This window comes from Balaenoptera acutorostrata, chromosome 17 (genome assembly GCF_949987535.1).
Source record: "Balaenoptera acutorostrata chromosome 17, mBalAcu1.1, whole genome shotgun sequence".
In the NCBI taxonomy this organism is placed as follows: domain Eukaryota; kingdom Metazoa; phylum Chordata; class Mammalia; order Artiodactyla; family Balaenopteridae; genus Balaenoptera; species Balaenoptera acutorostrata.
Genome location: NC_080080.1, coordinates 80,199,222 through 80,343,400, shown reverse-complemented (window position 1 = coordinate 80,343,400; position 144,179 = coordinate 80,199,222). Strand labels below are relative to the sequence as shown.

The 144,179-nt window shown below is 42.0% G+C and overlaps 2 protein-coding genes across 6 annotated transcripts in view; both read right to left on the bottom strand.

Annotated features, from left to right (window-relative positions):
* The window catches only part of ALKAL1 (ALK and LTK ligand 1), a 14,242-nt gene extending 6,873 nt beyond the window's left edge, over positions 1-7,369 (bottom strand). The window contains exon 1 of the mRNA XM_057532420.1: positions 7,204-7,369. Within this exon, the coding sequence (XP_057388403.1) occupies positions 7,204-7,369 (166 nt within the window). The remainder of the gene's footprint in view (positions 1-7,203) is intronic.
* Positions 7,370-32,931: 25,562 nt separating this feature from the next.
* Positions 32,932-102,820, bottom strand: RB1CC1 (RB1 inducible coiled-coil 1). Of its 5 annotated transcripts, none has more exons than XM_057532415.1 (24): positions 102,498-102,820; positions 84,716-84,832; positions 83,643-83,763; positions 82,528-82,654; positions 82,187-82,357; positions 77,433-77,635; positions 75,565-75,991; positions 71,620-71,790; positions 68,825-69,009; positions 68,471-68,657; positions 68,305-68,386; positions 68,119-68,180; positions 66,755-66,858; positions 65,895-66,021; positions 63,906-65,806; positions 55,806-55,971; positions 53,326-53,434; positions 53,014-53,242; positions 51,843-51,897; positions 50,793-50,840; positions 48,358-48,416; positions 45,898-46,034; positions 43,562-43,632; positions 32,932-33,331 (listed from the first exon to the last, which is right to left on the bottom strand). In XM_057532415.1, exons 3-24 carry the CDS (start codon positions 83,711-83,713, stop codon positions 33,221-33,223), a joined length of 4,803 nt encoding a protein of 1,600 aa, XP_057388398.1. In that variant the 5' UTR covers positions 83,714-83,763; positions 84,716-84,832; positions 102,498-102,820; the 3' UTR covers positions 32,932-33,220. The 5 variants fall into 5 exon arrangements, with proteins under 5 accessions (XP_057388398.1, XP_057388399.1, XP_057388400.1 ...); XM_057532416.1 differs by lacking the exon at positions 32,932-33,331 and adding an exon at positions 42,554-42,815; XM_057532417.1 differs by lacking the exon at positions 32,932-33,331 and adding an exon at positions 42,554-42,815 and having other exon boundaries at positions 45,907-46,034.
* Between the last annotated feature and the right edge of the window lie 41,359 nt (positions 102,821-144,179).

Genomic DNA, 144,179 nt, shown 5'->3' with positions numbered 1-144,179 from the left:
ACAGAACAGTAGTTGCCAGAGGGGAGGGGCACTGGGGAGGAAGCAGAATAGGTGATGAAGGAGGTCAAGAGGTACCAACCTCTGGTTATAAAATAAGTAAGTCATGGGGGTGCGATGGACAGCATGAGGATATAGTCAGTAATATTGTAGAGCACATTAGAAAGTTGCCAAGAGTAAATCCTGAAAGTTAACTATGTACGGTGATGGATGGTAACCAGACTTCTCGTGGTGATCATTTTACAATGTATACAAATATCGAAACATTATGTTGTACGCCTGAAACCAAGGTAATGTTGTATGTCAATTTTGCCTCAATAAAAAAGTTTTAATATCCTTACAACTAGACTATAATGACAAGCACTAAACACATGAGCTTGTGGTTGTTCACGCGGCTGATTCCAAGTCTGTGTGTCCAGCCCTGGCCAGGGTGACGGGCAGAGGTGAGGTGAGGATGTTGACCTTCCTTTATGAACTTTGTCTAAGGGTGAGGAGAAGGCCAGGATTTTAGGCAAGGGAGTGATACCATCAGGCTTCATTTTTTTTTTTTTTTTTTTTTTTTTTTTTTTTTATTTATTTATTTATTTTTGGCTGTGCTGGGTCTTTGGTTCGTGCGAGGGCTTTCTCCAGTTGCGGCAAGTGGGGGCCACTCTTCATCGCGGTGCGGGGACCGCTCTTCATCGCGGTGCGCGGGCCTTTCACTATCGCGGCCCCTCCCGCCGCGGGGCACAGGCTCCAGAAGCGCAGGCTCAGCAGCTGTGGCTCACGGGCCCAGCTGCTCCGTGGCATGTGGGATCTTCCCAGACCAGGGCTCGAACCCGTGTCCCCTGCATTAGCAGGCAGATTCTCAACCACTGCGCCACCAGGGAAGCCCCAGGCTTCATTTTTAAAGATCATCATGCCTGGTACGGAGGGGCGAGAATAGACGCAGAGACGAGATAAAAGGTTTACAGAGAAGTTACCGTGCATCTATCGAACAGCGCTGGCCTGTGGAGGGGTTAGCAAACTGCCCTCAGGAGTCATCCTGCCCCAAGCCTGTTTCTGTAAATAAAGTTTTATTGGACCACAGCTATGCTCATTATTTACGTGTGGCCTACGCCTGCTTTCGTGCTATGATGCAGGGGCAAGACATTGTTGCATAGATTGTATGGCCCACCAAGCCCCAAATATTTTGAAAATGTTTGAAATAGAGAAAGGTTGCCAGTGCCTGCTCTGTCGCATCCTATTTGTATTCAACTAAAATGGTGATTGTCTGCAGAGAGGCAACAGGGACAAGGATTCTGGGGGTGGGAGGGAAGAGAGATATTTCAGTGCATACTCTTTTCATTAACTTTAACATTTTTTAAAATTTATTTATTTATTTATTTATTTATTTATTTTTGGCTGTGTTGGGTCACCAGGGAAGTCCAACTTTAACTTTTTTCAACGTAAATCTGTTTTCATTTTTCAATAAGCAACTAGTTAATTGAAAATGAATCTGTATTTAAGGATTAGATGCCCTGGTGATAACTTTTGATGAACAAAATATCAAATGAAGGACTGAATATGAGAGAACTACCCCCAACAACAAAATGAGACAATTGAGATCTGATGGAAAACAGTCTTAACAATTGGCTTCCATTATAGAAATGGGAGCCACATATGTAATTTAAAATTTTTAGTAGCCACATTTTAAAAAGTAAAAAAAAGTTGAAAAATTAAAATTAATTTTAATTAAATTAAAATTAAATTAATACTTTATTTAACCCATTATATCCAAAATATTATCCTTTCAATACGTGATCAATATTTTAAAATTACTAGTAAGAAAGTCTACATTTTTTATACTAAGTTTTCAAAATCCAAGGTGTATTTTACACTCACAGCACACCTCAGTTTGGACCAACCGCAGTGCAAGTGTTCAGTACTCGTAGGTACCCAGTGGCTACCATGTTGGACGGCACAAGAATAGAATGTAGGCTTCATCCCTCTGGTATCTAAGGACAACTGTATAGGAAATTACGTGTACAGATGGATTGAAAATAAAAGGATCCCAGGACTTCCCTGGTGGTGCAGTGGTTAAGAATCCGCCTGCCAATGCAGGGGACACGGGTTCGAGCCCTGGTCCGGGAAGATCCCACATGCCGCGGAGCAACTAAGCCCGTGCGCCACAGCTACTGAGCCTGCGCTCTAGAGCCCGTGAGCCACAACTACTGAGCCCGCGGGCTGCAACTGCTGAAGCCCGCGCGACTAGAGCCCGTGCTCCGCAACAAGAGAAGCCACCGCAACGAGAAGCCCGCGCACCACAACGAAGAGTAGCTCCCGCTCGCCACAACTAGAGAAAGCCCGCGCAGCAACAAAGACCCAACGCAGCCATAAATAAATAAATAAATAAATAGTTTAAATAAATAAAAGGATCCCTAGGTAATGCTTGATGATTATCCTGGAACAACTTGAATAACCTATCATCTCATTCATCCAATTTATGAAAATTTCCAGTTTTCATTTAACCAAAACAGTTACCATCTGCCACCCTCAACAATTTTAAGTTTACAATAATATATTTTTAAAGGAACAGACTTGCATATTATGTATATAATGTTGGCAAGCTTATCTCTTGTACCTACTTCTTGTTAAAAGTGAGCAGAGATCATGTGAAATAATAAAAAAATCATAATACACAACTAGAAAATAACAGAAAACGTTTAGTGTTTGCTTTTACTTGCATATAACTTAATATCTTACCATAAAGATAATTTGCTCTGCCATGATCGATTCTTTACAAAGCCATGTTAGTGGATCCTTAGTACCTTTGGAGGTACTGAAGGGCATTACTTTACGTTTTAATCTAGCATTTTTCAAGTACTTGAATTGAAATGTTTGTTATATAGTTCCCTGAGTTATCATTTCCTTTAGTTAAGGAGCTGGCATGATTATTCTCCTTCTAAATATATAAAAACAATTCTACTTTCAAAAATAAGAACTAGATTTATTACATCAGTGCTGAGAGAATCACTGAGGGAAAATATAAGTATTTGAAAAAAATTCATGTTTATTAATAACTCTGTTCCATGGGTCTTCTGGGAGCTCGTAAGAAATACAGAATTTCAGGCCCAGACCTATAGAGTCACTTTCACAAGAACTCCTAGGAGATTTATTTGCACATTCAAGTTTGAAAGCAGTAATCTAAATGTTCCAAACATGATACAAAACTTCTTGAATATTCAACAGTGAATTACTTCATAATCAATAAGTTATAATATTATTACTAATGTATTTGTAGTCTGTGATTATTAAAAGACAGGACACAGAATTCTTGCCAGTAAAATTATGTCATCATGGGGGGTTTTGTTGGTGGTGTTTTGAATTTTTATCACTTCTTTACTTTCGGGCACTACAGGGTGCTCCAGGCTCATCCTGAATAACTTCCTGTCTCGGTGTTAGTATCAGTCATTTCTCCAGGGAGCCCTGGTTCCTCTTATAGAGGATGGTATTAGAAACCAAAGTCTGGGAATTCCCTGGCGGTCCAGTGGTTAGGAATCTGCACTTTTACTGCCTAGGGCCTGGGTTCAATCCCTGATTGGGGAACTAAGATCCCACAAGCTGCGTCGAGAGCAAAAAAAGGAAACCAAAGTCTGGGTACCAGGTGTGCTTGTTGCTACTGGGGCATGGTTGTTTCCAGGCCGTGCAGCTGACGGAGCAAAGAAACATGTGTGTGGCATGTGTGGGCACCCTGATTTTTAATATACCTAGTGTTTAGATTATTTAAAATTGTACCACAATACTTACTAAAATATATTTTTGGAATGTACAGTATCTGTAATATTTCACTGATAATATTACAAAGAATTTAAGATTTAGATTTTTTTTTTTTCACACGGAAATAGCTGCAAAGACATCATGAAGGAAGAGGGCCTGGAAGGAGAGGTGAATTCTGACAGGCAGAGATGACAGAAGTACGTTCCAGGAGCTGGCAGAATAGCACAGGCAGCGGCTACGGCATCTGTAAGGAGTAGGCCCAACCCATGCGACCCGCACCCTGTGAGAACCACAGAAGGGAAGATGGGGCGGGTCACAGGGGACTGCAATGTCCTGCCTTCAAGAGAAGTTAGGGCTTTCTTGGAAAAATCCAGAGAAGCCACTGCAGATCTGTGACTGGGGAGGAAACAGTCTGGCACTACTAAGAATATTCATTTGTACTGAAATTAACACAACACTGTAAATCAACTATAGTCCAATATAAAATTTTAAAAACTTTTTAAAAAGACACTTAAAGCACCTACTTTTCAGCACTTAGGATAAGATCAACCTAAGTAATATGTATTTTATTTTTTAAATTACAATTAAAATGATGTATTAATCTCAAAAAAAAGAATATTCATGTTTTGTTTTGTAATTGTTTGTAAGAACCTCTCCAAAATGGTCTTCACATTCCTGCCTTAAGCCTCATGCCAGCAAGGTTTTACATTAAAAACAAACAAACCAACCCCCAAAAACCCAGCAACACAAATCTGATTCCATGAAGCCTGCAGAAGAATGTAAATGTTCAGTGACATCTCTTGAAAAGACAAAGCTTTTCCATCAAAACTTTCTAAAAGTCCCCCTTATACTTCCATCTCCCGAATTTCACACCAATTCCTTCTCTGTCCCAAATTCCTCCAACCCCCCTCTCTAGCCCCACCACTGCCATTTCTCAGACATCTGACTCTGTCTTCATTTCAGTGACGAGTACCCCAGAGCTCCCTTTCCTTTGCAGAGTTCTGGGAACGATTCTTTGCTCCATTCTGCCGGTGTGGTGGCCAGACAACAGCGGGGAGAGGGGATACAGGTTATGAAAACACACACTTTCCATGCTTAGCCCAATGAGGCAGCCCAGCAGGAGGCACTACCCGAGTTAGGGAGACTGTGACACTGTCCTGAGGCTTGAACCAGGGCGACGGGCAGGACAATAAAAAGGAAGGATCAGATTGTAGAGACATTGGGAGTGGGGTTTGGTCATTAACCTGAGCTCCTTCAGCACGAGTCAATAATGTTGGTTAACTCCGTATTCCCACGCCCATCAGAGCACGTCAGGTGTGTGCTGTGAGTGGCTAGATGAACTGATGGATGGGTGATGCGTGAACAATGCATGGGGTGGGGAGGAAGGGGGGCCGGGGATGGTGAATCCTGAGGGTGATGGGTACCTACCTCTCACACCTCCTCCTTCCCAGTGGCCCCCTCCAATTCTAATGGCATCCTCACTGGTCACCCTCTCACCTGAGGCTTCCCCACTTACTGCTTCCCCTACTGGACCAATCCCTGCACCTCGAGCCTCACAGGAGTGTTTAGGGAAGCCGCTGACCTACAGAAAAGGGCAGCACCACAGCTGCAGGTGCAGCAAGGGTTTCAGAGCCCAGAGCGCATGCGAAGCCCCGGGTGATGGTGTTTACTATGTCGCAGAATCACGGGGTCAGAATTCCGGAGGTACCTGGCAGGGGTGACAGTCCTTAGCCTCCAGAGCCTGGGAGATGTTTCCTCCTGGATGAGCTGTGACCCCCGCCACACCCGAGTGTACCTGTGAGAACCACCTGGATAGGGCCGGCTCACGTCCTTGTTGGTCCCTGACCCATGTCCGAGTGTCCCCTTCACTTTCACAGACTCAGATACAGATGTGAAGAGTCACCCTTCCTCCTCACGTCATCCAAAGACTACCTCACAAACAGCTGGAGAAAGCAGCCGATGTAGAGCACAGATCACCCTCTGCCGGGCTGTGCTGTTTTTTTAAACTTTGGATTGTTGCCACTTACATTTTAACTTTTAATAAAATATTCTTTCTCCCTAGAAACTCACTTCGGTAAGGTTTCAGCCTTTTACAGAGAAAAGATCTGTTAAACTTCAATGACACAGGTCTGAATTAATGTTACCACAAATGTTCCTGTAGTTGGAGACTTTCTCCCACTCTTTTACTTTCCAAAGTGACATTCCATTCTGAGATAAACATTGGGGCCAAGAACAGTGGCAAGTCCGAGGATGCGAAGGGTATGGTTGCATCACTGCATCACTGCATCACTGCGGTGGTCACCGTCCCTGCCCAGCTCCCCGCCGGGAAAGCCCTGTGCGTCCCCAGCACGCTGGGAAGCCCTGCCCAGCCCTGGACGAGGTCCTGGGGCTCAGTGACCCGTCTCAGCTTCCTGGACCTTCTCCATCCCCTGCCTCCCCTTCAGCCCGTCACTGGGCTCCTCTTTGGGTCTACCTGCCCGCCAGCCTCCCCGCCTCCCCACCCAGAACGTGCCCTCGGAGCGCAGACGCCTGACTGCCCGCTCCCCTGGGTGGCCTCAGCCTCTGCATGGTGACTGGCATGCAGCAAGCACTGGAGGAAAATTTGTGCAGCGAATATGTATGTATTTATATCGTAACTATCATGAAGGAAAAATGGTCCTAAGAAACCGCTCTCTGCTTTGTTCAAAGTGAAGTAAGAGGCAGAGGAGCGAGGAGATGACAGCAAGGCTGCCGTGGGCTGCGACCTCTCAGCCCCCGGGGAGGGGCGCCTACGGCTGCCCGTCGTCGCTCCGCAGGTGCGCGGGCTCCCGGCAGAGGCGCGTCTGAGCGGCTCCCTCCTCCTGCCCCGCCCCGGCCTTGCGGCCCTAAGCGACCCGCAGCCCCGCCGCCCCGTCGGGCCGCTCCGCGCCGGGCTTCTCACGGTTACTCCTCGTTCGGCCGCCTTGGGGTGTCTCAGGACTCCTCGTGTCGCCTCCTTTTTCTCCTTGTTCTCGTCCCCACCACGCGCTGGGCAGCTCGGTGGCCAGGAGCCCGGGCGCCCGGAGCTGATCCGGGAGCCGCGGCGGCGGGTGCAGGCTGCTCAGCCGCCCAGCCCTGCGCCAGCTCCGGGGGGCGCAAGGGGGCGTCCCGGCGCGCGACGCCAGGGACCTGGCCCAATCCCCACACGCGGGCTGACCACCTGTCCGCCCCGCCTCGGCCGCTGGGGCAGAGCCGCCTGTCCTCGGGCTCCGGGCCCCGCTTCCGAGGCCCGGCCTCCCTCACGGGGAAGGGGCGCACGAGCCGGTTCCTCCGCGGGATGGGTTTCTGGATACTTACGTCTCGGCCGCGGTGCGTCTCACCGGCTCCTGGCCTCTTTCCCCGAGCGCGCGCCGTCGGCGGCGAGGGCGGCCGGCCTGTTCCCGCGGTGCGCGCGCCTCTCCGGGCCGCCCGCGTCCCCCCGCCCCGGGCTCGGCGCACGGGGCCGCTTACCTGCGCTCCGGGAGGCCGCGGGGAGGGACCGCCAGGGCTTCGGCTCCTCGCCCGCGACGCGCGCGCCCCTGCGGCCCCCGGGCCTCCCCTGGGTCCCGCGCGGCGACAGGACCAGCGCCAGCAGGAGCAGCGCGGGCAGCAGGGCGCTTGGCCTCGCCGGTCGCATGGGCGCGCGGGAGCGGCCGGAGGGAGATCAGGCGGGTCCCGGGCGGAGGCGGAGCGTCCGCGCCCCGAGGACGGACGGCGGGCGACCCCTGCGCGCCTCGGGGAGGGACGCAGGACGAGGACACGGGCGGGGACGCGCGGCTGCCCCGGGGACCTGGGCGAGGCCCAGCGCGCGGATGCTCACAGGTCCGCGCGGCCTCCCCGACGGCCCCGCCTCGGCTCTGCGGGTGTCCGGGCTCCCCGCGCAAGGCCGGCTCTGCCCGCCGCCCCGTCCAGCCCACGGGGATCGAGAGACCCAACTTCGCGGCCGGGACCGAGGAGAGCAGCGCGGGAGCGGCGCGCGGCGGCGGAGACGCAGCTGCTGGGAGGGAAGTTGCGGGTCCCCTGAGCTCGAGCCCCGCCCCCAGCCCCTCGCCCCGCCCCCAGCTCGGAGCTGGCGGAAGAAGGATATAGAAACGACCTTGCGACAGGGACTCCCCATCAACTCTCCGTCAGGGAAAAATACCCTCAGATCATATCATCTATGGCTGAAAGTCTGTCCGTTTACCAGCCTCCCTCTGTTTCCCCAGCCCAGTCGACCACTTTTCTACTCTGTTTCTATCAGTTTGACTTTTTAAAAATTCCATATGTAAGTGATATCATGCGGTATTTGTCCTGTCTGGCTTATTTCACTTAGCATAATGCCCTCCAGGTTCACCCAAGTTGTCACAAACGGCAGGATTTCCTTCTTTCTCATGGCTGAGTAGTATTCCAGTATGTGTGTATGTGACGTCTTCTTTATCCATTCATCTGTTGTGGACCGACGCTTAGGAGGTTGCATACCTTGGCTCTTGTAAATAATGCTGTCATGAATATGGGAGTGCACAAATCTCGTTGAGATACAGTTTCAGTTCCTTTGGCTATAAAGCCAGAAGCGAGGCTGCAGGATCATATGGTAGTTCTGTTTTCCATGGTGGCCGCACTAATTCTGAACCAACCGGGAACTGACAGTGCACAACGATACCCCTTTCTCTGCATGCTCACCAATGCTTAACTATTTCTTGTCTTTTTGATCACAGCCATACGAACAAGTGTGACATGATATCTCACTGCGGTTTTGATTTGCATTTCCCAGATGGTTAGTGACACTGAGCATCTTTTCATGTATCTGTTGGCCATTTGTGTGCCTCCTTTGGGAAAATGTCTATTCAGTTCCCCTGCCCATTTTTTAATCAGGTGGTTTAGGAGTTTTTTTGGTTTTGAATTGTGTGTGTTTTTAATATATTTTGGATATTAACCCCTTACCAGATATATAGTTTGCAAATATTTTCTCCCATTCAGTGGCTTGCCTATTCAGTTTTTTGGATGGTTTCCTTTGCTGTGCAAAGCTTTTTTCTTTTTCTTTCTTTTGTTTTTACATCTTTATTGGAGCATAATTGCTTTACAATATTGTGTTACTTTCTGCTGTATAACAAAGTGAATCAGCTATACGTATACATATATCCCCATATCTCCTCCCTCTTGTATCTCCCTCCCACCCTCCCTATCCCACCCCTCTAGGTGGTCACAAAGCACCGAGCTGATCTCCCTGTGCTATGCGGCTGCTTCCCACTAGCTATCGATTTTACATTTGGTAGTGTATATATGTCCCTGCCACTCTCTCACTTCGTCCCAGCTTACCCTTCCCCCTCTCCGTGTCCTCAAGTCCATTCTCTATGTCTGTGTCTTTATTCCTGTCCTGCCCCTAGGTTCTTCAGAACCTTTTTTTTTTTTTAATTCCATATATATGTGTTAGCATACGGTATTTGTTTTTCTCTTTCTGACTTACTTCACTCTGTATGACAGATTCTAGGTCCATCCACTTCACTACAAATAATTTCATTTCTTTTTTGGCTGAGTAATATTCCATTGTATATATGTGTCACATCTTCTTTATACATTCATCTGTCGATGGACACTTAGGTTGTTTCCATGTCCTGGCTACTGTAAATAGAGCTGCAATGAACATCGTGGTACATGACTCTTTTTGAATTATGGTTTTCCCAGTAGTGGGATTGCTGGGTTGTATGGTAGTTCTATTTTTAGTTTTTTAAGGAACCTCCATACTGTTCTCCATAGTGGCTGTATCAATTTACATTCCCACCAACAGTGCAAGAGGGTTCCCTTTTCTCCACACACTATCCAGCATTTTATTGTTTGTAGATTTTTTGAGGATGGCCATTCTGACTCGTGTGAGGTGATACCTCATTGTAGTTGTGATTTGCATTTCTCTAATGATTAGCGATGTTGAGCATCCTTTCATGTGTTTGTTGGCAATCTGTATATCTTCTTTGGAGAAATGTCTATTTAGGCCTTCTGCCCATTTTTGGATTGGGTCGTTTGTTTTTTTGATATTTGATATTTGATATTGAGCTGCATGAGCTGCTTGTAAATTTTGGAGATTAATCCTTTGTCAGTTACTTCACTTGCAAATATTTTCTCCCATTCTGAGGGTTGCCTTTTCGTCTTGTTTATGGTTTCTTTTGCTGTGCAAAAGCTTTTAAGTTTCATTAGGTCCCATTTGTTTACGTTTGTTTTTATTTCCACTTCTCTAGGAGGTGGGTCAAAAAGGATCTTGCTGTGATTTATGTCATAGAGTGTTCTGCCTATGTTTTCCTCTAAGAGTTTGATAGTGTCTGCCTTACATCTAGGTCTTTAATCCATTTTGAGTTTATTTTTGTGTATGGTGTTAGGGAGTGTTCTAATTTCATTCTTTTACATGTAGCTGTCCACTTTTCCCAGCACCACTTATTGAAGAGGCTGTCTTTTCTCCATTGTATATTCTTGCCTCCTTTATCAAAGATAAGGTGACCATATGTGCATGGGTTTATCTCTGGGCTTTCTATCCTGTTCCATTGATCTATATTTCTTTTTCTGTGCCAGTACCATAACTGTCTTGATTACTGTAGGTTTGTAGTATAGTCTGAAGTCAGGGAGCCTGATTCCTCCAGCTCCATTTTTCTTTCTCAAGATTGCTTTGGCTATTCAGGGTCTTTTGTGTTTCCATACAAATTGTGAAATTTTTTTATTCTAGTTCTGTGAAAAATGCCATTGGTAGTTTGGTAGGGATTGCATTGAATCTGTAGACTGCTTTGGGTAGTATAGTCATTTTCACAATGTTGATTCTTCCAACCAAGAACATGGTATGTCTCTCCATCTGTTTGTATCATCTATAATTACTTCAGCAGTGTCTTATAGTTTTCTGCATACAGGTCTTTTGTCTCCTTAGGTAGGTTTATTCCTAGGTATTTTATTCTTTTTGTTGCAATGGTAAATGGGAGTGTTTCCTTAATTTCTCTTTCAGATTTTTCATCATTAGTGTATAGGAATGCAAGAGATTTCTGTGCATTAATTTTGTATCCTGCTACTTTACCAAATTCATTGATTAGCTCTAGTAGTTTTCTGGTAGCATCTTTAGGATTCTCTATGTATAGTATCATGTCATCTGCAAACACTGACAGCTTTACTTCTTTTCTGATTTGTATTCCTTTTATTTCTTTTTCTTCTCTGATTGCTGTGGCTAAAATTTCCAAATCTATGTTGAATAATAGCGGTGAGAGTGGGCAACCTTGTCTTGTTCCTGAGCTTAGTGGAAATGGTTTCAGTTTTTCACCATTGAGTATGATGTTGGCTGTGGGTTTGTCATATATGACCTTTATTATGTTGAGGTAAGTTCCCTCTATGCCTACTTTCTGGAGAGTTTTTATCATAAATGGGTGTTGAATTATGTCAAAAGCTTTTTCTGCATCTACTGAGATGATCATATGGTTTTTCTCCTTCAGTTTGTTAATATGGTGCATCACATTGATTGATTTGCATATATTGAAGAATCCTTGCATTCCTGGGATAAACCCCACTTGATCATGATGTATGATCCTTTTAATGTGCTGTTGGATTCTGTTTGCTAGTATTTTTTGAGGATTTTTGCATCTATGTTCACCAGTGATATTGGCCTGTAGTTTTCTGTTTTTGTGGCATCTTTGTCTGGTTTTGGTATCAGGGTGATGGTGGCCTCGTAGAATGAGCTTGGGAGTGTTCCTCCCTCTGCTATATTTTGGAAGAGTTTGAGAAGGATAGGTGTTAGCTTTTCTCTAAATGTTTGATAGAATTTGCCTATGAAGCCATCTGGTCCTGGGCTTTTGTTTGTTGGAAGATATTTAATCACAGTTTCAATATCAGTGCTTGTGATTGGTCTGCTTATATTTTCTATTTCTTCCTGGTTCAGTCTCGGGAGATTGTGCTTTTCTAAGAATTTGTCCACTTCTTCCAGGTTGTCCATTTTATTGGCATATAGTTGCTTGTAGTAATCTCTCATGATCACTTGTGATTCTGCAGTGTCAGTTGTTATGTCTCCTTTTTCATTTCTAATTCTAGAAATTAGAATGTAGCTGTCCACTTTTCCCAGCACCACTTCCCAGCACCATTGATTTGAGTCTTCTCCCTTTTTTTCTTGATGAGTCTGGCTAATGGTTTATCACTTTTTTTTATCTTCTCAAAGAACCAGCTTTTAGTTTTATTGATCTTTGCTACTGTTTCCTTCACTTCTTTTTCATTTATTTCTGATCTGATCTTTATGATTTCTTTCCTTCTGCTAACTTTGGGGGGTTTTTTTGTTCTATTTTCTCTAATTGCTTTAGGTGTAAGGTTAAGTTGTTTATTTGAGATGTTTCTTGTTTTTGAGGTAGAATTGTATTGCTATAAACTTCCCTCTTAGAACTGCTTTTGCTGCATCCCATAGGTTTTCGGTCGTCGTGTTTTCATTGTCATCTGTTTCTAGGTATTTTTTAATTTCCTCTTTGATTTCTTCAGTGATCTCTTGGCTATCTAGTAGTGTATTGTTTAGCCTCCATGTGTTTGTATTTTTTACAGATTTTTTCCTGTAATTGATATCTAGTCTCATAGCATTGTGGTCAAAAAAGATACTTGATACGATTTCAATTTTCTTAAATTTACCAAGGCTTGGTTTGTGACCCAAGATATGATCTATCCTGGAGAATGTTCCATGAGCACTTGAGAAGAAAGTGTAATCTGCTGTTTTGGGATGGAATGTCTTATAAATATCAATTAAGTTCATCTTGTTTAATGTGTCATTTAAAGCTTGTGTTTCCTTATTAATTTTCATTTTGGATGATCTGTCCATTGGTGAAAGTGGGGTGTTAAAGTCCCCTACTATTATTGTGTTACTGTCAATTTCCCCTTTCATGACTGTTAGCATTTGTCTTATGTATTGAGGTGCTCCTATGTTGGGTGCATAAATATTTACAATTGTTATATCTTCTTTTTAGATTGATCCCTTGATCATTATGTAGCGTCCTTCTTTGTCTCTTGTAATAGTCTTTATTTTAAAGTCTATTTTGTCTGATATGAGAATTGCTACTCCAGCTTTCTTTTCATTTCCATGTGCATGGAATATCTTTTTCCATCCCCTCACTTTCAGTCTGTATATGTCCCTAGGTCTGAAGTGGGTCTCTTGTAGACAGCATATATATGGGTCTTGTTTTTGTATCCATTCAGCCAGTCTATGTCTTTTGGTTGGATCATTTAATCCATTTACATTTAAGGTAGTTATCAATATGAATGTTCATATTACCATTTTCTTAATTGTTTTCGGTTTGTTATTGTAAGTCATTTCCTTCTTTTGTGTTTCCTGCCTATAGAAGTTCCTTTAGCATTTGTTGTAGAGCTGGGTTGGTGGTGCTGAATTCTCTTAGCTTTTGCTTGTCTGTAAAGGTTTTAATTTCTCCATCAAATCTGAATGAGATCCTTGCTGGGTAGAGTAATCTTGGTTGTAGGTTCTTCCCTTTGATCACTTTAAATATGTCCTGCCAGTCCCTTCTGGCTTGCAGCACTTCTGCTGAAAGATCAACTCTTAACTTTATGGGGATTCCCTTGTATGTTAATTGTTGCTTTTCCCTTGCTGCTTTTAATATTTTTTCTTTGTATTTAATTTTTGATAGTTTGATTAATATGTGTATTGGCGTGTTTCTCCTTGGATTTATCCTGTATGGGACTCTCTGTGCTTCCTGGACTTGATTGACTGTTTTCTTACCCATATTAGGGAAGTTTTCAACTATAAACTGTTCAAATATTTTCTCAGTCCCTTTTTCTTTCTCCTCTTCTTCTGGGACCCATATAATTCGAATGTTGGTGCATTTAATGTTGCCCCAGAGGTCTCTGAGATTGTCCTCAATTCTTTTCATTCTTTTTTCTTTATTCTGCTCTGCAGTAGTTATTCCCAGTATTTTATCTTCCAGGTCACTTATCCGTTCTTCTACCTCAGTTATTCTGCTATTGATTCCTTCTAGAGAATTTTAAATTTCATTTATTGTGTTGTTCATCATTGTTTGTTTGCTCCTTAGTTTTTCTAGGTCCTTGTTGTATTTTCTCCATTCTATTTCCAAGATTTTGGATCATCTTTTTTTTTTTTTTTTTTTTGTTTGGATCATCTTTACTATCATTTCTCTGAATTAGTTTTCAGGTAGACTGCCTATTTCCTCTTCATTTGTTTGGCCTGGTGGGTTTTTACCTTGCTCCTTCATCTGCTGTGTATTTCTCTGTTTTCTCATTTTGCTTAACTTACTGTGTTTGGACTCTCATTTTCACAGGCTGCAGGTTTGTAGTTCCTGTTGTTTTTGGTATCTGCCCCCAGTGGCTAAGGTTGGTTCAGTGGGTTATGTAGGCTTCCCGGTGGAGGGGACTGGTGCCTGTGTTCTGGTGGACGAGGCTGGATCTTGTCTTTCTGGTGGGCAGGACCACGTCCGGTGGTGTGTTTTGGGGTGTCTGTGACCTTATTATGATTTTAGGCACCCTCTCTGCTAATGGGTGGGGTTGTGTTCCTGTCTTGCTAGTTGTTTGGCATGGGGTTTCCAGCTCTGTAGCTTGCTGGTCGGTGAGTGGAGCTGGGTCTTAGTGTTGAGATGGAGATCTCTGGGGGAGCTTTCACCGTTTGATATTACGTGGGGCCGGGAGGTCTCTGGTGGTCCAATGTCCTGAACTCAGCTCTCCCACCTCAGAGGCTCAGGCCTGACACCCAGCCAGAGCACCAAGACCCTGTCACCCACATGGCTCAGAAGAAAGGGAGAAAAAGAAAGAAAGAAAAAATAAATAAACAAAATAAAGTTATAAAAATAGAAAAAATTTTTGAAAAATAAAAAAATTAAAAAGTAATTTTAAAAAAAGAGAGAAAGAAAGAAGAGAGCAACCAAACCAAAAAACAAATCCACCAATTATAACAAGCACTAAAAACTATACTAAAAAAACCCAAAACCAAAACCAAAAAAAAACCGGACAGTCAGAACACTAGGACAAATGGCAAAAGCAAAGCTATACAGACAAAATCACACAAAGAAGCATACACATACACAGTAACAAAAAGAGAAAAAGGAAAAAAGAAACATATATATAAAAGGAAGAGAGCAACCAAATCAATAAACAAGTCTACCAATGATAATAAGCTTTAAATACTAAACTAAGATAAACATAAAACCAGAAACAAATTAGATGAAGAAAGTAAACCCCAAGTCTACAGTTGCTCCCAAAGTCCACTGCCTCAATTTTGGGATGATTCGTTGTTTATTCAGGTATTCCAGAAATGCAGTGTACATCAAGTTGATTGTGGAGATTTAATCTGCTGCTCCTGAGGCTGCTGGGAGTGATTTCCCTTTCTCTTCTTTGTTCACCCAGCTCCCAGGGTTCAGCTTTGGATTTGGCCCCTCCTCTACATGCAGGTCACCTGAGGGTGTCTGTTCTTCACCCAGACAGAAGGGGGTTGAAGGAGCAGCTGATTTGGGGGCTCTGGCTCACTCAGGCCAGGGGAGGGAGGGGTATGGATGCGGGGCGAGCCTGCGGTGGCAGAGGCCAGCATTACGTTGCAACAGCCCGATGCGTGTTGTGTGTTCTCCTGGGGAAGTTGTCCCTGGATCACAGGACCCTGGCCATGGCGGGCTGCACCGGCTCCCGGGAGGGGCGGTGTAGAGAGTGACCTGTGCTTGCACACAGGCCTCTTGGTGGCTGCAGCAGCAGCCTTAGTGTCCCATGCCCGTCTCTGGGGTCCGTGCTGATAGCCGCGGCTCGCGCCCATCTCTGGAGCTCGTTTACGCGGTGCTCTGAATCCCCTCTCCTCGTGCACCCCGAAACAATGGTCTCTTGCCTCTTCGGCAGATCCAGACTTTTTCCCAAACTCCCTCCCAGCTAGCTGTGGTGCACTAGCCCCCTTCAGGCTGTGTTCACACAGCCAACCCCAGTCCTCTCCCTGGGATCTGACCTCCAAAGCCTGAGCCTCAGCTCCCAGCCCCCGCCCACCCTGGCGGGTGAGCAGACAAGCCTCTCAGGCTGGTGAGTGCTGGTCGGCACCAATCCTCCATGTGGGAATCTCTCCGCTTGGCCCTCTGCACCCCTGTTGCTGCGCTCTCCTCCATGGCTCCAAAGCTTCCCCCCGGCCACCCCCCATCTCCACAAGTAAAGGGGCTCCTAGTGTGTGGAAACTGGAAACTTTTCCTCCTTCACAGCTTCCTCCCAGAGGGGCAGGTCCCGTCCCTATCCTTTTGTCTCTGGTTTTTCTTTTTTCTTTTGCCCTTCCCAGGTACGTGGGGAGTTTCTTGCCTTTTGGGAAGTCTGAGGTCTTCTGCCAGCATTCAGTAGGTGTTCTGTAGGAGTTGTTCTGCATGTAGATGTATTTCTGATGTATTTGTGAGGAGGAAGGTGATCTCCACGTCTTACTCCTCCCCCATCTTGAAGGCGCCCTCCATATGTATTTTGTACCTTCTTGGGTAACAAGATTATTTTTCCTGAGCAAAGTGAATACAAGTCCTATTTCATGTCAGCTGCGATTATCGAGTCAAGGTTGTCTGTTAGAAATTCAGGACCCCAATTCAGTTTTGAATTCAGGGAACAGGTTAGGACTGTAACACAAAAACCTGGGGGAGCTTCCAAGACAAAGAGTGTCATGGAGTTCATGGAATCAAGCCCTTTCTGATAGTAATAAAATCTTTCAAGCTCATTTCTCTCTAGAACTTGGTGTATTACATTTCACACTTACCTTTTTCTCTTTTTAACTATAATCTCTCACACAACTCTTAAAATAATTTCTCTCACAGCTTTTTTTCTGCCTATATTAATGGAATTTTGCACACACATACACACACACACACTCCAGGCTGCAAGATTGTTACATAATATTTCACTGTCTGATTTGACCTCAACTTCATTCAATACACATGTAGTTTGAATTGAGTAACAGACAACATGTTCTGTAAATACGATGGAAAAATCATGTATGTTTTGCCCACATCTTTAAGCAACATTAAGAATTCATGATAATTTTGACAAAATTACTTACTTATTTTGATGCTTGAACAACACAACTTGGTCAGCTGGAAGTCTATAAGCTGTCTCCTTTCCCCTTGACACTCCACCAACATCTGTGACAGCACCAAGCATCCTTGCTCTCCAGCACCAACAAAGGTGCCCGACACGTCTCGAGTTCCCTGATACCTCTCTGTCAGGGAGAGAGCTGGAATCACTTACTTTCCAGGAGGATTTGGTGGAGATGAATCATATTGCTCCACATGACAAAATGTAGTGAGGTTTCTGAGTGGGATGACACATCAGCTGGGTATCAAAGACCTAAGTTTCAAAGGTCACAAGTTCAAGTTGTTTCCACTCTAACTTTAATAAAGGCCTTCCTTAAACTTATTTTTCAAATGTGTGTTTAATTTTGGCTTTTTTATCTACCACCTCTTCAGAGTTTTCACTGTGTGTATATATGTGATTCGTACAATTCTATAGTATGACAAGGGAAAGAAAAAGAAGGGAGAAAATTGATATGGTCATTTATAACAAATCAGTAAGTAATAGGCATATATATGACTAACATTTCCTATAAAAAACTGGTTTTGTGATAACATGCAATTTTCACAAACACGTTTCAGAAATGTTTACAATTAACAAGCTTTGGAGTTAATGAGTTACATTATGGACAGTTAAAGATTCTATAGTAAAACCATGGACAACACACAGTTCTTATCTCTATGCTAAATATCAGGAAAATAAAACAGAGAATCCATAGCCTACGATAAATGTGACAGCCGATCTCATTTACAATCATGGAGTTAGACTGAGCAGACAGGTAACGCGAGGCTTTTTGTTCAGTGTGCTGAGTGGCAAGTATTCCATATTTCTTATCATCTTAGGAAAAAGAAAACGATTCACAGTATAGCACAGCATCTAAATAAAGAAACCACGTTTAGGTCTGGGGAGATTAGAAAATTGCTTCCTCTCTGTGCAAGACTCCTTGCCCATATGTCCCTTTTAATCAAGGCGAGGCCAGAAGAGAATTATACAGTATATTTGTACTACATGTTTCTCTTTGGTGACGTATGCTTCCTGATTCCACACTGATGGTCTCTGCCAAAGAAGGCAACCCAGGAAAGCGGCTCTGGTACCATGCAAACACACGTGACAGTGCTGTCAAGGTGGTCACTCTGAACACATGGGGGTCTTTAAAGATAGTACTAAATTACGTCAAGAATTATAAAAAGCTTAATTTGTGTCCTTTCTCTCATACATGTTTAGTCTGAGCTACCCTTATATCACTTTTATGATTCTGAATCAGCTAACTGGCATACCTAAATGCAGTAGGAGGAAAAAGATAGTAGACATAATTCTCTAGCAAGGGCATCATAGTGCATTCTATTCATATTTTTGAGCTGAGATACTCAGAAAGATAAAGAAACAAATTGCAATGTTCTTAGGTAAATATTTGAATCATTACAAACTTTTAAAACATTTATGTCATGGCTAAGTAGACATAAACCATCCAAGTGATTGGGAATAATTCAAAAAAGTAAAAGACTGGAATTTGAAAGTAATAAAGTTGTATATGTAAAATATTATATGGAGAAAAATGATAAGATACTACTCTGATCTTAATGGAAAAACAAGATAGTGTATGTTAGACTGTGCTTAAAATAATAAAAATTAGTCATAGTTCATGGTACCAGCAATTTACTAATGCTGTATCAAGTAGCTGCAGTTAAGTAAAAGTTAAGGAAACAGTCTAACGTGACATTTCCAGAAAAAGGGGTCCCAAATCAGCCTACTTGGATGCAAATCCCAGCTCTCCACTTCATAGCTGTGTGACCTTAGGGGTACCTAACTCTCTCCAAGCCTCTGTCTCCCACTCACTTTTGGTGATGGCCACATCTAGGCTAGACTTAATTTTTAGTCTCCTTTAAAATAAATACAAATCCCGGGACAGCCAGGGACCGGCTGCCATTTGATCCTCTAGTTTAGCACGAACAGTTTTCAGTCCTCTGCTAGTGATGTGAACAATGTTTTCATTTCTTCGGATGCATCTGGGTCTTCTCCTTTCGAGGAGGTGACCACAGGAGGCTCTTGCCTGGAAATGGTGTCTTTAAAGAAAGGAGATGTTCTTCTCCTCGTAGCATCTCATACATCTTGGAAAAGGACACCTGGCTCAAAGCTTGGGACAACTAACTCTCAAACCTGCTTGTTAGAAATGCCACTGGAGTCTGAGGCTGACGGTCCTCTAGGGCAGTGCTCCCCAACGTTTTTGGCACCAGGGACCAGTTTCGTGGAAGACGGTTTTTCTCTGGGGGTGGGGAGGGGATGGGGGGATGGCTCAGGCGGTAATGCGAGCGATGGGGGGCGACGGGGAGCAGGAGATGAAGCTTTGCTCGCCCGCCCGCCGCTCACCTTCTGCTGTGCGGCCCGGTTCCCAACAGGCCTCGGACCACTACCGGTCTGCGGCCCGGGGGTTGAGGAGCCCTGCTCTAGGGTGCATTGGACCTGGGGACTCCCCTTTCAGACCACATGTAAAGCTTCCGTCTGCGTGTGTCCTTTATGGATGGGCCACCTTCCACCGCCGTTTCAGCCGGCAGCAAGCTAAATCAGTCCCGTCTAGTTCTCCCCCTGGGGCCTCACCTTGCACTTAAACAGATGAGCGGGTAGCTGTTTTGCATATATTCTCTTAAACCTTAAACTCTCCCAGCCTGAACACAGGGCATTTATTTTTCACTCCCCTCGGTACTTTGAACAGAGCTCAATAGATATTCTGGGGTGGGTTGACTGGAGTGAGTGAGAGAAATCAACAAGATTCTTGTCGGTATATTTCTGTGCAGGACAAGGTTAGAACAGGCGGCTTATTCACCAATAGGTGGCAGTGGTGACTTAATTTCTGGACAGATGATTATACCAGAAAGGCAGTAAATTGCCAAAAGTGCCCGATTTCATTTTCCATCCCTGCATTGTGCTTTCTATCAGGCTCCAAAGCCCTCCCCGTCTCTCTCAGCTCTGTCTGCTGCTGCCCTAAGCTACGGCGGTCAGAACAGTTGGAGTTGTAGGAATTCCCTCAGCTAGACTTCTCTGTCTCAACTCTTTAAGCCGCCTCTGGGATTTCTACTAAATCATGTTCATAAAAGCCGGTCTGATCGCGTCAGCCCCTGCTCAACGTGCAGCCACTTTGGAAGACAATTTGATAGTTTCTACAAAGCTGAACATTGTCTTAAGATACAATCTAGCAATCACACTCCTGAGTATTTACCCAACTGATCTGGAAATAATGTCCACACATTTGCATGCAAATGTTTATAGTGGCTTTATTTATAATTACTAAAAACTGACCAAACCACCTCAGCCAGGTGAGTGAGGTCAACATAAAGAGACATGTCACGAGGAGAGTACATATCCCACCTCAAATGGGATGCAGTCAAACGGTATTAATACCTTACCTCTGTGGTCCTCGTCCTATAAACCCATCACCCAGTCATGAGAGAAATCTCGGACAAACCCCAACTGAGGGACATTCTACAAAATTCCTGAACAAAACCATCAAGGTCATCAAAAACAAGGAAAGTCTGAGAAACTGTCACAGCCAAGAGGAGGCAAAGGAGACACAATTACCAAACATAATGTTGTTTCCTGGATGGGATCCTGAGCAGGAAAGAGACAGCAGCTAAAAACTAAGGAAATCTGAATGAAGGATGGACTTTTAGGAATAACAATGTTTAATACAGGTTCATTAATTGTCACAAGTGTACCATATTCATGTAAGGTGTTATAATATGGGAAACTGGGTGTGGGGTATACGGGAATACTCTGTACTATGTTCACAGTTTTTCTGTAAATCTAAGATTGTTCTAAATTAAACAGTTTATTTAAACAAAAGCCTAGATTGTGTATAATTTTTTCCAGTGTTATTGAGATAAGTTGGCATATAACATTGTGTAAGTTTAAACGTGATGATGTGATGCACATATATCACAAAATGATTACCACCATAGGGTTAGTTAACACCGCCATCACCTAATTACCATTTTTGTGTGTGTGGTGAGAACATTTAATACTACTGTCTTAGCAACTTTCAAGTATAACAAGGAAAAGGAAAGCAGGGGACTTCACAATGAATAAATTATATTTTGGGGACTACGTATCATTACTGCTGTCATCTTTGATCATTTGTCTGACAGACATCCCCACTCTAAATTTACTAGTTTTCCCTTTGTAATGAACAGGTATCTTGGGGAGAGGTACTTCTTGACCAAATATCTTGTTTCTCATCATACTTTAAACATCTAATTTTAGCATCCATTGCTGATTCTGGATTGCAACAATTATTCCTCTGTGTTTGCTTAATGGTAATTTGCCACTTTTATCAATAGTCTACATTTATTAGTTGGCAGTCTATTTAAGGCAGAACCAGCCTTTCTCCCCCATTTATGTATTTATTTATTTTTGTTTTTGGTTTTCTTTTTTGTTTTTGTTTGAAAATTCTTATTGGAGTATAGTTGACTTACAATATTGTGTTAGTTTCTGGGGTACAGCAAAATGAATCAGTTATACATATACATATATCCACTCTTTTAGATTCTTTTTCTCTCCCATTTATTTCCATACTTATTTATATTTATTCAATTCCTTGTCTATGTTTGAGAAACTCTGTTCTAGCATGTGTTCAGCCAATAGTTACTGAGCTTCTGTGATCACTTAGGCCGCCTCTAAGCTCTGAGACACATAAGTGAGTCAGATATAGTCCTTGCTCTTGAGAACATTCTAGTTTATTAATCAGACCCAGATGAGATGGATTAGCATCACTTATTTTCCCCAAGCCTGCTGTACCAGGCTGAGGAGATCACTGAATTTCTGGTGTCTGCCAGGCGCTCCTATAGAATTGCTTAGGAAACAAACATAGAGACCAGCTCCAGAGAACCTGGCTCAGGACAGCAGCCTGGAATCTGCGTTTGTCACTGTGGCTGCTCGATGACTGAGATGCAGGTGAGCAAGGACCACACCTGGGAACCGCTGCTCGGGCACGAGGGCTTCTCAGTCACTTTGACATCGTTCTAATCACGACAGGTGGTCCCGCTGCTTCAGAAGGCTTTCCCCCCTGAAGCATCAGGGGAATTATTTCATTCAGGGTCATCACTCCCCCAGGACCCATCAGCTTCTCTGCCCACTGCAGGAGAGCATTTGTGGGGGACGAAGAAGCACTGGTTTTCATTCAAGATTGTAACACCAGGACTTCTTAGCAGTATTGGAAAAGGGTTTTGTTTTTCTTTTTTTTTCTTAATGCTGGTCTTTTGAGAGCTCTGGATGTCCTGAGGCTTGCTGTATAAGGAACCATCGTAGAAAAACTGATAAAACTCATTATTGTAGTTCAAAATGCTGTAAAAAGTTAGTATGTTTAAGTAGACCCAATAGCAGTTGTACGTATGTTTGTGTAACTTTGACTTCATTCCAAAGAAGGACCTGAAGCAGGAAGTCAGGAAAGAGAGTCGATTTGAAGTTTGGGTTAAAAAACAACAAAAACAGAAAACACACACTAGGGTTTAGAAGCAGCTTCTCCACTTCCGAGCGTGTGAATTTGGGCAAATCGCTAACGAGCGGAGTCTTGACCTCCTCATCAGCGGAAGAGGGCAGCCCTCGTATCTCTTGTGCTAACTCCACAAAGCCTGGAAGAGGTTCCGTGAGATCAGGGCACAGGGGAGTATCTTTTACTTCCACTGCAATAACTCATGTAAATACTGTGTTACTATGAGCCATAAACAAACTAATTGATTGCCATCCTTAGCAATGAAGGAAATTCACTCTGGTTACTTGAGTCCTCTGAAGAAAGTACTACCTTCTACTTCGATTAAAATGCTTACAAATGATGAGAATAATGAGGGAAATGGCTTTTTATGACTCAAAGGACTATTGACTCACTTGCTGTTCCTAGTTTTATTTGTTTATCAGCAGAAAGAATGCTCACTTATTTAAAAAAAATTGAAAAATATAATTTGAGGTATATAGATAGAAATATTGGCTTTAAATAAACCATTCACAGGATGGTTGATTTCTTATGAATGGACTCGGTGCCACGAGTCAAGTCAATGAATGTTTTCTGAGTGAGGTCGATGGTTGGGCTGAGAACGCAGTGAGAGGGAAAATCTCCAGCTGCCCAGGGGTGCTGTGCTCCTTAAACTTACTGTAAAGTTTGTTTCAATTTCCATCTTCTATCTTCTGAAACAGTCTGAACTTTATTATAAAACCAATCCAAACCCTTTAAGGAAACAAGTGACCTTATTTATCTGCTAGTCTGCTTGTAAACCTCGTGAGGGTGATTAATATGATTACTTAAACCCACTGTCCAAAGGGGGGTTTTGACAGTTTTATGAGGGTATTAGTTACTTTCTCCTTTACAGCCGGTCTTTTTCCTCCCAGCTGCTCAGCCCCGTTCTGGGGCGTCCGTGGGCAGCTCCTGCATTCCCAGTCCGGGGCCAGAACCTGAGCTGTGTGTCCTCCACAGATGACACCTTCGCCCCAGGCTTGCCTCCTTCACAGTTAAATCCCAAGGTCATGTCACGGACATCTCACCTGAGAAGACCTTCCTTCTACACTTCGCCTCTGGCCTGCAATTCTCTTTGGAGAAATTAAAAATTTATGCAGCGATGACAATGATTCTGTCCCTTGAGCCGTGTCACTGCTAAGTAGCCTTGCCTTTTTCTATCACACTGAACAGGTGTTTCAACACCTCTCACTCTGCCCAGAACCTCAGGGCTGAGAGCCCTGCACTTTAGTTTGAGACATTCATTCCTCTGATCTGCTCAGACATCACTTTTACAGTAAAGGTTTACACTTTTTCAACCCTGTCCTGGGTGGTAGTAAATTTTGTGTCTCTGGAGCAATTCAACCTTCAGTTGGATAGCCCTAGGAAATTCATATATGCTACAGAAAAGAAGCATCGTTTCGGTTTTTGGTGATGATGGCCTTGGCGGTCTCGGATATTGATATTTTCTGATTTTATACAACTCTATTGATGAGTTATAATAGGTTTGAATTTTAGAATACTGGAGCCAAGGTAACTGTTTGAATTCATGCTTTGTATCCAAATCACAGTGGAAAAGCTCATATGCCAATCAAAGGAATCATCTATTAAATTTTGATTTTCCTAAGAAGTTGCCAACTAATGAAGAAAACAGATTTTAAGCCATTAATTGCAGGAAGACTCCATCAAATACCTATTGTATGAATGAGATCTAGACAGTTGAAAAAATTCCAGGTTTATATTAGATTTTTTCATTCATTATTCCTCAGCTCAAAGAGATTTGAGCGTAGCTGTATGATAAAGAGGCCTTGCTGCACCCTGCATGTAAATACTAGCCAGTTGCAAAGAAACACAGTTAATTTCATATGCTCTTTTGGTGCCCTAATTATTAAAGCAGTTGCCACCTTTAAAACCAGTACTCATCGATGTCAAGTGGAAGAGAGGAAATAGAGCATCGTAAACTTGATTACCAGTCGCTGAAACACCACACTCACTTTAGCAAGATGATGATTGTTGTTTTCAGTGGGACCATCCTCGACAGTTGTGTGACTTTGCCTGGTCTCACCTTCTGTCACTAGGAATCACGTCCAGGCAAATTTTAGAGGAGCAGATGGTGAGTAATAATATGTATTTCCTAGGTGTATCACTCAAACTCTAAATGCCCTTTCACTTATCTTTGTCCTTATTGTACTGTTAGAGGAGTTCAGACTACTTAGTTAGGGTTAGGGTTAGGTTCAGGGTTGGGTTAGGATTAGGGTTTGAAATCACGTCACTGAGGGCATCTCTAAGTTACAGGATATTGTTTCAGTTGCTAATACATGAGCTTTTTTTTTTCCTGATGCTGTCAGCAATTGGTGTTGAGGCCTTTATTGTACCTCCAGGCTAACATACTTTGGAATGTACATTTAAGGCCATTTTGTAAATTGATCCTCAGCCTTTTAGAAGAAATTAGAATTTAAAAAAAGAAAAGAAAAGCTGTCTTAGAAGCACTAAATGTAATCTTCTTGTATGAAAATATCTTTCAACTGTGATGTAGCCTTATAAACTAGATGTTTAGTCATTATTACTGCTAAAATAATTTCATTTTAAGTATCACCTCTAAATTAAAAGAATTCTTTAATGGAATCATGAGAATATGGCTGTGAACACTAGCTTGAGAAATCCTGCCTTATAACATGTTTTAGAACATCTTTAGGATCATAAAGGGTATCATTTTAAAGAATAAATGGCTATTCAGATCATGTTTGATTCAAACTGTTGTCAGTATTAAGTCTGATGAAACAAAACTGAGCTGCTAAGGCTGCTAAGGCTTTTTGCCACTGGTTCTGAGTCACAATTTCTAATAGATCACACTCTTGAAATAATCAATACTCACCAGTAAAAATTACTAATAACTCCCTAAGAGGATTAAGTACTTTTACTGAAATATATCGTAATTTATTCCCTCTCTTGTTAGTATATTTGACTCGGGGGGGTAATGTGCTCATTACAGGGAAGACAAGCACGTGCTAACGAGGAGGATGGAGGCCACGCAATGACAACAGCTCACATCCACCGTGGAGACCGTGCCAGCTTCGTTCCAAACCCTTTACAGCTGATGACGGCTTTAGTCCTCACAGCCACCTATGAGATGTTAATACTACGACCATCCCCATCTGCATCATATAGACGGAGAGACTGAATCCTGGAGGAGGTCACTGGTCCAGGGTCAGAGCTCGTGAACGGCAGAGTCAGGACTTGAACTTGCAGACTTCACGCTCTCTGTGCCCAGCCGACTCCATCGTCTTCCTGTTTCTTCCTTCTACACGAATTCATCCACCGAACAGAATCATCTGAACCAAATCCGACGTCACCAGCTTCGCCGGTCAGGAGGCTCTGGCTCTGACCTGTCTGGGGAGGTGCGGAGAGCTTGCTCTGAGCTTGGCTTCCCTCTCCAGGCAGCACGTGTGAGTCTCTGCAAGATTAGCGATTAGGTCCTTGGCTTGGCTGCAAGCATTCTACATAACTGCTGAGAAAACGCGCTCCAGCTTCCCACGAGGAGAGGTGTCTGTGAGGATGCAACAGCCCCCAAAGGGCCACCGTGGCCAGTGGACGGCGGCCGTCTGGGGGGCAGCGTCGGCTGGCAGTAGCACTCCTCACGTCACCCGGGCACGGCCGGTACCACCAGGGCACACGGAGCCCTTCGCCTGGACCTCGGCAACGCCCCGGACGGACACTAAGGCCTTCACAGAAGTAGCTTCCATTGTGCTTGTTCCTGCCCTGAAGATGCTAATGAGGTAGCATTTAATTATGGCATGATTTCCTAATTTAAGGCAATTTTTAGGAATTTTAGTCTTAAGTATACGCTAATCTAAAAACTGTTCATAAACAACACGGGACGTGTAGAAACCAGACGGTCCTTGGATGCTCAGTGCCAGCCTTGCACACACAGCCCGCTTCAGCCACGGAGGAATAAGCACAGCGCCTCTGATGCTTAACGGGGGGGTGACGCGGACCCTCCCGGACCCCCTTCTGGAGGTGCTGCCGGTGGCCGTCGTGAGCCGGGCTGCAAGCCGCCTCTGCTCTCCAGGCCTCTTTCGTCAGCGAGGTGGCAGCCAGCGAATTCCGTGAAACGAGCCGAGCGTGGAAGAAGAGGCCTCGGACTAAATTTCCACAGACAGAAAGCAAATGCAACAGCCTGGGCGTCGTCCCCCAGTGCACTTAACGCAGCACCGGACACCCAGGAAGGTCCGTCACTGGAGCTCAGTAGAGAGACCTGTAATTGCTGGCACTTTAAGTTTAGGGAATTCGACGCTTTTGCAAAAAGGCACGTTTCCCAAACGTCTTCAAGGGCTGTGACCTAACAACTAGTACTGGACAGATGAACCCAAGTTGGACGAGACTGCCACAGTACTGCTGAATTTACTGACACCTACTTATACTTTTTGCTCTCCAAATTCAGGCTCGGAGCTCTGAGATTTCCCACAAGCATTCGTACCCGATGCACCGAGAGAGCTCACTAACCAGGGAGCTCACGCTAAGAGCGAAGCGGAAACACACAGATCAGAAGGAGGAAAAAAGAAAGAAGGAAAATGGTAGGTGAAGGGCAGGCTTGAATCCGTATATAACAACTCATGATTATCCAAGGCTTTTAAGTCACAGACAGAAATAAAACTAAACGTTTTGCTAGAACAATTTTGATGTGTCTGAAAAGTTGAAGTTCTCCTGAAAGAGAAATTAAAACCCACCAAGAAGTAGGTGGGATTTAACTATTAAGGCTGCCGGTAAATAGTCTGTGATTTAGGCCATGGAGACCCAGCTTTTTTAGTTTCAACTTTCTCTTTTGATACACTCTTTTTAAAAGGTAAAAAGTAAAACAGGTTCCAATTTCTTTAGAAAATTTCTTGGCATCTTTTGTAGTAACTGGACCCATTCATGTACTGTAACTTTCTTATTAATTTGTATTTATTTTTAGTTACATAAAATAGTAAGCCTTTATCATAACTGTAGAAATAATATTTCTTTGTGAGCTGCTGGCCATTTTATTTTGGTTATTCCATTCACCGAAGATACTTTTCCATTAGCACAGACAAGTTTACCTTTTTTTCTTTCCTTCGTAATTTCTTCTCTTAGTAAGATTAGAAAGTCTTTTCCCTTCCGGGGTGGTAACAAGTATTTAACTCCATCACTGGGCTGGTTTTTATTTATTTATTTATTTTATTATATTATTTTTTAATAGGGAGCATTTTCTTTTTTCAAATTTTATTTATTATGTTTATTTATGGCTGTGTTGGATCTTCGTTTCTGTGCGAGGGCTTTCTCTAGTTGTGGCAAGTGGGGGCCACTCTTCATCGCGGTGCGTGGGCCTCTCACTATCGCGGCCTCTCTTGTTGCGGAGCACAGGCTCCAGACGCGCAGGCTCAGTAGTTGTGGCTCACGGGCCCAGTTGCTCCGTGGCATGTGGGATCTTCCCGGACCAGGGCTCGAACCCGTGTCCCCTGCATTGGCAGGCAGATTCTCAACCACTGCGCCACCAGGGAAGCCCTGGGCTGGTTTTTAAATGGCATCTACATTTTCTATCTTCAGTTCATCTGGATGTTATTTTGGGCAAGAAACTAGGTTGATGTTTTTTTGCAAGCGAGCCAGCTGCCTACATTTATAAAGTGTGCTGGTTTGGCTAAACGGGCCTCTTTCCTCCGCTGCTTTATAAAGGGGTTTGGGACTCAGCTCTTCCGTTGTGGTGTGTTTCAGCCTTGGGTGATGGGTTTAGCCGAGGGCAAAGAGAGCTGCTAGAGGTCTTGTTCAAGGACCGAGGCGCAAGATGCTGGCGAGGGTCACTTTGTGGGGTTCCACCCGGCGCTACCAGGCACCCAGCGGTGACCAAGGGGGCCCCTCGATGTGGGGAGGGGCTTAGAAACACAAAATAGATCATCGCTCTCTTGTCCTTTCCCGTCATCAGATGTGGATCTGCCCTTCTCTGTTCACACACACACCTCCTAGAGGCTCTCTTGTCCTTCCCCGTCATCAGATGTGGATCTGCCCTTCTCTGTTCACGCACACACCTCCTACAGGTTCACGCTACACCACTGAATTTGATTTAACTTGAATCTCAGAATCGGGCAGATCATCTGTCCTGAGCCCCGACTGTCCTGGGCATGCTAGCCACGGAGCACTGCACGCTCCGTAAAGTACCGGCGACAGGCAAAACACGGCCCTCCCCCATTGTCTTCCTTTGAACTCCCCTCTCTGACCATGTTCCTCCTGTGAGTAGACATGGACCAAGGGTTCTGCAGTCTAAAATTGCATGAGGCTGCGTACAGATGGCCAACAGGCACATGAAAAGATGTTCAACATTGCAAATCATTAGAGAAAGCCAAATCAAAACTATAATGAGGTATCACATCGTACCAGTCAGAATGGCCATCATCCGAAAGTCTACAAATAACAAATGTTGGAGAGGGTGTGGAGAAAAGGGAACCCTCCTATACTGTGGGTGGGAATGTAAATCGGTGCAGTCACTATGGAGAACAGTATGGAGGTTCCTTAAAAAACTAAAAACAGAACTACCATATGATCCTGCAATCCCACTCCTGGTCATATATCCAGAGAAAATTCTAATTCAGATAGATACATGCACCCCAATGTTCATTGCAGCACTATTTACAATAGCAAAGACATGGAAGCAACCTAAGTGTCCACTGGCAGATGAATGGATACAGAATATGTGGTACATATATACAATGGAATATTACTCAGCCATAAAAAAGAATGAAATAATGCCATTTGCAGCAACATGGGTGGACCTAGAGATTATCATACTAAGTGAAGTAAGCCAGACAAAGACAAATATGATATCACTTATATGTGGAATCTAAAATATGACATGAACTTATTTATGAAACAGAAATAGGCTCACAGACATAGAAAACAGACTTATGGCTACCAAGGAGGTTGGGTAGGGATACATAAGGAGTTTGGGATTAGCAGATACACACTACTTTATATAAAATAGATAAGCAACAAGGATTTACTGTATACCACAGGGAACTATATTCAATGCCTTACAATTACCTATAATGGAAACGGATCTGAAAAAAATAATGTATGACTGAATCACTTTTCTATACACCAGAAACTGACACAACATTGTGAATCAACTCTACTTCAATAAAAATAAAATAAAATAAAATTGCGTCAGGCTGGATTTAGACTTGAGGTAAAGGACTTCCCCAAACTGAGAAGGGAGCAAACTTGCTCTGAGCACCTCTGCCAGGCACGGTTCTTGCCTCTCTGGGACTCACAGCCTGGAGGGTGATCAATGCGAGACAAAGACATACAAGGGCAGACAATACATTTAAAAGTCTAAGACATCCTCCATGGGAACTGAACATATCAGAGCAGTGGTCCAATATGATGCTTACTACGTTTGAATTTGGGGACCAATGGGAAGGTCGTGTCCACCAGGGACACACACTCTCCCCAGCACACCCCGTCACCCTCACGATGACTTGCATATAGTAAGTACTGAGCAAGGGTCTGAAGGACACATGGATCTCCCAGTGGAAGTGAGAGGGAGAAGGCGGAGTGAGGCTGCCTGCAGTAGGAAATGGGAAGCCAGGAAAAGGAGTTAATTGCGAGTATTTCCATTTCTCTGTAACTGTTGAACTGGTGAGTGATGGACAGAATTCGTGGTCCTGACACTGAGCTACTCCATTAACCCCTGTGAGTATCAGTGTCCTTATGTGTGAAAACAGAGAAAGAGATTTATTCCGAGGTTGGAAAAGATGGTGAACCTGGCTCTCTGACTCAGCTCAATCCTTGAACTTCTAGGAAAGAAATACATTGTCAAAAAATTTGGAAAGGGACTTCCCTGGTGGTGCAGTGGTTGGGAAGTCGCCTGCCAATGCAGGGGACATGGATTCGAGCCCTGGTTCCGGAAGATCCCACATGCCGCAGAGCAGCTAAGCCCGTGCGCCACAGCTACTGAGCATGCGCTCTAGAGCCCGCGAGCCACAACTACTGAAGCCCACGAGCCACAAATACTAAAGCCCACGTGCCTAGAGCCCGTGCTCCGCAACAAGAGAAGCCACCGCAATGAGAAGCCTGCGCACCGCAACGAAGAGTAGCCCCCGCTCGCCGCAACTATAGAAAGCCTGCACGCAGCAATACCCAACAGAGCCAAGATAAATAAATAAATAAATAAATAAATAAATAAATATTTTTAAAATTTGGAAAAAAACCTCTGAACAACACTAATTCAGGCAGTGTCAAGAGAAACTAAAGGGACTAATGAGCATGCTAAGACTATATAGAGGAAAGGTTTTATTTAGGGAAAAGCATAGATAGAAATAAATATAAATAAAGCTTTAGACACTTATGGGAAAATGAAGCATATAGGTGGGTCTTAATAAATTACAGATAATCACCAGAAAGATTTTTTTAAGTGTATAACTTTCACATTAAGTAGAAATAAAAAGGAAGCAGAGTAAAATACTGCCAATATCAGGAAAAAGAATTAAGTCCTAAAATAACAATATTTAAAGTAAATGTTTTCTAAAAATCCATCAATATATTTTCTACAAGAGACACATGTAAAACAAAATGCAAGAAAGGATAAAAATGAAGAGATCGAAAAAAGATGTCAGGCAAATATGGATTGAAAGAAAGCAAGGATAGCTATTAAATATAAGACAAAATATATTTTTTAAAACTAAAAGCATCATACTAAACAAAGAAGAATGTTGTATAAAGGTTAATGGGAAAATATATCAAGAAAATGTAATAATTATGAACATAGATCTACCTAACAATATGGTCTAAAAATGCATAGAACAACATATGGCAAAATAGTGAGAAGAAATACATAAATCAACCATTGCAGTTATTTTAAAAAGTTGAGGTAAAACACACATTTAGTAAAGTCTGTGAATATACCCACTTAACCCCACCCCAATGAAAAAATATATTTCTAGCACCCAAGAAGTCTCCCTCAGGGCCCTTCTACAAAATTAACTTCTGTCAGCATGGTTCATTTGCCCATTCTTGAACTTCATATAAATGGAATCATTCAGTATGAAATCTCTGTATCTGTCATTTTAATTCATTGTTATGTCTGTGACATTTCTTTATGTTTTTATGTGTACCAATAGCTCATTCTTTTATAAATTGCTACATAATATACCACTGTGTGAATATACCACAATTTATTTATCCATTTCTTACTGAAAAGCATTTGGGTTGTTTCCAGGTTTTATCTCTATACATTATTGTATGCATCTTTTGGTAAACATATGCACTTATTATTCTTGGGTAAATACCTAAGAGTGGGATTACCAAGTCAGTGCAGTGTGTAATTTCAAAAGATACTGCCGTGCTTTCAAATCTCTTCCCCCCTGCAGTGTACGAGAGTTCCAATTGTCTCACTTCTTTGTCAACACTTGGTATTGTTAGTCTTTTGAATTTAAGCCAGTCGAGTGGGTGTGTAGTGGCACCTCATCGTGGTTTTGACTTGCATTTTCCTGATGATTAATGATATAAGCACTTTGTTAACAGCTTATTGGCCATTGGTTCTCCTCTTTTGTGAAGAACCCATCAAGTCTTTTGTTCACTTTTAAATCAGCTTGTCTTTTTTTATCAATTTGTAGTTCTTTATATATTCTAGATACTAGTCCTTTGTCAGATGCATGTACTGCAAATATCTTCTCCCAGTCTGTGACTTGTCTTTTTACTCTAATTAAGGGGGTCTTTTGATAAATAGTAGTTCTTAGTTTCAATGAAATCTAATGTCTCAATCTTTTCTTTTGATGTTTTCTTTGGTCCTTCCCCAGAGGGAAAAAAAGGGATATTTTTCTTTTTTTTTTCCTCCTAAAAGCTTTATTGTTTTACCTTTTACATTTAATTTTATGATCCATTTCAAAATACATTTTTTGTGTGTTTCAAATACATTTTGTGCATAATCTGCAGTCAAGGCCAAGGTGCATTTATTTTGCATCTAGTATCTTTTATTAAGACCATCCTTTCCCCACTGAATTGCAATGGTGCCTTTGTAGTAAATCAGGTGACTGTATATATGTGAGTCTATTTCTGGACTCTGTTTCTTTTCCATTTTACCCCGTGAGCAGAAACCGTAACTGGATTGTGAGGCCAGAGACAATCATTTCCCAAGATGCTATTTTTAGGTGGAGACATGAATGCATTTGCTTTGGTAGAGTTCTTTTGATTCTTTTCCCTGACTTACTTTCCATCTCTTTATAAGGACAAAGATGGCAGAGAGCTGCAGGCCATGCACTGGCAGTGGTGATCAGACATTTTTTACTATAAATTCTATTACATCTACTTTTTCTAATAGAAAAAATAATACAAAATTTAGTATGTCCCTTAACCCAATATCCAGAAAACAAAGTGAAATTACATGAACGCCTAAGGAGCCTTTATTTTGCATTGTTCATAATTCATTTTCTATATTCCTGGTTGTATATATGGATACCTACTAGAAATATTCTACAAATGTTTTGAGATCTCAGAGAAATAACAGCTAGTGCTATAACCTGGGATTTTAACTTTTCCTTTTCCTATTTTTTTTTTTTTGCTAAGCTTTTTTTTTTTTAATGTCTGAAACATTTATATTAACATATTTCCATCCTTTTCCTATTTTTTATGAGTAAAAAAAATATTACATCAATTTGTCTTTAATCTTGGCATTTATTATAATTATTATAGATATTCATGCTATCTGTGTTTACACTGCAAATTATAAATTATCTTTTAATTAGAAAAGCACATTTTTAGCTCTTGCTTGTGAATGGCAACATCAGCTACAAGAAGAAATATTTGTGTATATTTTGGCTGTGATGTTTTTAAGAAATAAAATTCCACATATTCTTCATAAGATAACTAAAAAAACCCCTCCTGATGTAAGTATTGATCACAGTTTCTCTGATGCACCCAGTGGGACTAGTTTACCAAATTCAATTCTCTACAAGTACTTGGTCACTGAACACTTAATACCTTGTGAAAATGTCTAAGTCCATCTCAGAACGCACCTGGTTCCCATAAACATAGGTTCAGCAGTAGGTGCGGCTTTAATGGTGAAATTATGGATTTCTTGTGTCCTCCTCTGCCTGCATTCACTCGGGAAGACTCCTGGAACAGAGCAGTTCATCCTATTATAAGAGGATCACTAAGCAGGAAATAGTCAACACGCTCCTCGTCGGACAAACCCTATCCTTACACGGTCTGCTTGTGCTCTTATATTAACGTACAGGACTTGCTCCCAGAAAGGACCACAGCCACCACTCATCACTTTCTGTAACACGCAACTTTGTTACTATGGGAAACTTGAATATAGAGGCTCCCCAAACACTGAAAAAAATATACGAGAAAATATTGAGCAAAATAATTGTAATAAATTGATAGTCTAAATGTCGGTCATCTCCCATTTCGCAATTGCACCCTCCTAAGTAACGTTGCGAGTGAAGTAGAAGGCATTTGGCTTTGGTCCTTCCAACCCCAATCAAACTTTGAATTTCGCTGTTGCCTGAATAGCAGAATCATTTTGATGTCAGGCATTTATTTAATGGAAACTTTCTGAACTTCATTCTAATGATAAACTTTTAGCGACAAGCTCTGTAATTTTTTAACGAAATAGAAATAATATGGCAATGAGCACTCAGCAGGTATTTTGGTATGTCAGAAGTGTTGGAATTGTCAAGATTTTTGTGAATAATCTGTGTATTTCCAATTTAAGTTTGCTTATTCTAATGGACACTGCAGAGAACACATGCAGGCACCCCTAGAACTTGAGTAAAATTAGAAAAGTTTAGAGAAAAAATGCATTAGTCATCTGGAAAAATAGTCCTAGAGGCTGTGGATGTGTGGTTTCCAACAAGAGAAAGACTTCATCTATTAGTACAGATCTTCCCTGACTTACATTGGATTTACATCCTGATAAACCCAGCGTTAAGTCGAAAATATTTCAAGTGGAAAAGGCATTAAATACACTTAACCTACTGGACTTCGTAGCTCAGCCTCACCTCCCTCAGATGCGCTCAGAACACTCACATTAGCCTACAGCTGGGCAAAATCATCTCACACAGAGCCTGTTTTATACTAAAGTGCTGCCTATCTCATGCGGTTTACTGAACACTGTACTGAAAGCGAAAATCAGAACGGTTGCCAGTGCATCAGTGGATCACCCTGGAGACCTCGTGGTGACAGGAGCTGCTGCTGCCCTGCCCAGCACTCACGAGGGGATCCACCACATCTCGCTGCCCAGGAGAAGATCAAAATCCAAAAGTCTAAGTACGGTTTCTACTGAACGCATATCGCTTTCACATGGTAGTCGAAAAGTTAAAGTTGAACCATTGTGTATCCTATGTTCCCTTGGCAACTATATTACTCACCACGAATCAGCATGGTTTTGCTTTATACCAGAACCACACCCCCTGTGACACGGTCTGCCTTTATACATAATCATGGAGAAATTGGTACTACTGATTCATAAATATATATCTATGTGTGTATATATATATTTAGGAAACAGTTTTGCGTAAAGATATTTAGAAGACAGAGCAGCACTGACATGCTTATAGAAGGAAAGTGATAAGTAATTCAAGGGGAATAAGAAGACAGCGTTTATGCTTCTAAAGTGGAGAAACTTTTTTGACGTTCCAGTTATATCCACAAGCCTCTACCCACTAGGAATTATCATTTAGTTCATGCTGTGAGGTTTCAGCTACCTCAGCTGAGAATACCATGATTACTGATAACAGTAAATGGCCAGTTAGTTTTTCAAGAAATCAAAACTTCATGGTTTGAAAAGCCTCTCCAATGTCTTAAGGAGTACACAGTGGTTCATATTATCACTGGTTAATACAGAGATGCTTTGGGAAGTATCAGATGCCAAAGTTCAAAGGTGGCCTCTGTCTAGCACTCTGGATCGCCATGGAAATATCAGGATCAGAGTGATGAGAGAATTCTTGTAGAGTGTAGAATTTTTGAATGCTCTTACTTATTATATAATGATACTATTATTTGTAAGGCATCTCAAAATATTTTAAATTATGCACAATTGCTTTTAGTGCTAATTGGTAAGAAGAGTCCTCTGGTAAGATTTCCAGAGCGTAAATGGCCATTGTCATAGCTGAAAAAGTTGCTCATTCATGCTCCCTTGTATTCTTCAATGCTACAGGCTAAATCTGAGTAACATTCATGAAAATGTTACTTTTTTAAAAGGACCTAATTCAGTACATGGTGGCATGAAAACACAGGGAAAAGTATGCATTTCAACTAGACCATGTACAACCTGTTTTAAAAGTAGTACCACCTATATAGACAGTGACATCTCCAGAAACCATACTTCTCAAACAGGTAGGATGCAGAGATAAGCTTGTGTATGATTGTGACTGAAATTGCCGAGAATTCAGGCATCGTATATGCTTTTAAGGTTAGGCTCTACACTTCTGTAGGAATTATTTAAGAACTCATTCTTTAAGAAACCAAGTTCATGTTAGACGCCTACGCTGGTTAAGCAGACACCCACTGGCCAAACAGAATTCCAAAGAGATTACAAGTGACACCTACGCTAATTATTCACCGAGCAACATTACTACTATGACCAGTGGGGGAATTAGTTGGTGGCATTTCTAAATCAGTCTAAGAAGTATTACAGCATCAATTCAGAATTAGACTGTCAGAGAAGCATCTGTGCTATTAGGGTCCACAAAACTGGAGAGATCCTTCTGAAGCGACACATAACGTTTGTAAAAATAGTCCCTGAAAGCCACTGAAAGTGTTGGAATTCCCTAAATTGCCATTAAACGCTAGTGACAGCGAAGATGGAGGATTCCTGCCTAGTGCTCTGCTCTGAAGGAAAAGGGTAACATCTGTTCAAGTGGTTTGACGGCCCAGCATTTTAGTGAGGCACAGACCCCGGACAGAAGTGTCCCTACGTGACACACACACACACACACGTACTGCTTTCACTACAAGGGTATGCAGAGGACTGATGGTCCATTTTGTTACGTGGAGGCTTGAGGCTTGTTTCCGCTAACACTGGAAGTGACGCTGCTACTAAACCTCATCTATCTTAAGGTGAGAAGGAAACAATCAGTGGCGTCTGAGACACCTAAGAAGTATGTAAACCAAATAGCTTACAGCTGACAGTATGTCTCATTACCACTGTGTTAGGAATTGTTTGAATTTCCATCTTAGCCTTAAAGATTATAAATTACACAAAGTGCTTTTCAAAATCGGCCAAAGATGGCTTGTTTATATTCTAAGAGTATGACTAACATAAAAGCCATCAATTAATGGACATTAATAACATTTTAAACTGCTTCCCAGTCATCACTAGTAAGTGTTTAAGTAAAAGGGTAAATTTATGAAAATTAGATTTTAAAGCAAACAGTATTGGGGACTTCCCTGGCGACCCAGTGGTTAAGACTTTGCCTTCCAATGCAGGGGGTGCGGGTTCGATCCCTGGTAAGATCCCACATGCCTCATGGCCAAAAAACCAAAACACAAAAGAGAAGCGATACTGTAACAAATTCAATAAGGACTTTAAAAATGGTCCACATCAAAAAAAATCTTAAAAAACAAAACAAAACAGTATTCAGTTTTGTGGCTTTAGGCATCATTAAATCACATGCTTTAAAAAATCTTCAAGGACATTTATACCTAATATTAAAGGCCAATAGCTACTCCTATACTTGGAGTTGGCTCAGTCACTCAGTGTGATCAAAAGACTGTGGTAGAAGTGACATAATTTGACTTCTAAGCCTCCGACTTTGTTGCCCCCTCTTTTAGGCAGCCCTGCAGCCACTGTTTAGAAACCGGGGCACTTTGACAGGACACATAAGGAACCGAGGCATCCCCGGTGACCCTAACTCAGTTCCAGCCAACTGAGCGATGTCAGCCAGCCTGAAGTGAATCGACAGACGACTGCAGCCACGTAAAGCAAATGAACGATACTTTAAGCCACTGCTCACTGAAATGAGCAGTTACAATATACTTGACACAGAAACTGGTACCCAAAACCCAAAACACCTGGCACTGCCCGACAAGCCTGGGAGAACAGGGAACTAACTGTCCGTGAAGGTTGGAAAAGCAAAACTGCTATTGGAAGCTGGAAAGATGGTGACTTACGTCTTTAAGCAGCAAAACAACTGGCAAAACTAGCAAATGTGTGTTTTTGGCTAAGAAACTTTCTAAGAAATGTTCAAAGTGTCCACTGGTTTCCTTCAGCTCTGTATGAGGCATGGGAAGAGGGACATGAAAACAGAGAAGAAACTTTTCATTTACAAGAAGAGTTCAGCAAAAATATAGAAGACGCAGGACCTGTAAGGTTGGGTCCACTCTCTCCAGAGCTGAAGATTCTCAAAGTAAGAAATGGTTTCTGGATCATGATCAAATCAAGACTGTAACTGCTATGCCCTTTGGGCTACGTCAGCACCTAGAAAATCCTCTCAGCTAGACAAAGGAGTTCTTAAGCATCTTAAGAGATTTTTCCCAGAGCACTCCACTATTCCAGAGAGGTCTGTGTGAATCATGATTTAGCTTTTAAAGGACATTTAGGGAACTCCAAACAGTTTTATAGGAAACCCACAGCATTTTTAAGGGAGTTGTACTTTGATAAACATATATGCACAAAGACATTTTAAAAATAAACAAGACCTCTCGACCCCCAATTTTGAGTAAGCAGGAAGGAGGATATAAACGATCCACTTTAGAGCACTTATGATAAATGCATAGTCTTAATTTCTAGCAAATACATATCTTTCGGTGTTTTTGTTCTCTCAGGCCAATGCCTGAAAGAAATGGAATTCATGTAAACTACTCCAACCATCGGAATAAATTGAGCCATAAACCCAGGGTTTGGGGGTTTTCCTCTCTCTCCCTCAACTGGAAGAACATTATGCTAAGTCAGGAGTGATCGATGTGATTCTCACTGAGCTCCTAATTCTGAGACATTGGCCAAGTCACTAATCACTCCAAACCTGTTTTCTTGTCTTTAAAAGGATCAATCCAATAGTGATGTCACAAAAGATGGTGGATTAGTATCCAGAGAATGTGTCCCTCCACTTTAGATGCAAAAATCCTCAACAAAATTCTAGGAACTGAATTAAACAGATTAAAAGGATTACACAAAATGACCGCCAGGTGGGGTCGGGAGGTCTATTCCAGAACGCAAGCATGACTCAACATATGAAAATCAATGTAACACATAACATTAATAGAAGGAAGGACAAGAAAAACACATGGCCATCTCAATGAATACAGAATAAGCATTTGACAAACTTCAACACCGCTTCGTCATTAAAAACATTCAACAAACTAGAAACTGAAGGGAAGTTCCTCAACATGAAAGCCATACGTGAAAAACCCACCACAGTGAGTAGCATACACAATGGCGAGAGACTGAAAGCTTTCCCTCTAAGATAGGAACACAAAGATTCTCATTTTCACTGCTTCTTTTCAACACAGTATTGGAAGTTCTAGCCAGAGCAATCAGGCAAGAAAAAGAAATAGAAGGCATCCAAATTGGAAGGGAAGAAGTAGAACAATTTCTATTTTCAGATAATCTGATAATTAAAGAAGCAATTCCACTTATAAAATCCAAAAGAATAAAATACTTGAAAATAAATTTAACTAAAAAAGGACTGTATACCAAAGGCTACAAAATGTTTCTAAAATAAAATGGAAAGACATCATGTATTTATGAACTGAAAGACAATACTAAGATTGTCAATACAGGGACTTCCCTGGTGGCACAGTGGTTAACAATCCGCCTGCCAATGCAGGGAACAAGGGTTCGAGCCCTGGTCCGGGAAGATCCCACATGCTGCGGAGCAACTAAGCCCGTGCGCCACAACTACTGAGCCTGTGCTCTAGAGCCCATGAGCCACAACTGCTGAGCTCGTGTGCCACAACTACTGAGCCTGCGCTCCAGAGCCCACGTGCCACAACTATGGAGCCCACGAGCCACAACTACTGAAGCCTGCGCACCTAGAGCCCGTGTTCCGCAACAAGAAGCCACCGCAATGAGAAGCCCGCATGCTACAACGAAGAGTAGCCCCCGCTCGCCGCAACTAGAGAAAGCCCGCGTACAGCAACAAAGACCCAACACAGCCAAAAATAAATAAATTAATTAATTTAAAAAAAAAGATTGGCAGTACTGCCATAAAGTAACCTACAGATTTGATGCAATCCTTAACAAAATTCCAATAGTCATTCTTCCAAAATGGAAAAACCAATTCAAAAATTTATATGGAGGGAATTCCCTGGTTGTCCAGTGGTTAGGATTCCATGCTGCTACTGCAAGGGGTACAGGTTCGATCCCTGGTCAGGGAACTAGGATTCTGCATGCCTCACGGCGTGGCAAAAAAAAAATCATATGGAAACTCAATGTACCCTAAAGAGTCAAACAATTTTCAAAGAGGATCAAAGTTGGAGGACTCATAATTCCAGATTTTAAAACTTATTACAAAGTTTACTATAAAACTCAATAAAGAATGCAGTACTGACATAAGGACACACACACACACACACACACACACACACACACACACACCCGCCAATGAATCAGAACTGAGAGTCCAGCAATAAACCCATACGTCAATGGTCAAATGATTTTCGACGACAATTCAATTGGAGGAAAAAAAGTTTCTTCAGGTGGTACTGGGATTACTGGATATCCACATACAAAAGAATGAAGTTGGACGCCTACCTCACACCAAATACATAAGTCAATTTAAAATGAATCAACAATCTAAATATGAGTTAATACCACAAAACTCTTAGATATGACATCAAAAGCACAGGCAAAAAAAAATTAAATTGGACTTTATCAAGATGATAAACTTCTGCACATCAAAGGAGATTATCAAGAAATTGACAAGATGACCTACAGAATGGGAGAAAATATTTGTAAATCATATGAGCCTAGTATCCAGAATATATAAAAAAAACTCTTACGACTCAACAACAGAAAGACAACTGAAAAAAATGGGCCAAGTGCTTGAACTGGTATTTCTCCAACAAAGATATACAAATGCCCCACAAGCACATAAAACACCCACTTAGGATGGCTACTAAAAAAAAAGTCATGATAATATAAATGCTAATGAACCAACCTGAAAGTAATATACAGTGCAGGAAAGATACAAGCAGAAAAGGTTCTTGTGAAGTAACTAAATCTTCGTATCATATGAGAACGTAAACTGAAAATATAAATTGATTTATCGAGAAATACCAGTATAGTCGTATAGTCTGGCACATTAAAAAAAAAAAAAAAAAAAAAAAAGGCCAAACAAGCAAAATTACTTCCACGTGGCAAAACTGGGAAATAGGACAGGGGTTTAAGGGCATATTAATTTTTTTGAAAGCACATACATGTTTTATACCATGATAATTTTTTTAAATAAATAAAAATGAAAGTTTGTATAATTTTTGCTCATTCTGTTCTTAGGATATCCAGGTACTTTTGCAAAAGTAAAACTATCCATGTAATTCATGTACGCTTCAAGTTTACTTGCAGTTAAATGTGACTTAAACTTTCATTCTCATAATAAAGAGAGCTACATTTCTTCTCGAGTTTGAATAGTGAATTTACAGATTCTGATAAAGAAATCTTTATAATAGCTAATGTTTATTCAGTACTTAACCTGTTTATCTGAAATTGTTCAAAGCCCTTTATAATTTTCATCACTTAATTTTCAAAATAACCCTACGAGGTAGGTCTTATTATTACACCATTTTATACATGAGAAAACTGAGGCTCAGAGTTTATGCAACTTGGCCAAAATTAAAGTTAGACCTGGGACTGAAGCGTGGACATTCTGATGCCAAGGCTCACCTCAACGACCCAATGGTAAGAACTCAACCAGGCTTCATTTTTCTTCTTTTTAACTAAGAAAACTGCATTTTCTTTTTGTTTGCTTTGTGAAGGTTTATGTGACCACTGATAGCACGGATATGAAATGGGATATAAGAAAAACTCTAAGCAACAGAAGCCAACGTTAAAGAGCGACACTCCTGAGATGTCACACGTCAGCCCACAGCCCCACAACACAATGACCACGTGAAATCTCAAGTCAAACAGACCCCCGGCAGATTCATTCAGACCAACCTCACCTGCTTAGCAGGACCACTCTGTACATAATGTTCTTTAGTGCTTTGATATTCTCTGCATGAAGATGTAATGGAAGGATTGAATAGAAACATGTGAAATCATTTGTTCATTTATTCATTAATATGTTGTCAAATTCAGTTTTCTATACACTATGGTGTTTATTCCATTTTCTGTACTATTAGACATACATATTTTAAAAAATATTTAACTTATTTTTATGAAGAAATTAAATATTTTCTGAAAAAAAGAATCACTTTATTATTGTTCTCTAGCAATAAACCTGAAACAAGTCTCAACCAGCTCAACTACTCATTTAAATACCTCTGCTCTGTGGCAACTTAGCTAAAGATCGGCTTCACACAATTCTATTCTACGTAACACTGTTTTACCCTGTTACATAGCATATAGTTAAAGAACATTTTTGTAATAAACATGTTTCTCTTTTGATATGATACAGAACAAGTTTTTCACACTTCCCAGCAATCACTCAAATATATTAAAAATTGTATCCTTCTTTAAAAGGCACACACATTTACAGGTTCAAATCTTTATTGTTTTAAAATTCTACATGTCTTTTACAATACAACATTTTGTTATATTTAAATGACCTCTAAATGGTTAATGTACAATGAATACGTTTTTTCTGAAACTGAACCATGAATTACGACGTCATCAATAAGATTATTCTAAACAGAATAATAAAGTGTTGGGAAGGTCTGTGTGCTGCTTGAGAAAGCCCCACTAGCTCACTCCTCCCTGTAGAACCCAGGCGACCAATCTGTTCAAAGTGCTTTTGAAGATTGCTGATTATGACTGATCTTAAAGTCAGTCAATCAAATAAGAGTTCCTTTTTGTTTTGAAACATCAAAGGGCATTTAAAAAAATAAATGAAACAATTTGTTTTAGTAATCTACAGAGGCAAACTCAAAATTATGATTATCTGCATGCAATAACACTCCCCTTTAAATAGTTTTGAAGAATTTATACATTTTATAAAGAATGTGTTAAAGAGTGCAAGTTTTCTGATATTGATTTCACGAAAGGACAAGTGCTGGTAATAACAACTAACACTGAGTATCTAAGTTCACGCTAAGGTATATGTAACAGGCGAAGAATATGGCTGATGGTAAACCACGACGCACGGCGTGTGCCCTTTGAGAAAGTGAACTAGTTTGGTCCGCATTTCTAGAGTTACTTGGGTAGAAAAACAAAAACAAAACCATTTTAACTCAGCCAAGGGTTCTGATGAATTTATTGTTCCTAAAATGTAGCCAGGTAAAAAGTAAATGATATACACTAAAGAAGTATGCTGTCGTGTTGACTTGTGTATAAAAAGATGGCCTGTTTTTGGAGTGATGAATGAGCACTGTTGGGACAGATCAGAAAAACGTCACAGAATGCCTCAATTTCTTCCATAAATTATACTTTCTTATTCCATGACACAGCTTTCACTCTGTAAAACTTTGTCCCCAAAGGAACTTTAAATCTGTTTTGTGCCTAAGACAGAAAGAAAAGGGTGATTAAACCAAATTACAGAGGTACCATCCTACCACACTGTGCAACGCTCGATCATTGTGGGGAGAGGGGTGTCTTTATCAAAGGACACAGATCCGCCCCTCACCAGATGAGCATATAACAGACGAGCCACTAATACTGACGGCAGGGTCGGTAATCACTGCTAAATAATACAGTACAAAGTGAGCCATATGTTATTATTTTAAACATCAAAGAAACCTCAACAACACACAGGTCAAGTTCTATTGCTGTTTTGGCGCACGGGGTCCACAAACGAGCTAGGAAGACTGCTCACTGGATCTCTCTGACTCTACAGCACTGACACTGCCGACATCAGTCAGGTGCATTCTGAGCCATCAATATCTCACATTATCTTTCTTCAGTGGGGGTAGCATTATAAAAGTAAGGAAACATCAGCTCTACCTACAAACAGATTAATCACCAGTTATGCTGTGTTCCTTCTTTGCACATGAAAACACTAGTAATTTAATACTCAGAACAGAAACTTCTTGTAGTTTTCCTGGATATGTTGATAGCTTGTTGGCCATCTACCTCTACTCCTGGAAGGTAAATCACATAAATATTCATAAAATTGCTGGTGCAAACTCACACTCATTAAATTCAGGCCTAATTCAAGTGAATCAGAGGCCAAGAAGAGCACTGCTCTGCATAAAGCATCCTGAGAATCTTCTTACAACTCCTAGGTCCGCGTCCCACGATGGGCTTACCTTTTTGGCCTGACAGTACTCCTTCTCCATCACTTTTCCAAGGACCCATGGTCTTCGAGATGCACCTGAGGCTATGGAATGAAACCATTAAATTCTTTTAGAAAGTACAACTATAATTATTCATGAAAACATAACTGCCAGAGTCAAAAGAGTTTAATGACATTCTCGAGAGTGAAATCACAGAAGTGCATAACAATTTATAAAACAAAACTGAATTTTACTTTTCAACTAATTTTGGCTTCACTTACTCATTAAGTGCAGATGGTAAGTCAAACCACAGAACTGACAAAGTTCAAGAAACAAAAACACAATCTGAGTACAAATCATGAACAAATAAATCTAGGAATTCTAAATTAGCTCCACAGTGCCACCTACTGAAAGTGCTAACACATGACCTTTTCTGCTACTGAAAGCAGACAGTTACACAGACAAAATTTATATTCTAGGTTCAAAGGAAAGCATTGTCTTCTCTCTTTTTTTTGGCACCACAATGCAAACACAGTCAGTGCACGATAAATAACTAATAAGGATTAAGGATGAAAGAAAGTCTAAAGGGCAGTACTTGTGTGGAGGGGAGATAAAAAAATGTGGAAGGAGACATGATGAAAAAGCTAGTTCTCACACGGCAAAGTGTGTAAGAGATACTCATTCTCTTTTAAAAATTATCAGAAGAGAAGTTGTCATAAAAGAGTTGATTCCAAAAGTATTCGACCAATAAATTATCTGTTAAGGGTAAAGCCTCTGAGAAGCTAAAACTGATTTTTATTCCATAAACCTTACTTGGCATGATATAAAAAAAAGATATCCTGAATAAACCATCTGAAATGAACATATAGATACCACCATGTGATACAAAGATAAAAAAACTCCTGGACCACAGGATATGGCAAGTCTACTCTAAGGACTAATAGAGCCCTTCACAGATAATTCACAATTTCTGAAAAGAACCATCTAACACTCATGTCCAAGGAGTGATGGATGAGTCCCCGTCACGGGCATAACAACGCCCTGGTCACCCACACACCCCCAGGGCAAGGAGTCGGTAGGCAGCATTACCCCAACTGGCATCCTGTTCTGTATGTATGCATGTACGTATGTATGCATGTATGTATGCAGGAAAGGAGGGAGGGACGGAGGGACAGAGGAAGAGGAAAAAAGAGGGGGCTTGAGTTCTGTGGTAAAGATTGTTAAATAAATTCTTTTCTGAGGGACTTGTGAGAGTCTTTACAATGCAAATGCGCGTGGTAGACAGTGAGAGGTTACTAGATGTAAACACTGAACTCTTCCTGTTCTTAGGAAATGCAGAGTGAAGTAATTAAAGGGGCAGGATGTCACTTTGTGTGGAAACAAACGTGCGCGTGCTTGTGTACAGCCGTGGATCAGTACATTTAGACGTGCACAGGCAGAGGTAATGCAAATGGGGCAGAATGTTAACAGCAGGTGACTCTGCGTGAAGGGATATAGGGCTTTTTTATACTGTACTTATTTATGCAACTTTTTTGGTAAATTTAAAAATCATTTTCAAATAAGTCTAAATAAATGAAAAACAAAAAACCTACCAAAAAATTCAAGAAAAAAAATCGAGTTCATTGTTTTCAAGGTACAAAACCAGTAAATTAAACTGCAAGCTTCTCTTCTCATTTTTCATGGTCACATTCTACATAACCCACCGCCAACAGCCATGTTGGCGTGATCGTGTGCGGCCTACTTCAGAGAACGGGCATATGACCATGTTCACAAGTCATTCCAAACAGGAACATCAAACCAAATGGACACACAGTCTTGTTTTTGAATAATTCTATTTAACCTAAGTATCCCAGGGTACCTATTCTGTTCTTTTTGAGTTCTTTAAAGATCAATGTAATAGATGATAGTAATATACTAATTGTAATTTAGTATACTTTAACAAAGCTTATTGCCTTTTTAAAAAAATTTACTGACAAGTTCAATGAAAGAAAAAGGTAGAAACAGGATGACAAATAGGAGAGAAAAGACATCTTATAATTTAAAAGAATTTATTTTTGCCAAAACAAGTAATGCCCTTATAAACAAATGAGCATGTTATATTGAAGCTTAAATAGGTATGAGAATTTTAACAGTGTAATTCTGCTATTGCTAGAGTATGAGATATTTGATCCAACTGCATCAGCAGAATCCAGGAAAATAATCTGGATAATGAAGATTTTAGAAAAACAAACAAACAAACAAAAACCAGATTAGGCAGAGTTCCTGCTTACCTATTTAATTCTGATATAATTAGACAACGTGGGAGAAAAATCTTTAATATATTCTCTCCACTCTAGGTTTACTGTTTTGCTTACAGATGTGACACTTACCCCCCTCACCTGGTTTGAGGTCCAGGGCAGGCAGCGACTCTGAGTGCAGGAAGTACAAGGTGGGACTCACGGTGAAGAGCACGTAATTGTCATGGCGTTCGTCCAGGATGATGAGGACCAGGTCTCCCACCTGAAAACTGAACAAAGGAATGGTTTCATTGATCGAAGGAGTCACCTTGATTCTGCAATGTTCAATGAAACATTCAATTAACAATGCAATAGGGGGCTTCCCTGGTGGCGCAGTGGTTGAGAAGCTGCCTGCTAATGCAGGGGACACGGGTTCGAGCCCTGGTTTGGGAAGATCCCACATGCCGCGGAGCAACTAGGCCCGTGAGTCACAACTACTGAGCCTGCGCGTCTGGAGCCTGTGCTCCGCAACAAGAGAGGCCGCGACAGTGAGAGGCCTGCACACCGCGATGAGGAGTGGCCCCCGCTCGCCACAACTAGAGAAAGCCCTTGCACAGAAACGAAGACCCAACACAGCCAAAAATAAATAAATAAATAAATTTAAAACAAAAACAAACAAAAAAAAACAATGCAATAGGAAATTTCATATTTACATGATTTTGTTTTACTCTACCCAGGCCCTCACGGGAATGCTGGACATACACAGACGCTCAAAGGCTATCGCGAGCAACTGTCAAAGACCCAAAATTTTTAAAAATAAAATTTCCAATACAATCTACTGTTTAAAAGAACACAACCGGGCTTCCCTGGTGGCGCAGTGGTTGAGAATCCGCCTGCCAATGCAGGAGACACGGGTTCGAGCCCTGGTCTGGGAGGATCCCACATGCCACGGAGCAAATAGGCCCGTGAGCCACAATTACTCAGCCTGCGCATCTGGAGCCTGTGCTCCGCAACAAGAGAGGCCATGATGGTGAGAGGCCCGCGCACCGCGATGAAGAGTGGCCCCCGCTTGCCACAACTAGAGAAAGCCCTCGCACAGAAACTAAGACCCAACACAGCCATAAATAAATAAATAAATAAATAAATAAATAAATAAATAAATAAATAAATAAAAGAACACAACCCAAAAAAAATGCTTGGGTGAGGGGGAGAAGAAGAATACCCATTATAGTTCATCTAGCTAGAGAAAGAAGGTATTCATTCTAATCTTTCATTTTGCAATAATAAACATAAATTGAGGGAGCAAACTTACAGTTACAGTGGGAAAGAAAGAACTACCTTATACTACTTCTCCAGTCTCCAAGCAGTCTCCTCAATTTGAAAGAAAACCCAACTGAACCAGCTGCATGTACTTAGTTAGGCTTAAACAAGTCAACAGCGATGACTGACTCGGGGTGAAGCCAGGAAGGAGGGAGCAGGAAGGAAAGAGTAGGTGTGACCGCCTAGGGTGTCTCAGCTGGTGTCTGTCTCTTCAGGGTCCTTCAGAACTGTCGTTTGGAATATCAGTTCAAAGTTAATCTAGATCTAAGATAACTTAGTGGGTCCTATACCTAATAAATCATTAACGTCACTGGGGAAACTTTAAAAAGATAACAGTCTATCATTCACTAATTATTTATCCTACAATTAACTGCCTGCCTAAAAAGATGTGACAGGCACTGTTTTGGAGGATAATACCTTAAAAAAGGAAGATAGGGCCTCTCTGAGGCAGTTTTTTTTTTTTTTTTTAAACTCATCTCTCTCTAATCTTTGAAAGACCTTATATTGATTTGACTTGACATACAGCTGGTAGATAAAGACTGATACACCCAGCCCTTTCAAATCACTGAGAAAAGATAAAACTCTAACGAGAAGTTAAAGATCAGTAACCAGGAGTGCCTGATAACCAAACATATGGTCGATGGATCTATTACAGACAAAATAGAGCGTCTTATTTATTTTTAAGTCAGTCCTGACAAGTAGAGAAGAAATGACCAGTATTCACGAGCTGCTAACAATGCTTTATCAGACACCCTCCTTTCCAGTAGCCCATGCCCAAAACCAATACATCACTATGGGGTAATTTGGTCCTGGAATATTGTCTATTAAATTATTCAAGTGATAATTTTAACAGTGTATTATGGATTTGTAGCATATCAATAAAATGAAGTCTGAGAAATAAAAATGAAGAAACACTCCAACTTCAAATATCAAGACTCTCCAACCTAAAATGAGAAAGACTGAGGTGACGAATGGGATTTAAAAGAGACGGCACCGGCTGAAAAGGAAGTAGAATCCAAAAGGCTTCAGGAATGTGTGTGTAAGTGATAATTAAAGCTATGATAGGAAGGACTTCAAATACAATCCTAACATTCCCAAAATAATTTAGAAAAACCTTGCTTTTCAATAAAAAAAAAAGTTAACTACGAATGAGTACAAAACACTCAGCTGACTGAACCTAAAGTTGAAAGATTATAGCCATTGAAATACATTTTTTCATTGACAATTCAATACTACTCAGTTCGTTACATTATTTTCACAGAAAAAAGCACAAAATACAAATCAAATACTTACTCTCTAATAGCTATCTTTTCCGAATGCCTTGAGGATACGGAGGACATGCTCTGAGACATCTAGAAAGAGAACAGTTCACAAAGCTTATTACACAAGTAACATGTTCTCTCTCGATGCACTTACTAGGTCCACACTGCAAACATCTCTTCCAACGTTACACACATTCACGTCTGTGTCCCAGTTTTCAGGGTCCAAACTTCTCTGCTCCATTAATGTAATTCCTTTCTTTCAACAATTACTTTCAGTGGACAAATTTAACCTACACTTTTACTTATGTTATTTCTTAATCAGGTTTGGCTGGATTAAAAACTGAATATAGAATCATTTTACTTATAAATACATATTTAATCCTAAAAAATATCACTAGGAAGGAGACTGATGTTTTTCGAGAAGAGTTTAAAACCCACTCTTCCGAGCAAGCATCACACAAGGCAGGGGCTGCTCTCCCTCCTCTCCTAACGAGCATCGCAGGGGGACACGACGGGACGGGACGGGACGGGACGGGACACGACGGGACGGGATGGGACACGACGGGACGGGACAGGACGGGACGGGACACGACGAGACGGGACGGGACGGGACACGACGGGACGGGACGGGACGGGACAGGACGGGACGGGACACGACGGGACGGGACACGACGGGACGGGACACGACAGGACGGGACGGGACGGGACACGACGGGACGGGACGGGACGGGACACGACGGGACGGGACAGGACGGGACGGGACACGACGGGACGGGACGGGACGGGACACGACGGGACGGGACAGGACACGACGGGACGGGACACGACAGGACGGGACGGGACGGGACGGGACGGGCTAACTGGCCTGTGGCTGGCTCAGCTCGGCCGGGACTCCCCGCTCCTCAGTCAGGCTTCAGCACGTTCCTCACGCTGTCACATGTTACATGGGACACGGGTCCCAAGGTATCCCTCCCAAGCAGAGTGGGCCCAATTACAACCACACAAATCAAGGACAGATAAAATGGATTTCTCTTTGTTCGTAAGTTTAATTCTGATGCTCAGAATTTCTTCCATTTCCCTTTGAACACTATGAAGGGTCTCAATTAATGTTTAAAAACAAGAGAAAGAAAACAACAAATAATGACTAGAAAGACCTAAAAGTGTATTCCAACCTGTTTTCAAAATCATCCAAATAGTCTACATGCTGCCAGTGAGAACAAGTTCAATGATCCATTTTTCAGACTGTATTCAACTCTGTTTAGATTTTCTTACAAAAGCTTAAGCTCTCCACGTATTTGTTACAAACAAGGGCTTAGACGTGAGGAAGCACCGGCTGAACAGAGCTGCCGATCGGTAGGAAAGCGTGAGTGGCGCGGAGGAGCGGGTGCACTCCGGGTCTGAAGGGCCGGACCCTTTCCCTCGTAAGCCTTTCCCCAGCCGCTACTGTGTGCTGTGCGCCACCTACTGTTCCGGGCGCCAGGAGCGCACCTGTGAACAAAGTGCCTAAACCCTCGCCCAGCACAGCGTCCGTCCCCCCGGGGACGCTGCACGGAGCACACTTGGAGCACGTCTGTTCTGTGCAGCAGCCCCAGGGGCCGCAGGCAACTCCTCCAAGCCTCCTTGAAAAGGGTTTGCTTCACTCACGGAAACAGCAAATAGCCTTCAAAAAATTGTTTTGGTGATAAATTCATGATTGACAGTCTGGCAGAGCTATGGAATTAATACGTAATTTTTGCTGTTCAAGTTAAGAAAGGCAAAGGAAAGAAAGCAGATGTTTCCCTACAAGACACTTTATTTTTTAAAAAACTCAATTCTAATCAGTACCTTAAAATTTTTCAAAAGTCCTGAACACAGGCCTTAAACTGTTCCTATTTGCTCATAAACTGTCATCATCAGAATTTGAAAAATGAAGCAGTTGCTTTATTAAAGCAGGTAAGACTGACTGTAAAACTGACTCATCGAGCACGTGGTTAGATTCACAAGCTAGAGGAAAGCCAAGGCAATCGAGAGGGCCACGCAGGGTCTCAGGCAAGGTGTCAAGTTCAAACGCCTTGAGTTAAAAAAAGAAAGAAAAAACACCCGTGACGGACAGAACGTGCTGATTCCACACACCTACGGGCGGACGCGTCAACAAGAGCCCCGTGAGGAGGAGCTCTGACGACCTGCTCACTTGACGAAGAGCCCTAACCTGACATTATAAACACATGTAATCATGCAATCCTAAGAGATTACAGCTTCTTAGTAATCAGAAAAGACAATCTGGATTTTGCTGGCTGCTTTTAACGTTGTTAAGACTGAGGCAGTGCATGTGGTCAGGCTTAAGAGTCAACTGTCCTCAATGACAAGCGCAGCTCAACGAAAACTGCCAGGAAAGAACTAATCACACCACACAGCCTTCTGATCTTTATAATGCAATGCAATGCAAGCAGTTTAAATGTCAAGATCAACTGGGCGAGAAGACCTTACCAGTCTCTGATTCAACCGCTTGTTTTCTTCTTCTTTCAACTGTAGTGTCTGCAGGGGTGGGAAAGAGAGACCCCCTGGTTTATGCTCGAAAATATAGTCTGCGTACTCAAGTCTGGTTCTACTATAAAAGGTTTGTGGGGACATTTCTTTTCTAGGAATCCTTTCCAACTGTCTTATTTACTGGCTTAAAAGAGAATTAGAACAATTTTAGGTTTATTTCCTTAAGCCAAGGATTCTCAAAGTTTAATGTGCATCAGAACCACTTGTGGCCTTGTAAATATGCAGTAACTATCTGAGATCCATCCCCAGAGGCTCTGTTAGGAGGTCGGGCCCAAGAGGAGGAATCTGCAGTTATAATACTCATGCCAGCAGATGCTGATGAACCTTCACTAACAAGAGCACACGTGCAAGAGCACAAATCTGTACAATTCTGACTCTGAGTCCTTATCAGACAGTTATCTTGTAGGGAGCTAAAGTGTTAAAAATCTTCAAAGCCTAAGCAATGAAAAGTGGTCTCTGAACAAAGATGTGTAAAGTCTGCAACTGAGAAGAAACCCCTTATTACCATTTTTTTCTCTTCACTTCAATTAATCACTATAAAAACCCTAACTTTTCTTCATTATTCACATATTCTACTTGTGCCCTATTTTGGAAAATAGTTAATATTTTGTTTTTTGAAATTAATATGTGAAATTCACACTTCTATTGTATTGCTGAATCCTGAACTGTACATGGCCACTTGGATCAGAGATGACAGGACTTCTCGAAAGTAACCACAAAAATAACCATTAAAAAAACATCTAATTTGGGGAAGTCCCTGGCGGTCCAGTGGTTAGGGCTCAGCACTTTCACTGCCAGGGCCCGGGTTTGAGCCCTGGTCGGGGAACTAAGATCCTACGAGCCATGCGGTGCAGACAAAAAAATAAGTTAAAAAAAAAGAAAAGAAAAGAAAAAAAGAAAACCTAAGCTTTCAGCGTAAGGTTTACTTCACTGCATCCCAGAGTAAACATATTTATTAAACCCTGTGTTTCAAGAAAATGATGCACTTACTCGTTCCAACAGCATTATCCTCTGCCTTTCTTCAGAGAGCATGTGGACGTTTTCTCTAAGAGAGAATGGCTTATTTTAGTTTAAGTCTTAAAATTCTGGACTTCACAGTCTCTAATAAGGTTTTGGAAATGTAACTGTTAATACAGAGCACTTCACAGATTCAAGGGTTTGTACTAAATTTTCAGAAGCAGCCTGTTTAAATTAGGACACATTTTGATGGTGTAGGATAGTATAAAATTTATACCACAGATCCTGAACCTAGACTGATAAACCTTTTTAAATTATGAGCAAAACTTTGTGCATGCATTTTTCTAGGGATAATGTCTTTGAAATTTCAAGCTTTCTCCCAGGGACCATTCTTCTTATCCGTGTTACAGACAAAACGGTCATTCTTGGGAGGCTTCACCATTAAAACTAAAAACAAACAAAATGCCACAAGTCCTTGAGTGAGCTGTAAAACTCAAAGCTTCAGTTCATAAAGAACAAACCAAATCTATATAAAGACTACAAAAGTATTCCTACATGCCTACAAAGCGCTAGTCACTGTCATGTGTGAACTTGCCCATCACACTGAGGTAGTCAGAAACTAACCAGAAAAGAAAACAAGAAAGAGCGTGCGGGCTTTTCTTTCACTTTTTCACGCTGAACCATAACTGACAAGTAAAACCGTAATATATCCGAGTGCGCAGTGCGATGGTCTGACACACGTGCGCGCTGCAGGAGGGGTCCCTCCACCAAGTTACCAAACACACCCCTCTCCTCACGTCATTTACCCGCCTCTTCGGTGAGAACACGGCCCACGCTCCACCCCAGCCCCTGGCAGCCGCTTTCCTGCTTCCGGGAGTTTGACTTTTATCTGATTTTACTTCAGTTTCCACGCAGAAGTGACAACTCCCTCGCCCCAGCACGGCCTCAGCACGCTGAACGCACCAGCGACCCTAAGGAAGCCCTGCGCCCCTGACGCCATGGCCTCAAGGCCTGGACGCCCCTGCAGGGTCCCCGCCGGCCGCCTGCACGCTGCGGTGGCACCTGGGCACCGTATGAAAGCATGCCAAAGAGGATTCCTGCACACCATCAGTGGCGCTAACACGGGCCGTGGCACGGAGAATTCACACGCGCAGCTCTCAGGTCCACGGGCCGCGGCGCCCGGCGAGCAGGACAGGGCACTCACCGGACAGACATCATGCTAGTCTCCAGCGCTGAGTCCAGCCTGCCTTCGCCGAGGGCATCCGGGGCCTCCGCCGGGGGCTCGGGCGCACAGGCCCCATACAGCTCGGGGGCGGCGGCCACCCCCGGCGAGGGGACAGGCCCGCTGCCCCGCAGCCGGCTGACCTCCTCCTCCAGCCTCTTCTTCTCCTCCAGCAAGCGCGCGCGGTCCTCGGACAGGGACTCGATCAAATCTGCAGCCCCGGGCGGACGTGAGCGTTACAATCGTTGCGTGTGAGACAGAACTAACAATGTCGCATTAGGAAGCGTCACTGACCTTTGTCCCGCTCTTGCTGCTGCATCGTGCTTTTCAGCTTGTCACTGAGATCACTGATTATGTTCTCTTTTCTCATTTTCTCTCTTGTTAAAACAGTATTAAAATTGGTCTGGAACAACAGAACGATAACTACTTAAATTATCTGCATGCACAGGGCAGCTAGAGCTAAAGAAAATAACGTCTATTTTTGCATGGTGCATCTCTATGGGGAGAAGAAAAAGCATAATTCACAAGTGATGTTTATTTTGAAATAAAAATGCCACACTGTGGTAACCACATTCGATTGTATTTTCCTAGTTCTGTATTAAGATGTGTTCCAATTTAATATCTTGAAAATGAATGCTATTTTCACATTATTGTCCACATACTTATTGTCAGAGGAAAATCATTAGTAAATATTTCTTAAATTTGGGGGAAAGAAATAAAATAGGCAACACTTTAACCAGTGCTGTTATATACTTAACTGTTTATTTTAGTGATCTCCCTGCCTCTGGAATCTTCCTTCTGTCCTTAGCTAAATCTCGATTCCACAGTCACATTTTGGACATGACTGTATCCCATCTCCTCCTCTCATCTGGATATCTGCTGGTTTATAATGGCTGGACCTGCCACTCCTCGACTTCTAGGAAAGCCTTCTCACTGCGGATCTCATACATACCAACTGCCTGCAGAGATCCCGTGAGCCAATTTCCAAAATTAAGAGTCAAAGATCCTCCAATCAATCATTAATGCCAATGATGCTAGAAACAGAGACATTTAACAGGAAGGTGGCATTCTTGGGCCAAAATTAGTGAATTTGTTAAATATTGAGTTAAACTCATTTCTAGCCAGAAAGCAGACAGGAAGATCCCCTCAAAAAGAATATTTATGATATGCCTTTGTATTAAGCCATTGTTCTGTAACATTTATGGTAGAAAATTAACAAATATTTACAATAGTACATTAGTTACTTGGTTTTCATAACCTCTGGCTGTTTCTGCAACATCAAATGGATTTTCAGAAAAGTTAACACAATTTATAATACACATATTAGAAACAAGACTAGTTAAGGTAAGAGCCAACTAGGCCCAAGCAGCCCTTATAAAGCTAGTTACAAATCAACTCAGGTAACTACCACTTAACATCCAAACACCACTTAAAATTGGCAGGTACCTTAGGAGTCACCTCCCCTGTCGTCTGACAACTACTGAAAGAAGAACTACATTTGGATCAGATGGCTGGCTGCTTTACGCGCTGGTTTCCGTCTTATTTCACCCCCCTCAATGCTGGACGCCTGCAGTTGCACAGGCTCACAGGAGCACAGAGACAGGCAGCAAGAGAGCGGGAGAGAAAGACCTAGCTCACAGAGGAGGAAACATGAAAGCATGCGCAACTTCAGACTTCTAAAAACAGAGACCTGAATGGCCTCTTCGCTGACAGTTCTTACTTAAACCTGGCAGCTCCCCGCCAGCCCTGGACAGCCCATTCCCTTGGTCTCCATGAAGCCCACACTGCTTTGTTTCTGGTTCCTCTTTCTCATTCCCCCTTTTCCAGGCTCCTCTGTCTTTCCCCAGGCCTTAACATTTAAAGTTCCTAAGTGTTTGGAACTATACTTCTACATTTTCTTTCTGTTCTCTGGTTGACATTTTTTTTAAACTCTAAAAAGACAGTAAGAAAAGGAAAACTGCACCACACCACATTAAACGTGCACATCAACTGTAACATGCCTACCAGTCTCAGAAACGTATTCCTCGGGATAAAAAAGGATGTCGTGTTACCCCTGGCCTGACTTACACCTGCTCTCACACCGGCCTGGTCTGGCAGCCCTCACTCTGCCCCGCGCCCCAGCCAGCAATCCTGATTACGTAGAAATCCATCCGCGTCGCCCCTTTATTTCCTCTCCCACTGCCGCCCAGCACCTTAGCTGATGTAATGCTCCCTCACAGGGCATCATGACCCTCAGCGGACTGGCCGCTGCTGACCTCACAAGCACCAGCTCTCACCACTGACCCACAGTAATACGGGAATCACCAAAGCTCAACAGTGCTCCACCCTAACCTACCGCCAGCCTACCATAGGGATAAGAATTGTCAGCATGTAATTTAGAATAAAATTTTACAGCTTAGAAAAAAAATTCAAATATCATCTATGCAGTGATACAAACACTTTCACTTGCAAAAAAACCAAACTGACGTGAAGACGTTAAACGATGTTTACGAGATCACACAGGTAGCTAAGGAACCAGGAACAGAATTCACATTTCCTAATTCCTAATCTAGCACTGCTTCATTCTGAAGCACCTATGTGACATAATGACCATTAAAAAGAAAATGCTTCTATCACGAAGAAGATATTTAATAATAAATACCATCAGGATCAATGTGGGAAAATCACATTTAAGATATAAGAAACCTCAGCTACACAAAGAAATTGTACTTGTTCATGTATGTTCATCTCCTCTAGACCTAGAATGAATGCAGCAAGGCGGGAGACCTACATACCTGTTGTTCAGCAATCAAAGATGTTCGCACATTCTGCATTTCTTCGTTTTTTCTTTTCTCCTGCTCTTCAAGTTGTTCTAGAAACTTAGCTTTTTCTTCCTGGAGCTTTTCTTGAAGCTCAGCGACTAGGCTTGAAGAATCTTCTTTGGTAGATTCAATGGTATGACTTTATAAATTAAATACAGCATTAATTTTTTCAAAATTACACAGAACAACATTGTAAATCAACTATACTTCAATAACATTTTTTTAAAAAGTAACCAAATGTATTTTAAGTACAATGTAAAGTCACTGAAGAATTTTGTCTAGAAAGAACGATATATAGTGAATTTAGATTTTTAAAAGACTGTTGTAAGGATCCTGGTCAGAACACTGGGGCATGTCTGCATGAGAGGTTTCAGCGGACACAGGACGCTAAGTAATAAGAATCCTGTAGGAGTGCAATCGTGCGCCCACATCACGTGGGCGTGCACGGGCGGGAAGCACCTTCCTTCCTAGGTGCCCTGCCCCTGTGCGCTGCCCACTGCACCGAGGGGAGTGCTGTTTCTGTTTCAGGGTCAGTGCTGTGCGAGGATGAGGCAGGAAGGAGAGGACAGCTCAGGCACAAGGACGTTCAGACACTACTGGCTCTGTAAACACACGGTCATCCCCAACACCCAGGATAAGCACCCGTGACATCAGCACAGGGTACGTGCTGACCCACGAGGTGAACACTTTGGCAGTAAAAACAAAGAAAGGAGAGCTTATGGGGCTTCCCTGGTGGCGCAGTGGCTAAGAATCCGCCTGCCAGTGCAGGGGACACGGGTTCGATCCCTGGTCTGGGAAGATCCCACCTGCCGCGGAGCAACTAAGCCTGTGCACCACAACTACTGAGCCTGCGTGCCACAACTACTGAGCCTGAGTGCCACAACGACTGAAGCCCGTGCGCCTAGAGCCTGTGCTCCGCAGCAAGAGAAGCCACCACAATGAGAAGCCCGCGCACCACAAGGAAGAGCAGCTCCCGCTCACTGCAACTAGAGAAAGCCCACGCGCAGCAACTAGAGAAAGCCCACACGCAGCAATGAAGACCCAACGCAGCCAATAAAAAAAAAGAGCTTATAACACAAAGAATGATCAAGAACCATGCTGTGCTGGGGCAGGGCTTCTTGTGGCTTTATGGTCAGCCCTCCTTATCCTTGGGTTCCACATCCACGGATTCAACCAACCACGAGTTGAAAGTATCCCAGAAAGTTCCAGAAAACAAAACCTGAACTTGCCTGAGGGCTGGCAACTATTTACACAGCATCTGCATTGTGTTAGGTATTACAGGTAATCTAGAGATGATCTGAAGCGTACAGGAGGCTATATGCAAACACCACACCACTCTATACAAGTTGACTTGAGCTTCGGCGGGTTTTGGTATTCGGGGGAGGTCCTGGAACCAATCCCCATGACATCGAGGGACTGTATTATTAGTCTGACCAAAAGTACACACTGTGTCACACTGTTGGAGGCTCCCATTAGAAGATGCTCCAGATTACCATCAGCCACATCATTCAGCTTTAGTTTGCAGGACTCGAAGGCCCCAAACGGCTCTGACCTCAGGGGGAATTAACCCTAGCAATTCAGCAGTAAGTAATAGCTGAATATTTTACATAGTTTTTTTAACAGCATCACTGGCTGGCTTCCTTTGGGGGATTAGGAGCCATGTGTGTGTTGTGTGGGGAGAAGACATAAAAAAGGGTTACAGTATCTCACAATTTAGTTAAAGGTGTTTCTGATCCAGCGGTGCTACCATGGAAATCTAAGAAAGTTATCAATAAAGGCTGCCCTCCCCCAAAAGAGAAACTTACATAACCCTATCTTTCCATATATTAATTTAAAACCTTAAAAAGGCCTTGAACTTAAACCTCAAGGAAGCAAGGTGTATCTGTCACCAGCTGGGAACGTCATCCCATCACACGGAACCTGAAACAGAGCAACTCTGGTTCCCCCACGTCCATAGCCAGTGTGTGCGAGCAAAGCTATCACACCCAGTGCTCCTAGTAACTAGGAGACCCGCGCTGAACACACACCAGAGTGGCCTCTCCCCGATCAGCGACTGCATTAGATTTGGGCCTAGTAACCGAGTAGTTTATCGTGGGTTTTTTAAAACTCTTCTGAGATGACAGAATAAGAGATTGGAAACGACACCCTACGCCAGTGTTCCCGTCCCCAGGCAGACCCACAGCAACTGCTCCTGGACACACGGCTACGAGCAGCGCGGGAAGCAGGCTTCCCGACACATGCAAACCACACACGCGTGTCCTGCACGCACGTTCCGTGTGCACGGGCTGTGAGAAAGCCCTTGCCCTCAACTCTCAAAATGATCTATACTACTGACTTCACTTTTCCCAGTTACATGGGGGAAAGGTACCCACTTTTAATTTTGCATTTCCTTAACCCCAAGTAGACGGAGCAGCTATTCGCATCCTGGCTGTCTCTCTGTCTTCTCCGGTCTGTCGATTCACATCCTCTGCCCATTTTTCTCATGGATTGTTGGCCCTTTTCTCGCTGATCTGTGGGACCTCTCTGACATTACAGACATAATTAATACTCCCACTTACATCTCGCCAATGTTCCTCCCAGGCAGGTGGCCTCTCAACGCTGCTGCTGGCAGACGCACAACCGGCCGGGTGGGGGCGGCTGGGAGAGGAGCTGGCCGGGGTGACTCCCTTCAAGTCTCCTCACTCCCCTTCAAGGGTTTCCTCTGTGCGACAGCAGCCGAGAACAGCACCGTCCAGAATCCCCTTCCCAGGAAGCTCTGCTTTCAAGCTTGGCAACAAAAAGTTACCTGCATAAAGGAGTGCTAAAGAGTCTATCGCTCCAGAGGGGGCTGTGACCAGACAGGAGGGCAATAAGGTTCACAAGGGGTTTCCAGGCGAACTCCCTAGGTTGACGTCTCAGTAGACAACTGGCAGGAATCTCCAAAGAATCTGTAACGGTTTCCTGATGAGCCACCAGCTTTGTACTTCAGGGGACTGTGAACCTACCAATCCCCAGTCCCTCAGTAGCAACGCTTACCCTTCACTCCGCCAGCCCTCCCCAAATTCATACAAGTTCTAAACCTAGTATTAAACTCTTCATTCTTGGAATACTTAAAAGAGGTTCTATTTTTCTAAGCTCATACCAGACAGACACAAATACGACCCTAGGGGAAAAAACCATCAAGACAGGAACCTGGAACCGATTCTCTGATCTGCTCCAACCTGAAGGCAGTAACCACCTCGGCGCCAGGGCAATGGGCGCTCTGGCGGACCAGGCCCCCCACTGCAGAACCAGACAGCTGTGTCTTCCGGGAGCGAGAGTCTGGAGACATCCAGCGGAGCCCCCAGGGCCCACCAAGCTCCCCTGCCCCCTTATCTGGAGAGATCAGGACCACCTTCCTGAGGTCCCTTCTCAGTTAAGCTGACCTTTCTTCTCGACAACCTCGCCCACCATTTCACTACTTCCCGACCCAGCGCGGCTTTCAATCCCCAGATCCCAGAGGAGCTAAAAATCTAACCAAGGAGAAAATACAACTGCAAGATTTTCTTCATTTATTTTGGCAGAATCATAGGAAATATGTACAGGGATGGATCCAATGAGAGTTAGAACAGGAAGAATCAGGCCAAAATTCGCGTGGATGTAAAGACCAGAGATTCTAGATTCAGTATTAGCTATTATCAGTTTGCTATGGTGATTGCCTGAAACCTGGACCTAACGGGTAAACCACGGCCTGCAGGCCAGATCCGGCCTGTGACCTGTTGAGTTTCACCGGAGCACAGCCATGCCTGTTCATTCATCTCTCTCACTCCTCTTGATACAACAGCGAAGCTAAATAGCTCAGAGACCACTTAGCCCACAAAGCCTAGAATACTGAAAAGGAAGCCTTTACAGAAACTGCCAGCTGGTTCTCTACACCAGTGACTCTCAAAGGGTGGTCCACAGAACCCCGGAGGTAACTAAAACACTCGTCAAGGGATCACTAAGGTCAAAACTACTCACACGATAATGCCAGGATGCTATCTGTCTTTTACTCCCTGCTGGCGCTGCACAGATGATAAAACTGTTGACACCCTACTGGAGAGACAGTAGCACCAACTATACTCTCAATGACTGTATCCTGCACTTCAAGGCACTCCAAGTGAAGGCAGGTTGATTTTGGAATATCCTTGATGCAGTAAAATTATTAATATTACTGGATCCTGACCACTGAGCCTACATCTTTTAATCCTCTGTGTGACAAAATGAGGAGCACCTACGAAGCCCTTCTGCATCACAAGGCACGTCTGTCTCATGGAAAAGCACCTGCACGGCTGTTCTGTGTGCGCCAAAGGAGCGCCTTCTTTCATGGTGCACTACTTCTATTTGAAAAATGACAAGCTTTGGTTATTGAGACTTGCGTTTCTGACAGATGTTTTCTCAGAAATGATCAACATTACTTCAATGAATAAGTGACATAATTTGTTACCACTGACAAAATGTGACTCTTTAAAAAGAAACTAAAATCTTGGGATTTATTGTATACCCCCTGGTAGGGCCCAGAGAATGCTCCTTCACCAAGGCTTTCAGAAACCCCACCCCAAAGGCTCTGCAGGGCACCTGCAGGACAGGGAGAGTGGCGGGACAAGCCAGTAAGATTCAACGAGCTTCACGGGCAGGACAGGTTCTGGAGGGGAGAGGCCGACCAGCACCTCTTAACCAGACGCAGGACGTGGTGCCCTCACCGGCAGCAGAGCCAGAGCAGCCAAAAGTCTGACCCAGAAAAACCTCCGGCAGTGCCTGTCACTAGGGCTCTAACAGAATGGGCCGATAAAGGCTTATTAAACTGATTTTTAAAAAACCCAGTAGCTGGCGTTCAGAGATCTAACTTCCAGCGAATCACCATCTCTCACCCAATTCCAAGACCTAAGTCAGTCACCAACTACAATGCCAAAATTTTATACTGAGTTTTCTTTCTAACCTTCAAAGAGACCCACGGCCATTTTCCAGGCTGAGTGTGTATTCAAGGAAGGTAATTAATCAACTTTTGAGGGAATACTGAGCACTGGTTCTCACGTGACTCTAATGCCTCTGTGGTCCACCAGGACACCACTGACAACCATACACGAGAGACACGTCCTTCCATCCAGGATCTGAAATGGAACAGCTGTAAAAGCAACTGTTGGCGAATCACTGCTGGTCCCCCTACTGATGGAACGAGGACCATTATGGCAGAAAGAGCCAGGTAAAATCCCTAAAACATAGAGGAGATTTCTACCACAATCTTGCTCAACTTAAGTATGCATCCTGTCGAAAACATATAAAAACAAGCAATGGGTTATCATAATTTAATCAGGTAGTAACTCCAATAAAACTGCTATTTCATACATAACCTCTTTACCGGAGCAAATTAACAAGACCACTACTACCTGACATGTAGCTACTGATTCGGTGATTTCTTCCCCCTTTATTCTTATTAGTACAGACCAGGGATAAACAAACTTTTCTTTGTAAAGACAAATACTGAATAGTATAAATGTTACTCAATCTCTGTCACAGCTACTCAACTCTGCCGAAAGCAGCCACAGGCCACAGCTAGAGAAACGGCCTCTCTGTGAGCCAAGACAGCTGTGTTTACAAAACCAGGCTGTGGGCTGGATGCCCACAGGCCACAGACTATCGATCCCGGGTAGAGACCACAGGAAGCAGTGTGATTTCACCAACAGGCACCGCAATCGCAATCGCAACCGCAATCGACTCGGTCTTATCCAGGATTAGATCAACTCTCCGGTCCTCTGTTAAAATCTAGTTGGCAGGGATATTGATCTTCCTGCTATTCCTCAAGAAATCACACTAATCCAACCCATTTATGGCAATATGCTCCTCAGGCCTGGTAAACAGGAATTAGCCACTACGTGAGCTACCAGGGCAAGACACGTGGGTGCCGGTGGGGTGAGCAACAAGGGCCGTGGAAGCCCACAAGCCTGCCAGCACAGCGAGATTTCTAAGTGCCCAGCGGTCCAGGCCCGCGAGGCGTCCGCCCGAGGTGCGGCTGAGGGTCCCGAAGGCTGCGGGCAGCACCCGGGACGCTCGGCTCCCCCTGGACAGCTGCCCCGCCTCCGGCTGTGTGTGAGCCGCTGCAACACGTGCCAGCTGCCCTGCGGCGGGGCCCGCGCCCCAGCGGGTGCCTGAAGCGGCTGCAGCAGAAACGGGCAGCGGACGGAGCCTCGGCGCGCCCCGCAGGAGAATCGCGGCTGCGGCCCTCAGGATCCTGAAGCAGGTGAGCGTTTCCCTCCCGTAAGATGGCTTAGGGCTCGCTCCCGGGTCTGCAGAGGCCGAGAGCCTGACCGTGCTCTGCCCAGTTACCGTGTGACCTGAGCCGCCCGTCAGGAAGTGGACACTGTCTCGCCCAGGGAGCCCGGACGCCGGGGGGACACTCGGGTGACGGCATGGTGGACGCGAGGCGGGCGCACACGAGCCCCGGCAGCGCCAGGCGGGCACGGGAGGTGCTTCCCTTCCCTCCATCACAGCCACGGCGAGCCCGTAGGGAAGCAGGCTGGCGGGCCCGGTTTCCAGAGGACGCCGCACAACACGCGGGCCGGGCTCCAGAGCCCAGGGGCAGGACGAGAGCCCGTCGGCGGGGCGCCCGAGATCAGCAGCGAACTCGAGGACGCCCGCCCGGGGCAGGACCGGCCAACGGAGTATCGGAGAGAGACCGTCGGTGGGAAAGGTGAACGAAGAGCCGCGCAGCCACTCCGGGGTGGCGGGAACGGCTCCAGGGAGGGCAGACGGGGCACAGAGGCCGCGTCGCGGGAGCCTGGCATCGGCGGGTCAGCGCGGGCGAGAGGACGCGGGAGCCGCGTGAGGACCGCGTGCTCGGTGCCGGGCGGCCCGCCGTGCTGCGCTCACCCCCGGGCCGGACCATTCCCGGAACCCCCTCTGCAACCGCAAATCCGCCACCGAGAAGGACGAGCGCGGAGTCTGGAAGGAGAAGGGCGGCCGGGCCCGCTCCCCGGCGCCCAGGAACACAGTCCCGGGCTGCGCCGCACGCCGAGCCCATCGCTGGGCCCCGCGGGGACGCCCGGAGCCGCCGCGCCGTCCCAGGGGCCCCGCCGGCGTCTGTCCTCCTGCTGTGTCACCGGGGCCCTCCTGGCCTGCTGCGGTGACTGCCCAGACCTGGGCGTCCCCCAAGCTCTGAGAAGGTTCGCGTAGGGCCTAGCTCCTCTAAGAGCCCGCCATCCCTCCAGAACACACGAAGGCTTTCTGCCTTCGAAACAGACGCCGAGGGTCCGTACCCTGTGCTCCAGGCTACGAACACCACACAGCGGACACTCGACCACAGGGGACGGTGTAAAAGTCCCTTGAACCTCTGGCCGGAGGTTAGAACAGCCAATGCAAATACACCTATACATATGCTCCCTTGGAAAAATTAACGATAGAACCAACTGATAATGTTCTAGAAATTGTTTATTAGGCCACAAACGCCTTCAATGAATTTTAACGAGTGGAAATGCGGAAGCCCACTTTCTCTCAGCCAAGGCAGTAACGTCCGGCAGCAACAATAACAACAACGCAAAAACCCTCACCACTGTATAAACCCAGCATTTAACATCATCTTTTGAATCACAGAGGAAATAACTGAAATTGTAATATCAAGAAAATAACCACCAGAAAGCTATACAGCACCAACCTAGAAGTTACTAACTACGGCTCTTTTATACATACATACATACAGTATTTTAAAAGAATGAAAATAAGTAACTTTCAAATGAAGAATTTAGGGAAAGAACTACAAATAAACCAAAAGGAAATTTATAACTTAAAAAAGGAATAAGAAGATCCCGAAAACATAGGAAATTTTCAAAAATTCCTCTCAAAATCCAAAATACGAATCCATTTTTAAAAGCCATCCTAATGGATTCACGTAGCCTGTTAATTTTTTTTAGATGTCTGTGAGAAACGCTACTTTAAAAAGTACATTTTTACTTCATAAAGTATCTCACTGTTACCTTCACCTCAGGTAAATGAGTACATCAAGGTACTGGGATTACACTCACAATTAAAATCTCCATCACTGAAACTTTAATTTTATGGTTGTAGACTAAAGTTCACTCTTACCTTTTTGCTATTTGACTCTCAAGATGTTTAATTTTTTCTAACAACTCCTTCTCAACAGCTTCTCTTTCCAAGTTCATTTCTTTACGGGCAGTCTCAATAGCTGCCTCTTTTTCACAATTAAGCCTCTGAATCAGCTGTTCTCGGTCCTGTTCGTGCCTCGTGACACATTCCTCTTTGTCTTTTTCAAGTTTCTGGATAATAGCTTCGTATTTCTCTTCTTGCTGGGTGATTTTCTCATCTTTTTGTTTCTCAAGAGCACTCAATTCTGAGTCCAGTTTACGCTGCAGTTCAGCCAATTCTTCTTTCAGGCCTTTTTCTACTTCAAATGCTTGGTGATGCAATGATGTCACTTTGTTTAATTCGGCTCTAAGCATATCAGATTCTTCTTCATGTCTACTAATTAACTCTGAAATGCACTGATCTTTTTCAATTGTCATTAAAGTTCTTAGTTCGGCCAAGCCCACCTGATAATTTTCATTATCATCTTGAATCTTTTGGTTTAGTTTACTTATCTCTGTTCTCAAATGTTCTGTCTCTTGCTCGAGGAGAGATTTTAAGGTCTCCTTCTGCTGGGCTCTGCTTTCTTCCAGCAAAATTTTTATTTCGTCCGTTTCTGCTTCCTTCAGGGCAAGTTCAACCTCTAACTTACATCTCATGTCCGACAAATCAGAAACCTTGAGTTTTAATTCCTGGAGCTGCTGTTCTTTTTCCTGGATGGCTGTGGCATGAGAATCTTGCATCTGCTCGATTCTTTGTTGATTTTCCTTTTCTAATTTCTCCAAACAGACCTCGTGGCCGGTCATGACCTTCTTGAGCTCCTGAGTGTGCCTGACCTGCAGAGTGTCCTCTAAGTCCTTCAGATGGCCCTGCTCCAGGCACTGGAGCTCCGCCCTCAACAGCTGGAGCTTCTCATCGTTCTCCACGCGGAGCTTCTTTAAGTCTTCCAGCACGGTCTCTCGTGACTGCTTCAGTTCTTCAATCTCACAGTGTTGCGTGTGCATTATACTTTCCATCTCTAACAACTTCTGATCCTTTTCCTTCTGCAGGCAGATGACAGCTTCTTTCTCACGTTTAACCAAAGCAAATTCGTTATCTTTATTTTGTAAAACCTCCTCAAGGCACACCAAGTCTCCTTTCAGCTTCGTGATTTTGTTTTCATTTTCTTCACTCTCTTTTACTAGCGCCGCAAGTTTGCCCTCATATTCACTTTTTAAAGACTGTAGTTCTTTTTGGTGTCTTTCATTTAGTGTTATTTCCAAAGAGCATTTTACTTTTTCAATAATGTTTCTTATTTCTACCGCTGTACACTTTAAAGAATTTGAGAAGTCACACTGTTCCTTCTGCACAAACGTTCGGAAGTGGCAAAGGTCCTCCTTTATGGTTTGTACACTGAGGTGCGAGTCGTGGGCAGTGACACGGCACTTCTCCAACTGGACGCTGAGAGAGGCGTGGTGGCCCGAGTGCTCCTGACCTCGGGCACTCGTGTCCTGCATTCGCCTGCTGTCGATGGCATTGATGACTGAGGAGTAAAGGGATTCCACCATCATCTCTGGACTCTGTGGGTCACTGACAGGATTGGGAGATGACAAGTTTTCCTCTATGACAAACTCATTCACTGCAGACATGAAATCTGACTCAGGACTTTCTGCCAATGAATCCAAGTCTAGCGAGGCCTGCTGAAGACTCTGTCCTATGCTTGGATGGGGGATAGTTTCAAAATCAAATGTGTGTGCATCAATGCTATCCGGAGACAACTCCTCTAAGGGACAGACTGCAGGGCACAAGGGGCCCCGCACGGTGAGTGGAGGGGGTGTTCTGGGTGAGGTAGTAGCTGTGATTCCTGTCGTGCTTTCTGTCCGGGGTGAGGAAGCCGCCTGTGGGGAGGTCTGACTCGCGGACGCCTGGAAAAGAGAGGCACAGGCTTACAGAGCTGCAGCGACACAGGCATTTACGCTAACGGGGCGAACCACTGCAAAGAACGGGATTTGCCTTTTGTTCACTCAGTAGGTCTGTAATGGTCTGTGACATTTCATCCAAACTTTGTGCTGCTTTTACCAAATTATGTAGAGCAAGTACATGCTGGTGTAGAGGGTCAAAGTCACAAAGTAAGGGCACCCTGAAACAGAGCACAATCAAATTAGATTTCTAATTTCTCAATGAAAAATGGATAACTGCAACCAAATACTATAATCTATGTCAAAAGCAACTCACCATCCTCTTTCAATCAATACCAGGAATAGTTTAAGCAGACTAAGACATATCACTAAAGGCGGGGGAAGGGGAGGGTGGGACGAATCGGGAGATCAGGATGGACATATATACACTACCGTGTGTAAAACAGATAGCTAGTGGGAACCTGCTGTAGAGCACAGGGAGCTCAGCTCAGTGCTCTGTGGTGACCTAGATGGGTGGGAGGTCCAAGAGGGAGGGGATATAGGTATACATATGGCTGATTCACTTCACTGTACAACAGAAACTAACACACCATTGTAAAGCGATTATACTCCAATTCAAAAATATATATATATATATATAAAATAAATAAATAAAGTGATAAATCAGAAATCTCTCACAGTATGCAACAACGTCAGAGCACTACCAGAAAAGAATTAACTTCACATAAGGCATTAATTTCCTCCTACTTTATCTTCTTCATTTTCTGATCTTTTTTTCCAGATCATATTTATACTCCCCAGAGACTCCCCAAAGCAGCCATGGAGGAGCCAGTTATCAGGATGCCCTCCTCTACTCCGGCGTCTGCTAGGGGTGCTGCTGCTCTTCCCACAGCTCCCGAACACCGAAATCACCACAAGGCAGTAACTGAAGCTAGAAACATGAGCTGTATGTACCTGAGGAATGGCTGAACTTCGGAAGGACAAAGTGATTGCAGAAACTGTAAATCTTTTAATGAAATATCTGGAAGTTCACAGTCAAACTTTCGAGGCTTCTGTGTCTATATTAAAAAAATAATAATTTACCAAAAAATATACAGTATAATTTTGTAACTGATTCCTTAGTATAATGAAATTCAATAACAAATAAACAAAAATGCTTCAAATGATCTACTCACACCTAAGAAACAGAATAAAATAATAAAATGCAAATGCAGGACTATTCAGTGAGGATGGGGACACCACTTTTCTGAGTCTGAAATAACAGGGACGTGCAAGCTGTTGGTGATCAACTGCCGTGCTCACTCCCCACTTCTCTGTTCTCAGCATCTTTTCATGGGAATTCTGGTATTCCCGCCAGCATTAAAGGAACCCAACTGTCTTGCTATTACACAGGCTATTCCCAAGTTTCTACCTGACCGACAGCACAGTCGTGAGGACAGCCCCAGCCCTCTGTATCTATTCTTGTCACCTACTAGTGTGCTGTGTTGTTTTAATGCAGTAAAGATCGTTTTTTCTTACGCAAAACTTTCTCTTTGCCCTTTTCTTCACCTTTTCATTACATTTTCCAAAATACAGTCTTAGTCAATTTCAGATTCATAAAAAAATTATCTACCATTTCTTCATAAATATTGCCAAGAAATGCACCTTTTAGGATAACTCCAATGGTCTCAGTCATCACTTATGCAGATTTAGAGATGTCAAGACACCCTTCATTAAGCAGGGTTCCTAGATAAAGGAGTGTGGGAAATCCTGCCTATTACGACACTCATTCATAGATACACAAATACACATACATTTAAAGCCCTAAAGAATCCTGCAGTACAAACACATGTTTAACAGTTAAGCAGTGTGTCTGAGGAGAAAACAACAAACCTATGGCATTTCCAAAACTTCTTTGATCATGGAATCATTTTCTTCATGTAATAAAATAAGTGGTCCCCAGACCACTCTGGTTTAGAAATACAGCAACCTTATTTTTCATGGTTTCAATGAAGATGACCTGATGGGTCACCCTATTCTGATTTGTGCAACATGAATGAAGGGGAGGGGAGGGGAGGGGAGGGGAGGGAAAGGGCGGCAGGGACAGGAGGGGCGGAGACAGATAAAGTGAGGGGGAGAATCTGTTCCCACCCATCTCGACAGTGCAATAGGACTTCATCGTCCCATGCAGTGAAGACTCCTGACCAAAAACTATGAATTCATCTTAAAGCCAAAAACATTTTGATAAAAAATTTCTGTTTCTGATAAATATCTCTACTTCTGAAATAAAGGTCTGAACACACACAGGATTTAGTCATATTAGAAAATAAATTACATACACAAAAGGATGGGGGCCAGGAGTCCAATCCCCTAAACAGACGATTTCTTAAAAAGGACTTCCCTGTGTAAAGAAATTAACAATATGGTTACTTTACAACTCATGCTATATAATGCTATTCATATCTATGAAATAAAAACAGCATTTTTTTCTTAAAAAGTATAAGTTATTAATAAAGAACACTTACTAAATAATTTCCCAAAGGATTCCCTTTTTGACTTTTCAGCCTCATATAATCGCTTTCCGTCTTTGACTAAAGCACCAGCCCACTAAGAAAAGGAGAGCCTCTGTTAGTGTCACATACCAAGTCACTGAGGCTCAGGCACAATCAAAGTACAATCCAACCTGCATACCTCCCTGTAGTGTTTTATGAACATTTTTCTCCTGACAACCTCAACAGCAGCTAAGCAGTACATCTGAGGAACTGTACTCAGAGCTTCAACGATCTTGACTCTCTCTAAGAGCTCTATAACGAGGCGGAGCAAAGCCTGCAACTTCTCTCCATCCTGATCAGCATGAAGCATCACAAAGCAACACCACCTACAGAAAGAAATCAAGACACACAAACTCTGTAAAAATCATCCAAGCCCATGTTAATCAACCAGTGAAGTATGTCAACATGGTGATAAGATTATGCCATCACTCGGGAGAAATAAAAAAAAAATCAACTCTCAACATCCCGAATTAGATACCCTAGAATCACTTACTTCAGTCTGACATGAAGGTTATTTGCTAGTTCTTGTTTGGCAGTGGTGCACTTCTGTTTAATATCCAACAGTTTTCTATGATTTTGCAACATAATCATCAACTGATTTGCATGACTCAGGCACAAATCAGGTAACACAGACGCATCCTTCAAGTTTTCAGCTCTCATCTGATTAGCTAAAAATCCCTTTGGGAGAAAATATTTTAAAGGATATTAACTTTCATGAAAACCATGAGCATTCACTTAAGAGGAAAAGCTTTACATTAGACATGAACTGTTCTACTTTCAAATAAGATTTTAAAATCTCCTACTTTTCTGAGTGTAGTAGGTATGTCCATAGCAAAAGATTCAGAGTTCTTAAGAAATTTATGCTCATCTAATTCTGTTCCATTTTCGTGCTAGAAAAAAAAAATGAGACCCAGGAAGCTAAAGCAACATATCCAAGGACACAGCAGGCAAATCAGAACTAGAACCTATGACTGTAAACTCCTGCTACACCACAGTTCAGTCAGAGCACAGGTAAATAAAAACAGGGGCACTGACTTTAAGCCCCGTGAAAACTAACAACAGATTTAATCTAATCAATGATATTCAACAGCATATTATACACTTCCCCCAATAAAAATCAATCAATCGACTTTGCACTACTCACTGAAAAGTCATTCCTTCCTCCGGTGTTTCTGGGCTATTATATACTTTGTTCCACTGATCTGTGATCATTATCTTTAGAACAATGACTTCTACAGTATACTTTATTGTTTCATAGGAAAAGTAATGACCACACTTTTTTCTTAGCTATCCTTATTATTTTCACAGGTGAACCTTGCGCCTTTTTGTTAGGCAGGGATTGTTTTTAGGCCATAGATTAATTCAGACAGATGTGCCAAAGCCAAGAGCAAACACTTAAAAAAACGTCCAAAGACATCTTGCTGAGAATTTCACTGTATTTACAGGTTTCTTCCCTACTCTACTCACTAGTTACCATGTTATAGAAGTTTTAGGATCTGCACACCCATCTCGCTGTCACACTTGCTACTATAGATAATTATCCTTGTAGGGCTCAACCACACAGCCAACAAAGGACAGCAAGTGTGTCTTCTTACTCTCTGGTAGTTCTCCCTCTCTTTTCTGTTTCATGTTTTTTTCTAAATATCATGAAAATATTTAAGTTTAAATGATGTGTGTTAAAAAAAACGTCGAGATGATTCAATATCTGAAAATAAGATAATTTTAGTAATTATTTTATATCTTATTTTTCTTCCAATATGCTGCGTGCTTAACTGTGGCTATGCTTTTTCTGTAATTTAATCTATTTTTGAAAAGTAACTTACTGCTTTATTCCCCTTTAATAAAATCTTAATAGGTTTTCAATTGCTTTTTACTGAATCCAAGAAAAATATGGCATCAATCCACAATTCATGAAGTACAAGCCCAATGCAGGAGAAATACAAAGAAAGCCACACCTCACCATCTCACAGTCAAACTGCTAAAACCCAAACCAAAGGCAAAGAGCTACAAGTAAATCAGTAACAGCCTAGAATTCTCTATTAAGAAAAAATATCCTTCAGAAACAAAGGATTTTCAAATGACAAAACCAGAATTTGCCCCTGGAAGGAAATACTAAAGGATATTTTAACGCATGATAGACTTTAGTACATCAAGGATATATGTATTCCTTAAAAGGAATACAGCTAATACATTAAAAAGACAATATACTATGACCACGTTGAGCTTATTCCAAGAATCCAAGGATGGTCCAAGATTAGAAGTAGAACGTACCTTTCTTAATCTGATAAAGGGTTTCTATTAAAACAAGGAGGAAAAAAAACCTACTACGAGCACTGTAATGGTGAAATGTTGATCATTTTCTGCAGACCAGGAATTAACCAAGGACACCCAGTATCACATCCATCTCAGCACTGCACTGGGAGGGCGCCACTCGGTGCAAACACAAGATAAAGAAACTCAGTTCACAGAAAGGGGGCCGGATCCAAAATCAAGAGCCAGAAAAAGAGAATCTGGTAACTACAAGATGAGCTCAGCTAGTGAACTATAAAAACGCTAGACATATTTTAAACAAGAACACAGCAAGGCCCCATCTGCACTCTTTACCCGCCGACCCGATACCGCACGTCCTCAGCCGCGCAGGCGAAATGAAACGTGTGCACACGTCGAAACGACCACTCGGATGTTCTAATGAAAGAACACATTTAGAGGAAAAACGGTGGCAGGGAAAGTGGAACCAGAAAAGCGTGTGTGAGCGTCGAGGTTAGACGAGCGACCTCTTCTGGCTCCAGGCTGCTTCCACAGAGGGCTCTCGCCAGGGAAGGGGGCACACAAAGCAGTCCAGAGTCACAGCCAGTCACCAGGGGAAAACTCCCCACGATTCCACCACCTTCTTCTGGTCATCGACCCAACCTGGCAGCAGGGCTCCTAGAACACTGCATTAAACTAGACCTACATTTTCTGAGGTTCCCCGTTTTCCCCGAGGAGGGAGCAGAGGTTGCTCGGGGGTCGAGCATGGGGCTGTCAGCGTGCGCAGGTCTCCCCTGCCACTCACAGCGTCTCCGGGCCACCTCCCGGCTGTCACCCTCCGCAGCCTCAGCTCACGTGGTGTTCTCAAACCTGAACGTGAAGAACTGGCCTCCTTCTTTACTACGTGGAACCAGTAATACCGCGTTAACAGTATTCATGGGTGAGGTGAAAACACGGCGCACAGCAAACTGACAGTGCACATAAAAGATGTGTCTAGAAAACCGCAAATTCCTTTTCCTGAGAGAAGTCTGCGATAAGCACCTGAGCGAGTTCTTTCTGCTCGTTGACGAGTCGTCCGCAGCTGGCGATCATCTGGTCCAGGGCGTACAGCCGGTCCTCCAGCCCCTTGATGGCCTTCATGTTCTGATTATCGAGATTGGCAATAGTCTGACGGCATTCTGCTATAAAGGGTCGGATGATCCGTGGATCAAGCTGAATGACAAGGAAACACGTGCGAATGAAATTTTCAGCCAATAGCTTAAAATGTCTTTCACACTATTTTGATACACAGCTTTAATGAAAAACAGTAATAGTGAAAAATATAGAAAAGCAAAAGCACGAGAAATCAAGGTTATATTTCCACAAGGTCAAGAACAGGGTAATTATGGTGTTAATAAAACACGATTATTACTGATTATATTGGGATACATAAGTAGGAATCTAGTTCTAGGCATTACACTTTTTTTAAATTAATTAATTAATTTATTTTTGGCTGTGTTGCGTCTTTGTTGCTGCGTGCGGGCTTTCTCTAGTTGCAGCGAGCGGGGGCTACTCTTTGCTGTGGTGCGCGGGCTTCTCATTGCGGTGGCTTCTCTTGTTGTGGAGCATGGGCTCTAGGCATGTGGGCTTCAGTAGTTGTGGCACGTGGGCTCAGTAGTTGTGGCTCGTGGGCTCTAGAGCACAGGCTCAGTAATTGTGGCGCACAGGTTTAGTTGCTCCGCGGCATGTGGGATCTTCCTGGACCAGGGCTCGAACTTGCGTCCCCTGCACTGGCAGGCGGATTCTTAACCACTGCGCCACCAGGGAAGCCCCATTACACCTTTCAATTCAAGCCACAATTCATTCAATTCTCAATATCCCACCGAAAATGTTATTTTCAAGGTCTTATGAAGTGGAGCAGAATTAATAACGAAAACACATTCTTCGGTCATTACCTGTCTGATCAATCAACTTCCTCCTAAAACATAGCAACACCTTCAAACCTCTCTCCCTCCTGGAGAGACCTTTATTTTCAGTCTGTAGCTCCTCAAGGAACCTGCTTGATCAACTACACTCTCTTACTCTGCAATCTCTCCTGTTCCCGGGCTTTAATTCTCCAAGATTCCTGGAATTTAGGTAATTCAAGGAACCCCCAAAATTCTCTCCACCCTGCTCCACTTTCCCTCGGAAGAACACTGCACACTGGCGTCTTCGGTGCACTGGCTTCCTGCGGGGCTCACAGCGTAGCCCACCTACCCGTGGGAGGGAGACCACCCCCTCGCAGCTTCGGGCGTCCCCTCCGCTGGGTCTGGCTCCTCTTCCGTCTCCTCCATAAGCAGGCGAGATCCCGGAGGACTCTGGGCTATGGCCCATCCTGCCTGTTTCTTACAGGATTTCGAAGGAGGTAACTCCCAACGCCTGTTCAACCCTTCATCCTGCTCACAAATGTTCAGCCTGGGTTTCTGCCCGCCCGCTCACACCTCCACGTGGACATCAGCCACTATTACTAAGCTGTCCTCTGCTGAAATCCCGAAATGGCTCCCTCGGCCCCCAGACACGTCCCAAAAGCACAGAACGCTGAACTGCAGACAAATGCTGCGTTTCTCTAGCTTCATCTTTGTTCACACGGACTGTCCTGCCAGCTGCTGAAGGCCACCTCGGCCTCCCTGCGAGGGACCTAGTCAGACGCCAACCTCCTTCACGCCTCCCCTGATCACCACAATCAAAGGGACTGCAAATTACTCATTTTACGTACAGTGTTAGGCTCACAGACAACATACGAAAGCAGTTAAAAATGAACTATTCTACTGTTATCAAGAATTCAGTGTAGTCAGTAAGAAGCTGCATTTCTAACATCACAAAAAAGTTAACACAGCCATTATTTAACACGGGCAGTACCTGCTTCGCACAATATTAACTAAAACTTGTGCATATGTGAACATTTCCTCATTTCCATGGTGAGTCCAATGTGCACACATTTCCAATCCAAAGTATCGACTAGTTATAAATTATGAGGGTGATAAAAGGCTAAAAAAGATGACTAAAATAATTCAAAATTTCAACTTGGGCCAAATTACAGCTATACATAAAACACAGCAGTGATTTAAGGAAGAAAAAACAAACTCCAAACCATGGCTCCAGGTTCTAATGTTTCTGTATCTCATAATTCACTCAGAGTACAACACAACTACACAGACAAGCATGGAAGAATATTTTAAGATTCTCTGAATTCTGCAGGTATAAATTATTGTGAATTTTCGTTATTAAGCCAGAAAAGGATCATTGTTTCTTCTCTCTTGTCATACAAAGTGAATAAAACTTATGGCTTCGCTAGATTTCATTTAAACATGCAAACACAAAGCCAACTGCAAGCCCTTGAAAAAAGTGGTTCTCGTGGCCTAGAGCCCTGTTCTCTGATTCATGTGGAATTATAAAAAATGACGCTTCAATCACCCTATCACAATCATGTGGTTGATTTTCCACAATCACAGATGGAATTTTTAGGCTACTAAAATGTCAACAGTTTGAATAGGAACACTAGTTTTCATTCATTTTTGGCAGTAATCTTTGCACAATATATTCCATGCTTCCCCGCCCTGGCAAATGTCTTAATTGAAGCGTTCTTTGACAACAAATAATGAATGGCCAAAATGAAAGAAATGCCTGAAGGATGTCATCAAGGAAATGGGTGTACTGAAAGAATCAAGAATAAACTTTAGAATGCATTCCATTTTTACTGTCCAATAACTTAAACAAGAAAAAATGTTGCTATTTTCCAGGCATCCCAGACAGTGTGCTGCCTTTCCCCCAATAACCAACCAAAGATTAATAAGTCTCTTTTCCAACTGAGTCAAAAGTTTACCTTTGAGAAAAGTTTAAGTATTCTGCCCATCATCTTTAGACAACAGCAGCCTTCAAAATATTGTTTCATATGGTCTGCATCACTGACGCATGTGCCTCAGCAACTTCCTCTCAGGCCTCAAAGATTTTCTATCCACTTACTGATCAGATCTGAAGAGGTTTATTCCAGATTTATTCCCCAGGTTTAAAAGTTTTTATAAGTGTACTTGGGGGAGAACTTAATCCAAAACACAAGTCACTATAGTTACAAACTAAAACTAAAAACACAATGTCTAGGTTTTGAATTGTAAAATATCTCAGGCAGATACAGTATCTAAAATTACTTCTTCTAAACCTCAGAGACAAGTTCCCTGGGGGGGCGGGGGGGAGGGAGTGATGCAAAAGAGGCCCATGGGGGTTCTCCGGGAGGTGGAAAGGTTCAATGTATCTGCCTGTGGATGTTGGTTACTCCGTGAACTAACCACTCGAGACTTGTGTATTTCATCGAACATCAATCATTCTCAGTGTAAAAAACTGTTATAGATAAAAACAAAATTATATCATTAATATTTCTCCCCCAAAAGCTTGAAAGTTCTACAGCATCTGTAAATGTGAACATATGAATTATTAAGTTAATGTAAGAAACAGCGATGGCCAAATATTATCATTTTACCGATTTACTTGTAGATTTACTTGTAGAGAATGCTCAGTACTCAAGGCGCAATAATGAAAACCAGCAAGACTGTTCAAGTTTTACCTAGCAGATCAAAGAGCCTAACTGTAGGGACAAATTAGAGGATAGGAGATATTAAAAAGTCCAAGTAATGTTACAGGATCAGGGGAAAAAAATTCAAAGTACCACCACCACCAAGACCATCCCCATTGGAGTGGACACCTCAAGGCTTGGCACTGCATACAGACTTTACCTGTATTACTTCTAATAATCTTCCCAAATTTACTATCAGTTCATAAATAAGGTTATGCATTCAATGATCTGATTTGTCCAAAGTCTTAGATATGGTTATAAAGTTTTATTCCAAGGCTCATTATTTCCGCTATAACATGGTACCACCCCCGCCCCTTCTCCCATTACTGTACAGAAAATATTTAGTACAGGTAACATAGTCTCAAGTGGCTAAATGACAAGAAAAATCAGAAGACTCTTACCCTGCTCATGGAGTCAAAGCACCTCCTGACCAGGGATTCCACATCATTAGGCCTATCCTGCACGTTGATCCAGTCTAACAAAGAAACATTAAAAACGGGCAGGTCACCGTCTTTAGCATCTACTGCAGCTTCGTCCTGCTGGGCAGGACTTGGACAAGGTTCCCTCATTTCTTTTCCACTTTCAGCATCTGTGGTGTCTGGGGCTACATGTTCCACGGACTTGTGAAATGAGGTTAAGGAGGGTTTGTTCATTGTTGCAGGCATATCGGGAGAGAGCACCAGTTCAGTGGAGGTTTTCATCTCGGCCTTTTCTGAGCCTTCACGTTCAGGCAAGGAATCCAGTCTTCCCAAACATTCCCTGTAACTATGTCTGGTTAGGCACTCCAACAGTGGAATCTTGGCCATGACTGAAACCGCAGTTCCTAAACTTAAAGTACAAAAGACCTGTCAGTAAAATAATGGGACTGCTCTAGTCAGAGGTTAGCATTTTGAAAGAAATAATATGTTATCATCACACACAGAAATCTCACCACCTCCCTGTTAACACTACATGCATCTAAGTAGTCCATGAGGTGTTCTTTAAAAGAAGACAGAGAGAAGGAGGATATCATTCACACACTGAAACACCCTCTAAAGTAAAGATAGCAAGTTTACACTAGACATGTGGACACTTGGGTTTTTAACAAACCTTAAGGTATAAAAAATTGGAACTTATAAAAAAGATTTACCATAGAAAGTTTAATGTTCGATTAATAGCTTAAAGACAAAACATTTTTGATATATTGAAAGCAAAGCATAAAATTAACACTCTTATTAGAGATTAAGGTTAACTCTTGCATTCATCACTCCCTGAAAATAAACAGGTAGATAGATGTACGTTGTCAAAACAAACATGGGGAAAAGATGAAATCTTGATGATGTGACTTCTGTAAAAACATATGTAAAATGATTCAGGCTCCTACATTAAATTAACATCTGAGAGAACTACCCACCCCCCAAAAAACAGTTACTTGAAATTTCAGGTTATAAAAAATTTTAAATGCTCTTTCCAGTCTTCATTAATCATTCCTTCCTTCCCAAGATGCATCCCATTGTCCACTTAAGGCCAAAATGTTCTAAATATTCATACCACAAAATAGAGAAACTTGAATTAATAAAGTTCACTTGAAAGAAGAAAAAGAAAATGATACTTCCCTCCAACTCTAGTTAAATAAAAAATTTAAGAAGAACCAAAAAAATGAATACAAAACACTGAAAGCACAAACACACACACAACAAAGGGCTACATTTGTGTGGAATTATTGCCGTATTTTTTTACATTCATTATAGCCCTTTTAAAAAAGAACCAATGGGTATCAGATGGGCTTATATGCAAAGAACCAGAAAAACATCTAAATGAGAACCAGAACACAAAGGCTTTTTTCCATCTCAGCAAGCTTTCATCATATGGCAATATTTAAAAAGAAAAATAAAACTTTCCTTGACTGCCTAATGTTTGAAAACTTTTCCACTCCCATTAGATTGTTATTTCTGCATTTTGCTTTACTTTATTGTAAAATTGGTAGCAAGGCAAGAGACAAAGGTTCCTGGGTTTCTAAACGATTTCAAAAGTATTTTGAGTCTTTTACATAAAGAAAATACAAGAAAAAGAACATGGCAGATCCATAAAACATATGGAGGATAAACTGTCCATAATTTTAAAAATTTTACAGTCCATAAAAGTCATCATAAAAGTCTCAAAAACATGAACCTCAATTATAATAAATATATGGCCTACTAGAAACGAAATTACTGTTACTCAAACTACTGATAAACTGCAAAGGTATTTTAAATAAACATCTTATTATCCATTTTAATGGCAAACATACTGAGTAAGTTTTAACTTGATGTCCTCTACGGATTGCAGATAATTCGAATAAATACTTTCAAACTTGAAAAGTAGCTTTTGGTAGGAATTTGAACAATCCTCCAGATTGGCCATGATGGCAGCCCAGCCCTGGTGCTGAAGATGTTCGTCGTGGACTAGACCTTCACAGAAAGAGCAAAGCTTCTTGGCAACTTCATACATTTCCTATATTGGAAAAGAAGAAATAATCGGTAAAAGCAGGTAATGTTTGTGTGCACGTCTGCATATGTGTACTTACATACATGCATGGATGTGCTCTGAACTCATTTCAAAGGAAGCACTGTTACAGGAAAGTTTCAGTTTCTGGTTCCTGCTTGTTGCCGTGATAATGAGGAGGAACTCATTGCTCCTGGGAGTACATGCAGCTAGAGGTCCACGCAGGGCAACGCAGCAATAACCATCAAAAGTAAAACTGTGAACTTTCTATGGTGGAATACTACACGGCAATGAATACAAACCACTAATACATGAACGAGTCTCAGGAACGTAATGGTGAGTCCAACAGGCCAGACACAAAAGAAAACAAACCGTTTTAGGAGTCAGGATATTGGTTAACTTCATGGAAGAGAAATAACGGGTCCTGAAAGGGAGAGAGCACGACGTAGGGCTTTTGGGGTGACACCGTATTTTAAAATTTGTGTTCACTTTGTGAAACTGCACTAAAAATTATGAATGTATAATTGTGATATGTCCATTTTCAAATATGTTTATCAATAAACAACACTCTATTATTAAATTTACTAGCAGTAAAGACAACAGTCCAAGGTCACACAACTAACTGGGAAACGTGACTCTGGAGACCACGCTCTGGATGGTTAAAAGACAGAGGCTCGGGACTTCCCTGGTGTCCAGTGGTTAGGACTCCGCACTCCCACTGCTGGGGGCCCAGGTTTGATCCCTGGTGGGGGAACTAAGATCCCACAAACCCAGGGGCAGGGCAAAAAAAAAAAAACAAAAAAAGACAGAGCCTCTAATTGCTGACATGATGGACAGTTTGACTGTGGGTCTCTGTCTTGGTTAGAGTAGCTTTGGGTGAATGTTACAATCTGAGAGGTACATTCTTCCCTCCACTTCCCATTCTTCTTTCTCATCGCTTTCTTAGCTACTCCTGGACACTGATCCTTCCAAGCAAACTTAACATCCATTTTATGTAAAACAAATAAAACAAATAAACAAAACAACCAAATTCCCCTCACCCCCCCCAAAGCAAAAATGCTTCATCGCAGCAATTAACTGTAACTAATTAAGCTAATGAACAGATAGTAATCAGAATATGATCATGAACATTAAGAATGTATCTTTTCATTTGATTATGTTTTATTGTTAATAAACTATGTTCCATTATAAAATAAAAATTTTTTAAAAGATTAAAAAAATAATAATTTTTTATGTTCTGGAACTTTATAGACTTTTGTTGTTGTTGCTATTGAGAATGCAATATGTTTCCCATTTCTATTCTAAAGTAGGGCCAATACAGAGAAATAGGAATGATGTTTATATATTTATCAAACACCCAATCAACCTTATAGTTCCTTCCAGTGGGTTTTTATTAAATTCTCTCAAATTTCCCAAATATGCAATCATATCACCTAAAATGGATGTTTTTCGCTTCTTTTCCATTAACTTCACCACTTACTTTTTTTATTTCAGTAAATTTCTCAGACGTTCCAAAAGAATACTGAACAGGTTTATTCTGAGTTATGCAAGTGACTCTAGCTTTTCACTTACTTGAAAGCTGATTATCTTTTTATATTTGGTCAAGTCTGTGTTACATTTATTTTGCTCCCTTCTAGGGCTATTTAATTTATTAGGAACAACTGCTGAATTTTAACACATGCCTCTTCCAGACAACATTAATATGACGTGCTGTGTTTTCTCCTGTAAAGTATTAGTGATTGAGGCAATTAATTATATTAATACATTTCCAAATATTGAACCATCCTTGCATCCCTATAACATCTGCTTTTTGCTATTAATATATTAGTCTTTTGATACTCTTCTGGGTTTTTATCTATAAAAAAAAAAGTATATTCTATATTTTTAGGATTCAGAGAATTCAATCTAGTCCACAAGATCTTTTTGATTATGAGAGAAATGTATTAAAATCTCCCTTAAACAAATTTTTGTGGTGAAACACACGTAAATTTTACCGTTTTAACCCATCTTTAAGTGTATGGCTCAGTACCATGAACTCATTCACGTTGCTGGGCAACCATCACCACCACCCATATCTCCAGGATTCTTTCATCATCCCAAACTGGAACTCTGCATCCATTAAACAATTAACTCAACATTCCCCTCACTCCTCAGCCCCTGGTAACATCTGTTCTCTAGTCTGTCTCTATGAATTTGACTATTCTAGAGACCTCATATAATTGGAATGATACGCTATTTGTCCTTTCGTGTCTGGCTTATTTCACTTAGTATACTGTCTTCAAGGTTCCACCATGTTGTAGCTCGTTTCACAAATTTCCTTCCTGTTGAAGGTGGAATGATATCCCACTGTACGAATATACTGCATTTTGTGTATCCATCCGCTGGACATTTGAGCTGCTTCCACCATTTGCTACGAACACTGACGTACGTCATTATATTAAAAGTTCTCCTGGGATTAATATTGTTATATTTAGCCTGTGTTGATAGGCAAATACAGATGTGGCTTGCCTTTTTCATAAATTAAATCTTTTATTATTAATTTCACTTTTTTGTTTAATGCTTTTAACAACCACTATCTACTAGTTCCGTGCATATCTTTCTTCTCATACTTTAGCAACCTGTTTTAGCAGTATTTCTTGTGATGGCATAGTTGTTTTGTTTTGATCATACCATAAAATTTCTTTTACTAAGAGAAAAGTTGGCTAATTAATAACCAAATACTAGGACTGTATTAATCTCACTATTTTATGTTTAGTATTCACTTTATTATTTCTATTATATCCTATCCAGATTTTTGCTAGTTTAAGGAACTCCATTCCTAGCTCTTCTCTGCTACTATTTATACCCCCTTCTCTTTCCTACTTGACTTAATCCATGCCTGGATGAAACCTTTACAATTCTTTAACTTGTCACCTGGCATCACTAGATACTGCAAAGACTGTTTACTACTACACTAATCCTCTCTCTCATTTCATCTGTTTGATTTTTAAATCTTTTTATCGAGTTTTATTTGTTCTTTTGATTTCTTACTCTAATCACTTAACAATTATACATCCTATTTGGTTAGCCTATAATTTTTATATCTAATATTACACTTTTCTATTAGCATGTAGTATCTATATTTTTCAATTAAATCAAAACTATTGCTTTTTAAGTGGCATGCAACTGTGTAACCTATCTTTATTTGTTTTATTAATTTATTTATAGACCAATAATCAGAAATCTGAAGGACTCTATTACATAAATTCAGTTTACAGAGTTTGTCTTTTTAAAAATAATTTTGCTTTCTAAAAATCATTTCCAGACTCTTTAATGTTTATTAAGCATATTCCAGAAAGATGGGGTTATTCTCTTTTTACGTTGTATCCTGTGTGAAAAACGGTATAGGTTCACAAATATATGTACTACATTAAAACAACCTGCTGATATTTCTTTAAAAACGCAAATATTACTACTTAATAGTTTATTTCATTATTTTTATAAAAGGTAAGTACTCTTTTTCAGTTGATTCTAAAAGATAACATTTTTTTTTTATGTCTGAAAGCAAAATGTGTCCCACTACTGATAGCTTATAGCCAGTATTACAGTAAAGTACCAGCAAGTCAAAAACAAACACAAAAAAACAAAAACAAAAACAAAACATGAACCAAATGACTGGGAAGCAGTGCATGGGGACTGCAGGCAGCAACACAAGAGGTACGTATTAGGAAGAAACTGGGCGCCCCTCCAGGACCTAAGTATGGATATGAGAGAAAGAGTCGCAATCTTAAGAGTTCTTTAAGCTCTCTGTGCCTATGTCTGCCTACTCAAACACAGGTAGTGCACTGATCAAAGCAATGTCCTGAAGTCATTATCTCCACACCATCATCTAGGAAAGAGTAAACAAACCATATTTAAGACAGTTGTTCTACTCTAAGATCTTGTAACTGTTTGCAAACATAGGATGACTAACAAAGCACACGCCTGAAATTTAAAAACCAGACAAAGTAATCACAAAATATTTTTTCAAAGTTTGTTATTTTTCATGATTTTCGCATGCTTCTTCTATAATTTAGACTACTCTGCTATTTAGATTTGAATGCCTTTTTAAAATTTTTTAATAAATTTATTTTTTTTTTATTTATTAATTTTTGGCTGCATTGTGTCTTTGTTGCTGCACATGGGCTTTCTCTAGTTGCGGCGAGCAGGGGCTACTCTTCGTTGCGTGCGCGGGCTTCTCACTGCAGTGGCTTCTCTTGTTGCGGAGCATGGGCTCTAGGCACATGGGCTTCAGTAGTTGTGGCGCATGGGCTTAGTTGCTCCGTGGCATGTGGGATCTTCCCGGACCAGGGCTCGACCCCGTGTCCCTGGCGTTGGCAGGCGGATTCTTAACCACTGCACCACCAGGGAAGCCCGAGATTTGAATGCTTTCAGAAGCAATCAATTTGTTAGATCATTCGCCAATGCCTAGTAAGCTAATAATGGCCACAAAAACATTACCAAGCATGTGAATAAGACATTATTCTGTTAAATAATGCCAATTTTTAATTTTAAACTGGTATAAATAAATATTACAATTACCACTGCAAGTTGTGTCCTTGAAGCAACAGTGTGAAAAACTGCAGGCATCATAAGGGACTCTTCAACTTTTATTTCCATGTCATTTTCTGTTGAAAAGGTAGTTTTAGGAATAGCAGGTAGACGTTCAGATAAGATCATTTCCTTGTTAAAAAGAAAAATTGGATTTGTGTCCTATAGAAGTAAAAATGCAAAAAAAAAAAGAAGTAAAATGTTACAAATACTGAACGTGCACACTGCCCTCCATACACCAACCAGATACACGTTCCTCGTGACCACGAGCCCCGAGCCCCTCCGTGAAGTTGGCGTGCGTGTGCACGGAAGGAAAGGCCCTGGACACCTACCGTCCCGGCGCTGTAGGTGCACACTCTCCGGTCCGCGGCCATGCACTCTCCCCCGTTGACCACCAGCACCTGGTGCTGAACGGCGATCTTGTACTTGCTGTGGACAGCGTGCTTCAGGTCTGCCACACTTTAAAGGGGGGGGGGGGGCAGGGGGCCAAGACAGCAGCTATTTACATTTGCCCCATGACAACTCTCTTCATTATCCAAGTGGCACTACGTAAAAATACCTGACAGATAAATGAACTTCACTCTAAAAATTTCCCCAAAAACAGTAGCAAAAACTACAAGCTTCTTGTTTCTGCAGCTGGATTCCATAATCAACCAGCCAATCATAAATAACCAGAAGGTCAACGATCACCCGTGTGCCACACCTAAAAGTGAGTCTATGAAATGCAGGCAGCAGAAACATTTATTTTTGTCATCTTTATATAACGTAGCAAAGGAACATGCTCAAATTAGCAAGAGGTCTGTTAAAATCCTCAGAACAAAGGATGTGTGCTAAAATCTCCACATCACATTACACGAAACACATGAGGTCTACACCATATGAAAATTGCTTCCTTTTCCTAATCTTTCAAAAAACCATTCCTTTACAGGTCAAATCAGATTTTATACTAGAACTTTCAAAAAAATAATTTCATAATTCCATTAAAAAAATAAGATTAATTCAAAATTTTACTCTATCATTAACAAACAAAACAAACACTATTGACTTTATTCACATAAAATAGTAAAAACAATGACGAAAAACCACAGGACTGGTACGTGCTGGTTTATGTAGCTAGCAATAACCCCTCAGCAGCGTCCTGTGAAACTCAGAAGAGCAACCAACTATGAAAACTTACTTCTATTCGACTGCTTTGGTTTGAAATCAGTATGTTTACTCTGAAAAATATAGTCACGCAAACAGAACAAAGCACAACTTAACAAATTTATCATTAGCACTTTAGAGGAAGACGACAACTGTATACGTAATATGCCGAGGATGAAAAAGCTAAGACTTGCCATGTTGCTACTCCTATTTAATAAAGGGATAGCATTCTCAAAAATCAAATCTTTAACTTTTTACATGTACAAAATGCAAAACTGATGAGAATCAATGAAACCCAGCTCACGTTTGCACTGTAAGTTCAGTGTCAAATGTCAGGGTGGTTCCAGTGTTCACCAGAAATACATACAACTTCATGATGATTCCTCTGGATTCTGTGAGCTTATGCCTCACTCTGATAACGATTACTGAAAGAAACAGACAAGAAAAGTGGTCAATTTACAAATGCAAGTACAAAGACAATTATGCTCACGCAAGACAGAGCACAGTTATACTACATAAGCAACAAAAAAACAGAATAGGTTTTGATGTCTAGAACGGCTAACTGGACAATTCAGTAAACTTAAAAAACAAAAATGAACAGTAATGAGGCTAATGAGAAGCGTAACTTCTATCATAAAGAAAAATAATTTGTTCTGAGGAAGAAAAGAGGACAGTAGTTAGAACAGTTTGGTGTATATTTCACACTGTTCTCATGGACCACCATACATTAAGAAGAAAAATTAAAATTAAAAATTTGGTCCAACATCTTCCTAACTCCAAAAGTTCTTCCCCTGCTTCTTCCTTGTAACAGTGAAAAAGTCTTAAGGTTAAACTTACTAACAGCAAATAAGAAGAGCCACCACTTGGAATAGGAGGGACAGAGTCAGTCCCTATTCCTTCCACCAGGTGCCTCTTACTCTTGAGTTCACCTCCACGCTGAGTTAGAAACACTTCACATAAGAAACTCTGGCCCTAACAGTCCATCACTTTGTGGAACAGCAGGAAGTGCCCAGGTCGGGAAATCAGAATATTTAAAGCAACCCTGCCATCACCTAGTTGTGCAAGTCAAAACCCCGTATATAAAATAAAGCTTCCTCATCTATAAGTAAAAGGGACAGACGTCAAGAGCTAGCGTTTTATTTTTAACAATTGGAGGTAAAAATCCCCAATATCAATGTAAGTGATGAAAGATGATGATAAATAAATTTCCAGAAACTAGTAGTTATCTTTCTTTATGCTCTCTCCACATAAGCTTAGAGCAGAATTATGAGGGAAGAAGAAAAAAGCAAATAAGGCTTTAAAATTAATGTTTCCAAAATCGCTATTTTAAATGCATTAGATCAAAACTCCGTTACGAAGGCAGGAACTGTGACTTACCGTCAGGCACTGTGAAAAGGATTTTACCACTTTTCTTAAAAAGCAGATTAAAAGTGGCTTATGTTTGCTTTGCTTGATATTGGCAACTGAATGGCATTACTGGTTAAACTCAGTGAACTGGAAAAGAAAAATTTCTGATTATAGAGAGAAATAATTCAGTGTGACTACAAAAACGGTTAAGTGCTCTTCCTTTTAACATTACCTTCTGAAAGAGTAATCTCTACTCAGCTTCTCTTCCTACCTGCACATTCACTCAACCACAAGCATATGACCTTGACCTACACCACTGCATTAAAAAGACACCAAACAAAAGTCCCCAAAGAACTCCCCAACACTGTCAAAGCGTAGAGCCATTTTTCAGTCCTTAAAATATAACGGTCCCATTACTTGTATGCTTAACTGTTTCAGTTTCTTCTTTTGTAAGACAGGAATAAAATGGTACCCGTAGCACTGGGCCTCTGAGCCAGCCCCTCCGCTTCCCCAAGTCCCCTTGGACGTGGGTGGAGCCTGTGATCTGTTTTAACCACTGAGATTCGGCCAAGGTGATGGGGTGTCACTTACATGATGACTACTCAGGACTGTGACCTCCCTCTTACCAGCTTCCATGGAACGCACTGTCATACGGAGAGGCCCACGTGGCAAGAAACCGAAGCCAACAGCCAGCAAGAAGCTGAGGGCATCAGTCCAACAGCCTGCAAGGAACCAGCCGGTTCCTGACGACCACAGCGAGCTCTCGGAATCAGATCCTTCCTGCTGAGCCTCCGACAAGACCCCACCCGGGCTGAGACCTTCACTGGAGTCTTGTGAGAGACCGTGAAGCAGAGGACCCCGCCAAGCCGCGCCCACAAACGTGAAATAATAGGTCTGTGCTGTTTTAAACAGCGAAGATCGTGGTAACTTCTTCCTCAGCGACAGGTGACACAGTACTAACATCACAGGGGCCTCACAGGGCAGTGCTGGGCAGGGGCAAGGCCGCCTCCCCAACCCCGTCTTGGGCTCCTCCTCCTCCTCTCCAGCATTCAGCTGGGACCTCACCGCCTCCCGGGGCTGCAAAGCCACCACTGCTGATGACCAAACCCAGCCTGAATCACTCCCTGGACCCAAGTTCTCTACACAACCCCTCTCGAATCCACTCTGCCACCTAAAACTCTCACTGTTCATGTTCGCTTCTCTTTGTTGATGGAACCGACATTCACTCACTCTCTCACGTGCTGTCCTAGATCTTTCGTCTTCCTCACAGATCCATAAACGTCAGTAACGGTCCACGTCTGCTAGGTTCTGATGCGATATCTACGCTACCTACCCCTATTCCTGTGGCTACTGCTTTATCAAGCCCTCACTGGCTCTGGACTTTCTCAACCGGCTCCCCACCTCCTTGACCCCCCCCCCCAGCATATACCCTCCCACCGCCCTCAGGGAGGCCGTTCTAAGAGCCTGACCACCTGGCGTTGAGGCGCTTCTGCTCCCCAAAACCCACCAGGGTCAGGATGACCTTTATGGCAGCGGCCACCATTTATCAGTGTTTACTATGTCCCAGGCGACTGTTCTAAACGCTTTACTAAATGAAACGTTTTCATTGGATCCTCACAAGAATCCTTTACGGTAGATACTATCATCGTCCTCACTTTATAGACAAGGAAACTGAGAATTAAGGGCTTCAGTAATGTCACACGTTAATGAGTGAGGACTCAAACCCAGACCGTCCAATTCCATCTTCTCGAGTCTCTAACCACGATGACAAGATCCAGGAAAACAGCAGACGCTGCGTAGCTTCTTCCTCTCCACCCTCAGCCTCCCCAGCGCTCCCCAGCCCTCCCCAGCCCTCCCCAGCTCGCCACTCCCAGATACCACCCTGCCTAACTTCCTGAACAAAACTAGCCCTGTCGAGTCTCTGAGCCTTCATGAGGGCTGCTCCCCGCCTAGAGCCTCCTTCCTCTGTCTGCTGTGACCACCCTCCCCCCGCCCCCCCCAACGCAGTCTTTCACAGAGGTAATCACACAATCCTGCCATTAGCTGTGCTGACTATGTACTCCACGTGAGCTCTACGCTGCATATATTGTGATGTTTCTTTGCAGAGTTCTCACCTCTACTGAACGGCAAGCTTCTTTAAAGCAAGGACCCTGTACTCCTGGGAACTAGCTCTAAAATACTTTCTCAATAAAATGAACCATTAATCTTACACCAGTAAAGGATTATTCTATATCCTTGTGAAGACTGCTAAGAAGTCACATGCGTGGCACTGACCACAGGTTCTTTATCTCCACCAAGGATAAATAAGGCTGCATTTCACCCACCACCAACACACTCGCCCCACTACCAATTATGGGCGATGCAACTACCCTACAAATGCAACCCCAGTGGCTCAGCCCAACTAAACAGATACCTAACTTACACAAAGAGATATGCTCCTGTTACACTACAGAGTAGAACCAAATCTTTTAATGAATGAGGGAAAGTGACGAGGAAGCCAACAGGCGTAAGTGATAAATAAAGAGCTGATTATCAGGGCATCCCAAGCAGCAGAGCTGGGTCTCTGGGTAGTAGCAATAAGCACGGTCCCCTGCCCACCCCTGTGGGGCTTGTAGTGTGAGAGAAAAACATGTGAAAAATCACTGGAAGTTTAAATGAGAATTTCATACCAGAGCATTATCCAGTGTGTCTTGACTTATCTAAATTACCTGTCCATCACTTAATAATCATCCTTCCACACCATTACAAATACTTCATAAACATCAATATTGATGGCCAAAAAGCATTCCAACCTGTGAATTCACCACAGTCTATTTACTATCTCCAGGGTTTTGTTTTTTAATCTCACAGGTACACATTTTTTCTTATGCTTAGGATTATTCCCATAGAGTAGATTCCTAGAAGTAAAATCGCTGGGTCAAAGCATTCAAAGATTTTAAGGCTGTTAGGCTTGCTTCTCTTACCAATTTATACTCCTCAGGCAACGCACCCAGTCAACAAGGTCGCTGTATCCTTGCCATCATCCTATTTTCAAATGCTTGCTAATATTATTTCATTATTTTATATGTAAACCCTGTCTCTGATTATTTGTGAGTTTGACTTTATTCACGCATAGGTTGCCTACTACGTACCATGACTATGTTAGACGTGGGATGTAACAGTAAATAAGACCAGCACAGTCCCAGAACTTCTGTGAACCTCAATTACCAGAAAAAATGGAAGCTCATCTTACCCAGTGAGCTTAAAAATTAAGCAACACGATATATATATAAACATCCAATGCAATGCCTAAGACAAGCACTCGAGAAACGTACTCAACATACGCAGATTCTGTACGTTCAAGGGCTGAGCATTGAAGATATAAAAACAATGGAAGAAAACGTAACATCTGCCACCAGGAAAAGTAGGCAGAATGACCATAATCGCAATACTGTCTAAGAAGTGTGTAGAGAGTGATAGGGAAACACGAAAGGCACTCAGATTGACAAGAAAAGAGTAGCCAGAGGGTGCATCCCAAGAAAAAGGATGCAGACCTGAGCTGTTATAAGAGAGGAAACTAGAGATTAAGCAGAGGATCACATGGCTGCAGTCAATGAAGGTTTCATGGATAAAGGGGCGAATTAGATAAAAAATGTCAGTGAATTGGGCTTCCCTGGTGGCGCAGTGGTTGAGAATCTGCCTGCCAATGCAGGGCACATGGGTTCGAGCCCTGGTCTGGGAAGATCCCACATGCCGCGGAGCAACTAGGCCCGTGAGCCGCAACTACTGAGCCTGCGCGTCTGGAGCCTGTGCTCCGCAACAAGAGAGGCCACGATAGTGAGAGGCCCGCGCACCGCGATGAAGAGTGGCCCCCGCTCGCCGCAACTAGAGAAAGCCCTCGCACAGAAACAAAGACCCAACACAGCCAAAAATAAATATAAAAATAAATTTTAAAAAAAAATGTCAGTGAATGCACAAACTTTATCTTACAGGTGAAGAGGAGCCATCTTGTTTCACGACAGATTATGCAGCTGAAGTATGTGACAAAAACAGAAGTATAATAACACTGGTGGCGGAGATGATTCATTCTTTCACTCACTCATTCATTCATTCATCCAAATCCAACCAAAGCCTACGAACTTATGTGCCAGGACTGGGAATTCTGTGAACAGAACAGATACGGTCTTTGCCCTGATGGAGTCCACCGCCTTGAGGGAGAAAAAGGCATCAAGCAAGAAGAAAGCAAACATGATGTAAGTTGTGATGATTACAATGAACGAGGAGTGGGCAGGAAGGAGGACCTACTTTAGGTTGGGGTGATGGCAGCAGGCCTCTGTGTGGGTCCATTTAGACAGGGTCGCAGTGGGTGAGAGGAAGCCTGTCCTGGGAAGGTGGGGAAAGCACTACGGGAAGACACAGCATTTCTCTGAGACTAAACATAAAGTCTATAATAATCACTATATTATTCTAAGTTTTCTTTTTTTGTTTCCTTTTCAACATTATTTATCTTTTTTGTTTTGATATAGTTTCACACATAAGAAAAAAGCTAACGAAAATAGTACAAAAACCTCCCTTCTACCCTTTGCCCAGGTTCACCCACTGTGCTCCACTGTTTCACCCTCTGCACCAGTTCCTGCTACGTGCACGGTTTTCTTTCCTTCTTCCTCTCTCTCTTTAGATACATACAAATATTAGATACATTTTTTCTGAACTATGAGAGTAATCTGAAGACAGAATAGAATGTCTCTTTACCCATAAATATTTCAGAATGTGTATTTCCTAACAGCAAGGATTTTCTTGTACATAATCAAAGTACATTTATCAAATCACTGATCACTACTGTTTATCTAATCCACAGTCAATATTCAAATTACTGCCCCAATAATATTCTTTAAAGTTTTTTTCTCCCAATACAAGATCCAACTCAGGACCATATGCGGCATTTAGCTGTAAAATCTATTTAATCTCCTTCAGTCTGGAACACTCCATCTTTCCTTTTCCTTTTCACGACCTCACTCTCAGTCAGTCAGGAGCATCAGAGATTAGCGACGACCTCAGTGTCGCCGCCCTCCTCCACAACACCTGCAGCAAATGAGGGAAACTGACAAGCTGCAGCAGCTCCTGTGTCCTTCACACAAACACCAGTCACCCAAAGCCGCAGCTCAACCTGTGACCCGCAGTCGTTCACAACGCCGACAAAAACCTGAACAAAACTCATCTGAGACTGAGTAGGTCTGCACACCTGATGAGCAATGTAGCCAATTTCAAGGATAGTTTTGACGTCAGTGGCTCTGGAACTCAGCAGAAACTCCACTCCACTGTATCGGCACACTTGACCCCATCACCGTGCATTCAGCCCGTTTCAACAGCTCCGAAGCCCACCCGCCCTGATAGGATGTCCCAGGTTTTCATCCCCTGACTATGGTTTGCAGCCATGGAACCGGCAGCGTGAACCAGAGCCCCCTTCCGAATCTTCGCTCCACATTCTCACCGTCAGCCCGCACCAAGGGCCTCCCCTGAACAGCGTGCAGAAAACCCAGCTGGTGAGGTCAGTCATCGTTTCCGGGGTCCACAGCACTGAGGGTCTGCGTGCAAATGTCAGGCTGCTGGCTGCCAGGACCACAAATGCTGTCTACTCCACTGTCCTGAGGAGACGGCACGTGAAATCATCACCGCTAGCACTTACGGAGCGACGCACCACATGCCGGTCATTACGCTCCGCGTTCCTTCACTCACTTCTCACAACGTGTAAGGCATCTATAGTATTACTGCCCCCCTCTGCAAATGAACAAAAAGACTCAGAGGTTCCTCAACTTGCCGAAGGCAGAAACTTAGTAAATAAACGTTCCAGGGCCTTGACCCCAGGTCAACGAATAACATTCATTCAATAAAACTTCACCTGAGACTCTAGCACATCCTAGGCATTTTCTCGGCTTTGGGAATAAAGAGAAAACAATATGATAAAATTGCCTTCTCTCATAAAGCCTACATCCTAGTGGGCAACATGAAAATTTTATATCTAAACACAAACTCCATGATACCTACTTTCAGAAAGAATAGCAAAAGAAGAAGAAGAAAAAAAAAAAGCACATTATTTTTAAGTAAAAGCAATTCCAACATGTACGCTCGCTCTTTTCTGTTTTATTCCTTCAACTGTGCGTACAGCTGGGAAACACGGCATCAGTCGCGATCCCCAGAGGAAATGGGGAATAAAGACGTGTGTCTGGCCTCCAGGAGCAGCCAGAGACTAAAGGCCAGCCACGGGACGCGAGGTGATGAAGCCCCAGGTACAACTCTGCCCGACGACTCGGGTAAGCCGCAGGGCGCCACACTCTGTGCTGCGGCAGAGGGGGCAGCACGGAGCCTCTCCCGACCCCGTGGAGGGCACCAGCAGAGCTCAGCACCTGGAGCCCGGCCAGACTCCCCTCCGTGCGGATCTGCCTCTGTCTGCTTTTCATCTTAACGTGCATCCTTTCACTAGAAAAGAACTGTAATCATAAGCACGGCACTTTCCTGAATTCTGTGAGCTTGGGGAACGCCTGACTTTGCAGTCAGCTGGTCCGAAGTGAGGGTGGTCCTGGGCACCACCAAACCTGTGGCTGGTATCCCAAGTGAGAGCGGTCTTGTGAGGACCACTCCATCTAAGTCCAGATTCGACTAAACCAATGCACAGGGCTTCCCTGGTGGCGCAGTGGTTAAGAATCCGCCTGCCGATGCAGGGGACACGGGTTCCAGCCCTGGTCCGGGAAGATCCCACATGCCGCGGAGCAGCTAAGCCCATGCGCCACAACTACTGAGCCCATGCGCCACAACTACTGAGCCCACGCGCCTAGAGCCCGCGAGCCACAACTACTGAAGCCCACACACCTAGAGCCCGTGCTCTGCAACAACAGAAGCCACCACAGTGAGAAGCCCGTGCACCACAAGGAAGAGCAGCCCCCGCTCGCCGCAACTAGAGAAAGCCCGCGCGCAGCAACGAAGACCCAGCGAAGCCAAAAATAAATAAATTAATTAACTAAAAAAAAAAAAGAATTACGATTCCTCTTTTTGGATGATAATAGCATTTTGGTTATAAAATATTAGTTGTAAAAAACAATTAGTTCTAAAAAAATTCATGTGTAAAATGACAGTTGAGATGTTCTAAAATAGTCTAGCAAAAACAAATGAAAGAAGGAAGGAAGAGAGGGAAGGAGGAGAGAGTTTAGCTAGACAGGGGGATAAATAAGATCAGCAAAATAACTGGTAATTACTAAAGCACACAAGACATTCAGCATTCATATATTATAGGTAGGAATCTACTATAAATAATTATGACCTTCCTGAAAAGCAACCGGTGTTCCTGGGATAGGTAAGTAAAACTTTAATAAACACACACCTCTCTCATCTCAAAAGCAGAGATAATACCTACCTTGCAGAGCTATCGGGGGCATATCTGTTCTTCAAATTTTACAAGATCAAAGTAGTGAGACAAGGGGAAGTGAGGGGGGGAAACATACATGAAGCAAGATTGGCCATGTGGTAACTACTGAACAAAATGACACATATGCCTGTGCGAGGGTTACACGCACACCAGAAATTATGAACCTGATCTCCCACCGCTCATGCTAGACAAAAACTTAATTCCCCCCCCACATTTTGGTCATCCTTTCTCACGCTGATGGATACAAGTCACTGAAACACTTTTGGAGCAGCCTTTCACTGTGGTAAGACAGAGCTAAGAAATTTTCTTTTCCATAATTTCTCGAAGGCAGTCTTCATCCCACTTTCAAGTAAGTCTGGACCCAGCATCTCCTATCAGCTCTCAGCATATCATATTTGCAGCCAATCCATGAAAATGAGCAAAATATACAAATAATGCCTGTACAGAGGGACTCTGTGGCCACTGTGTCCACGGCAAGGCAAAAACATTATGCTTCACTGCCTAGAAGCAACAGTAACCACTGCCAGTGCAACGAAAATCATAACTTCCTACAAGTAAGCATGAACATACAGGAACATACAAACCAGACTTCCATTGTGCACCAACACCTGATCGATGTACAGTATAAAGGTCAATCCAGGCTTTCTTATTCTCAAACTACAGACAAGAAAAATGAAATTACTTCTGAGTTAAGAGTTCCCCAAACCTGTCACTGCCCTGAGAGGAAAGACGCCCTGGACGACACCCCCAGTGCCGACCTACTCGAGAGAGGTTCTATACGGTAAATTTTGTGTACATGGAAACAGACAAAACTGAGTCTCTGTCCTGAAGTGTGTACCATCTTGCGGGGGTAACAAGATGTAACTAACAATTCAAAGAGCCAGATGTGAAATAAACAGTAAACGAGAAAGATGTCCCGTGACTCTCACGCAAGCACTCTGTCCCAGTCCAAGCCAAGGCGTATCACAGAGACCCCTGCTTTTCCACCACCTGCATTTCCTCATAAAGCTGCCTGATCTCAAGTTCTCTCTCCTTTACCTTAGCTCCTCTAAGACTAAAGTCCTTTAAAACAATCTATTTCTATCTTGAGCTGTTACTTCAACCTCGTATTACTAATTTTTAGGTGGTCATGTCACTGCTTCACAGCAAGGTAAGTTTGTTTGGTAGAGGAAAGGTTTTATTTCTACATTTAATTTTATTTTTTTCATAATCTGCAGACTGGACACAATAAAAAGGGAATGGAAATAGGAATCTGTATGTGAGCGAAATAAAAGCTCTGGTCAGATTCTAACTGAAAAGTATGGGTTATAAAGTTAAATGTTCTAAAAAGGGTAACAGACTGAACAAAATATATTTATTCATGCTAATATTTTAAATTATTTTAAAAGAAATGTCGTAAGACCTATATAAAGACCAATCTTGTTTAATCTAAATCAAAGTTATAAAATTTTACTGAGTTACATCTTCTCCAGCCAATCCATGAGCCACATGGCTTCACTGTCAAGTAAACAGAGTTAAAAACACAAAAAACCTCAACGTCCTCATCAGTGCACATCCATCTAAATTTCCATTTCCTAACCTGTCAAGTAGGGATATTAGCAATAACTGCCTCATACCGCTTTTGTGGAAAACAAGTAAAATAATCCCCACAAAAGAGCATATTCAGCACACTGCCAACTCCACAGTAAATACTCCAAAATGCTGCCCAGGGACAGGAAATATCTTGTGACATAACACAAAGTACTCAAGATTATCTGTTGAGTGAATAGGTCCTCACTAACAAAAACTCCACTACTAGCCGTAAGTAAATGACAAAGCAGAGTTCAAATAGTAACTGAGAGAGATCACATCCAAGTAGCTAATTTTTGGTAGTTTCTTTAGCAGCCAAGATATTCCTAGGTTCCTTAATAAAAAACCAAAACAGTAATAATCACCTCTACCTTAAACATATCCTCCTCTTTATAACTACCCCTCCTACCCACCTCTTCGGTTTTACCAGTGGTGATCAGTTTGGTTTAACATGTCTTATGTGAAGAAGTACTCCCTGGCGCAGACCTAACAGCCCCAAGTCTCTGCGCCCCTCTGTCCACTTTACTCCCAGGAAGCGATCTAACTCAGCGCTACTACTGCACACCTGGGCCAACAGCCTAGCTCAGCTCCTTCTACCCGCAGCGGTCATGTCAAAGCCATCTTGGAGGACATCACCAATTACGCAATCTTAGGTCTCATTTTAATGTCACTGTACTTCTCCCCAAACTAAAAACGCTTAATAACATCTACTCAGTTATCTAAATTCCTTGGACTGACACTCCAGCATCGCATTTCTACAGCTCGCTACATAAAGCTGCACGCCGTTTACGCTGACCTCCTGAACAGGGAGGAATAAGCTTCACCTTTCGTGCCCTTGCTCCTATCATTTCATTGCCTCCATTTTGTAAGCAAAGAGGTCACAGACATCCTTCCTTACATGCAATTAATTATAAAGTACCAACACAGAAGCCAACTGCTGCTGAAGGAATTAGAAACTAACTTTATGTGCCTCATATAAAATATAAGCTTAGTTCATAATGTAACATTACTTTCCACCAGTCAAGATTTTCTAAAATTTGGCATGTTCATTTTTTATATAAACTTTTTCTTAATTTCTACAAAATGAAATCATACTCAATATTACACAAGTTAACACAACGCAATTCTAAATTAAAACCAAAGGGTCAGGGGCTTCCCTGGTGGCGCAGTGGGTAAGAATCCGCCTGCCAATGCAGGGGACATGGGTTCAATCCCTGGTCCGGGAAGATCCCACATGCCGCGGAGCAACTAAGCCCGTGCACCACAACTACTGAGTCTGCGGGTTATAGCCCGCAAGCCACAACTACCGAACCCACGTGCCACAACTACTGAGCCCACGTGCCACAACTACTGAAGCCCACACGCCTACAGCCCGGGCTCCGCAACAAGAGAAGCCACCACAGTGAGAAGCCCGCACACTGCAACGAAGAGTAGCCCCCGCTCGCCGCAACTAGAGAAAGCCTGCACACAGCAATGAAGACCCAATGCAGCCAAAAATAAAAATAAATAAATTTTTTTTAAAAAAGAAAGAAAATAAGCCCATATTAGATTAAAAAAAAACAAATGATTAGTAACTCAACCACTAACACAAAATTTTCTTAAAATTATGTGGCCCTTTGCATAAACACTGTCTTTAGTTTCTATCAGTTGAGAATATAACTTACCAGCCTGCTGTACATATATTGAGACACTGTAGGAAAGAACATTGATCAAAACACATCAGACATACTATAACAGCAATTAAAACTAGGATTCTGGCCCATTAATAGATAACACATGGAACAGAAGAGATTCAAACATATCTTTAAACACATACACACAGACACACAATAGGAAAAATCCAAACTGAGAGAAAGTAAAAACTGTTCAAAGTATTATACTAAATGGCTATCCACAGCATGCAGAAAAACAAAGTCTATTTAAATACCATTTTTACACTTCAGATTACTATCCATTAATGATTAACAAATAAAACTGCTGACAAGGTAACAGTAAGCACACTGGCACAGTTCTGACAAGAATATAAATTGGTGTAACTTTTAAGGAGATTTAATCTGGCGATATGCACCAAAATTTAAAATGTGCAAAGCAGAAATTCCACTTCTTGAAAGGTATCGGAAGCAGATACCCAGGCAAGTGTACAAAGGTATATATTCAATGATTTCCATTACACTGTTATTAACAATTAAACATCAGAACAATGACTATCACAGGTGCCGGTCAAATAAATTACAGTGCAACTATATAATGTGACATTACTCAGACATTTAAAAATGTTCATTAGATCTAGACCCATCGATTAGTGATATATCTATCATTTCGTTACAGAAAGCAAGTTACAGAATATATCATGTGATTCTGTTTGTGGATTTTATTTTTATTTTATTAACTAATACTGAGGGATATATACACAGACACAAGCATTAAAAAAGTTTGGAACAACTTAACATCAATGTTTTTAACAAAGGCTATCTCTGGACGCAGGACTTTCATGCTCTCTGGTGTCCTTAAAATCACATTTATAATCTGGGGTTAAAAATACTTGCTTCCATTTTGAAAAAGAAAAAAAGACAACACTCTACACATTCCAAAGAAATAAAGGACCTGAAGATACTGCCCTAGAAGAGCTGGTCCAGCTAAGAGACAAGACAACCCTCCCCACCTGCTGGTCCCAGGCTGGCCTCCAATCGGGGCCCCAGGGAGACCCACCCCGCTTACTCTGCACACTTCCCTAGATGGCCATTCAAGTTTCATTCACTGTCTTGATGTGCACATAAGAGGGAGAAGAGAACTGTGAAAAGAACGTGAGATCACGGGTCAGAAGACCTATATGCAAGTCCTGTCCCCACCACCGACTGTGTGATGCTGATGGACCTCAACTAACCTGAATTATTCTGATACAAAAAGGAAGGAGACTTCCCAACTCACAGGTTGTGAGAATGTCGAGAAGAAACTACACATACACAGGAGGGTTATGCAAACCGAGCGCAAGACAGTGAACTCTCCCAGACCTCTGTCCTCAGCTCAGGACCAGCGCCCAGCCGCTGCTGTCTCCAGTCAGAGACCACACTGTTCCTCAAACTCAGCACATCTACATCTCAACTCAGTGCTTTTCCTTTAAAGCTATTCCCTAAGTGCTTTTGTGAACAAAACGATGGTTCTGCCACCCAAGACTTCAGTTACTTCTGTCTAAATCCTATCCCTTTTTCCCTTTATAATCCAACCCCTCATTTTCCAACGACATAATCCTTCTTTTAGAGCCTGGAAGCTCTCCTCATCCTGCTCCAGCCCTTCCTGAACACGCCCTCCACTTACAACCACTGCGGGCAAAGCCGCCTCGCCCCTCCACCCGGAGCTGCACTGCTGCCAGAGCAGCTAGCACACCAGCGGCCGCCGTGCCCTGCCACCTGTGACCTGGGTGCAGGACCCGGTTCGGTGCACAGACAGTCTCCCTGAGCTTCGTCTTCTGCCTGCCCCGTCAAACGTGTGAATCCACCAGCTCTGGCCTAAAGCTAGATTAGCATTAAAATGGCAAGAGTCACCTGTATTTGAGTGCCAACTCTCCCACTCTCAGTGAACCTCTGCACATCCGCTGATGAACTGAAATCGTACCTTCTGCAGAACGTATGAGAGGGACAGCAAAAATGCATTTCAGATTGTGGTGTAAGGAATGTAATAAAAGCTTCTAACATGGCGCCAATTGTAATTTTAAGTAATCTTCACATTCTAGGACTTCATTATCAACCCCAGTTAGTCTTTCTTAAAAGTATCTCCAGCTACTCTCCTACACGAAACCCACACTCTCACTTTATCTATACATAGTCTTACCAGATAAAATACTCGCCCCATTTCGGCTCATCTGAACTTTACTCATCCAACTGTGGTCAAAAGCCCTTCTGGGTACTTCCCTGGTGGTCCCGTGGTAAAAAAAAATCCACCCTGCAATGCAGAGGACGCGGGTTCGATCCCTGGTAACAAAGATCCCACATGCCGCGGGGCAACTAAGCCCATTGTGTCACAACTACTGAGCCCGTGTGCCACAAACTACAGAGCCCACGCGCCACAACCAGAGAGAGAACACCTGCAGGCCGCAACTAGAGAGAAGCCCGTGCACTGCAACTAAGACCTGAGGCAGCCAAAAATAAATAAATAATTTTTAAAAAATCTTAAAAAAAAAAAAAAAAGCCCTTCTGGGAAGTCTTCCCTAGTCACAGGTGGCCCACAGTCTTCCCTTCCCTGCCTTGAACTTACAGAGCTCTTCACTAACTATCAAGTGGTGTGAATTATCTTATTGGCGGGGGGGGGATAATCTCCCATCATGAAAGGACATCTGTTTCTTCTGGATCCTCCTGGGATAAAGTCAGCTATAAATGAAGGGGAAAGGAGAGACGTATTTTTAAAAATACTGATTCCACTGCATTTATTCCCAGACATACAGGTGTTACAATTGTACTTTCATGCCCATAAAAAAAGAAAGCATCTCTCATACTCACAAAAAAGTGTCTATCATTTATCATTGGAGATTAATTTGTAATTTCCTCTTTGAGAGATTTTACCACCACAATGATCAGGTCAGTCACTCCAGCTTACTGTCAACCGGTCTAATCCATTCAAAACTCAGAATCAGCTTCCCTACTTGGGGAGACCAAGGGGAAAGCCCCAGACAACAACTCTGCCCTCCCAAACTGAACACAGCCAGTCATTATTCACCCTACTTTTACTGAACACCCGACATAAGCCAGACACTATGCCAGGTGCTGGGAGTACACAGACCCGCAAGTTGCTTTCAAGTCTAGCAGAACACAGGAAACGTGGATGACGCCGGACAAGGTGGACCAAAAGCTTCATAAAGAACAAGGATTAGGAAACTCTTGATCTGCAATTCTGCAAACTGTAATTCAGAGGTGGACCTCAGTGAGGGCCATGGGCGCTACATCAATGAAACTAGTAACGTTCACCACAAATGGAGTTGTCCGGGTTACCCAGGGACTGCAAACTGGGCTTCAACCTCTCCAGATCAGATTTATTCCCATCTGATCCTCCTCTTTCTCTGCCAAGAAGAGAAGAAAAGAAAAAGAGAAAAAGAAGGAAAGAAGAGTAGGTCAGCCATCTTCCTTACACTCCCCGAGAGAGAACCTTTCCATAAAGGTCCAGGGCGTCCTAAATGAATGCCTTGCCTGCAACTTGACAGGCCACCTGATCGAAGGGCAGCACGACAGACAGGAACGGAGGCAAGAGGCATACTCTCAGCAGCGTGGAGGAGGTCCTTCAGGTTTTTCCTACGTGTACACGAAGTACATGCCTCTGTGTGGACAGTCTGGTTTCTCAAAACTGAGATAACATCATGCGTACGTGCAATTTGTTTGAGTTGAATAATATAATATCATGGGAATCTTTCCATATCAGTACATATAAATGTATTACACACCGTGGTGTCCTGACACTCAAAAAAACTGCGTAAAACACATGACTTAAAGATAATCTGGAATTGGAAATATTAGTAAATACACAGTCTAAAAAATTAGTCCCAATAGAGAGTATCATTCGATTTCATCCTTAATACATTTAAAAAATTTTCATGTGTCATTTGATAGATTCTCAGAATAACAATTAAAATGAATTTAAGTCAGTCTGCTACAAAATAGCTCTCCGGCCTCCAAATACCCACCATGGAAGCCACAACCGTTTTTTCTGTATTAGCGTCATCGTGATGGCGCTAAATCCAGGGCTGTGCGTGGTACAATTCTGAAACATCAAGATCGACTTATGACACCTTCTTTAAAAACGAATTGTTTCTTTTTTAAACTCTGAAGTCTCATACAATAGTATCTACAGCAAAATTTTCTAGTTCTATGCTTCATTTTATAATAGATACTAAGAGTAAAGAAATGGAACCAAAACTATCTTTTACAGCAAATGTTGAATTAGTTTCATTCTATTAAACCAAGACTATATGTAAATATACAGCAATATCAGAAAAGGATGTGCACATCTGGAATTTGCAGTATAATGGCTAAAACAGCCATGGAAATGTGAACAGGTACTGTACTGATGCGACTAACATTTCGACATTCTGCTGGTTACTAACCAGTTATGTGCGGCACATGAAGGAAAACATGATGCAAATAGTCCTGAACCAGCAACCAAAGGAGGGGGAGTCACCATTATTTCGTCTCTTAGCGTAATTACAAGCCAATAAAATATGAGAATTCGAGAGAGAGCAAAATCGGGAGAGGGGGGCGGTTGCGGGGAGACACTGCGTAACCCTCTGGGTCCCCACTGGACGGCTGTGAAAAGCAGACGCTAACCGACGCAGGAAGGGACCCTTGCAGCGCTCCAGCACCGTACCTGCAGAGAGATTTAACCGAACAGCAACTTCACCGAGCCATGGAAGAAAGGCCCCCCTCCCAGGGCCCTGCACAAGGGGTCCAGGCTACAGACAAATTAGCCTTACTAGGCCCCCAATATGGAAGAATCAGAGTCACGTAATAATGAGAACGTGCATCCTTTTCATCACTACGTAGAGACGGCAAGTGCGGAATCTTCAACCCAGCACTCCACAGTCTGCTCCGCCAGCACTGTGTCTGCTTCAGCATCTCAGAGCAGTCTGCGTTTGCGATTTATCCTCCTGAAAACTTCCGGTGTTTCACCATTTCCTACAACCTTGTATACAAAGCTTACATATAAAGTTCCTTTTGTTCACTGCTTGTGTTGCTGGAGCTAACTGGGTCCTGCTGGGGTTTAACATTTCACGAGCAAAGGAATGACTCTCAGCCCAAGCTGCTTCCCAGCTCTGCCAGGTTTACTGAACGAACCTCTGTGCCTTTGCACGTGGGGCTTAGAGTACGCTACTCTCCTTACTCAGAGCCCCGAAACCTGAGTATCTGTAGAGCCTCTGCTGTCACCACAGGCTCCTACTAGCCTCCCCTCACTCGTCCTGCCCACCTCAGCAACCTTCCCCCCTTTCCCCGTACACGCCCAGGTCCTCAGAGCCTTTGCAGTTACAATTCCTTCTTTCCCCAGACAGTCTCACAGTCAGCTTCCTCACTTCTCTTGGGTCTTTCCTTCAGATTTCCAATTAATGCTTAAATAGTGATTAACTGTATACAGGACTTCAATTTTCTTTCTTTATAAAAGGCAAAAGCAATATCGAACACATTCCCGTATTCCTTGCAGTAACTGGTTCAACGGTCTGCCTTGGTAAGAAAAGAATAACCACCTAAACGAGTGTGCGTGGAAAGGGGCTGCTAGATTTTTACCTGAGTTGCCTGAGCCAGTATTTTCTGAACACAGAAAGCTTAACTGGGGTTACAGACAGCATTACCTGAATGAGAAAATTTCACTACCCACTACTGTTTTTGAAGCGTTAGATACAGCTGCAAAGTAAAGCATAGGGCAGGTGTTCAAACATTTGCTTGAATGCATGAGAATTAAAGACAGTCTCAAAATCAGAGGCTAAGTAAAAGCTCTTCAAGCTTACATAGTAAAAATTTTAAGTTCAGAAGTGCGGCTTTTCAAAAACAAAGGTCTTGGGCCCTCTGCCCTCCTGACTTAGTGAACTTCATTTGCTAGGAGTCAAATCTGCCATGTGTTCCGACCCTGTGCTTGTCGGCAAGGGCCAAAAGACACTGTCCTCAGAGACAAGAGTTTCGCCTCCTCGCCTTCCCTGTCATCCAACATCACCATACGAGAATCAGGCCCCTAACTAATCCTAACTGTGACTAACATAAAAGGTTCCAAACAGACGAAATAAAATTACTTTTTAAAACCGTGGTCTGACTCCATGTCCGATGTCCATCAACAGGCATTTGCCAACACAAACATTTATCAACAGAAAGCATCTCTTTTCTAAAACTCTAGGTTTCAAACACAATATTAAACACGAAAATGTTGCTGAGAAAATGTGTTCATCCAGGCCATATTCTGTTGTGGCAACGTTAAAAGCAGAAAGGAAAAAGTGGTCTTTACGTCGCCAGCAAGGGTCTCCTTCCGGATCAAGTCAGCCACCTGCCTCAGGAGTCCCCGGCTGCTCCTCTTAGTAACGTCAGGGTCGGAAGAGCGCTGCTTACATCAAATACGGACATACAACAGCGAGATGCTTCACCAAACAGGCTGTCTGCTTAAACTGAGTACCCGGCTCCTAAGCGGCTCACCTTCCCACCCTCGGGAGAAAGCACACAAGCACCACCCACACGCGAAAACCTAGAAACTATACAAAACGGCGGCTAGGCCCTGCTCCTGCGGCCCAAATCGTTGCTCCCTGCCTGGCGGACGCTCCTCTCCGGCTCCGGCTCTCGCAGCAACGCGCCTCTTTATCAACAGCGGGCACCTGCGCCGGCCCAGGGCCCCGCGGGGCGACTACACTTCAGACGGAGGGGACGCGGGCACGAAACCATCTACAACGAACGCAGCGCGCGCGGCAGGCGGTGGGAGGCACGGCGGCGATGACCCCCCACGAGGGCCGTCCGGCTCCGGCCGCGGAAGCTGTGAAACCCGCACCCGCGCCCCGTCCCGCGCCCGCCCGCGGGGCGGCGGAGGCTGAGTCATTCCCGGGAGAAACTTTATCCGTATAGTGCCCTCGGGGGAGCCTCGCGCTCCGCCGCGGGACGGAGCCGCGTCTGGGACCCTCGCCCCGTCCGGCCTCCGAGCCTGACACCTCGGGGCCCAGCCCGGCGGCGGCGGCGGCGGCGAGGGTGCGTCCCTGGGCCCCGGCGCTCCCGACGCCGGCGGGAGGCACCGGGAGGCCGGAGCTGCACAGGCCTCCGCGGAGCCGCCCGCCCCCGCCTCCCCCGCCCGGGCACCCGCTCCCTGGGCCGCGCCCGAAGGGCAGGACGCCGCACTCACCGGGCAGAGCCTCCTCCTCCGCCGGCGGCAGCAGCAGGGCCCGGGGCTCCCGGCACCATCGTCCGCCGCCGCCTCGTCCTCGGCGGCTGCTACCAACCGTCCATCGGCGCCGCCAACCGACACAACCGCCGCGGCCGGGGCCGCCGCCTCCGGGCGGCGGGGACGGGCAGGCCCCTCGGCTCTGGGTCGGGGGCCGGGGGAGGGCGGGCCGCGGCCGGTCAGAGCCGAGGGGCCGGGCGACGGGGAGCCGAGGCAGCGCCGGGCTCGGCAGGGCCGCGGACACGGCCGCCGCGGGTTTGTTATTGTCGACTCCGGCCCTTCCTGCGCGGGGCACGCCGGGAAGCGGGCGGGGGAGGGGCGGCGCGGCGGGCGCAGGGCGGCTCCGCGCAGGTCCGGAAGTCGGCGGGCCGCCGGGAAGGGTCCGCCCCCGCTCCGCCTGGTGCTGTTGCTTGTGTTGGTGCTGCCCGGCTCGGGGCCCTGGCGTCCTCGCGTGACCGGGGAGACTCCGCTGGGCGGCCCGGGGCGGTGCTGGCCGCTGTCCGGGCGCGACTGCCCCAAGGTGAGCCTGACCTTCTCCGCTCCAGCGGGTGGGCCTGCGCTCGCCGACCCACCGAATCCTGGGTTAGCCCGGGCGGACGAGCTCGGCCCCCTCGGCCTGTCGCGGCCCCTGGGCTCCCGCCACCGGCCCAGGGCCCGTGAGGGGACGGGGCGCCGGGGCGGGGGGCTGCGTGTCCCCCCGCCGGGCCTGCAGGCCGCCGGCCAGGGGCCTGGGCAAGCCTGCAGGCGCTGGCGGCACAGGCTCAGATCAGGGAAGGGAAAGAAGGCAGTTAAGGCTGGGTCGGTGGGGGAGGAGGTCGAAAGCGCCGCGACCACCCCATTTTTCAGCTCGAGCCTGAGCTCTCTAGTGGGTTAGCACGAGCCCCCTAAGGAAAGCAGTGTCGGGGGTCCTGATGCTGGGAAGACGGTGAGTCACGGGCAATGGCTCGGAGCCGCAGCGCGCAGGTATTCAAGTCTGAGGAGCTGGAGTTGCAGGTAGAGTAACACGTAAGACTTCTAGGCTTCCTGTTGGGTCCAGGAATATCTGGTATGAGTAACAGCTTGGAGGTGCTACCGCTGAGTCACTAGAGGGCTTTTGAGTTCCGATTGCGTAAAGAGGCGTGTCAGCACCCTTTTCGAGGGCGCCCAAGCAGAACACACGCTACGGCAAGCGAAACCTGCGCTCCTTCGTTTGTAATGGTGGAAACTGAAAAAAAACGTCGAACAGCTTGGTAAGCATTACGGATTTTCAGTTTCCATCGCGCTGATCCGGTATCTGAAAGTTTTGGCTGAGACGGGCCAACACGTGTTACCACTTGATTCTTGGGTTTACACTCCTGCCGATCCTGGAGAGGTCTTGTCTTTGGGGAGTCATTTTTACTTTTTTTTTTTTTTTTAAAAAGATGGAGTTTTATTACACCACCCCAACAAGGTACTACTGCAGGGAACTGAAAATTAAGAGGCTAAACCGTTGTTATGCCTTGGGGGAAGGTGTGAACTGGCGAGATGAAGAAAGGAGCTGATTTTATCAGGCACAGCATCGTAACCGGCATAAAGAAAGTGGTCAGAAGGGATTCAGCCAGAAAATTAGCAAGCGGAGCACAGGATTAGGCCTCTAAAGAATATATTGGTGCTTGACCTTCCTCTTAGTTATCAATGACGTTCATCACTACAAATTAAATACACCGTAGAATGTAAAATCATGACTGGAATATGCCAATGATAATCTATTAAATAAAATGTTTTAAATGTTACTTGGCTGACTTCTTTATTTGGGGGAAAAAAACAAAACAAAACCTAATTCAATCCTCTTCTTCCTCTTCTCCAGAGTGTAAATAGTAAGTTTATATGCCTCATGTCCTTTCCTAGTGATAAGTGAAAATGTATCAACATTAGTTTTTTGACATATATCTAGCTGTCTAGAGAAAACAGTTACAGTTTCCTGATGCTGCGTGTGTCCATTAATAGTTCTCAGTAAGTCACATTTTCCTTCAAACCAAGGATATTGAAAATCCTCTGCCCTCTCCCTTAATAAATGAAAACAAGAACAAACAATCCTCATGCAGCATTCCTTCTCAACCAAGCTTCTTGATAGGAAGTCCTCGATCCACAGTCTCATTTTTGCCAACTGTACTTTTCTTGCTGAAATTGCAGATTAATAAGGACCCCAAAATTATTGCATTAAATGGCCAATGCTGAGACTTAATTTGAACTTTCTAAACCGTTTGCCCTTTTACATTTTTAAATCTTTTTTTCTCCCCCTTCCCTTTGTAGTGTCTCCCTCTTGGCTCTTAACTCTGTTCTTTTACTTGGACCTCTTCCAAATTCTCAAGTAATTATAATACGGATGCAAATGATGAAAATATAAGGTGCTGTGAGCGCAGAGATAAGAGACTTGATCTTGTCCTCATCACATTACTTCGTTAATTTGATAAACATTTTAGGTCCTTTGATAGATTTCCCATGAGGGCAAAAGACAGTGGTTCTCTTTCTGAGGCTTTAAGAGGAGTAGGAAGAGTTTGCTATTAAACACCCTGAGCACTTCAGATCAGTTCCAGGCTTTAACACCTCTTTTTCCTCCAGGTCTCAACTTCCGTGTCACTTTCTCAGGGAGTCTTCCCTAACATGCCCGTAGTTCCCCTAAATCCTTGTATCTTTCAGCATCTGACCTGCTGAAATATAAGTCCTTTAATGGAGCTGTTTCCCCAAATGCATGCTCTACAGTGCAGAGCACTCACACATTTGGTGACAGTGCCCTACAGTTTTTTTAGTTGATACCTCAGCTCACCACCCAACTCATCTTTCGTTATTTACTCAATCTAAGACCAATCTCATCCTGTCTCTTACCGCCTACAACCTTCACTGATTTTGTTTGGCGTTTTAGATACAATTTAAGCTTCTTAGCATAAGAATCTCTTAGGTCCCAACCCACCTCTAGGGTATCTCCTGGCACTTGTCACGTTTACACATGCCTGGTATGAGTTTCATCATCCAGGGATGTTCTTCCACTCTTGTTCATCTTTCAAAGTCATCCTTTAAAACAGAGCTTGGACCTCAGCCAGCTGCCAGCTTCTAGACAATATAGTGATCACTCCCCCTTCCACCACCTCTGCGTCGTATCCCACAACTGTAAATTGTTGTCTCCCCATCTAAATCTGAAACCCTTAAGACAAGGAACTATGAATTACTCATTTTTAAGTTCCTAGAACTTTATAGAGAGCTGGGCACTTAGCAATTAATAAAATATTGAATGTAATAAATTATGCAAATATTCAAGTTGAAGGTTGAGTAGGTAAGGTACTGTGGAAAATTTCTGCCCTCAAGTTATCTCAAAAACTCGGACAGGGGATCATTCAAAAATCATTGTAGTGACAAGTTTATGACATTAATGTTTTAACCAAAAATACATCAGGATATTGGGAAGATCACAGTACACAGCCTAATTTTGTTAACTCTGCCTGATTGGGGATTTCATTCTCCATTTGTGTCAGACATTTCTCAAACAATTTCGTGTCATTAGCCTGATTTTTTTAGATTATGTTCAAACAGCAGTAACCACGACTGACATGACTTAAAGTATGAATCATAATTTTCCATTTTTAAAAGTTAGCCCCTTTAAAAAGTCTCGGACTTTGTTTTGAAGACCATAGCTATTTGGTGTGTAAGACATGGTCACGTACAATACTTGGAGGCTTCTGGCATGTGATTATTAAGTTAATCTGTCCAGTGCTATTTACAGACCTTAAAGCTGCCCCAGTCAGCTGCTCTGCTGGTACTCACATGTTATTAATGATGATGATGATAGTTAATTTACAAGTGGGGATCTTCAAAGCTAGTGAGCTTGGTGAGCAACATTGTTTCTAATGCAACACCCACAAGAAAATACAGCATCCTTCATTTTCCAGCAAATTTAAACCAATAGATTGAGACAAAACAGTCATTTTTTCGCATCGAGTTCCTGTCTTTCATTATTTTGACAGAGAGCTTAAAATGTCAAAAAGTAGAACTGGGTTGTCTTAGATCTATTAAAAAAAAAAAAAAAAGCAGAAACTACTGCTTCCTCAAATCATCCATTTGTTTTAGTGAACCCTACCTGCTGCCCATGCATGTAAAACACTTCCCAGTAGGCATCCTTTTTAATAGGGTTTATTAAAGGGAGCACTGAACTGGGTGTCTGGAAACCTGGTGTCCATTCCTGCCTCAGCCGTCTGTGCTCTGTTTGTTTCCCTAGTAGTCAACTCTGCTCTCCATCAAACTGCACTGCTCTTAAATCCCTAATCCCCACCCCTTTGCAATTCCTCTCTCTTGGTCAGTAATCTCACCTCCTACATCACGAGGAAATGGAAGCTGTGAGAAAGAACTCCGCTCTCCTGCCAAGTAATCTGCAAACCTGTCCATGCCTACTGTTGGTACCCGCTCCAGTCACTCTTCTGTCCCTTTTACTGAAGGGAGTGGTGGGCTCTTGACTCCATCCAACCATCTCATTCAGTCATTCTGTGGGACCCCTTGGTAAGTGCCAAATTTAGTGTACACGGCAAATGTTTTACAGAATTTAAGCAACATCTTTTGAAATTGGAATTTATCCTTAATTGCCTGTTGTTCCACTTAAAACTAAAATCAAGTAAGAAAGCATTACATCAGCAGTTAGATTTAGTAGTTATGTAAGATATCTTTTGATCTCTCAGTTTTATTAAAATTCACTTATTACTTGCTAGACAGTTATTTACACAAAATGTCATGTTGATCTCTTAACAAAAGATTAATGTTAAAACTCTTAGGCAGATATAAAAACTATAGAAAAATTGTTTTCCTTTTTCTGTAATATTTATTTTTTAACTTTAGTTTTGACTGCCTTGATTATATGAATTTTCAATAAAAACTTTCAGTCTTAAAAAAAAAATTTTCAGTCTTTCTTTTTTCGCCATTATTATTTCATGATTGTTACTTAAACCAATTTTGTTATATAGAAAAATGGAGTATTAGAAATTTATCCACTCTTTAATACACTAGATATATACCAGTGACAGGGTCCAAGACTCTTTTTTAACATGCTCTAAAGGGAATTCTAATGCAGATGATGGCCTTGAGAAACAAAGGACTAAATCTCTAAAACTCCTTACAGTCCTACTAAATATTCCTTCTCCTTTTAATCCATAGTGCTACCCTCTCTCTCAAAATGAATTCATCAGATAAATACTAATTCATTCACAACTTTCTATATGTTTGTACTGTTGAAGGGATTCATTGGAAATCACTTGTCATTTTCAAATGTGCCCTAATTTTTTTTTTGAATTTTATTTTATTTATTTTTTTATACAGCAGGTCCTTATTAGTGATCAATTTTATACACATCAGTGTATACATGTCAGTCCCAATCGCCCAATTCATCACACCACCCACCCACCCACCACTTTGCCCGCTTGGTGTCCATACGTTTGTTCTCTACATCTGTGTCTCTATTTCTGCCCTGCAAACCGGTTCATCTGTACCATTTTTCTAGGTTCCACATATATGCGTTAATATACGATATTTATTTTTCTCTTTCTGACTTACTTCACTCTGTATGACAGTCTCTAGATCCATCCATGTCTCTACAAATGACCCAATTTCGTTCCTTTTTATGGCTGAGTAATCCACTGTATATATGTACCACATCTTCTTTATCCATTTGTCTGTTGATGGACATTTAGGTGGCTTCCATGTCCTGGCTATTGTAAATAGTGCTGCAATGAACATTAGGGTGCATGTGTCTTTTTGAATTATGGTTTTCTCTGGGTATATGCCCAGTAGTGGGATTGCTGGGTCATACGGTAATTCAATTTTTAGTTTTTTAAGGAACCTCCATACTGTTCTCCATAGTGTCTGTATCAATTTACATTCCCACCAACAGCACAAGAGGGTTTGCTTTTCTCCACACCCTCTGCAGTATCTGTTATTTGTAGATTTTCTGATGATGCCCATTGTCTGGTCTTACATTTAGGTCTTTAATCCATTTTGAGTTTATTTTTGTGCATGGTGTTAGGGAGTATTCTAATTCTATTCTTTTACATGTAGCTGTCCAGTTTTCCCAGCACCACTTATTGAAGAGACTGTCTTTTCTCCATTGTATATCCTTGCCTTCTTTGTCATAGATTAGTTGACCATAGGTGCGTGGGTTTAGCTCTGGGCTTTCTATCCTGTTCTATTGATCTATATTTCTGGTTTTGTGCCAGTACCATACTGTCTTGATTACTGTAGCTTTGTAGTATAGCCTGAAGCCAGGGAGTCTGATTCCTCCAGCTCCATTTCTTTCCCTCAAGACTGCTTTGGCTATTCGGGGTCTTTTGTGTCTCCATACAAATTTTACGATTTTTTTGTTCTAGCTCTGTAAAAAATGCCACTGGTAATTTGATAGGGATTGCACTGAATCTGTAGATTGCTTTGGGTAGTATAGTCATTCTCACAATATTGATTCTTCCAATCCAAAAACATCGTATATCTCTCCATCTGTTTGTGTCATCTTTGATTTCTTTCATCAGTGTCTTATAGTTTTCTGCATACAGGTCTTTTGTCTCCTTAGGTAGGTTTATTCCTAGATATTTTATTCTTTTTGTTGCAGTGGTGAATGGGATTGCTGCCTTAATTTCTCTTTCTGCTCTTTTGTTGTTAGTGTATAGGAATGCCAGAGATTTCTGTGCATTAATTCTGTATCCTGCAACTTTACCAAATTCATTGATTAGCTCTAGTAGTTTTCTGGTGGCATCTTGAGGATTCTCTATGTATAGTATCATGTCATCTGCAAACAGTGACAGTTTTACTTCTTCTTTTCCAATTTGTATTCCTTTTATTTCTTTTTCTTCTCTGATTGTCATGGGTAGGACTTCCAAAACTATGTTGAATAATAGTGGTGAGAGTGGACATCCCTGTCTTGTTCCTGATCTTAGAGGAAATGCTTTCAGTTTTTCACCGTTGAGAATGATATTTGCTGTGGGTGTTTCATCTATGGCCTTTATTATGTTGACGTAGGTTCCCTCTATGCCCACTTTCTGGAGAGTTTTTATCATAAATGGGTGTTGAATTTTGTCAAAAGCTTTTTCTGCATCTATTGTGATGATCATATGGTTTTTATTCTTCAGTTTGTTAATATGGTGTATCACATTGATTGATTTGCGTATATTGAAGAATCCTTGCATCCCTGGGATAAATCCCACTTGATCGTGGTGTATAATCCTTTTAATGTGTTGTTGGATTCTGTTTGCTAGTATTTTGTTGAGGATTTTTGCATCTGTATTCATCAGTGATATTGGTCTGTAATTTTCTTTTTTTGTAGTATCTTTGTCTGGTTTTGGTATCAGGGTGATGGTGGCCTCATAGAATGAGTTTGGGAGTGTTCCTTCCTCTGCAATTTTTTGGAAGAGTTTGAGAAGGATGGGTGTTAGCTCTTCTCTAAATGCTTGATAGAATTCACCTGTGAAGCCATCTGGTCCTGGACTTTTGTTTGTTGGAAGATTTTTAATCACAGTTTCAACTTCATTACTTGTGATTGATCTGTTCATATTTTCTATTTCTTCCTGGTTCAGTCTTAGAAGGTTATACCATTCTAAGAATTTGTCCATTTCTTCCAGGTTGTCCATTTTATTGGCATAGAGTTGCCTGTAGTAGTCTCTTAGGATGCTTTGTATTTCTGCAGTGTCCATTGTAACTTCTCCTTTTTCATTTCTAATTTCATTGATTTGAGTCCTCTCCCTCTTTTTCTTGATGAGTCTGGCTAAAGGTTTATCAATTTTGTTTATCTTCTCAAAGAACAAACTTTTAGTTTTATTGATCTTTGCTATTGTTTTCTTTATTTCTATTTCATTTATTTCTGCTCTGATCTTTATGATTTCTTTCCTTCTACGAACTTTGGGTTTTGTTTGTTCTTCTTTCTCTTGTTCCTTTAGGTGTAAGGTTAGATTGTTTATTTGAGATTTTTCTTGTTTCTTGAGGTAGGCTTGTATTGCTATAAACTTTCCCTCTTAGAACTGCTTTTGCCACATCCCATAGGTTTTGGATCGTCATATTTTCCTTGTCGTTTGTCTCTAGGTATTTTTTGATTTCCTCTTTGATTTCTTCAGTGATCTCTTGGTTATTTAGTAACGTATTGTTTAGCCTCCATGTGTGTGTGTTTTTTACGTTTTTTCCCCCCTGTAATTGATTGCTAATCTCATAGCGTTGTGGTAAGAAAAGATGCTTGATATGACTTCAGTTTTCTTAAATTTACTGAGGTTTGATTTGTGACCCAAGATGTGATCCTCCTGGAGAATATTCTGTGTGTACTTGAGATGAAAGTGTAATCTGCTGTTTCTGGATGGAATGTCCTATAAATATCAATTAAATCCATATGGTCTATTGTGTCATTTAAAGCTTGTGTTTCCTTATTAATTTTCTGTCTGGATGATCTGCCCATTAGTGTAAGTGAGGTGTTAAAGTCCCCCACTATTATTGTGTTACTGTTGTTTTCCTCTTTTATATCTATTAGCAGTTGCCTTGTGTATTGAGGTGGTCCTGTGTTGGGTGCATATATGTTTCTAATTGTTATATCTTCTTGGATTGATCCCTCGATCATTATGTAGTGTCCTTTCTTATCTCTTGTAACATTCTTTATTTTAACGTCTATTTTATCTGATATGAGTATTGCTACTCCAGCTCTCTTTTGATTTCCATTTGCATGGAATATCTTTTTCCATCCCCTCACTTTCAGTGTGTATGTGTCCCTAGTTCTGAAGTGGGTCTCTTGTAGACAGCATATATATGGGTCTTGTTTTTGTATCTATTCAGTGAGCCTGTGTCTTTTGGTTGGAGCATTTAGTCCATTCATGTTTAAGGTAATTATCGATATGTATGTTCCTATTACCATTTTCTGAATTGTTATGGGTTTGTTTTTGTAGGTCCTTTTCTTCTCTTGTGTTTCCCACTTAGGGAAGTTCCTTTAGCATTTGTTGTAGAGCTGGTTTGGTAGTGCTGAATTCTCTTAGCTTTTGCTTGTCTGGAAAGCTTTGGATTTCTCCGTTGAATCTGAATGAGATCCTTGCCGGGTAGAGTAATCTTGGTTGTAGGTTTTTCCCTTTCATCACTTTAAATATCTCGTGCCACTCCCTTCTGGCTTGTAGAGTTTCTGCTGAGAAATCAGCTGTTAACCTTATGGGAATTCCCTTGTATGTTATTTGTCATTTTTCCCTTCTTGCTTTCAGTAATTTTTCTTTGTCTTTAATTTTGCCAATTTGATTACTATGTGTCTCAGTGTGTTTCTCCTTGGGTTTTTCCTGTATGGGACTCTCTGCGCTTCCTGGAGTTGGGTGGCTATTTCCTTTCCCATGTTAGGGAATTTTTCGACTATAATCTCTTCAAATATTTTGTCGTGTCCTTTCTCTCTCTCTTCTCCTTCTGGGACCCCTATAATGCGAATGTTGTTGCATTTAATGTTGTCCCAGAGGTCTCTTAGGCTGTCTTCATTTCTTCTCATTCTTTTTTCTTTATTCTGTTCTGCAGCAGTGAATTCCACCATTCTGTCTTCTAGGTCACTTATCCGTTCTTCTGCCTTGTTATTCTGCTATTGGTTCCTTCTAGTGTATTTTTCATTTCAGTTATTGTATTGTTCATCTCTGTTTGTTTGTTCTTTCATTCTTCTAGGTCTTTGTTAAACATTTCTTGCATCTTCTCGATCTTTGCCTCCATTCTTTTTCCGAGGTCCTGGATCATCTTCACTATCATTATTCTGAATTCTTTTTCTGGAAGGTTGCCTATCTCCACTTCATTTAGTTGTTTTTCTGAGGTTTTATCTTGTTCCTTCATCTAGTACAAAGTCCTCTGCCTTTTCATTTTGTCTGTCTTTCTGTGAATGTGGTTTTCCTTCCACAGGCTACAGAATTGTAGTTCTTCTAGCTTCTGCTGTCTGCCCTCTGGTCAAGAATAGCTTTATTGTTTTGCCAGGCAAAGGGGAACACAGAGAGCTCCTGCCCTCTAAAACCATGTGTCCCTGCCCTAATTTTTTAAAATATGTGTATATTTCTACATAACTAGTTCATAAGGTTGTTGGCATTTAGGAGGTGGAAAACCTGAGATCTCATTTGGATTTGGAAAATCTATGATCTGAAGTTCCTCCTGTTAAAATGGTGTTGGCAATACCTATTGTAGGTACTCCACATTAACTCTCTAGGTTAAAATTAAAAAATATCATGTAGGGAATTCCCTAGCAGTCCAGGGTTAGGACTCTGCATTTTCACTGACGAGAGCCCCAGTTCAATCCCTGGTCAGAGCAACTAAGATCCCGCAAGCCGTGCAGCAAGCCAAAAAAAAAAAAAAAACAGGCATGTAAAATATACTGCAACTAAAGACATTTTGTGTTGGCCCAGAACGATAATTATACAATGGCCACTCAATACATTTTTAAAAATGCAACTCCATCAGTTCTTGAAATTAATAAAGTGTTTGTCAGTATACACATCTAGGTACATTTAAAACATAAAAGAATTTCCCAAATTTCTTTATTTTACATCTTTCTTGTCACATTCATATTATAGGCTTTTTACCTCTTCCCCTTTTCCCCTTCCTTCCTTTATACCCCTAAATTTCTAGAAGCTGACCCAAGAGAGATCTTTGTGTGAAATGCTTGTCTTTTCCTTTGTATACAAGGCTCCCAAGAACACTTTTTACTCCTGTTTCAAGAAGATTATTGTTTTGTTGCCGCTGTCACCTTCTGAGGTGGCCCACACTCTGTGGAGTGTGTTTCTCTCTAAATCACTTCTTACCTATCAAAAAAAAGAAAGAAAAAGATTATCATTTTGAAAAATGTCCAGCATCACCAAGAAATAAGCTGAGAATCACAGATTTCCTGAAAGTTCATCCAGCCTTTTTAAAGAAGTTATGGGGCTTCCCTGGTGGCGCAGTGGTTGAGAATCCGCCTGCCAATGCAGGGGACACGGGTTCGAGCCCTGGTCTGGGAAGATCCCACATGCCGCGGAGCGGCTGGGCCTGTGAGCCACAATTGCTGAGCCTGCGCGTCTGGAGCCTGTGCTCCGCAACAAGAGAGGCCGCGATAGCGAGAGGCCCGTGCACCGCGATGAAGAGTGGCCCCCGCTTGCCACAACTGGAGAGAGCCCTCGCACAGAAACGAAGACCCAACACAGCCATAAATAAAATAAATTAAAAAAAAAAAAAAAAAAGGGGCTTCCCTGGTGGCGCAGTGGCTGAGAGTCTGCCTGCCAATGCAGGGGACACGGGTTCGAGCCCTGGTCTGGGAAGATCCCACATGCCGCGGAGCAACTGGGCCCGTGAGCCACAACTACTGAGCCTGCGCGTCTGGAGCCTGTGCCCCGCAACGGGAGGGGCCGCGATAGTGAAGAGGCCCGCGCACCGCGATGAAGAGCGGCCCCCGCACCGCGATGAAGAGCGGCCCCCACTTGCCGCAACTAGAGAAAGCCCTCACACGAAAACTAAGAGACCCAACACAGTCATAAATAAATAAATAAAATAAATAAATAAAGTATTAAAAACTATTAAAAAAAAAAAAAAAGATGTAAGTCCCAATTAAATCTTCTTAAAAAAAAAAAAAAAAATTTAAAGAAGTTATGGAATGGATGTCTTCAACAGAGCAGATAGTACACATTCAAAAAAAGCAAAAGTCCACACTAAGTGAGTAAAGAAACATCCTTTTCCTATTTCATGCGTCTGCCTCAGTGGTATTGTTTACTTAAAAACATTTTTATTAGATTTCTGTAATGTAGCAATAAATTTAAAAAATGAAATTGAGAAATCAATTCCATTTTAATAGCATCCATTTTAAAAGAATATAATAGGAATAAGTTTAACCAAAGAAATGTAGGACTTGTACACTGAAAGTTACAAAATGTTGAAAGAAATTAAAGACATCCCCTGTGCATGAATTAGAAGACTTACTTACTAAGACGGCAATGCTTTCCACATTGATCTACAGATTCAACATAGGCCCTACCAAGATCCCAGGTAGGTTTTTTTGCAGAAACTGGCAAGCTCACCATAAAATTCAGATGGAAATGCAAGGGACCAGAATAGCCAAAACAATCTTGAAAAAGAACAAATGTGGAGCATTCACACTTCCCAGTTTGAAAACTTACTACAAGGCTACGATAATCAAGACAGTGTGGTACTGACATAAGGTTAGACAGATTAAAGGAAAAGAATTGAGAGTCCAGAAATGAACTGTTAAAGTTAATTGATTTTCAAAAAGAGTACCAGGATGTTTCAATGGAGGAAGAATAGCCTTCTTAACAAACGGTGTTGGAACCACTGGATATCTAAATGCAAAAGATGAAGTGGGGCTCCTACCTCGTACCACTTACAAAAATTAACTCAAACTGGATCAAAGACTTAAACATAATAGCTAGAACTATAAAACTCTTACAAGAAAGCATAGGAGTAAATCTTTATGACCTTGCATTAGGCAATGGTTTCTTAGATATAACACAAAAAATGCAGGCAATACACATACACAAATTAGATAAATTGGACCTCATCAAAATTAAAAACTTGTACTTCAAAGGACACCATCAAAAAGTGAAAAGACTACACAGAAGGTGAGAACATATTTTCAAATTACATATCATATAAAGAACAAGTACCCAGACTCTCTAATGAACTCTTACAACTCAATAATAAAAAGACAACCCAGTTTTTTAAATGGGCTGAAGATTTGAATGTACATTTCAACAAAGATATACAGATAGCCAATAAGCACATGAAGACATGCTCAATTTTGTTAGTTATTAGGGAAATGCAAATCAAAATTACAACAAGATACCACTTCATATCAGCTAGGATGCCTAAAATCAAAGACAGGCAATAACAAGGATGTGGAGAAATTGGAACTCTATATGTTGCTGGTGGGATTGTAAAATGGTGCAGCCACTTTGGAAAACAGATCGGCAGCTCCTCAAAAGGTTAAACAGACTTATCACATAGCCCCACAATTCCATTCTTAGAGAAACAAAAGCACATCTCCACCAAAAACTTGTACACAAATGTTCATACCACATTATTCGTAACAGTTAAAAAGTGGAAACAATCCTAACATCCACCAGCTGATCAATGGATAAACAAAATGTGGCATATCCACACAGTAGAATATATGTGATGCAAGAATTTCCGTTCCTCACATGACAATCAGGATTACTATATGACCCAGTAATTCCACTCCTAGGTATATACCCAAGGTAATTAAAAACCTATGTCCACACAAAGATGTGGACACAAATGTTCATAGGATCCTTAGTAGCCAAAAAGTGGAAGCAACCCAAATATCAACTGATGAATGGATATACCAAATGTGGCTTATTCATACAATGGAATATTATCTGGCAATAAAAAGGAATGTACTGATACTTGCTACACCATGGATGAACCATGGAAACATACTAAGTGAAAGAAGCTACTCAGAAAAAGTCACATACTCTATAATTCCACTTATATAAAATGTGCCAAATAGGCACATTCCTAGACAGAGAGTAGATTAGTGGTTGTTAGGGACTAGGGAAAGGGAAGAATGAGATATGAATACTCATGTGCATGTTTTGGGACTTCCCTGGTGGTCCAGTGGCTAAGACTCCACGCTCCAGATGCAGGAGGCCTGGGTTCGATCCCTAGATCCCACGTGGCACAACTAAAGATCCTGCATGCCACAACTAAAACAGATCCCGTGTGCCACAACTAAGACCCAGTGCAGCCAAATAAATAAATAAATATTTTTTAAAAAAGATTATGTGCATGTTTCTTTGGGGAATGATGAAAATAGGAATGATGAAAATATTCTGAAACTAAATAGTGGTGATTGTTACAAAACTTTATGACTATACTAAAAACCACTGAATTACACTTCAAAATGGTGAATTTTTGCTTTGTTTTTTAAAAATATTTATTTTTTAAAATTTTTATTTATTTACTTTGGCTGCGCCAGGCCTTAGTTGCGGCATGCGGGATCTAGTTCCCTGACCAGGGATCGAACCTGGGCCCCCTGCATTGGGAGTGTGGAATCTTACCCACTGGGCCACCAGGGAAGTTCCAAAATGGTGAATTTTTGGTATGTGAATTATATTTCAATAAAAAGTTCACAACATTTTTAAATTATATTTTTAAAAATCAAATGAGATAAGTAGTAAACAAAAAAATAGCCACATGAATCACCTGTTGCTAAGCTCTAGTTCACTTAACTATCACTGAAGTGCTTTAAAAGTACTTTGAAAGCAGAAATCTGATTTAGCCCTCACTTGAATTGGCAGCCCTTTAGAAGGAGAAATCTAATGGAAATCTAACGACTGGCCCTGGGTGCAGGCAATAAGGTAGTGCACTGTCGATGTTAATTATTTAACAATAATAAATATAACTTTAATCAGTCTGCTTTTATTATCACTATGTGCCATCAATCTTAAACAATGCTCCAAAAAAATACTTCTCCCCCAAAAAATCTTTTGTTAATCCAACTCAGGTTTTCTCAATCTGTTGTTATTTTTGGCCAGATAATTCTTTATTGTAGGAGGCTAAAAAACCTAAATGTAAGAGTGGAAACCATAAAACTACTAGAGGAAAATATAGGCAGAACACTCTTTGACATAAATCATAGCAATATTTTTTTAACCTGTCTCCTAAAGCAAAGGAAATAAAAGCAAAAATAAATAAATGGGACCTAATTAGATATAAAAGCTTTTGCACTGTGAAGGAAACCATAAAATAAAAAGACAACCTACTGAATAAGGGCATTACTTGCAAATGATATGACCAATAAGGGGTTAATATACAAAACATATAAACAGCTCATACAACTCAACATCAAAAAAAAAACCCACTTTTAAAAAATGGGCAGAAGACCTGGATAAACATTTTTCCAAAGAGGAAATGCAGATGACCAACAGGCACATGAAAAGATGCTCAACATCATTCATCATCAAGGAAATGCAAGTCAAAACCACAATGAGATATCACTCCACACCTGTCAGAATGGCTACCATCAAAAAGTCTACAAATAACAAATGCTGGTGAGGCTGTAGAGAAAAGAGAACACTTGTACACTGCTGGTAGGAATGTAAATTGGTGCCCCCGCTATGGAAAACAGTACAGAGGATCTAAAAATAGAATCATTATATGACCCAGCAATTCCACTCCTGAGTATATACTCCAAAAAAAAGTTTGTAAGCTTGCCTAGTCAACATGAACTCAGCTCAAAGAAAAATTGTCCGGAATTGGCTCTTTCAGGAAAGTCTTGGTGCACAATTTTATTTTGAAAGACAGGTAAATAATAAGAGGAGGTAGAGTCATTAAGATAAAGTACAATTCTAAAATATAGGACAGGAGAGAAACAAAACTAGTGTCTTTTAACATACTCCTAAAATGTTCTCTCTTACCTACAGTTGTAAAACTTTTGGAGTGAATTCTATTCCCATAGTAGAAAGCTAGATACAAGCAAGAAGGATGTATGGCATTTTGCCATGGAATCAGAAATTTCTAAGCTTGGCCTCAGTCGACCACATTTCAGCGTTCCTTTGCCCCAGCACAAAATGCATTGTTCCCAAATATTAAATAATGTCCTATGCCAAAACTTGCCATCACTGGATGGTCAGTGTTGTAAAGTTCTTATGTGGAAGCTGCCCCATTGTCATGATATAAAAACCAGCTGGTGAATCAGAATATATGAACTCGAACTTGAGCTTCAAATAACTGGTCTCGTTTTAACAACAAAGCAACCTAGCCGGATTTATTCTTGATTCAGTTAAATATAAGCCACATTCAGGCTCTGGTGGCCTGTAGCTAGCTGGGTGTGTCCCTACAATTCAAAAGATCACTAATAAGGTACTGTTTACATTTAAAAGTAGAAAAATTATCCTTAATATACACTTCGATTAAGTGATAATTGAGGATATTAATGCCAGTTATGAAAACTGAAAAATTATACAGAGCTTAAAAGCAGTGAAAGGCTATTCTTCCCCAACCCTTCCCATCTACCTCTAAGGTCTTGAAAAGACAGCAGGTAGCTGGGCTTGGAGTTTCTTGGGCATCCCTCTGACACTGCAATTTGTAGTAGGGATTCTCAACTACAGTCCATACCAGATGTCTAGCATACTTTGCAATCAGTTTCTTTGTTACTCATTGATTCATTAGTTTATTCATTCACTCAACAAACATTTATCATGGACCAGACACTCTGACAAGGATAAAGTGACATGGGAAAAACATAATTGTCTACTAGTGGGGATGTGGATAAATAAATAACAGTATATTCAAGTTATACGATTGAATACTATTCAATGCATGAACTAGAGCTATATACCTCTCCAAAATGTAGTATTTAAGTAAAAAATAGTGTTGGAAAGGAGGTGAGAAAGTGGGCACATATTTATTTCAGGGAGTGTAAATGTATTACAACCTCAAAGGAGGGCAATTTGACAATCCATTGTGATTAATGTTACCATAAAAGTGTCAATTCTAATTTATTCTATAGACATAACTGCACGTATGGGAACTGAACAAGAACACATGAACAAGAATAATTACTGTTTGTAGTAGTAAAATATGGATTGTTCATTAATAGAAGACAAGTTAAATTATGATTATACATCCATGAAGGATTTGAGGTGAACATTTCGTTTTCATTACAATAGCATATCCAGAGATAAATGTTCTGGTGTTCAGTATGAGTTACTTAGATTTATCTCATATTATTACATAGACAACTGATTTCTTAAATTTGCTATTCTTGGGGGAACAGCTAATTCTGCATAACTGTGGATTTTAAGGCACTTGAAAAATATCTATGTTTCTCCTTTTAGATATTGCCTTCCACTGGATTAGATAAGTCTGAATTCCTATAATCACTTTTTATTTTTCCTATTGCTTTAATAGTTCTGAGTTGATAAAATGAGTTTATTTCCCAAATGGTTTTATTGTAAAATTTTAAAATAGCATGTGCAGGTATTACCTAATACAATGTTGCTCTTTTGTATGTTTAGTGCACAGAATCTAATTTCACGTGGATAAATTTGCTATTTACCCCGTGGGTCACCAGGAAGGAGCAGCTTTCTACACAGTTTGCCCACTCCGGCCAGTAGACCATCAGCAGATGATCTTAAAGATCTTAAAGATGATCTTAAAGATATGAATAGCATACTGCATATTTTTCAAAATAACACCAGGGGTCACTATAAGCTAGAAACCTTCAAATGTTTTAAAATGTTGAGTTCATCACAATAATTCAATCACATGATTTTTATTTGAATATTAAGCCACAACAAAATAAATTCAGTATTTATTATTCAAAATAAACAGGCAAATGAAGGATAAGGACAACAGGAAGAGTAAATTCAGGTTGAAGATTAGATAGAATACTTTTCAATTTTGGGGTCAGGTGGGATAGGGTATATACAGGAAATAGAGTTCCGGTTACCAAACTGTAGATTTTAGCATTTTAGGGGATCATTAACCCCTTCTGGAATTTGCTTATAGCTACAGACATTCTGACCCAGAAAGATGCACAAAATTCAGTGTTTACCAATAAAGAACCAAGGATCTTAGGTTGAGAAACTCTACCATAGGAATTTCAGTCTGATATCTCTTATTTGTAAAGGATAAGCAAGGATGAGTTGTGTTGTAGGTTTGCTTTTAGCTACAGTTAGATCTGTGCTGGGGTAATTCAGCACCCAGCAAACTTGCCCCACAGAAGCCACTGGCCAGTCATGATAAGTGCAATTCTGCTTATTAGCAGCCTAACCTATACATGAATCAGTACCTTCACCCAAAAGAGCCAGTCACACTGAGGCTGAATGCTTGCCCTCATCCTTTGGATTATTTATGAATTGCTCCTCCAGAGGCTATAAGTTAGGGGACAACAAAATTATGAACGAAAATGCATGCAATTTTCAGTCACAAATAATCATTACCGTGAAGTTCATCTTAAGAATGTGACTACTTCATTTGACTTGCTATGTGGTTGTCATCATGCATATTTCCTCACCCCTGAGAAGGCAGATTTAAAAAGACACTGTGGGGAATTCTCTGACAGTCCAGGGGGTAGGACTCCGCGCTTCCACGGCAGGGGGCATGGGTTCGACCCCTGGTGGGGGGACTAAGATCCCTCAAGTCATGCGGCAAAAAAAAAAAAAAAGGCACTGTAGACTCTTGTGTATTTCATTATAATGTAGACAGGGCATACATTTATTATGGCCTTTGCAAGTCCATCCTTCCTTCAAGGGAAAGCAAATCAGAACGTGGAAAGGACTTGTTAGATTTCCACTTGTTTGGGGAACCAAGGAGGTTTGCAGCTATGACAATTAAAGTGTAGAGTGTATTAGAGAGGACAGTAGTATTAAATGAAGAAAAATTGTTTAAAGAGAAAAGATATTTAAAACTTTCCCAACACCACAGGCAATAATTTGTGTGCAAAATCGATGGGATTTAGGGCGTGACTAAATAAAAGGGGAGAGATGAACTATGAATAAAGTCAAGCTACACTGCTGAGACTTAATCTTCAAGGAGGTATGGAAGGTGTTTAAACACAGGAGTGGCAGAAACAGTTTTGGCTTTTTGGAAAATCACTCTGGCAATCAGGGAGCAATGCGTAGATTAATAGAAGCAGGAGGTGCAGATGGGAACTAAGATGATGGACATGGGAGTGAAGAGGGAAATACTGGGAGAGGCAGGATGACTGGCTGGGTGTTGTTTATTTTTGTCTCTGTGGTGTCCTGGTGCCAACCGTGCCTACTACTAGCTTAGGCATTAATAATAAACTTATATTTATAATAATTTTTAACAAACGAGGGGCCTTTACATAATAATGTATCTTTCAGGTTTCTGGTTTGGCTGTTGAGCCATTTATTGAGTTAGGTAAATAAGTCTTTCTAAGCATCAAAGGGATGGCAGGCCTCTGAAAGGAAAGGGTAGGGAGATCTGACTATAAAAAATCTAAATGTCTATACATCACAATGGTTGTGAATTGACTGTGAATAAAATGAGAGAATAAAGTAGGAAATAATATTCATAAAAAATGATTGTATGCTTATTAGCTAAAGAGCTCATACAAATCTCTAAGAAAAACATGAAGAACTCAAAAGGAGGAAATAAGACAAAATGACACCAACAGGTAACTAAAGAAATACAAGTGACTAAAACCCATCACATAATTCAGCAATTCCACCTCTGGCTATATATCCGAAGGAAATGAAAACGGAATCTCTGCGAAATATCGGCACTCCCATGTTCATAGCAGCATTATTCATAATAGGCAATATATGGAAACAACCTCAGTGTCCACTGATAGATGAATGGATAAAGATGATGTGGTGGGCTTCCCTGGTGGCGCAGTGGTTGAGAATCTGCCTGCCAATGCAGGGGACACGGGTTCAAGCCCTGGTCTGGGAAGATCCCACATGCCGCAGAGCAGCTGGGCCCGTGAGCCACAACTACTAAGCCTGTGCGTCTGGAGCCCATGCTCCGCAACAAGAGAAGCCGCGATAGTGAGAGGCCTGCGCACCGCGATGAAGAGTGGCCCCCGCTTGCCACAACTAGAGAAAGCCCTCGCACAGAAACGAAGACCCAACACAGCCAAAAATAAATTAATTAATTAATTTAAAAAACAAAAAAAAACAAAAAAAAAAGATGATGTGGTAATAATACACAGTGAAATATAGCCCAGCCATAAAAAAGGAAATCCTGACATTTATGGTCACATGGATGAACCCTGAGGACATTATGCTAAGCAAAATAAATCAGAGAAAGACAAATACTGGATGATCTCACCTATATGCGGGATCTAAAAAAGCTGAACTCATAGAAACAGTGGTGGTAGCCGTGGCTGGTAGGTGGGGGAAATGGGGAGAGGTTGTTCAGAGGGTACAAACTCCTAGTCATAAGATGAATAATTTCTGGGAACCTAATACATAGCATGGTGACTACAGTTAACAGTACTGTATTATGTACTTGAAGGTTGATAAGAGAACTTAAATATTCTCATGGAACTGCTATCAAAAAAGATTCTGGATGGATTTCAACTTCTGGCTATGATGGAATAAAGGGAATTGGATTAGCTCTCAGGACCACCTTTCCCCCCGACCCCCGGTTATTTGTTTATAATTGAAATCAGATTAAACAGGCTATTTAGCTACATATCATACATTCATAGTTTGCATTAATAGAGCTAGACAAATAAGCCTCAAAAGGATCAAATGGATTTCAAGTAATTTAACTGCATTTTAGAACTGAAACCCTAACATATTTAAAGGAATTTTTTAAAAAACCCAACATCCAATAGCATATAATTGACAGCATTGGCATCTAATCATATATTGTCAGACATACAATTAAGCAGTAAAACATGTCCCAACACCAAGAGGAAAAAACCAGGATGCAGATACAGAAATGACATAACTAATATAGTCAGCAGACAAGATATTAAAACAGCTATTAAAGATATACTTCTTATGCTCAAGGGGATTAGAGAAAAGAAACATAAATTGTAAAAAGATCCAAGTTAAATATCTAGATGTGAAAAATATCACATCTGAGATGAAACAAAACAATGGATGAGATTAACAGCACGTAAGACACCATAAGACACTGCAAAAAAGCTTGTGAAATTGAAGACAAAGCAATTGAAAATAACCAAAATGAAACTCAGAGGGAAAAGGTTTTACAAAAATGAATAGAGCAACATAATACAGCTTAATATACATCACACATATAATTAGTCTTAGAAAGGAGGGAGAAGGGGTTCAGACAAAAAATGTATGAAGAGATAATGGCTGAATATTTGTCATATGATGAAAACTATAAAACGAACAGGTCAAAGCTCAACATACCCCAAGTGAAAGAAATAGGAAGATTAAACATAACAAAGTACATCTCACTGAGAAGTAAATGGCAAATTAGCACATGAAAATCTGCTCATGATTATTAGTCATCAGGGAAATAAAATCAAAATGAGAAGCCATTCCATACCTACTAAATGCAAAACTTAAAAAGGCTTCCAATACCAAATGTTGGCAAAGACACAAAGCAACTGTAACTCTCATACATTTCTGGTGGGAATGTAAATTGGTAGAGCAACTTTGGGAAAAGTTTAAGTCTTTAAAAATTAAATGCTTAGGACTTCGCTGGTGGTGCAGTGGTTAAGAATCCACCTGCCAATGCAGGGGACACAGGTTCGAGCCCTGGTCCAGGAAGATCTCACATGCTGCGGAGCAACTAAGCCCGTGCGCCACAACTACTGAGCCTGTGCTCTAGAGCCCGTGAGCCACAACTACTGAAGCCCGCATGCCTAGAGACCGCACTCTGCAACAAGAGAACCCACCGCAATGAGAAGCCCACGCACCGCAACAAAGAGTAACCCCTGCTCGCCACAACTAGACAAAGCCCGCGCTCAACAACGAAGACCCAACACAGCCATAAATACATAAATAAATAAATAAAAAATTTTAAAAATATATTAAATGCTTACCCTACAACTCAGTAGTCCCACTCTTGTATTTAGCCAAGAGAAATAAATCCCTATGTCCACACAAATACTAGTATAGCAGATCTTTAAAGGAGCTTTACTCACAACAACCAAAAACTGGAAACAACCCAGTGTCCATCAACAGATGAGTAGATAAATAAACTATGGTATACTGGTTCATTGGATTTGGTAACATCAAAGGACCAAACTACAGAATCAGGCAACAACGAAGAAGAATCTCAAAGGCATTACGCTAACCAAAAGAAGTCAGACAGAAAAGCACTCCCCTCAGACTACTCCTGTCCTGAACAAAAGACTGCATACTGTATGATTCCACTCATGAAATTCTAGAAACGATAAACTATAGTGACAGAAAGCAGATTAATGGGTTGCAGGGATGGGGGAGGGAACAGACTCTAATGGAGCACAGTGGAACTTTTTGGAGTGATGGAAATATTTTATATCATAATTTGGGTGGTAATGACACAACTGTATACATTAGTCAACATCAAATTATGTACTTAAAATGGGTGAGACCCTCAAGTAGATCATGACAATTAAGCACATCTTTAGAAAGAAGTCAATGAAAATACAAAGAGTTGAAACACTATAACAGAAAGCAGTAAATACTTGGACTACTAGCTCCAAGTATTCATTCCCTTCAAATGTACTTTAGTTCACAATCATTTGAACTAAAACATTTACCCTAAAACATTCAACTTTAAAAATAATAAACTTCAAAGTAAACATGCTGCCTTTCTGAAGACACTCTGGTGAGTCAATGATTTAAGGATTAATTTAGCATCTCATTTCTTGAAAATTATCTAATTCACAGTTAAATAGAATAATCTACAAGGAAGAATGTTTTTAAAACATATTTTTTTCAAATTCATTTGATTTAATGGCAAACTAAATGTTCAAAAGACAACTATTTTCACTCTTTAAGCTGGCCAAAAATAAATTCAGCACTTTTTTTCTGTACTTGAAATACAAAGCAATTGGAAAAAAACATCTCATTTACATTTAAAAAATTTAGTCTCACCTGCCTTTTTCTGGAAGACCTGTAGAGGCAAAAGAAAGCGCATGTTGCAGAAAAGGTTAGTGTAAATTCACAAATCTTTAAATTCTCTTTGGGGTATTCATGCTTATACCCCTCTCCTAACCATCTTCTTCTAAATTTAAAAGAAGACGAAGGGCCTTTTGGTCTTCAGGTAGGAGTTACGTCTGTCCGTCCTTGAGGAGATTTATCCCAGGAGGCGGGGACATTGTGAATCTTTGTGGGAGAGTTTTAAGTTCCAGGGTGGAATAGATGAGATCGATTCATCGGCTCGGTTAGCAGTTGTTGGTTGCCTCCTGTGTTCCAGGCAGCGCTAAGCCCTAGAAAGTTAAAAAAAAAAAAAAAAAAAAAATCCAACCAGACCAGGTCTTGTCCTCAGAGGACTTACAGTCTCTGGAAAGGAGGGAGAAGAAAGCCCTCGGGTGCCATGACACTTCAGTTCTGCGGTCGGTGCCCCAGTGCACAAACAGTGCTGGACAGCTGGGCATTACAGAGGGACACTGACCTTGAGGTGACACAAAGTGAAGGGAGATGAGAGTCAGAGAAGGGGTTTGGAAAGGTCCCGCTGCAGGAGTGTTCTCTACGCAAATGAAAGGTAAACCAGAGCATCCGGCCTAGAAGGGAGAAAGGCCCTCTCCCCTTCCGTTGCCCCGGCCTAAGGACCAGCTTCTGCAGCCACCCAGGCTAGAAAGGGAAAAAGGATAAGGTATCCTTGGAGTTGAGAGTTTAACGGAGAAGAATTACATTGAATCAGGATTGTGAATTTACTCATGACAAGCTAAAGGCACTGAATTTTACTAGGGGGAGCCCTTGAAGGTTTTTTAACTGGCTGAGGTCATAATCAGACTAGTACTTCAGGAAGATCACACCCCAGCCCTTATTCTCAGAGAGAGCTTGGATTAGAGGGGAGAACACTGAGAACTTACAATGTGGAAGGATTCCATGTCGTTGCAGGAAAGAGTGGGGCATGGGAGGAGGGTCACGTCCCAGGTCTCAGGCGAGTCCCTGGGACGGGACGGGCCAAGAAGTGTGGGTCCTTGGCTTCGTGCAGGAAAGAGTTCAAGAGCGAGCCATAGTAAAGTGAAAGCAGGTTTATTTAGAGAGATACACATTCCATAGACATGATCTCGGTTGCCTCGGCCTGCAGCGGCTTGAAGCAGGATTTCAGGTCCCGCCACAGACCGACGTCGGGAGTGGCAGTGAGAGCACTGAATCCTGGCCTCCAGACCACCAGGGACCAGTGGCCAGCGACAAGGCCCTGGCCCGTCAGCTGTGAAGAAATGAATTTCCACAGAGATGGAAAGTAGTGAAGCAAGTAACGTGTTTATTGGGAGGAAAAAGAGCACAGAACTTGTGGGTAGACACATGGGCGGGCTCAGAGAGAGAGAGTTGAGCGCGTGTGGCAGTTTGAATCACTTGTATGGGGCATTTCTTCTGGGTTTCCTTTGATCAATCAACTTGCTTTCCCTGGTTCTGAGTCCGTATTTGGTTTACTTCAGGGTCCTACCCTGTGTGCAGGCATCTCTTAGCCAAGATGGATTCCAGCGAAGAGGCCTATGGGTACTTGACATCACTTACTATGGGGTGACACCCCCTCCCCTTTTGACCTCCAAGGAGCCTTTCTGCGCATGTGTAGTCGGGGAGGTCTCCTTGACTTCGAGAATGAGGAATATGCGGTCTCTTATCTTCTATCTGGGCAGGGCCCAGCCTCCTCCATCATCCTGCTCTTTTTTTTTTTTTTTTTTTAACTTTATTTTTTTTATTTTTTGGCCCTGCCACACAGCATGTAGGATCTTAGTTCCCCGACCAGGGATTGAACCCACGCCCCCTGCAGTGGAAGCGCAGAGTCTTAAGCACCGTACCGCCAGGGAAATCCTTTGACTTCATCCTGCTCTTATGGAGCTTCTGCTATTATGGAGTTTCTGTCCACAAGGGAGAAACTGTTCAGCCTGGGGCCATCTACCTCCTGCCTCAGACAGACTGCGGTTGTCTCAGAAAGTGAGAGCGGCCCCGAAATATGGGGTGGTTGGTTTTCATGGGCTGGGTAATTTCATAGGCTAATGAGTAGGAGGATTATTCCAACTGTTCTGGGGAAGGAGCAGAGCTTTCCTGGAATTCGGCCACTGCCCACTTTTTGGCCTTTTATGGTCAGCCTCGGAACAGTCGTGGCACCTGTGGGTGTGTCATTTAGCTGATGTGTTACAGGAAGCGTACAATGAGGCTCAGGGTCTAGTGGAAGTCCCCCATGTGGGAACTAGTTGGCCGTAACCAGTTTGTGTCGTGTTCTCAGTGGCTGTGAAACTCTGTGTCTAGTGGGAGTCCGCCGTGTTGGAACTAGTTGGCTCTAACCAGTTTGTGTCGTGTTCTCAGTGGCTGTGTCACTCTTTTAAAGGTGTGTCCTGACCCCTTCCTGGTAATGGGAGTGTACGTCAAATACGAGAGAGAGAGAAAGGCCGTGAATGGTCCAACTCTTGGGGGGGGGGGTCTCAAAGGCTAAAGCGGGAGGAAATGAATGGTCTGTTTCACAGTAGAACCACAAGAATTCTGGCCAGAATTCCCAGAAACCAAGGTGCAGATAAGCGCAAAGTCTCCTGCAGAGAGACGCAATCATTTTCCCTATCTTTTAACGTGGTTTGCAGCATATACACAATCATTCTACAAACATTTTCTCTTGTGTTTGCAGAGGCAAAGGACCATTGTCTTCCAAAGGACCGGTGTGTCGCCAGCTGCTGGCGGGTGGGGAATAGCTCTGGTGGTCTCGGGTCTGCCTGGGCATCCTGACTGAGCCCGAGTGGACGTGGAGCACAGAGCCCGCACGTCCTCGGCTGTGTGGCCGGAGCCCGACAGTGTGTCCGGCGTCAGAAAATAATCCGTCAAGTGAGAAAACGCTCTCCTCTCTCTGAGCCTCTTGGTTCATCATTTATTTACGCCAGTCATGAGTGAACGGACCCAGTCAGAAAATAAACCTTTGTATATGTGAACAGTTTTTAAAACATGACTTTTATTAACAAATGTAAAAAACAAATTGTTGAAGTTACTTTTGCTGACTGGAAAGCTTAATCTCTCAAAATTTGTGCTTTTTTTTTTTTAAATAAGAATAGATTTGTAGAAAATTTCCAGAAAAAAGTGTGAAGATAGTACACACCCTACATCCAGCTCCCCCTGCTATTAACATCTTACACTAGTACGGTGCACTTGTTACAATTAACTAACCAATATTGAGACATTAATCTTAACTAATCTGTTGTTCAGATTTCCTTAGTTTTTGCCCCACGACCTATCCCTCTTCCAGGGTCCCACCCAGGAGCTCACAGCTCCATACATTCGGTTGTCATGTTTCCATCATGTTTCCCTCATGTCTTCTTTGTTTTGGGGGGTCTTGACAATTTTAAGGAGTAGTGGTCAGGCATCTTGTAGAATGTCCCTCAGCTGAGACGTGTCCCATGTTTTTCTCTTGATTCAAGTGGAGTTCTGTGTTTTGGGGGGCGCTGCCAGGGTACAGTCCGTTTTTATCATCGGTATCCAGGATACACACCACCAACACGGCCCACCGCGGTCAGGGCTAACCTTGACCAACTGGCTGAGATAGAACTGATCAGGTCCTCCACTGTAAAGTTACTGTCGTTTCCCCTTTTCACTGCGGTATTCCCTGGAAGGCTTTGTGCACAGCCCACACTTGAAGAGCGGGAGTTACACTTCACCACCTGGACGGAAGAGTATCTAAGGAAATTATTCGGAATTCTTTCGCCCAAGAGGTTTGTGTATTCTTCCCCATTTACAAATTCAGTCATTTATTTATATCAGTATGGACTCATGGATATTTACTTTATATTTTCAGTTATGACCCAATGTTACGTTCTTTAGTTCCAGCTTTGAGCATTTGGAGATCTTTCGGTTGACTTCTGTGTCGCTTGGACACAACCCCATCACTCTGTGTGTGTGTGTGTGTGTGTGTGTGTGTGTGTGTGTGTGTGTGTGTACTTTCTTACTTTCTGGTACAACATAGTCCTGTCTCATCTTGTAGGATTTTCCCTGTGCCCTGCATGGAGTGCATGCCCCCTTCCCTTGGGAAATGTAAGTAATAAGTTCTTCTTTCCATGGCATCGGCCTCGCTGTGTAGTAACGCAGTCACCTCCATAAACTACAATCCCACAGGAATGTATTTGGGAAAGATGTGACGTACTATATAGGCCTTAGTGGTTTAATATACATGCAAAAATATTTCTATTTATTTTAAAATTTGGGAGAATTTAGCCGTATTGTTAAAGAAGGAAAAAGTGCCAAAAAAATACAAATAAATTTGACCTGTAAAGTTAGCATTTTTGAATAATACAATAGGAAAAGAAGAGATTATTAAGACATATTTGCAGAAACTTTAATGCTTTCCAAGCTACCGTTCAAAAAGCAAAAGAAACTAAATGTTATAGTAAAGGTCAAACTTAGAATAGAAATTATAAAGAAAGAAAAGTTGTGTGTGTGCTTGTGTGTGTTTGATTTTAGAAAGCTTTATCTTCGAAGAACGTCAAACCAACAACAATTGTCTTTGAAACAAAAGTATGAAACCACCTAACTACAGGGGAAGAAGGTACAGGAATTAGTTCACAGTTGAAAATTTTCGATGGTGTCTACTATGAGACCACGGAATGCTTTTGTGAGAGACATTTTAAATTGACTAACATCATCTCAAGGCCAAGTTTGTTCGCACTAAGTTTATAAATGTTTTGAAATTAATCAGCCACATTATACCTAAACTCAGGGTGACCATGTATCCTGCCGTGATTATTAATATCACCCCCTCTCACTCTCAAAAGTGTACCAGTTCAGACAGAAAATTACAATAAATTACACATCTACCTGTCTAACCCTCACTTATCCCAGGGCAGAACTTTTAAAGTACATGGTTAGTGGCACATGTACTGAAAGAATGTTGTAAAGTGTTTACCCTGAAAGACCCAGGGTAAATCCTTTAAACCAGTGCTTAATGTAAACAGTTCTTACAGTTGATAAAAAATCACTGCTGCTCAGTGTGGCTTTGATTTCCATTTATTGGTCATCTACAAAGGAACTCTCAGGTGGGATAGAAACAATTGTTTTTACATTGCTGGGGGATAAGTCCCTCGGAAACATTCCATAGCCAACAATTCATCTTCCTTGCGTCTTGGGTTGGATGACTCTGAGACTTGCGTTTTGTACTTTTCCCCAGAATTTTCTTGCCTGGTGTCACTTCTTCTCCTCCTGGTGTCACTTCTTCTCTTCCTGGTGTCACTTCTTCTCCTGGTGTCACTTCTCTCCTCCCGGTGTCACTTCTTCCCTTCTCTACCAGTGTTTCCAGAACCTTCCAAATACACTCCTTGCATTTAAATCCTTGTCTCATCTGCACGGGATGGGGGAGGGGGACCCAAACTAATTTACAAACATTTTGTCATTTGGCCATCAGCTTAACTTTTAGAGGATGGCAGAATAATATTATTTTACTTTTAAAAAGGAAACAGAGGTTGTGCACTTTTCAAAGCCACCCATCTAATAAGATTCTGAGTTGAGAGATGAACTAGTCTCCTGATTTCAGATTCTATGTTCTTTCCCTTATACCTTGAATCCCTATATTGAATCCCCCTATCGAGGTGTGTTCTTGTCTACGAGATCCAATCTCGTAGACAAGAACATCTACATTGGTAGATGTGTGAATACCAATAGGTAAAGTCATGGGAATATCACAGGGAAACAACGGTCTAAGGTCAAAAGTGAACAAGTAAGGTATAATGCAAAGAATTAACCAATTGTTGAAAATCATGTTCACACTAAGGTGATGAGTCAAGAGGAAAGAGACCAAAGGTGGAGGTAAGTGCACTTACTGTAGAAAGTAGCCTTTATAGAAAGCATGGGAACAGGTGGGCAGGTGGTCCATGGGCTCTAAAGGGAGGATGCAGGCTAGATCAGAATGCTCGGTGTTATTATTCCAGTTGCTGCAGCCCAACTGGAGGCTCCCTGGGGCATTGGTAATGGTCGTGGGCCCTGCTGCCCAAGAGGGCTCCCTCCAGTATCACAGAGAATGTCTGAATCCACGTTAAAAAATATATTTGAAAGACCAGAGTACGGAGAAGTTTGGAATCTTTTGAGACGTGCTCATGGTCATTAATAAGGTAACATTTCAACATGACAGAATTTTAGAAAATGGCCTTACAGAATTGAAAAAATTACAATCAAGATTTAATCTTCATTTTCATTATCCTCCTCCCTCCTCCTCTCCTATCTGACTTTCTCCGCCATCCATATCTATTTATCTGAGAATCCTGCTGGCACCTGGCTGTTGGCATTCAGACCATTTAATTCCTTCTAATGATAGCTTTCGTGGGCCAGCAGACACCCAGCCTTCTAAGCACACAGAAATCCTACTGTGCTTTATAAGAGTAAATGTATTCCTATAAAACATTTCCACAAATAACCATTGGAATAATATTTTTATTGTCTGAATTAGTCACATTAAGGAGAACTTTTCCCTTATCTCAACTCTTTCTCTTTTTAAAATAAGATTAACATAACTGAGATCGGTGGGGATTCACTGGAAGGACCTTTGTGAAATCAGAAAGCCTGGATTTCTCTCTTCATTTTACCTCTAATTGTGGTACCCTAAGCACACCATATAATAGTCTCATTAGAAGGTCCTATTGAGAAAAGCAGGAGCAGGGAGCCATCTGGTGTGTAAGGTACCTGCTGGCTGAAAAATTTATGTGACTAAAAATAATCTCAGTATGACGACTCTTAAAATTAGGCACCTGGACAAACATGCTGCCTAGTGACCAGCCCAGGAGACTGCTATTTTCCCACCCTCTGCCCAGAGATCAGATGGAGTAAAAAGCCCTGGAAAACCACAGCCCTGGTTTGCGGGTAGAGGATTGACAGGTATATGGTTTCAAAATGACCACAAAGATGGAGGCATGATCAGTAATCATCATGATGCCTCTTGACGGATTTGAATAGAGTGTAGAGCACGGGGGCTCGGGGCGGGGGGAACGATGAACTGTGCAAATATAAAGAGGGGTGCCTGGGTGAGAACGTGATTGGCAATGCCAAATATGGCCCAGATCTGGAAGATGTAGACAGTTCCAGATGGATGTTAATAACATAGTGCTGCATTAATTCTAAACTTACAAGAAGTATAAGAAAAGCTTTCAAGTTCATTTTTTTATCATTTAATTATGAAAAGTTTTAAATATACATAAAAGTTGAAAGAATTTTACACTATAAACCTGTATACCCACAACCTAGATTTTACCATTAACATTTTATTTGCTTTATTGCCTATTATCAATCTGTCCATCCCTCTGCTATCCATCAACCCATCTTATTTTCTTATGCATTTCAAAGTAAGTTGCAGAAATCAGTACACTTTCCCTAAGCTATATATATATATACACACGTATATATATATTTTTAAATTTTTTTTGGCTGCACCGCATGGCTTGTGGGATCTTAGTTCCCTGACCAGGGATTGAACCCATGCCCTCAGCAGTGGAAGTGCAGAGTCCTAACCACTGGACCAGCAGGGAATTCCCCTAAACTCTATATTGTTTACAGTTTTTTTTTTTAAGGTAAAATTTACACACAATGAAATAGACAAATCTTGTCTACTATTCTGTGAGTTTTGATGAATGCATACATTTATGCATTCCAAACCTCTATCAAGATTTAGAACTTCTTCACCTGAGAAACTCACCCCCCTTCTCATCTCCAGCCAATCTTTGTCCCTGCCCACCCAGAGGCAGTCACTATGTTTATTTCTACATTCCAGGTTAGTTTTTCCTGTTCCAGAACTTCATGTAAATGGAATCATACACTTTGTACTCTTTTCTGTTAGGCTTTCACTCAGCATAATGCTTTTGACATTCCCCTCCAGTAGTTGTGTGTATTCATAGCTTGTTCCTTTTTTATTGTTAATTGGTGTTCCATTTTATGTATATACCATAGTATGTTTTTCCATTCTCCTATTGATGGATACTTGGCTTATATGCAGGAGGAGAATTGCTAGGGTAGGTGTATGGTTCCCTTTTGAAGGAAGCGTGGGGTCATTTTACAAAGTAGTTGTTCCATTTTCACATTTCCACCAGTAATGTCTGAGGCTTCAGTTACTCTTCATGCTTGCTAGCACTTGCTACTGCGGGTGTGCAATGACATCTTACACAATTTTAATTTGCATATCGTTAATGAATAATGACACTGGGTAGCTTTTAATGAGATTACTGACCAATCGTATATCTTCTTTGTGAAGTATCTGTTCAAATCTTGTGTCCATTTTTTCATTGGGTTATTTGTTTTTATTACTAAGTTGTAAGGAGTCTTTACTTATCCTTAATACCAGTCCTCTGACAGATATATGTTCCCTCAGCTTGTGGCTTGATTATTCATTTTTTAAAAGGTGTCTTTTAATAAGAAATTTTAAATTATAATTAAATCCAAGTTATCACTTTTCTCTTTTAATGTCTTTTGTTTTCAATGATTACTTTTTTCCTATTGTTATTGTTTTCTATGTTTTTTTCTAGGAAACCTTTACCTACCCTCAAGTCAGAAAAATAGCCTCCTATGTTTCCTCCTGAAAGTTTTATGGTTTGAGCTTTTACATTTAGGCGTATGATCCATCTGAAAATAATTTTTGTGTATGGTGTGATGTAGGGATCATGCTTTTTTTTTCCCAAAAATATCCAGTTATTCTAGCACTATTTGATGAAAAGGTTGTCCATTTCTGATTTCTTTGTCTTCTTTGCTGAAAATCAAATAACCTTATAAGCTTCGGTCTGTTTTTCTCCTCTGTATTCCATCCCATTGCTGTAGTGGTTGATCCTTATATAAATATTACACTGTTTTGAAACTGTAGGTTTATAGTACGTCTTGAAGTCAGGTGGTATAAGTTCTCCAACTTTAGTCTTCTTAAGACTTTTTTGCATATTCTATATAGACTTTTCCATATAAACTTAAGAACTAGCTGGTCAATTCCTACAAAAAAGACTGCTGGGATTCTAATTGGGCTTGTGATGAATTTCATTTATTTTTGAATGCAAAAAAAGTTGGTGGATTGAGTATTTGATTTTATTCTGAACTTGCTTTTAACAGGAACATAAAGAAAATAGAATATAAAATTTTAAAGAAGGTCAAAGTGATTAAATGGCTGCAACTAGGAGCAAGCATAGAGTATAGAAATGGTTTGTACTGTACCTGTAAGACGTAAATTTCCCCCCAATTTTTGCCTAGTTTTGTTAATTGCTTGGCGATTCTTATATACATTTTTTTTTTTTATACATTTTATATAAGGCACAAAACAACCACATAGCTCAGTCTGACTTTGCTTCTGAAACGATTTACCAATTCTCCTCTGGTTCTTACACTAAGAATGATGATAAAAGAATGTATACCTACCTGATTCAAACATAAATGGAAAATTCTGCCCCAGGATGGGTTTAATCTCAAGATTCCTACTCCAGCCCTGTTTGCCAACTTCCCTTAGCAAACCCAAGACAGTTTTTCTATCACTCTTTCTCTTCTCTTTCAGTTCTGCCCCTCTGATATCAGGAAAGCCTAATATGGTTTACAAAACAACATCAGATGGAAGTGGAGGGAAATGATAAAAAGAAAAAATTTACTATTTCAATTCCATTTCAACCCAGTTTAAAAAAAGAAGATGTACCTCTATTTCAGACAGAACTTATATTCATATCATGCAAATTACAGGGATACACACAAGACAGGAGTTTGTTTGCTCTAGGCTAGTAGACCAGTTATCTATAGTTCTAAAGAGGTTAATTTTCTATTTTGCTGGAAACATCCCCTTAGGGTGTCCAAATATGCATACCTTGGGTATTAGACATTTTGTAAGTGACACAGAGTTTGGAGTCTGACATCATCTCTTCTGCTTATCTGCCTTATTTGTTTGAGCCAAAACTTTGAAATCAGCTAAGAGTCTCAGTCTTTAAATGTCTCCGGTATCCCCATGAGAGGTCATGGCTTTCTCTACTTTGGGGACAGAATAAAATGTCAGGGACAACTTGGTGAAGGGTTATTAAACAGAAAAATAGTTTGCTATCAGATGTTAGATCTTCTTCCCTTTGGGTACACCCATCTCTGTAGTCTCCCTGCCCAGCTGGGTGTCTAGAATGTGGTATGTGCACTATTAATATTTTTTAAATTGAATGTCATTAATTTTTGGTGTCTTCCCTATTTGGGCCATAAGACAAAGAAATTGGTAGGATGACATTTCCAGATTCTTGTCTAGCTTGCCACTCTGATTTTAGCATTCAATACCATTTCACAGTCACTTGATGTTTTAAAAAGTTAAGAATGTGTTTGCGAGCCTGCCTGGAGGGCCCTCTTCCCTGTTCACGGAACAGCTGCGCCAGAGTGTGCTGTGCACGGGGAATTGATGGCTGATGCTTCAGGGCCGGGATGGGGTGCGATCCCATCATTTTAACAAACTGCTCCCGCTCAGCTGCACAAACCAGCGCTGGAAGACGGCGCTGCCTGGATCTGCTCTCCACCTCCCCCAGAACCGCTCCACGTTGCCTGTTCCTGTTGACTTCCTATTTTCCTTTTTCCTATCCTGGCACCTTATAATAATATTTTAATACTGAAGAAAATTCAGATAGTCTGGGCCTGCCATGCATCCCATTCAAGGGAGGGAGGCAGGGAGAGGAATGGCCGGAGGGCGAAAAAGATGACTAATCTATCTGAGCTCGTATTCCGAGCTGGGAACTTTCATGGATTCCGTATTTCACATACCAGACATTTATTTCACGCTCATTATGGGCCAGGGATTTTGACATATTATATATTTGCCTCATCTCACCTGCCGAGGAGCATGTGGGGTCAGTATGATTATAAAACCCGTTTTCCATACGAATAGGAAGCTGAGGTTCAGACATAAAATGATTTACCCCTGGAATTTGAATCTAAGCCTGTTTGACTTTAAAGCCTGTCTATTCCATCCCCCAATCCAAAGAGTCTCTGTTAACAAAAGATCCTTATTTCACAATATCACAGGAAGGGCTCTTAATCTGATTTCTTTCAGTTTTCAGAACTCCAGGTTTACTTCCAGGACCCCAAGCGTTGAGGAAAGATTCAACTGCCTTCCGAGATCTTGGAAACACAGCGAAGTAACAATTCCTCCTGCCTCTCACTATGCATCTTCTTTCTTTCTTAGCTACTTCTTCTCTCTGCTGGGTTTAGGGGATCTGGGTTAGCGACAATAGATAAGAAATGAAAAAGGACGCCAGGCAATGACAGCCTTCAGGATAGAAAACTGCCGTTTTTAGCAGGCAGTGTCTATGCCTCCGGCACACTGGCTGCTGTTGGCCGGATCACCGAGCCCGGAGAGCACCTGGCAGCGTGGGTCGGCCTCCTGCCCAGGGGTGCCCATTGTCCTCCTGATGGTCCTGGGTGCCCTGGAGCATCTGCATCCCTGCACGGAGGAGCTCCAATTCGTCTTACTCAGTGCGGCTGGCGCCCCTCCTCCCAGATTATCCTGCTCAGCTCAGCTACAGAATTACCATTTCTATTTCCAACTGGCAGCAGCTTGTCACCCTTCCCAGATATATTTCCATCTTAACAAAGCTCTTATCACACCAGTCCTTTGCCTAACACTTTCCAACCTTTTCCCATTGTAAGTGGAATAAAACCCCATTCCGTTCTGGGGCCCTGCAGGCCTTCCGAGATCTGGCCCAGCTCTGCCATCCCACGTCCCCTTCCTCCCCTCCTCACCCGGGGGCCCCAGCCGCACTCCTTGCTTTTTTTTCAAACACTCCAAATGCATTTTCATTTTCTGAAACCTGGTTCCTTCTCATCATCAGGGCTCAGCTCATCTGAAATCTCAGCGGGCCTTTGCTCTCCTTCACGCTTACAAGCCTCCTCCCACCCACTCTGCCTTCGGTTCTATCACATCGCCCTTTCTACTTTTTCCAAAGCAAGTTTCACAGGCAGAAATCACGCTTTAGGTTTATTTGTTCATTTTGTTTTCTGACTCTCTCCTTTGGAATGGAAGCTTCGTTTACATCCCTCTCTGCTCGTCTCCCACTACGTTCCTTGTGTGTGGAACAGGACGTACTCAGTAAATATTGATCAAAGGAGGGCAGGGTATTAACACCAAAGGGTTGCTGACCATCAGTGGGATTTTAGCTACTGTAGCAAATAGGTAAAGGAAAGATCTTGCATAGAAATAATGTAGGGAATAGGAGGCGGGGCTTAGGTCCTATTCTCTCCCTAAATTTCCTCCAAGTTATTGGCATGTGCAAGTAAGAACAATACAGGCAGCCCCTGTGTTGGTTGGTCCCGATGCACATGAATTTTCATTTACCCCCGTTCAGCTCAATAAAGCAGCCCCCCAACAACTCAGTTAAAATGTCAGTGTCCACGATACATGAACTGTAAGTGGATAAAGTACAAGTTTAACTGCTAGGTCTTCAGCGTGTATGTCATTACATAAATAGCGGGTGTGTGTCATCACATCTTTCAAAGTCCTTTGGTGATGGGTCCCTGAGCGGTTACTCAGGTCACACACAGGCAGCAAAGCATGTAGCTCTGTTGCCTCCTTGTCTCCCAGTTGTAAACCCCTGTGACATTTCCTGAAAATAGACACAGAAAAGGAAACTGGCCGACGAAGACAAAAGTGCAGGAAAGAAGCAAAAACTGACCATGCTGGAAGTGAAATCTGAGTGAAACATCAATGGAATTATAGAAGCGAAGCCGGACCATAGCACTGTTGACCCTGCTGCCCCAAGAGCTTCTAGTCGTTCAGCCTAGAGGAACTTATCAACGTAAACAAGGACCATGGTTGTGAGAAAAGGACGACAATGTCCCAGAGACCGTGACGCTGGCAAAAAGCTTCACGTTAAGGGAACTCTTGATGATATTTCATGACATCAAAAGCATAAACTATAAAATATTGGAAGCTGATCCATTTAGAAAGGAGTATAATTGACCAAGGCAAGGAAAATATGCTCCCTTTGTTCTGTAAGTTATACAGTGTTCAAGCTGCTCTTAAGTTTTTCAAGAAATAAAATATTTCTATTCTCAATGTTCCTAATATTTAAAATTAGGATTCATTAGGATTTAAATGAAAATTAGTATAATTAATATAAATGCATATTTGAATATTAGCATTAATAATGTTTAAATTTTTTTCATTTTCCTTTATAACAGTAAGAGCTTTATTTATTTATTTATTAAGATAAGTTCATTTATTTATTTATATTATTTATTTTTGGCTGTGCTGGGTCTTTGTTGCTGCGCCCTGGCTTTCTCTAGTTGTGGCGAGCAGGGGCTACTCTTCGATGCGATGCGTGGCCTTCTCATTGCGGTGGCTTCTCTGGTTGCGGAGCATGGGCTCTAGGTGCACGAGTTTCAGTAGTTGTGGCTCACGGGCTCAGTAGTTGCTGAGGCTTAGTTGCTCCGCGGCACGTGGGATCTTCCCAGACCAGGGCTCGAACTTGTGTCCCCTGCATTGGCAGGCGGATTCGTAACCACTGCGCCACCAGGGAAGTCCAAGAGTTTTAAATATTTTGACAAAAACTTTAAAAAGTCACAGAACAATCATACTTTCCTCTTTGATGTTATGGGACTGAGCATGGTTTCAGTGTGCATGGTCATTTTTACAGCCCAACCATGCAAAGGGAGGCCTGCCTACAGCCTCACGGGCCCACCAGCACCTTCATGCATCCAGATATGATTCCCCAGATTTAACTAACACAGAGGGTTTAAAGAATAGAATTTTTGCAATGGAATAATTTACCACTGGAATAATTTGCTTAATACTGTGCACTGCTTTGATATAATAAGCTTTCCTAAAGATGAATTCTTAAAAATTTGGTAACTATAAAAACTGTGAAGAAAAAATACGAATCACACTTCTTGCCACCACAATCTAAAGAAAATCATTATTAATATTTTGGAGGGCATTTTCCCAGGCTTTTTTCTATGCATATATTTTAATGAGATTTGGACTGTTCTGCACAGATTTTTTTTTGAATTTTTGAATTTTATTTTATTTATTTTTTTATACAGCAGGTTCCTATTAGTCATCCATTTTATACACATCAGTGTATACATGTCAATCCCAATCTCCCAGTTCATCCCACTGCCACCACCCCTGCCACTTTCCCCCCTTGGTGTCCATACGTTTGTTCTCTACATCTGTGTCTCTATTTCTGCCCTGCAAACTGGTTCATCTGTACCATTTTTCTAGGTTCCACATATATGCGTTAATATACGATATTTGTTTTTCTCTTTCTGACTTACTTCACTCTGTATGACAGTCTCTAGGTCCATCCACATCTCTACAAATGACTCAATTTCGTTCCTTTTTATGGCTGAGTAATATTCCATTGTATATATGTACCACATCTTCTTTATCCTTTCGTCTGTCAATGGGCATTTAGGTTGCTTCCATGACCTGGCTATTGTAAATAGTGCTGCAATGAACATTGGGGTGCATGTGTCTTTTTGAATTATGGTGTTCTCTGGGTATATGTCCAGTAGTGGGATTGCTGGGTCATATGGTAATTCTATTCTTAGTTTTTTAAGGAACCTCCATACTGTTCTCCATAGTGGCTGTATCAATTTACATTCCCACCAACAGTGCAAGAGGGTTCCCTTTTCTCCACACCCTCTCCAGCGTTTGTTGTTTGTAGATTTTCTGATGATGCCCATTCTAACTGGTGTGAGGTGATACCTCATTGTAGTTTTGATTAGCATTTCTCTAATAATTAGTGATGTTGAGCAGCTTTTCACATGCTTCTTGGCCATCTTCTTTGGAGAAATGTCTATTTAGGTCTTCTGCCCATTTTTGGATTGGGTTGTTTGTTTCTATAATATTGACCTGCATGAGCTGTTTATATATTTTGGAGATTAATCTTTTGTCTGTTGATTCATTTGCAAATATTTTCTCCCATTCAGAGGGTTGTCTTTTCGTCCTGTTTGTAGTTTCCTTTGCTTTGCAAAAGCTTTTAAGTTTCATTATGTCCCATTTGTTTATTTTTGTTTTTATTTCCATTTCTCTAGGAGGTGTATCAAAAAGGATCTTGCTGAAAGCGGAGAGGGATGGTGGTGGTGGTGGTATGAATTGGGAGATTGGGATTGACATGTATACACTGATGTGTATAAAATGGATGACTAATAAGAAAAATAAATAAATAAACATTAAAAAAAGAAAAATAAAAAAAAAGATCTTGCTGTGATTTATGTCAAAGAGTGTTCTTCCTATGTTTTCCTCTAAGAGTTTTATAGTGTCCAGTCTTACATTTAGGTCTCTAATCCATTTTGAGTTTATTTTTGTGCATGGTGTTAGGGAGTATTCTAATTTCATTCTTTTACATGTAGCTGTCCAGTTTTCCCAGCACCACTTATTGAAGAGACTTTCTTTTCTCCATTGTATATCCTTGCCTCCTTTGTCATAGATTAGTTGACCATAGGTGTGTGGGTTTATCTCTGGGCTTTCTATCCTGTTCCATTGATCTATATTTCTGTTTTTGTGCCAGTACCATGTTGTCTTGATTACTGTAGCTTTGTACTATAGCCTGAAGTCAGGGAGTCTGATTCCTCCAGCTCTGTTTTTTTCCTTCAAGTCTGCTTTGGCTATTCGGGGTCCATTGTGTCTCCATACAAATTTTAAGATTTTTTGTTCTAGTTCTGTAAAAAATGCCACGGTAATTTGATAGGGATTGCATTGAATCTGTAGATTGTTTTGGGTAGTATAGTCATTTTCACCATATTGATTCTTCCAATCCAAGAACATGGTATATCTCTCCATCTGTTTGTGTCATCTTTGATTTCTTTCATCAGTGTCTTATAGTTTTCTGAGTACAGGTCTTTTACCTCCTTAGGTAGGTATATTCCTAGGTATTTTATTCTTTTTGTTGCAATGGTGAATGAGATTGTTACCTTAATTTCTCTTTCTGATCTTTTGTTGTTAGTGTATAGGAATGCCAGAGATTTCTGTGCATTAATTCTGTATCCTGCAACTTTACCAAATTCATTGATTAGCTCTAGTAGTTTTCTAGTGGCATCTTGAAGATTCTCTATGTATAGTATCATGTCATCTGCAAACAGTGACAGTTTAACTTCTTCTTTTCCAATTTGTATTCCTTTAATTTCTTTTTCTTCTCTGTTTGCCGTGGCTAGGACTTCCAAAACTATGTTGAATAATAGTGGCGAGAGTGGACATCCCTGTCTTGTTCCTGATCTTAGAGGAAATGCTTTCAGTTTTTCACCATTGAGAATGAAATTTGCTGTGGGTTTGTTGTCTATGGCCTTTATTATGTTGAGGTAGGTTCCCTCTATGTCCCCTTTCTGGAGAGTTTTTATCATAAATGGGTGTTGAATTTTGTCAAAAGTTTTTTCTGCATCTGCTGAGATGATCATATGGTGTTTATTCTTCAATTTGTTAATATGGTGTATCACATTGATTGATTTGCATATATTGAAGAATCCTTGTATCCCTGGGATAAATCCCACTTGATCATGGTGTATGATCCTTTTAATGTGCTGTTGGATTCTGTTTGCTAGTATTTTGTTGAGGATTTTGCATCTATATTCATCAGTGACATTGGTCTGTAATTTTCTTTTTTTGTAGTATCTTTGTTTGGTTTTGGTATCAGGGTGATGGTGGCCTCATAGAATGAGTTCAGGAGTGTTCCTTCCTCTGCAATTTTTTGGAAGAGTTTGAGAAGGATAGGTGTTAGCTCTTCTCTAAATGTTTGATAGAATTCACCTGTGAAGCCATGTGGTCCTGGACTTTTGTTTGTTGGAAGATTTTAATCACAGTTTCAATTTCATTACTTGTGATTGGTCTGTTCATAGTTTCTATTTCTTCCTGGTTCAGTCTCGGAAGGTTATACCTTTCTAAGAATTTGTCCATTTCTTCCAGGTTGTCCATTTTATTGGCATAGAGTTGCTTTTAGTAGTCTCTTATGATGCTTTGTGTTTCTGTGGTTGTCTGTTGTAACTTCTCCTTTTTCATTTCTAATTTTATTGATTTGAGTCCTCTCCCTCTTTTTCTTGATGAATCTGGCTAAAGGTTTATCTAGTTTGTTTATCTTCTCGAACAACCAGCTTTTAGTTTTATTGATCTTGGCTACTGTTTTCTTTGTTTCTCTTTCATTTATTTCTGCTCTGATCTTTATGATTTCTTTCCTTCTACGAACTTTGGGTTTTGTTTGTTCTTCTTTCTCTAGTTCCTTCAGGTGTAAGGTTAGATTGTTTATTTGAGATTTTTCTTGTTTCTTGAGGTAGGCTTGTATTGCTATAAACTTCCCCTCTTAGACCTGCTTTTGCTACATCTCATAGGTTTTGGATCGTCATGTTTTCGTTGTCATTTGTCTCTAGGTATTTTTTGATTTCCTCTTTGATTTCTTCAGTGATCTTTGGTTATTTAGTAACGTATTGTTTAGCCTCCATGCGTTTGTGTTTTTTACGTTTTTTTCCCCCTGTAATTGATTTCTAATCTCATAGCATTGTGGTAAGAAAAGATGCTTGATATGATTTCAATTTTCTTAAATTTACTGAGGTTTGATTTGTGACCCAAGATGTGATCCTCCTGGAGAATATTCTGTGTGTACTTGAGAAGAAAGTGTAATCTGCTGTTTTTGGATGGAATGTCCTGTAAATATCAGTTAAATCTATCTGCTCTATGATGTCATCCAAAGCTTGTGTTTCCTTATTAATTTTCTGTCTGGATGATCTGTCAATTGGTGTAAGTGAGGTTTTAAAAGTCCCCCACTATTATTGTGTTACTGTCAATTTCCTCTTTTATAGCTGTTAGCAGTTGCCTTATGTATTGAGGTGTTCCTATGTTGGATGCATATATATTTCTAATTGTTATATCTTCTTCTTGGATTGATCCCTTGATTATTATGTAGTGTCCTTCTTTGTCTCTTGTAATAATCTTTATTTTAAAGTCTATTTTATCTTATCTGATATGAGTATTGCTACTCCAGCTTTCTTTTGATTTCCATTTGCATGGAATATCTCTTTCCATCCCCTCACTTTCAGTGTGTATGTGTCCCTAGGTCTGAAGTGGGTCTCTTGTAGACAGCATACACATGGGTCTTGTTTTTGTATGTATATAGTGAGTCTGCATCTTTTAGTTGGAGCATTTAGTCCATTCATGTTCAAGGTAATTATCGATATGTATGTTCCTATTACCATTTTCTGAGTTGTTATGGGTTTGTTTTTGTAGGTCCTTTTCTTCTCTTGTGTTTCCCACTTAGAGGAGTTTTTTAGCATTTGTTGTAGAGCTGGTTTGGTAGTGCAGAATTCTCTTAGCTTTTGCTTGTCTATAAAGCTTTGGATTTCTCCGTCGAATCTGAATGAGATCCTTGCCAGGTAGAGTAATCTTGGTTGTAGTTTCTTCCCTTTCATCACTTTAAGTATATTGTGCCACTCCCTTCTGGCTTGTAGAGTTTCTGCTGCGAAATCAGCTGTTAACCTTATGGGAGTTCCCTTGTATGTTATTTGTCAGTTTTCCCTTGCTGCTTTCAATAATTTCTCTTTGTCTTTAGTTTTCTGTCAATTTGATTACTATGGGTCTCGGCGTATTTCTCCTTGGGTTTATCCTGCCTGGGATTCTCTGCGTTTCCTGGACTTGGGTGGCTATTTCTTTTCCCATGTTAGGGAAGTTTTCAACTATAATCTCTTCAAATATTTTCTCGGGTCCTTTCTTTCTCTCTTCTCTTTCTGGGACCCCTATAATGCAAATGTTTTTGCATTTAATATTGTCGCAGAGGTCTCTTAGGCTGTCTTCATTTCTTTTCATTCTTTTTTCTTTATTTTGTTCCGCAGCAGTGAATTCCACCATTCTGTCTTCCAGGTCACTTATCTGTTCTTCTGCCTCAGTTATTCTGCTATTGATTCCTTCTCGTGTATTTTTCATTTCAGTTATTGTATTGTTCAACTCTGTTTATTTGTTCTTTCATTCTTCTAGGTCTTTGTTAAACATTTCTTGCATCTTCTCGAACTTTGCCTCCATTCTTTTGCTGGGGTCCTGGATCATCTTCACTATCATTATTCTGAATTCTTTTTCTGGAAGGTTGTCTACCTCCACTTCATTTAGTTGTTTTTCTGGGGTTTTATCTTGTTCCTTCATCTGGTACAA

Coding starts and splice junctions, on each gene's coding strand:
- RB1CC1 (XM_057532415.1), bottom strand. CDS start 83,713: ATGAAGTTGTATGTATTTCTGGTGAACACTGGAACCACCCTGACATTT. Junction 75,992..77,432: donor ATCAAGTTAAAACTTACTCA/GTATGTTTGCCA, acceptor TTGTACTTTAAG/TTTAGGAACTGCGGTTTCAG. Junction 71,791..75,564: donor GCTTTGACTCCATGAGCAGG/GTAAGAGTCTTC, acceptor CTTGTCATTCAG/CTTGATCCACGGATCATCCG.